Source organism: Mizuhopecten yessoensis, unplaced genomic scaffold (genome assembly GCF_002113885.1).
Source record: "Mizuhopecten yessoensis strain PY_sf001 unplaced genomic scaffold, ASM211388v2 scaffold11169, whole genome shotgun sequence".
In the NCBI taxonomy this organism is placed as follows: Eukaryota; Metazoa; Mollusca; class Bivalvia; order Pectinida; family Pectinidae; genus Mizuhopecten; species Mizuhopecten yessoensis.
In genome coordinates this window covers 1,688,388-1,795,683 of record NW_018408914.1, presented here as the reverse complement: position 1 = coordinate 1,795,683, position 107,296 = coordinate 1,688,388, and the positions used below count along the sequence as shown (strand labels likewise).

At 36.3% G+C, this 107,296-nt stretch overlaps 2 protein-coding genes across 3 annotated transcripts in view; one reads left to right on the top strand and one right to left on the bottom strand.

Annotated features, from left to right (window-relative positions):
• Nucleotides 1-9,752: 9,752 nt before the first annotated feature.
• LOC110467327 (dynein gamma chain, flagellar outer arm-like) lies at nucleotides 9,753-97,981 on the bottom strand. 2 transcript variants are annotated; one of them, XM_021524428.1, is made up of 101 exons: nucleotides 97,332-97,981; nucleotides 96,913-97,064; nucleotides 94,194-94,367; nucleotides 93,504-93,885; nucleotides 92,534-92,751; nucleotides 92,016-92,213; nucleotides 91,681-91,802; nucleotides 91,233-91,463; nucleotides 90,895-91,028; nucleotides 90,424-90,563; nucleotides 89,942-90,062; nucleotides 89,282-89,586; nucleotides 88,766-89,025; nucleotides 87,846-88,000; nucleotides 87,415-87,540; nucleotides 86,821-86,940; nucleotides 84,842-84,953; nucleotides 84,255-84,549; nucleotides 83,874-83,986; nucleotides 83,669-83,773; nucleotides 83,096-83,388; nucleotides 82,596-82,771; nucleotides 81,385-81,541; nucleotides 80,726-81,052; nucleotides 80,201-80,332; nucleotides 79,262-79,285; nucleotides 74,330-74,439; nucleotides 73,754-74,114; nucleotides 73,437-73,529; nucleotides 72,991-73,190; nucleotides 72,582-72,777; nucleotides 68,620-68,706; nucleotides 66,259-66,390; nucleotides 65,961-66,095; nucleotides 65,429-65,653; nucleotides 65,142-65,250; nucleotides 63,199-63,267; nucleotides 61,868-62,064; nucleotides 61,175-61,273; nucleotides 60,860-60,997; nucleotides 60,373-60,593; nucleotides 59,817-60,007; nucleotides 58,965-59,104; nucleotides 58,553-58,763; nucleotides 58,001-58,260; nucleotides 57,442-57,528; nucleotides 57,160-57,267; nucleotides 56,643-56,729; nucleotides 55,856-55,861; nucleotides 53,737-53,817; nucleotides 52,432-52,496; nucleotides 51,943-52,146; nucleotides 51,394-51,474; nucleotides 51,108-51,177; nucleotides 50,515-50,629; nucleotides 50,190-50,288; nucleotides 49,874-49,974; nucleotides 49,385-49,534; nucleotides 48,768-49,013; nucleotides 48,019-48,285; nucleotides 47,693-47,859; nucleotides 47,115-47,301; nucleotides 46,804-46,911; nucleotides 46,456-46,595; nucleotides 45,087-45,215; nucleotides 44,801-44,818; nucleotides 43,128-43,331; nucleotides 42,669-42,713; nucleotides 40,745-40,885; nucleotides 40,174-40,424; nucleotides 39,743-39,888; nucleotides 39,276-39,501; nucleotides 37,856-37,870; nucleotides 36,507-36,641; nucleotides 36,220-36,300; nucleotides 35,863-36,095; nucleotides 32,750-32,776; nucleotides 30,409-30,602; nucleotides 29,949-30,077; nucleotides 29,651-29,759; nucleotides 29,241-29,426; nucleotides 28,889-29,044; nucleotides 28,409-28,618; nucleotides 27,819-27,964; nucleotides 26,465-26,650; nucleotides 25,864-25,975; nucleotides 25,241-25,650; nucleotides 24,927-24,959; nucleotides 20,813-21,035; nucleotides 20,346-20,534; nucleotides 19,494-19,691; nucleotides 18,828-18,944; nucleotides 18,500-18,611; nucleotides 18,135-18,268; nucleotides 17,652-17,708; nucleotides 14,101-14,218; nucleotides 13,357-13,520; nucleotides 12,870-12,986; nucleotides 12,255-12,464; nucleotides 11,860-12,024; nucleotides 9,753-11,495 (listed from the first exon to the last, which is right to left on the bottom strand). In XM_021524428.1, exons 1-101 carry the CDS (start codon nucleotides 97,854-97,856, stop codon nucleotides 11,169-11,171), a joined length of 16,293 nt encoding a protein of 5,430 aa, XP_021380103.1. In that variant the 5' UTR covers nucleotides 97,857-97,981; the 3' UTR covers nucleotides 9,753-11,168. The 2 variants fall into 2 exon arrangements, with proteins under 2 accessions (XP_021380103.1, XP_021380104.1); XM_021524429.1 differs by lacking the exons at nucleotides 17,652-17,708; nucleotides 24,927-24,959; nucleotides 42,669-42,713; ... (2 more) ...; nucleotides 55,856-55,861; nucleotides 68,620-68,706.
• A 3,197-nt stretch (nucleotides 97,982-101,178) lies between these two features.
• The window catches only part of LOC110467315 (acetyl-CoA carboxylase-like), an 82,020-nt gene continuing 75,902 nt past the window's right edge, over nucleotides 101,179-107,296 (top strand). Inside the window, exon 1 of the mRNA XM_021524404.1 lies at nucleotides 101,179-101,283. The gene's annotated coding sequence lies outside the window, so the exon portion shown is untranslated. The remainder of the gene's footprint in view (nucleotides 101,284-107,296) is intronic.

Here is a 107,296-nt window from a genome sequence, read left to right as displayed (position 1 = left end):
TTATAATTAATATGAATAAAAAATAAATAAAAATAAAAGGAGTACAATGTCTCTTTTCTCCATGCATGTTTTCCCACTACTGTTAATTATCCTTCATTTCACAAGCACAAAATGCACCTATTCTTTATTATCCATTCACCGATTGCCATTCTGCACGTAAATGCTCATGTCACATCATTGGAGGATGCTAATTAATGAAAATTACAACAATGCATCACACTTAAAGAGGGTGAAAAAAGAGGAGAGGGAGAAATGTTTTTAAGGCATCATTTAAGAGGCGATTGATTTTGAAAATCCCAAAGGCAACATCATCACATGACCTGATTTTCAATTAGCAGAATACAGAACACATATATGAGGTATTATAGTAGATATTGATGCTCAATGTGTTACTGAAGCAATTAAATTCAAAGTGGTGAGCGGCTGTAATGTCATACTGACATAATTCTAGTTTTTTTGGTTTTTTTTGTCAAAATGATGTAGTGTAAAAGAAGTCCGATTGCAATCCCAATTTTCCAACAAATAGTTTTCTCTACATCTGATATTCATTATTATTGTTAATGCAGTGTACTAGAATCTTTTTCTGTAATTTACAGGAGTAAAAACCGGTACATGGAGAAAGAGGATTCGTTTGCGAGGAAGACCGGTGGATTGTGCCAGGACGTCCGACTACTAACCGATCCGAATCTGACTGTGGTTAGAGTGAACATGAAGTCTAATGGTCACGTAGAGACAATAAAGGGAGGGGATGAGGCAAATGGTGATCGGGAGAGTGCGGAAGTGGGCAGTAGTGGTGAAAAGTTAGCAAGGACAGAAGGGGGGGATCTAAAAACAACAAATGATCAGGATGGAAAGAAGGAAGATGGACTGGAAGTTGGGGTGGGGGAAGCAGAGGCTGAGAAAGAAGATGGTGAAGATCAGTTTGAAGACTGCTTAGAGGAATCGGTAAAAGATACTGATATTACAGAGGATGAAAAGAAAGAATCTGGGATTTTAGAAAAATCCTGTGACGACAATTCATGCAAGGCTTTAGAGGAGATGGAAGAACCTGTAGAGCAGGGGGAAGTGGCTGAAGTTACAGCACTAATGGAGGAGTGCATGATCTCACTAAAGGAACAGGATCTGAAGTTTGATGGAGATAAAGATGTACAAGACAAGAACAGTGAGTCGAAGGAGGATTTTGATGACAAAGAGTCTGAGAAACAATTAAAGGAATTGGTGGCTTCAAATGATTCCTTCACAGATCCAGCGATCATTATGATGGTCAAATCCTCCAGTAATTCAGAATACCTGCCAGAGCAACCTTCGTATGGTATAGAAATGCCTACATATGATCCAAAGTGTGATGTTTTGTCTGGGTTATTTAGAATTGAGGAGGATCCTAGAAGTTTGATCGAGACTATAATGCATTCAGATTCTCCTACAGAGCTGTCTGTAACACGAGATTACCCGCAGGCACTCATGATGTCTCAGGACGACCCAACAATGGTGATGGAAAACGACAGCCAACTCATCGATTATCTTCTTACTGTCACCGAGGAACCTAAGAATCCAACCGTATTTCCCGATATATCTTGTAATGTTGAAAATTCTTCAGACAGTCTCGCTGAACTGGAAGGCATTGCCGAATTCCTAACAGACATGGTAACCAGCAAGATTTGCAGTGAAGATATCATCACTGACATAGATACAGCAGGGATTGGTGATGGAGGATTTGGAGAGGAGGTAGTGAACCTTGATCTAGTGAAGGATGAGAGCGTGATGAAGCTGATTGAGCAATGTCGAACTGAAGATCTAGCTGAGGGGGAGTCGTGCGAAGGAGCAGGTGAAGCACCAGCCTTGGAAGGACTAGTTTTAGACGAAGGAGAAGCAAAGGAATGTATTCAGCATTTTGGTGACCCGGTAGATTCTGAGATGGTGTATAACTTGCTTCAAGACTTGCCCATCTTGCATGCAGAGACGAGTAATGCAAGTTTGAAGCAAGACTGCATTGGGGGGTTATCTACTGATCCTGATGATCAGTTAACAGGTGATCTAGCTGGTGATGAATTCATAGAAGCTGTAGTTGGTGAGGTCACAAAGGATCCAACAATTGCTATATCTTATCAAGATACTGATCATGCACAGCTAGAAATCGAAATAGTTGAATCCCAACCTGATAAAGAGCCCTACTCTCCAACTCAAAGATGTGAAGAATCTTACTCCCCAGTTAAAAATGTCGATGAACCTGAATCGTCAACCAAAAATCTTGCCGAACCCATCACAACAAGTCTTGATGAAAAGATGTAGGCCATCATCTTGATATGTTCAGGTACCAGAACAAACATAAAATTATCAGTAATATGTTTTTTGTTTGCAATTATAGATAAAACTAGGTCAAAACTAGCTTACAAGATTGAAATAATTCTGAAGATCGAAGAAAGGTTAGTTGTTAAATCACTGATATACAAGACATACAACAGATAATAGGATTTTTTTTTATTTATATTTGTGGTACTATGGCGACATCTATACAATGCCCTTTATTGTGCCTTTCAGGGGGGTGATATTCAACTAGACCCAAGAGGTTGGTAGATTTTATGTCAAGGCTAGTGACAAATTTCAGTATTTACTTTATAAAGATGGCTTTGATTTGTAGAATTTTGCAAAAATTTGCCTGCAGGCTATTACCTGAAAAAATTAAATGGTACACTCTCATGGTCTTTTTGCAGATTTCAAATCCTTTCATGTTGAAACAGGAGTGAAAATTTGATCCCTACAACTACTTGGTCTATATACCTATTTAGCAATTTATATCCGTCCCATAATAAGACATTATACAGTGTATCAGAATAGTTGGAAATATCACCAATGCACGATGCTATCATATTCCTGAAAACATTACACTGAATGATAATACATGTATCTTCACATAAAATTATCAAAAAAGTATGTGATGGTGTTACTTGTTACAATTCACAGCAGCCTCCAAGTATATGTATGATAATAATGCAAGTAAAAGGATTGCTAATTCTTTCCTGCTTCACACGAGAGTAACGATCTTAACAGTAAGTGAAGTTTAAATTAGCATGATAATAGACGAGTTCCATCAAAACGATGTGGTGTTTTTATAACATTTACCTGGTACACATATAATAGGGATTAAAATTAATTCTTTAGTGGTTTATTGAAATGTAAAGAACTGGTGAGAAGATAGTTATCAATTCTGATTTTTTTTTTTTTAATGAAGTTTTTTCTTGCGACATTGCAAACCCAAGCCCCAAGTGTTCTTATTTGTTACATAAAAATATGTTCCCAATGTTAATCTGATAGCAAGTATTGTTTCTATCGCAATATTACAAACTCAAGTGTTCTTATACATGTTACATATCAAAGTTGTTCATGTGATGATAATTGTATAGAAAACAATACCACTTTGTCTTTATCTATTGTCTTCGATGGCACAAGTATTGTGTGGAGGCGTCGGATAAACAATATTAACTATTGCATATAATACATACCCCCATGTTCAGATTACATATTACATTGTCACAGTGTGAAAGAAAGAACCTGAAAACTGGCAGTATAGTAAGATTCATCAGGTATTTAATATAATGTAGTTATGCTATTTTGTTTTATGTTGTTTAACTTTTGCTTTTGAATACATTGTTTCAGTCTTGACTAGTCAGTGATGTGTAAAAATGGTGCCATAAGTTAAGAATCTGTCTACCATTGCCAAAACTTACTATGCATTGGAAACTGTTTTTCCAAACATGACTATAGCTTTTATAAATCATTTCTGAAAACCATATGTTGCAGGACATTTTATGACGAAGATAGTAGAAAGATAAAATAGACAAAATGTTATCAAGAACAGTGTTCTTCATTTCGAACCCTGGACTTCAGATTGTTGTATGCTATATCACTGTAACTGACTAAGCTAGCTGGTCAACAGAAGTGTCCTGGGGCGCATTTCTTTAACGTGAATCCAAAACATGTTTCCGCATCATTTTTAGCTCACCTGGCCCGAAGGGCTACAAAGTTTGTTCAAATGAATGACCTTCACCCATATGCAAGGTCACAGGGGTCAAATTTGTTTAAAATCTTTAAACGACCTCTTCTGAATAACCATGGGTCCCAGGATGTTGATACTTTGCAAGTTGCATCCTGAGATGAAAGGCTATAAAATTGGTTCAACCTAATGACTTTGTTCGACTTTCCATCCCAAGGGGGAAATGTTTTTAAAAAAATTACCAGGGTCTTTTGAATGAATTTTAATCATAAATACTGATATTTTGCCTGGAGCGTTATTTTAGATCACTTTTAAGGTTATAAGTGAGATTTATACCAGGTGAGCGATGCAGGCCCATTGGGCCTCTTGTTATGTTTCACCGTTTCATTTAAGTGAAACAGAAACATGTTACCGAAATATGTGAAACATCAGTCATCGATGTTTCAAGACAGAAACATGAACAAAGAACGGTCCGGGTATTAGTNAATCAATTTTGTTTAAACTGAGGTGTGTGGATTCCCCTTCTTTGGGGCAGATTAGTGGGGCCCATTAGGGGAAATAGAGGAAAACATTAAAGATCCTTCTCCTTCTGTACCGTTGAAGGGATTTTAACCTAACCAAACTTGTTTTAGAGAATCTTTGGGCAAAGGGAATTGAATATTTATAAATGGAAGATGCAACTTTGTTACTTGTACTCCTTTGATAAACCTGAATGGTACTCAGCAGGTTTTAAATTGAAAAAATACCAGGTGAGCTATTAAGGCCCCTGGGCCTCTTGTTATTACCAAGATGGCGAAATCACAGAAATTCAACATAGCTACTACACCTATTTGCATCCTCTCGGCTGTTCATTGACTGTGGCAATATGAGCTTAAAGCTTCATTAATCAAATTTGTAGAGCATGACTTTTGCAGCTCTAGAAAGGAATGAGCTGCTACAACAGCTATATGATCGATGACAGCCAAAGCAACATGTATTAAGAAACAGAAACATGTTTTGGTTTTCTAAAAACAAATTGTTTTTATATTACATTAAATCATGTTTCTGATTTCAAAACATTGTACTGAAACATGTTACAGATTTAGGTTAAAGAAATGCACCCCAGGTACAACTGTATAACAGTTATATCCAAAACATGAAATTAAGGGGAGGTTGCTGTATATATGGGGAAACAACCAATGCAGTTGGACAGGGATCTTTTAAAGTAAAATATATTACAATTGTCACTATTATGATTTAAAAAAAACAATCTTTTTCTACAGAAGCATTCTCTAAAAAACCACCGGTTACAAAGCTTTTTAAAGAATGGTATTTGATTGAAATTGAATTTAACACAAATCCAGGAATGGTAAATGCAAAGCATCAAAATGAATGCTGAACTTATGGGTCCCAACTTATTGAGAGATAAATACCTTGACCAGGAATGTCACTCAAGACCAGAATAAATCCAATTGGGCGCTTCATGTAACTCAGCTGAGTGGAACTCTCCTTTGTAATTATAACTGATGTAACGATCCTCCACCTTAACTAGTCCATGAGAAATACCATGCATAATTGATATTATTTTGTAACATTTGTGCAATGTGCTAATTTTTTCCTTGTGTGTGACCTACATGAATTGTAGATGATTTTGTCAATATCATGGTGATATTAGTGTTTTTTTCTTCCGTGGGACATATTATATCAATACTTGTTTTTTGTTTGTCTAATATTCAGCATTCATTTCTATTCTCTAAACTTAATTGGATGATTTTTTTCCCTTTTCCTGTTTTTGACAGTATATAACATGTCTCCCTACAAATCTAATGCCAAACTTTTTATAATGCCAACACTTCACTGGAGTTGAGGTGTTATTACTGAGTACCAAGTTTTGTTAACTCTGTATATCAATTTTACTTTGTTATCCCTGTTTAATATTTGTTTTGTTATCACTATTTATTTTCATTTACAATTTGAATCAGTTTAGTTTTTGATATGATGTATATACAGGTATATAGAAATGGTTTTATATCAACTTTAAAAGGATAATTCATAGTTGTATGTTAATCTTTTTCATGAAAGTCATGTAGATTTGAACCTTGTTGTTTTCCCCCCCAAAATATGCTGACCATGATACGATGTTTAGTTAAATCAGCAACTGTTCCCGTGTATTTTGTTTTCACCTTTGAACAATTAACAGTCACTAGTGAAATTTTGGAAAGTCAAATCTGTCGAAGGTTTCCTGACTAGATTTATGGTTAACATAGGTGCCATTATTCAAAGAGTTTTATTCAGATTTCATAAAATTATTTCTTTTTAAGAAAAGATGTGGATTAAAGTATATTGAAAACTGTATAAAATGTTAAGAGTATAATGATACTTTGAAATGTAAAGGGCATGGCAAATTTGTGAAAAAAGTTTTCGTTGTATTTAAATAATTTAATCTTGCCGTTTGTAACGTCGCTTTTGATTGGCTGATACAGCAGCAATAATTTCTAAAAGAAAATAGTCCATCAATAAAAGTGGATTTCCACAGGGATTGTGTACAGTAGATTAAATTATAAGGATTAACTTGAATATATTTTTCATGTTATGGAGCTATAACACAAAAAAATGGAGTTTACTCTAATCATAAACCGCTTCGCAGTTTATTTAAGAGTACACTCCGTTTTTTTGTGTTATATCTCCATAACATAAAAAATACATACAAGTTAATCCTTAAAGTTCTGATGTAAATTTTAGTGTATATTTTATGTAAATACTAGACCAAGACAAAGCTGCCTAAGTTCATACCATTACAGTACAATGTTTGAATTATCTGACTGTGTCAGAAATTAGTTGAGTTTTATGACCGCCTGAACTAGAATATACTTAGTATATAGTATATACAACCTGAGAGAAGAACCAGTGTCGGAGGTTGACGGTTAAAATTCCATAACTAGAAGTCACTAACCATAAAAGACCGAGACCCCACCATTTAGAGTGCACCTTTCTTGAGACTCCAAGAGTTATGCTTACTTAACCTTGCTAGATCTGCACCCCTGGAATATGTCATAGCAAAATTGAAGGCTCAGTGTGCACCACCTTGTGGTTGAGACAAGAACACTTCAATATGAAGTTTTGAAGTCTGGTGTAGTTCCTCTGTAATCTTCAAAGGACATACGTCAGACTATATATTATTAACCTGAGACCAATCAAATAGCTAGCAGCATGCCTTCAATTTTGCTAGGAAATATTCAGGAGTGCAGAGAATGTAAGAGAGTGTAACCCCTGGAGTATTGTGGAGGAGATTGCAGAGATAGATGTTTACTTGGGTTACGTTGGGTTTGTCTTGGTCTTGATTCTACATTTAGAATGAAGATTGTACAACTTTCCTGAACACAGCTTGAGCTACACATCTGCTGCCAGAAGAGTTAAAATTACATGTGTACATGTACATAAATAGAGGAATAACAGTTGGATTTGGTTTTTTGCTCACCGGTTGGAAGGGCAAAGGTGAGCTTATGCCATACAGTGGCATTCGTCGTCTGTCTGGCAACAGTTTCTTCGACAACTTTTTCTGAACTGCTGAACAGAATTGCTCCTAATTTTACTGGAAACATCTTTAGGTTGTAGCTGGGATTCAAAATTTCACAAATGGAGGGGCTAGCCCCTTGGGGTGCTAAGAAGCAGGGCCAAAAAGGGAAATTTTCTGCAACCCTGGAAACTAATTTCCAACATTAATTTAAATGAGAACATTTTGCCATAATTGCTTAAATATCCAGGTGAGCGATACAGGTCCTATAAGTCTCTTATTATCACTGTCCGATACCTATGGCTGATGGCACTCTGCTACCATCTTAAGCATGTAAATGTTGTAAATGAAGAAATATTTTCTTTTGGTACCTGTAACTAGTTTTTGATGTCAACTCGACAACAATTAAAGAATGGTCAGTATGCAGCTTATTCATAGGTATATCAGTGGTATTGTCATATACACAGCACCATTTTAGTCAAGCCCTCCTATTGACCTTTCAGAAGTACAAGGTAATATTAACAGGAGGTCCAATATATTTCAGATTATTCTGCTAACCAGTAGTTGGGGCCTACTTGACATCCATCATCATCGTGATCGGTACATCTTACTGCTACTTTGCATTGTGTTTGGCAATTTGAATGCTTTCAAAATAGTTTGGAAGCTATTAATTTGTCTAAGAATAACACTTTACCTTAATTGTGCTGTTAAAATGAATATCGGCTTGCTTGAAATTATATTTCTGTGATATCTTAGTGTCCTTAAACGAGTGAGTTACGGACTTGAAATCAGTTTATACCACAGAAAAGCTTTGGACACTGGGCTGAAGAAAAGACTAGTAGCATGTGTGTTTTCTTAAAATAAGATTGTGTTTTTGGTATTGTGTTAGTTAGGTGTGACATTGATTCAGTCCAGTTTTGCCTCGCAGTGCAATATCGATCATGGATCCGAGTCCTGATATAGTCCATTTCAGCCTTGATCAGTTCTGTTGTCAGTCCGAGTCCTGTTATACTCCATTGTGACCTTGCAATTGATACAGTTCTGTTGAACTCTGATGTGATCTTGATTCTGTGTTGTTGCAGACCATAATGTTATATTGACTTGGGGATTTTTTTTACTGCAATCTGTGTCAATGATCAGTTGTTTTGGACAAAAATGAATTTAAGATATATATAGTGTGATTTTCGGAAGTTCAGGTATCCTAAAGTTTGTCAGGTACTTGCCAATGTTAGTTGCTTTGATTTAAGACATGTTCATTGACCCTTTCTTAGGAGTTTGGTGATGTCACTTTTGTCGTTTTGGTGTCTACTCGGTTTCTGTTCTTGTTGTTTCATGCTGACTCGGGTACTGATTTTATCCTGGTGATTTCTCTATACATTGTATACGTGTACTCCCCATATCATCGTTATACAGTTAGCTTTTAGGCAGGATGACATACTATGGATGGATGGTGTAGGTTAACTTCTTTTGGAGTTTGATTAAACATTACATATTCCAATTTTGGAACCATCATTATTTAAGTTCAAAAAAGATCTACGCTAAGTGAACATATTTGAGTGTTATATGGATGAAATCAAGATGAAATATGCTATTGCAATATTATAATATACACATTACTCTATATGCCTATTTTTAAGCTGTATACTTCATTCTTTGAATATTTTTTTGTTCATGGATTTTTGAGTTATCTGTATTTTGTTTTTGTTTTTAGATAATTGTTACTTTTTCTACCTCGTTTCTTTAATATGTATCAGAGTTTTTGATAATTTGTCCTGTTAAATAAATGGAACAATTCTACACATGTTTATTTGACTTTTTGATTTTCTAAGCAATTGGTATATTCGATTTTCAACTACAAACGGCCTTTATTTGAATCATTGGTCAAAGGGAAAACCAATTTTCTTTCAGTAAAATGAGGGGAAAAAAATTGAAAGGATTCTCAAAAGCAGATCCTCATACTCGAGTTAAATGCCAGATTTTCAGTAAGATTGTATAAAAATGAACGTGTGCCTATTAGCACAAACTTGTTTTTGAACTTGAGATAATGATACAAAACATGTACATTATGATGAAGATGTTTTTTACAGCAAACATACTGAATGGGGGTACCCTGGCTTTGTTTAATTGTATATATTGTCTGTGAGCCGTCAAATCCCCAACCACATAATGGTCTCTTGGCTTTGGTGGTCACTACGAATAAATAATTTGATAACTAAAAACTGAAAGAGTTGAACAAAAAAAGAGTATATTTTATCAACAATACAACAAGTTTATTGTTTGGTTGAAATATATAAAATACTTCAAAAGTCTCCAATAATAGAAAAACATTTTAAACAATTAGGACGGACAAACATTAAAACTGTACAAAAATACAGTCCTCAGCAGTAAATATATAGGACAAATTGTAATGTCTTCATACATCTTATTTCAACAGTGATAAAACGTAATCTAAAAATTATGTCAAGTGACAACGCATATACAGGACAGACCAAGATTCATGTCTAGGGCAATGTTTATCAGCAGTATGCCATCATAATTATTATATATATAACAATACCGTTTCTAATACAAAACAACATCAACCCTATATAAACAGTACATTCATTACGCTTCAGAAGTTGAAAGTTTGCATAATACATAATAGACATTGGAAACAATTTTCAAGGTACCGCAGCATTCCATCTTCTCTTTTGATAAAATTAATCCACTGGAATGTATTGAAACATAAATATATAAATACAACCTTTGACATTCAAATCAATATTTATACATAATTCTACACAAAGGGAATGAATAAATATGGAGTATGGAAGGGAATGATATTAATACCATAGTGAAGGATGGAATGTCATATAGGTCACTCTTATATACATGGGTATTGCTGTAACAGAATACTGATTGTTTTCAATAAACACACAACGAAAGTGCTAATAAATATTTGTGGAAACACGATAATTTGAACAAATGAATGTAATGAGAGCACTCTCACTTCTTAAGTTTCTATACAAAAATCTGGACCTTCTATATTTAATTATATGTACACATATCACAGACTTGCACATTGTATGCACAAGATGAAGATTTGACACTTTCTGCTGTAAGGCACCTCCATGTACCGTGGGTTATACAAGCTCTGATCCAATTTATTTGGCAACTCTGCAAAACTAATATATATATATATAAAAACTGGGGTGAAGACAAGGATCTAACTGTTTTGACAACATTTTCTACAACGGGTTCCTACCACAAATCTTCCTTACCAACAAACTGAACTTTGGCTAAAGAAATAAGGTGAACTTTGGATATACAAAAACTAACACAAACGACATAGTTTTGGTCATATGTATAAAGCAGATTAACTAGATTTATGTATTCTGCAACATAACACTACCTTAAGTGGTCAAGTAGTGAAAATATATTCTTAAACAAGGATTGTTCATCATTTCCAATTCAGTAAAATGGTCCTTGAGACGATGGATCACAATTTTAACACTTAAGATTTACAATGCCCTGAATATATTACAACGGCATTTAAGTTTCCTTATACATGTACCGATTGTTTTCATTTTGAAACCTTGAACTCCCAATGGAGGGGCCAGCATGCTCTGGTAGAAACTTAATATTGGGGAAACAACCAACGTTTGAATCCTAAATACTGTGACATGAAAACACATCTAGGCTCCTTCAGTAATTCCTGATGGTACAGGACAGTCCCCTTAGAGCCCAGCGTGTAGCAGGGTAACCCTCCCGTTTAAAGTCCATCTCCATGATGGGTTCACGCTTGCTGAGACGTGAGGCATAGACTGGACACTGGTACACCTCAGCAGCCTTGACAGGGTCCTGGAGGAGGGGCTTCTCATTGATGGGGTAACAGTTGACATGGACGACAGGCAAACTGGAGAAGCCACTCCTTGGAGGCGTGTCCTGGAGCTCCATTGTGGTCTTCTCCCAAGCACAGCCCCACATGTGGATGCCGTACACAAACATCCCTTCTGGAGGAGGGTCTCGCAACTGTTAAGAACAAAGGTAAAATATGTTATATGATTGGTAGTCGGTATAAAGTTTTCCAAATTGGAAGGGTGATCCTAATGAAAAAGTTCAATTATTTCTATAGTGGTCAATATTACTATTAAAAGGTTTATTATTCCAAAGACTCATATTGTAAACATTACGTTCCAAGTAAATTCGGGGGCTCATGATTTAAGATTATGAAGATAGTTCCTATAGACAGGTTTATCTCAAAGTTGGTTTCTATGGACAACCTAGATGATTTTGAAGGACCAATGACCCCTTATTAAGATTTGATAAGGTAGTCTTTTTCTATAAATAGATTTAATTGAAGGTATATAGTATCTTCAACAAGGGTTATACATACATGTTCCTTATCCCTAGTGGTGACCTCTGTCTGGAACACAAACTGTTCAAAGTTTCCGGACCGGTCCCCGCAGTAGTGCCGGATGTAGTCCTGTTTAAGTAGGGCAAGGAGTCCACGTGGGTTGAAAAAGGCTCCCAACCAGTAGCAGGGCATCTTGTCTCGTCCCTGGAACAGGAAATACAGGTCATAAAAGTCTTAAACCAACACCTACATATACCAGGTAATCAAGTCTAAAACTGACACCTACACATACTCCTCCGCAGGTGAGTTAATGTACAATGCTATTTAGTTTTGGTTATGGTCCAAGAAAGTTTCAAACTGCAACTTCATGAATTATTCATCTTACACTGTAAAGGGTTTAAATGGAGAAATTTATGTGTTATGTTGTAACTTACCTGACTGAGTATTCTTTCAAAATGTAGACATCTGTTGCCAAGATCATTAAACCAGTTGCCAACCGCGAAATTCATGGGAGGAGCTGAGCTGCCGGCCATACGGCACCAGGTCTGAGGCGTACGGCCATAGAACAGATCATCAGCCGCAGACAGGATGTGGTCAGACATCATGTCCCCCAGAACGTTTGTCTCGCATGCATTCTTAATGGTCTGGTAGAAAGTAAACGAACAGCAATTGCTACATGAATAGGTCAAGAGAACGTCATAAATCTTCAAAACATTCTTTTAACTTTGATTCAATAAGAGTACAGAAAATCATCTTGCATACCACTTGATTTTGATATATTTTCTGAGAATGACATGTTTTGTAATTAATTTTGACCAAGAACTATACCTGGTAAAACTGTATCTCTTTTCAATGGCTTCCATGTCCAAATTTTATAATCAACTTTGAATACAGATACATCAGTTTCAAGTGGGTGATTTCAGATACACCTATTTGAGATGGGTGATTTCAGATACACCTATTTGAGAGGGGTGATTTCAGATACACCTATTTGAGAGGAGTGATTTCAGATCCATTAAGTGGAGCAGGGTGGAGCTACATGTAAGTACCTGTAGTGTTGTCCTGATCTCAGTAATGAGGAGGATCATCTGATCAAATTCCTTCATGATGAAGGTGTTGAAGGATGGAAAGTCAGCCATCTTCCTCACACGGTCCAATAGGAAATCCTATAAAGATAAAACATTATAAATCAATTACTTCAAAGTAGCCAAGGATATTCAACAATAAAATCTACTTTGTGTAGTTACAAGTCAATTTCATATACGACATTAAAAAATAAGCATTATTATTTTCAATACATATTACAATATGTGAGCATTTTTCAGATAATCCAAGTTACTGTACAAGTAGTAGATACAAATTAAACCATTTTCGCATACCTATATCTGGTGAAAATTGCTTAAATCTGTAAAATTTATGTTTGTTCATCTTAAAAAATTGGATATCAACAAAATTCTTAACCTTCAAAACACATAGTAATCCAGAATTGAATTTTAATCAAAATTATGTAAATGCAACTTTAAATTTAAGACCTACCCTGTTGTAGGATTTGGGCATCTTGGTGAGGAGAGTGTGACAGACCTCCCACAGCTCAATCTCCTTGGTACGCTTGAGGACAGAGTACGTGGCAGTGGCGAAGGTGCCCTGGGTAAACACGGCCGGGTTGTTACTGTACTTACTGATCTCTGCCTTGGCTGGACCTAGAGAAACAGGACGGATGAGACAGTATCATTCAATGTAACGGGGAGAGTTGTTCTCATTTATATACAGATGAAGCACATTTAACTGCTTAACTTCTTTCTCAAATTCTCATTGTTTTTTTAAACAAATACTGATCAATATGAGGTTAATTGATGATTTGATGAAGAGTTCCAGTAAATGGAAGATGTCCCCCCCCCCCCGTGATTCAGAAATCTTTGTAGGGTTTCATGAGGGGTAGCTTCCAAAATCCGGGGTTAAACTGACCCCAATGTCGGGGGATGTACCAAATCAAGGTTTTGGCTAATTTTTTACTGATTTCTGGTCACTACCCCACACAATCAGGGGTTAATTTAATTCTTAATTTGTTTAACGATGATTACGAACAGCCCAAGGTCAACTAGTCGCAATCAGGGGTGATTGACACCTATGCATTCCAAACATGGGGATGAAGATTTAGAAAACTTCAATTGTATGGGGATGTCTAAACATATATATTAAGTCTCAAACATAGAAGGGTAGATTTAGAATTTAAAACCGGACAAAGTTATGGCGAAGGCATGATATTTGAAGTTTACTTACCATGGAATGGAGTTGGTGGTTTGGGGAAAAGTTTGTGTGACAGTGTTTCTGTGGAGGGCATGGCATCAAACACTTTGTTTAGACGGGTAAAAACATACTGCTCATCACCCAGTAGTGTCTGTAACGGGATGACATATCATTGTTACACATGTATACTGTAATAAAGTAATATCTGTTATAATCTCTTATCTATCAGATATGTACAAAATTATCTAAATGCAAATATATAGAAGTAATGGCAATAAAAATTATGAAGAAAAAAGCAAATGTTCGTTTGGTGGCTTGTATAATTCTAATTAAGTGTCATGAATACATAATTATACAATGAATTGTAAATCACCATTAATAGGACATCAAATCATATCATAAGTTGTGTTTGAGCCAAAAAATATTGTATTTGATAACATGTTCACCAACTTATCCAACTTGAGCAGACGTCGGGGATAAACAGTAACACAAATGTCAGCGTTGTGTCAGTAGATGGTTCCTTTAGAGCAGAACACAGCTGTTAAAACACCATTCTAGGTTTAATTCAGTTTATCTATATGCCTGTTACCTACATTAAATATTATAGTGTTAATGTCAAAATAGATAACAGGGTTAGAAAAGAACTACACAAACAGCATNTAAAATCTTTTGTACATGTATTGTACCAATTAAGGAGTGGCTTACCTTTTATTATGTGTTATGTAGTTATGTTAAAAAAATGCAGACATAACACAGAACCATGTTAATTAACATGCAGGTCTCGGGAGAAATTTACACAATTTGTTTTAGATAAGGTAAGGGTTTCAATGCCATGCCCAACATTTCATTGATTAACCCTTATTTTTGAGGGGAGTGATACAGGAATGAATTGCTATAATTACCAAGTAGAAATTATTTGTTTCTTTTAACAACTCTTATACATATTTTACACTCATCGAAATGAATGCATTTGAAATTACTTCTATGTTTAGAATATATATATTTTAAAAGAACAGTCATAACTCCCAACATTGACCAAAAAAAATCTTGATATCCAAGCATGCAAGGCTTTGAACACTACTGAGTGTCCTGTATATCTCACAGACTACTTAGGACAAGGGTTGTTTATCTACATTACATAAAAATCTACTGTTATAGACATTAACCGTCCAGAATGGAGAAGTTGGTTATAACTTCACACAGTACAGAACATTTATAATGCTATAATCAGCTCTAGTACAGCTCTACACAAGTTAACACACTGGTCAGCCATTAGTCAAACATTACACAGAGGTTCCTACCAGATTCTGATCATCCTGGTTAAGCATGCAGAAACAAAATAAACACAGGGTCAGTCACGGTGAATATACAACAAATCGTGCATAAAGTGGATACAAAAATGTGAAAACAATAATAAGCCTGTTGTCATATATAGTTGTAGCAATTTAGGGAAAGATTCTTGATAGGTCTAAAATGGTTTTGAATATAAGAACCGAAGTTACCCAGTAAACAAAGCTGTTATGTCTGAGTTGTTTCCCTTGAACCTTTTGAATGAAAGTAATTTTAACACTTTCCACAGGTGTACAACTATACAACAACCTTACTGTGCAACCTTGTTAATTTTACCAGTTTTTCAAGGAAATCATTTTCCAAACAGAATTAATCTGGAGAAAATGACAAACAAGGTGCCTTTGTAGATAATGGTAGAGTTGGTGAAGTATCATGCTGTGAGTGATCACTTGTAAAACAGCCGACAGGAAAATGAGATAAAACATGCACTAGTAGATTCATGCAAACGTTCATTCTACTGCTCTCCCCCATCCCCAACCTGTCTCTTTTTCTGAACCTCTCCCTTATCCCCAACCCGTCTCTTTTTCTGAAGCTCTCCCTTATCCCCAACCCGTCTCTTTTTCTGAAGCTCTCCCTATGTCCCAAAAAATATTAACTATGACAATTGACAATTCTCACTATGTAATTGTCCCAGTTGTATTAGCATACGACTGTCTAGGTGTGATGGTGTGGTGTATAGGACTGTCTTAGGTGTGATGGGGTACTGTATAGGGCTATCTAGGTATGATGGGGTGTTGTATAGGACTGTCTAGGTGTGATGGGGTGGTGTATAGGACTCCAGGGGTGATGGGGTGGGGTATAGGGCTGTGTCTAGGTGTGATGGGGTGGTGTATAGGACTGTCTAGGTGTGATGAGGTGGTGTATATGACTGTCTAGGTGTGATGGGGTGGTGTATAGGGCTGTGTCTAGGTGTAATGGGGTGGTGTATAGGACTGTCTAGGTGTGATGGGGTGGCGTATAGGACTGTCTAGGTGTGATGGGGTGGTGTATAGGACTCCAGGTGTGATGGGGTGGTGTATAGGGCTGTGTCTAGGTGTGATGGGGGGGTGTATAGGACTGTCTAGGTGTGATGGGGTGGCGTATAGGACTGTCTAGGTGTGATGGGGTGGTGTATAGTACTCCAGGTGTGATGGGGTGGTGTATAGGGCTGTGTCTAGGGGTGATGGGGTGGTGTATAGGACTGTCTAGGTGTGATGAGGGGGTGTATATGACTGTCTAGGTGTGATGGGGTGGTGTATAGGGCTGTGTCTAGGTGTAATGGGGTGGTGTATAGGACTGTCTAGGTGTAATGGGGGGGTGTATAGGGCTGTCTAGGTGTGATGGGGTGGTGTATAGGACTCTCTAGGTGTAATGGGGTGGTGTATAGGGCTGTCTAGGTGTGATGGGGTGGTGTATAGGACTCCAGGGGTGATGGGGTGGTGTATAGGGCTGTGTCTAGGTGGGATGGGGGGGTGTATAGGACTGTCTAGGTGTAATGGGGTGGTGTATAGAACTGTCTAGGTGTAATGGGGTGGTGTATAGGGCTGTTTAGGTGTGATGGGGTGGTGTATAGGACTGTGTCTAGGTGTAATGGGGGGGTGTATAGGACTGTCTAGGTGTGATGGGGTGGCGTATAGGACTGTCTAGGTGTGATGGGGTGGTGTATAGGACTCCAGGGGTGATGGGGTGGTGTATAGGGCTGTGTCTAGGTGTAATGGGGTGGTGTATAGGACTGTATAGGTGTGATTGGGTGTTGTATAGGGCTATCTAGGTGTAATGGGTTGTTGTATAGGACTGTGTCTAGGTGTAATGGGGTGGTGTATAGGGCTGTTTAGGTGTGATGGGGTGGTGTATAGGACTGTGTCTAGGTGTAATGGGGTGGTGTATAGGGCTAGCTAGGTGTAATGGGGTGGTGTATAGGGCTATCTAGATGTGATGGGCTGGTGTATAGGGCTATCTAGGTGTGATGGGCTGGTGTATAGGACTGTCTAGGGGTGATGGGGTGGTGTATAGGGCTGTGTCTAGGTGTGATGGGGTGGTGTATATGACTGTCTAGGTGTGATGAGGTGGTGTATATGACTGTCTAGGGGTGATGGGGTGGTGTATAGGGCTGTGTCTAGGTGTAATGGGGTGGTGTATAGGACTGTCTAGGTGTGATGGGCTGGTGTATATGATGTGTCTAGGTATGTTTGGTGGCGATAACAACAAAAAAAGTAACGGTGAACACTGGAACATAATTAACAAGAAACAATGACCATGTTGTTGTCAGGAGCCAATATATCTCGTTGCAACATTTGAATTTGGTGCTGATTCTGAAATCCACAAAGTGAAGAGATATTCTTTCGTGAATAACAACTAAGTTTCCTTTACTGATATATAAAATACAAAGCAAGCAAAATGAAACATGAGAGTAAATGTCTGTGTGGATCAGAGGTGATCATACACATTCAAAGTAATCCATACGGTGCCAAACACAACAACAGTGTCGATCTGATACATAGTATATATGACTGTGTTGATGTGATATTGTGAGTACAATTATACAATAACCACCGAGTATACAAGCTGGTGTTAAATCTTACAGTGACCACATCTCTAATACTGAACCATTATATTCCCTCTCATAAAGTATATAGGTCATAGCCCAAAATTTCACACAACCATGATTCATTAGTGGTCACTGTAGATAGGTTTGTGATGCATGTGACCTAGCCTTGTGACCATGACCAGAGACTGACCTCTATGTTGCTATGGTGTAGGTGGCAGCCCTCTGGTACATCGAGGAAGTGGTTGTTGATGCCATCCAGTGCCTGGATCAGGTTGTTGAGGCGTGGGTTTGTGTTGAAGAAGCCAGGAGGATGGCGGTACTTCACTGTGAAGACAACGGCATACCATACATACAGAATCTAACAGTATCATACTAAAGGTCAGTTTTCACACAAGCTCGAAATATATTTCATATGTTAACTTTAAGGTCCGAGGACTGTTTTATTTTAAACAAGTATACTGTAAATTCATAAACTGGGACAAAAAGTTGATTCTGATAAAACCAAAATTTCATCATTCAAACATTGTTTATAATCCTCAGTGATGAGAGACTTACACTTTGCCACATCAAAATCTTTCTTTATGGCATTGGGCGAGATCCAGTAGTCTACCACAGAACTCATACTGTTTCTGTCGTAGTCATCGGTGATGTAGCTCCCGTAGATAATCTGTAACAAACACAGCGGTAAATACAGACTCGGCTACCTCAGTCTAACCTTGTTATGTCAGTCTACTGTAAATCAATTTCACATGTACTCTATTTAGAAATCTATGTCTGTCGGTTCTACTTATGAATACTTGAGTTTGTGATTGAGAGGGTCTGGGATCCTTCATGAAAGTGTAAAGCTCTGTTTTACCCACTGGACATAAGCAAGATGACTTACCTCGGAGAACATGTATCGTATTCCTGTCCAGGAAGTAGACCGAGGTGTCTGAGATCCGTCAGGTGCCACACATGTCAGAGGTTCCTTGAACTCTGTGATCATGAAGCTGAGGGCTTCCTGGCAACATACAGTACAATGTTAGTACCTGGTTATACATACTATCACAAGGTGGTCCAATTCAAAACATTCAACTAACAAATCATTCTGACACCGACGAGAGAGATATTTTAGACAATGCTTTACTCACTGGACATACTAAAGTAATGTACAAGGCATTATCATGTCGATGACATCTGAACATTTTTTTTAAATATAGTCAATATCATTTGTTAGTAAATGTGTGTTATGTTATATAGGTAGTTGAGATTTCCTACCATTCTTTAACAATTCTTCCTCTGCACTATATGAAAACATGGAGCTCATTTTACTTATTCATAAACTTGTATTTTCATAAACTTGTATTTTAGTATGGCACTGGCTATTACTTCTTGAAATATATTCCTTTTGATAAAAGCATTTATTTACATTCTGTATTTGGTTGATTCATTGTTACTCATTTTCATTGACACCTTTTGTTTATTGTGTTGAGGTCTAAATTTTGAGCTTTACCTGTATTTTGTTGATGCCTATTGTTTATTGTGTTGAGGTCTATATTCTGAGCTTTACCTGTATTTCGTTGATGCCTATGTTGAGGAAGTCTTGGCCGTTGTTCCAGCCACCCTGTCCGTACCGTGCCCTTAGCTGTAGAGCTGCGTGGAGGTAAGACAGGTTGTGTAACATGAGTGGCCACTCTGGCCGCGACGACTGCTTCAGGATATCTGACTCAAACGATGAGAACGACCGAATCAGGCTGTCTTTCATCACCTACAAAATGGAATTATTCTACCATAATCTTAGATTTCTGTGTATCCACTGAAGAGCAAATATATTCAGGTTGCTGTAATCTTCACTGGCTAAACTCTCAATGAGCTGACCATGGGTAGTCTGACCAATGACCCTGTTTTCCCTATGAGTTTGCATTTTTCATGACCTTGCTATACAAGTGACCTTCAGGTGATATATTACCCTGATTATATTTATGACCTTGTAAAACTGACCTCGGGTGTGTGTACATATGACCTTGTAATACTGACCTTGGGTGTATTTTTAACCTTACTTCATTCAAGACAGGTATATGAACTTGGTGTGCTGACCTTGAGTATAGCTATGACTTTGCAATACCTGACCTTGAGTGTGTGTACCAACCTTTGGTGTATGTTTGACCTTGTAATACTGACCTTGAGTGTGTGTACCAACCTTAGGTGTATGAATGACCTTGTAATACTGACCTTGAGTGTGTGTACCAACCTTCCATGTATGTTTGACCTTGTTATACTGATGTTGAATGTGTGTACCAACCTTTGGTGTATGTTTGACCTTGTAATACTGACCTTGAGTGTGTGTACCAACCTTAGGTGTATGTATGACCTTGAGTGTGCGTACCAACCTTAGGTGTATGTTTGACCTTGTAATACTGACCTTGGGTGTGTCTATGACGGCCTTGATGGAGTTCTGCAGCAGTCGGAGAGGTAAGGCAGTAGTGTCCACCTTGGATGTGATCCAGAGACGGAAGGTTGAATCGGGGTTGGTCTCCTCCAACAAGATTGCCTCCAGGTTGTTCATCAGATGTGGGGAGTTATGAGCATTATGAAGAAGTACCCACATTCCCTGGTAGGTAAAAACAGGTAGAGTTTTCATATAGAGATGGTGACAAAGCAACAGAAAGATATTTCACAAGAAATTAGAATTATCTAAAACGGACATCAAGTTACATTATAGAAAAGTTTCAAATTCTAAAAGGTCATTTATTTTTCAAACAGTAGATTAAATTAAATATCATGATACTAAATAAAGAATAATAAAATCATCTTAAATCTACTTTAACCAGAACTGTCAGAAGGGACAGCTGGCATTGGATAGTGAACAATATCTCGCACACAACATACCTCCTGCATGCCCTTATGGATGAGACGCTTGGCAGTCCTCTCTATGGCAGACGTGTCATCGTTGATGGTGAGGGACAGGGTCTTGGCTTGCTTCCTGTTGGAGAAGTCATGGAACAGTTTGGTGACATGTTCCACCTCCACCGAGTACAGCAGGATCAGAGGGATGGTAGGCGTGCTCTGTCGCAGCATGCTGGTCAGGTCTATGCCAATGTCTCCATAGTACCTAGTAATGTAGGGACAAAGATCAATATCTAGTTCATCACAGAGGGTATGTAGGGACAAAGGTCAATATCTAGTTCCCCACAGAGGGTGTGTAGGGATATAGATGAAAATCTATTTCAGCACAGAGGGTATGTAGGGAAATAGATCAATATCTAGTCGATCACAGAGGGTATGCAGGGACAAAGATCAATAGCTAGTTCATCACAGAGGATATGTAGGGACAAGGATCAATATCTAGTTCACCACAGAGGGTATGTAGGTACATAGATCAATATCTAGTCGATCACAGAGGGTATGTAGGGAAATAGATCAATATCTAGTTAATCACAGAGGGGATGTAGGGACAAAGATTAATATCTAGTTCATCACATAGGGTATGTAGGGACAAATATCAATATCTAGTTCCCCACAGAGGGTGTGTAGGGATATAGATGAAAATCTAGTTCATCACATAGGGTATGTAGGGACAAAGATTAATATCTAGTTCATCAGAGAGGGTATGTAGGGAGAAAGATCAATATCTAGTTCCTCACAGAGGGCGTGTAGGGACAAAGATTAATATCTAGTCCATCACAGAAGGTATGTAGGGACATATATCAATATCTCGTCCATCACAGAGGGTACGTGCTCTGTCGCAGCATGCTGGTCAGGGCTATGCCAATGTCTCCATAGTAGCTAGTAATGTAGGGACAAAGATTAATATCTAGTTCATCACATAGGGTATGTAGGGACAAAAGTCAATATCTAGTCCATCTCAGAGGGTATGTAGGGAGAAAGATCAATATCTAATTCCTCACAGAGGGTGTGTAACGACAAAGATCAATATCCAGTCCATCACAGAGGGAATGTAGGGACATAGATGAAAATCTATTTCAGCACAGAGGGTATGTGGGGACTAAGATCAATATCTAGTTAATCACAGAGGGGATGTAGGGACAAAGATTAATATCTAGTCCATCCCGGAGGGTGTGTAGGCCAAAGATCAATATCTAATTCCTCACAGAGGGTATGTGGGGACAAAGATCAATACCTAGTTCATCACAGAGGATATGTAGGGACAAAGGTCAATATCTAGTTCCTCACAGAGGGTGTGTAGGGATATAGATCAAAATCTAGTTCAGCACAGATGGTATGTAGGGACATATATCAATGTCTAGTCCATCACAGATGGTGTGTAGGGACAAAGATCAATTTCTAGTTCATCACAGAGGATATGTAGGGACAAGGATCAATATCTAGTTGCTCACAGAGGGTGTGTAGGGATATAGATGAAAATCTATTTCAGCACAGAGGGTATGTGGGGACAAAGATCAATTTCTAGTTCATCACAGAGGATATGTATGGACAAAGATCAATACCTAGTTCATCACAGAGGATATGTAGGGACAAAGGTCAATATCTAGTTCCTCACAGAGGGGGTGTAGGGACAAAGATTAATATCTAGTTCATCACATAGGGTATGTAGGGACAAAAGTCAATATCTAGTCCATCAAAGAAGGTATGTAGGGACATATATCAATATCTAGTCCATCTCAGAGGGTATGTAGGTACATAGATCAATATCTAGCCCATCACAGAGGGTGCGTAGGGACAAAGATCCATATCTAGTTCATCAGAGAGGGTATGTAGGGAAATAGATCAATATCTAGCCCATCACAGAGGGTGGGTAGGGACAAAGATCCATATCTAGTTCATCAGAGAGGGTATGTAGGGAGAAAGATCAATATCTAGTCCATCACAGAGGGTGTGTAGGTCAAAGATCAATATCTAGTTCATCACAGAGGATATGTAGGGACAAAGATCAATATCTAGTTCAACACAGAGGGTATGTAGGGACAAAGATCAATATCTAGTCCATCACAGAAGGTATGTAGGGACATAGATCAATATCTAGTCCATCACAGATGGTGTGTAGGGACATAGATCAATATCTAGTCCATCACAGTGGGTGTGTAGGGACAAAGATCAATATCTAGTTCATCACAGAGGGTATGTAGGGACAAAGATCAATATCTAGTCCATCACAGACGGTATGTAGGGACAAAGATCAATATCTAGTCCCTCACCGGTGGTCTGTACGGACAAAGATCAATATCTAGTTCATCACAGAGGGCATGTACGGACAAAGATCAATATCTAGTCCATCACAGAGTGTATGTAGGGACATAGATCAATATCTAGTCCATCACAGTGGGTGTGTAGGGTCAAAGATCAATATCTAGTTCATCACAGAGGGCATGTACGGACAAAGATCAATATCTAGTCCATCACAGATGGTATGTAGGGACATAGATCAATATCTAGTTCATCACAGAGGGTGTGTAGGGACAAAGGTCAATATCTAGTCCATCACAGAGGGTATGTAGGGACTAAGATCAATATCTAGTTAATCACGGAGGGTATGTAGGGACATATATCAATATCTAGTCCATCACAGAGGGTATGTAGGGACAAAGGTCAATATCTAGTTCATCACAGAGGGTATGTAGGGAAATAGATCAATATCTAGTCCATCACAGATGGTGTGTAGGGACATAGATCAATATCTAGTCCATCACAGAGGGTGGGTAGGGAAATAGATCAACATCTAGTCCATCATAGTGGGAAAAATAGAGGGGTTTGGCAGTAAAGGAATAGGAAACATACATACTTCAAATTACAGTTATTTAAATCAGATTCAAAGTTAATCATTCTTGTGTAGATTTAACAGTTAAAAAGTCATAAAGTGTCATGTAGGTGGTGTGGATTTAACAGTTAAATAGTCATATACATGTAGGTGGTGAGGATTTAACAGTTAAATAGTCATATACATATAGATGGTGTAGATTTAACAGTTAAATAGTCATAAACATGTAGGTGGTGTAGATTTAACAGTTAAATAGCCATATACATGTAGGTGGTGTGGATTTAACAGTTAAATAGTCAAATACATGTAGGTGGTGTAGTTTTAACAGTTAAATAGTCATATAAATGTAGGTGGGGTAGATTTAACAGTTAAATAGTCATATACATATAGATGGTGTAGATTTAACAGTTAAATAGTCATAAACATGTAGGTGGTGTAGATTTAACAGTTAAATAGTCAAATACATGTAGGTGGTGTAGATTTAACAGTTAAATAGTCATATAAATGTAGGTGGTGTAGATTTAACAGTTAAATAGTCATATAAATGTAGGTGGTCATGTGTGGCTCTAACAGCTACTAAACACTACTAAAAATAACAGCTATACAATAGTCACTGAAAAATAAACAACAAATCTATTGAATGACACACAAGTAATCCACACAGCAGAACATCCTATAAACCAACACGAAACCAAACCCTGGCTCTCGCATAGTTAGCTTGTAATCCTCACTGTCACACAAAATGCTTGTTATGGTATCAATTTCTGATACATGTATCATATCTGTAGAAGCAATTTATACTAGCAGATTAAAACCTGGACAAAATAATGTAAATGTACATTTATCTGTTAAAATTAATCTCTTTGCTGCATTATTAGTAGATACTGTGTTATGGACTTCTATGATTAGAACCGTATCTCTACAATAGTAAGGTCACTAGTCCACTCACGATGAATACTGTTATATTTACTGACAATGTTAGTCTGCTGAAATCCAATAAAACAGTTTAACAATTTGCAGACAGAGTTACAATGTTACACAAACTATGAACAATGGAATCTAGCTTTTTGTACAAAAATCTTGAAACTTTGAAAGATTGCTGACATCAAAGTCAAAATACAATTTAGCAAGAAGTATGTTTATAGCCAGTATATTACAATGCAATTTGGCTATTGTTTAAATGTTTCAAGATGATTGTTGTTATAGCTTGTTTCTACCACATGAAACACTAGACAGTCTGCGAGACACATCTCCACACGGGCTTACCAGGACTCACAGTCTTTAGGGAGGTGTGTGTAACTGAAGGTAAGTGTCAAGCATATTACAATAAACTTTCCAAAAATATATATTTTGTGTAACAATCATACATGTAATTCCTTTTTAATAAGGGTATGTTAAAGTATGTAACAAATTACCTTCAGTATAACCTGTCTGCTTTTTGAAAATCATATAATCTTTTAAACTTTTCTTTGAAGTACATCCTTTATTGAAGCTGGCATTTCTAACAGCTTCAATGTCAAATAAATTCCTTTACAAAAAGATACCTGTTAGTAGGTTAACATTCGAGTACATTAACTGACCTCTTCCCAAGCACATTGGTGATAAAATTTGTAGAGGCCTGCATGAGACGGTCACTCCTCACTGCCCGAATCACACATAGACGCTGCATCTGTTCGTAATGGTCATCCATCTTGTCTGGCAGGGCTACATTTTCTGGGAGGTCACTCTCACACAGAGTACGCCACTGGGTCTCTCTGCCGTCCTTCGGCATGCGATCAAACATTTCCTGGAACCACTCAAAGTACATGGCTAGGATCTGCAGGTTGTGGAACTGTTCCTCTGTCATCCAATCAAAAGGCTTTTTGGCCTGTACAATCTTGCTATCTGGTGACTGACCCAACCCTAAGGTTGTCATCACCACCATACTGTAGTTAGGAGAGATGAGGAACTCACGCTCGCCACGGCCAATTTTCTTTAACGAATCTTCAACCTGGGTAATGAATTCAACAATTAATATTGCTATCCATCTTAGTCCCCTATGGAAATTATACTACGTTATGAATAATTATGAAAATCAGTTTCTGTTTCACTGATGAATAAGGTTCAAGGTTTTCTATACTAATGGGTGTTATAAGACTGACAAGTGTTAAATTAATTTTATGTTAAGTGTGATTAACCTTGAAACGCCACAATGTAGCCTTACCTCTATGGCAAGTAGTAGAGCAAAGATGCTCCTGTCCCGCTCCAGTAGTCCGCGGGCTGTGGTAGTATAGGCACTGCTGGTGACTTTCTCTATCACAACCTTGGGCACCGTTCTGTAGACATACCAAACAACTGCATTATAACACTGTTTGTTATCAATTCATTTTGTTGGAATTTTAAAGATGTTCATGATCTGAGTGGCTGATGGCAGTATCGTACAGTGACAGAAACTGTGTGCTTTGAATGACCTGTCTGAGTGACTGATGGCAGTATCGTACAGTGACAGAAACTGTGTGCTTTCACTGACCTGTCTGAGTGACTGATGGCAGTATCGTACAGTGACAGAAACTGTGTGCTTTGAATGACCTGTCTGAGTGACTGATGGCAGTATCGTACAATGACAGAAACTGTGTGCTTTGACTCACCTGTCTGAGTGGCTGATGGCAGGATCGTACAATGACAGAAACTGTGTGCTTTGACTCACCTATCTGAGTGGCTGATGGCAGTATCGTACAGTGACAGAAACTGTGTGCTTTGACTGCCCTGTCTGAGTGGCTGATGGCAGTATCGTACAATGACAGAAACTGTGTGCTTTGACTGACCTATCTGAGTGGCTGATGGCAGTATCGTACAATGACAGAAACTGTGTGTAAGACATCTGGTACAATCTGTTCACCTCCCGCATATACTGACACACATCAAAGCAAACAGCTGCTCGCTGGGCGATGGGGCGGTGTAACTCACGGTTCTTTAGAATAGAGTTTTCGGCAGACTCCACTCTGCTATGGCTGTAAACACATTGTAACAGATTTTTTGATAATGAATCATTGCATGAATCATTGGTCCTATATCTGTGATGTAATGAAATGATATGAGTACAAAATACGGGGAAACTTTCGGCTTATGCCAGTTAAATCCTTTTTGTCCGGTGCTCATTTCCTCCTTCATATTTTATTACTATGCTTATTATGTTTTTACCAATGTAATGATTAATTTTAAAATTAAAATGGTAGGAATATTTCCCAGTATACAGCATTAGTGTACTAAATGATAAAATTCTATAAACATTGAATTCCTACCTATCCACTGTCTCGTCATACTGTTTCTCTATAAACATTGAATTCCTACCTCTCCACTGTCTCGTCATAATGTTTCTCTATAAACATTGAATTCCTACCTCTCCACTGTCTCGTCATACGTACCGTTTCTCTATAAACATTGAATTCCTACCTCTCAACAGTCTCGTCATAAGTACTATTTCTCTATAAACATTGAATTCCTACCTCTCAACAGTCTCGTCATAAGTACTATTTCTCTATAAACATTGAATTCCTACCTCTCAACAGTCTCGTCATAAGTACTATTTCTCTATAAACATTGAATTCCTACCTCTCCACTGTCTCGTCATACGTACCGTTTCTCTATAAACATTGAATTCCTACCTCTCAACAGTCTCGTCATAAGTACTATTTCTCTATAAACATTGAATTCCTACCTCTCCGCTGTCTCGTCATCCTGTTTCTCTATAAACATTGAATTCCTACCTCTTCACTGTCTCCTCATACTGTTTCTTTATAAACATTGAATTCCTACCTCTCCACTGTCTCCTCATACTGTTTCTTTATAAACATTGAATTCCTACCTCTCCACTGTCTCATCATACGGTTTCTCTATAAACATTGAATTCCTACCTCTCAACAGTCTCGTCATAAGTACTATTTCTCTATAAACATTGAATTCCTACCTCTCAACAGTCTCGTCATAAGTACTATTTCTCTATAAACATTGAATTCCTACCTCTCAACAGTCTCGTCATAAGTACTATTTCTCTATAAACATTGAATTCCTACCTCTCAACAGTCTCGTCATAAGTACTATTTCTCTATAAACATTGAATTCCTACCTCTCAACAGTCTCGTCATAAGTACTATTTCTCTATAAACATTGAATTCCTACCTCTCCACTGTCTCGTCATACTGTTTCTTTAGTTCAGCGAGTTTCTTGGTGGCCTGGAGGTCATTCATCAAACGGACATCGCTGGAGAGATTGTCCTTCATCTGCTTCTCCAGTTTCTCTAACAATACGATGTTCTCCTTCTTCTCCTTCACAAACAAGAGATTGATGTCAGGTTACAGTTCTCCAGCAGCTACAGGTTCGTCTAAGTCTGCTTCATTGGCCATTAATTGTATGGTCTATTTCAATGGTTTCTTGAATATTTTCCAAACACTAATCTTTTAATATATCACTGAACATGCCAGATCCAAAGTGATCAATTACACTGTACTAAGGTTTGTAGCTTATTTAAATGGTTTGTAGTTTAGTTGGCTCAGTTTTGTTGGCTCTGAAGTACTCTTATCAGACGGAGACCTATACATGTTGAACCAAATCTTAGGCACAATTTTTGTAATGTCCTGAACACATCTATGGTCAACATAAAATGAGACCAATAGGCCTTCTGTACAAAAGGACAATGGTTTAACTGATTGGGCCAATCCACCCTTAATTCATCTATACTATGAATCTATTCTATATCTGAGTTTACATACTTGTCTGAGAGCAGTTCGTTCATCCTCCAGCCTACTCTTCTCTTTGGCAAGGAAGCGGTCGAGAAGCTCCTCCTCAATACAGAGTCGGGACTGCTGGAAGAACATGATGGAGCAGTAGGCGGCCAGGTGTGATGGCACGTTGTGGGGCTCCAATGTAGTGTGTAGGTACAGGCGGAACTTGGGGTCACACTCCACCTCATGGTCCTCAACCTAGGGGGAAAACAAGGTAGGTCACTCACAAGGGGGAAAACAAGGTAGGTCAATCACTAGGTTTGTTTATATTTGGATAGATATTGACATGGTAAAAATTATAGAAAAATTGTTTTGTATTTTTACCACTTTTTCAGATTTTGTCAATATCACCATGAAAGTAAAATTACACATACTGAAAAATTATTTATAGAGAAGGGGTTGTTTTGTCAAAATTTATTGAACGGATGATTTAATCAGCACTTTTTTTATATTATTGATGATACTCACAAATATTTTGAAGCGGCTCTTCTCGTTGATGAAGCGATTACACCTCTGTATGGCGTCTCTGAATCGCTTGTCTTTGGAGAGTTGTATAACATCACAGTCGGTGACCAGCAGAGGACTGCCATCAGCCAGGCAGTTCTCAAACTGGGAACGCATCTCCTGTGTAACAGAGATATGGTAAGCATGAAAATGCTGTACAGAAAAAATATTTTATCACAATCTTTAGTTTTGGGTTATTTTCAAAACAAAGAAACAAAAAGTCATGTCACATTTTCTGTCAAGGAACATCATTTAGTTATTCTAAAACTCTAAAACCTATCACTGAACCAACTGATATGTGATTATACAAACTCACACTGTATCTGACACACACGAGGCCCTTTGACCGTTTGTAGAACTGCAGCCAGTCAATGACCCTTGATGTCGGGTCACAGATGAGAGGCCAGGCAGTGGTACTCTCCTCCTGCATCAGGAAGCAGGCATTCTCCAGCATGAGACTTGTGATTGGTAATCTTTCTATCTCCAGGTTCATGATGTCCAGCTGCATGAGAGGTGAAAAAACATTAGGTATAGTTTGAGTGGAAGGGAACTCAAATTGAAAAAAACAACAATCACCAGGTAGCAATTAAGCCGACTAAATTACAGAATTTGGAATATATGTGAATACAGTTTTATTTGAATATTAATTTATTGACTTACATCAATTGAAATTATTGTCATCTATGAAACATTACATTCTATGGATCAGAAGAACGAAATGCTTACTCGTCTGTTAAGGAACTCGACCAATTCCAGATTTCTGAAAAGTCGTCTTCTAGGTAATGGTAGCTTGTGATGTTCACAGACTTGCATGAAAAATTCTCCCATTCTTTTCCTGTAAGCAAATGTAATGGTGGCATCAAAATCAAAACTTGATGAATTGACAAATGAAATCAACTTTTGCTCATTTATAAAAACTGTAAGGTGCTGTGATAATTTCCCCATCACAATTACAACAGGACACAACTTTGAATTGTGCATTCTTCAAGACTAGAATTATTTTTACACATTCAGATTTCTGTACCTGGTATCTAGGTTAGCTGGACCACAGTAAGTTAGGAAAGCTGCTGCTGCCATGCAATTGCCTAGCAACAATTCATTACAGTCATTCTCCTTCACATGTTTCCTCCAAGACTGCTCCTGGGACTTCAGGCTGTAAAGATAAACAAACAGCAATGCTAATACCTGAAAGAGTTAATCCTGGAGAAATATTTTCTATTTTGAGATATATTGAAAACTATATGTCAAGTGAATCCAGCTATCTTCCCTTGCTGTGAACAAAAGACTCATTTTGGGTAAAATGCTTCAAATAACCCTATTATCTGGCAATAACCTGATGCGTGGTGATAAGCCCACCCATATCTGTTTAAGTTCATTAGAGATATCAACAAATGCTATTTCATTGTCCATGTTATAAACCCACACTTCCGAGTCAAGAGATAATTTTTCATCCCCAGGATAAATATGGTAGTTATCTCTCTTACCTCTCAACCATTTCAGTGGCAGCCTTGAGCCGTTCATTCATGGAATTGAGTTCCATCTCCAAACTATGTTTCTGTACGACTGATTGGTCAAACACCTGCTGAAGGGCGGAGACTTCCCCCTGGAGGCGGGACAGGTCATCCTCTGTATACTCTTCTTCGGGCTCAGGAGTAGGGGCCTTCTCCTCCTCCTGGGGCTGTAAACCAAGTTCAAAGGTCAGTCTTCTACATTCAAATGCAGATTATGTACATACATATCTCATGAACAATACATTGACATATTTAGATTTCATTATCGTTATCTTTATATAACATTTATTTGGATAAGCATTTGTAAAACTTGTAATGTATGTACATTCCGTCGAAGTCGCAGACAATCAATAAATGCTTAATAACTTAGTAAAGAAGACTGTTAAGGAAGTATGAAGGTAAACAATAACTTAATAAACCCAAGTTACTACTTAAGTAGAAACTTGCTCTATGCAGTGGAAAAGAGTCGTTTTTTTAAACGGACAATACAATATTTACAGAAACAGAGAAAATATGTTTTATGAGAAATATTGGAAAATGAGTGCCCAAATTTTAGAGTGAAACTAATGATGAAGTAAAAGTTTTAAAAACAATGCATTAAATTATGAAAAAAGCACAACCAAATGGTTGAGCAAGCTTTTATGGTGAGCATCATATGAAGATTTTTCTACTGTGTTGACAAATACAAAAAGACAATTTTTTATGTTGTCAAACAGAATGAGAAACAAATGTCTTCACAATACAAAAATCCTATGATAACACCAAGAATGTCAATACCCATTCCCATTAAAACTTTATACTTCAATAAACCAACAGGAACTTAATCTTCACCAGGTCTGTATAATCTGTTACAGTTCAAAAGCATTAAATAAACACCCCATAATGATAACCAACATGAAATAAACACTTACATCACCAGTTAGTTGATAATCAATATCTAATTAACTTAAACCCATGTAGCCAGCTAAAGTACAAAACATCAATATCCAAACAACAGAAACATAATAATAGTGTAACATTGGTCTCCGACCGTCCGGTGTAACTGTTATAGACACAAACACAGTAATACAGTGTACCGATGTTCTCTGACCGTCCAGTGTAACTGTTATAGACAAATACACAGTAATACAGTGTACCGCTGTTCTCTGACCGTCCAGTGTAACTGTTATAGACAAATACACAGTAATACAGTGTAACACTGTTCTCTGACCATCCAGTGTAACTGGTGTAGACAAATACACAGCAATACAGTGTAATGCTGTTCTCTGACCGTCCAGTGTAACTGTTATAGACAAAGACACAGTAATACAGTGTAATGCTGTTCTCTGACCTTCCAGTGTAACTGTTATAGACAAATACATAGTAATACAGTGTAACGCTGTTCTCTGACCGTCCAGTGTAACTGCTATTGACAAATACATAGTAATACAGTGTAACGCTGTTCTCTGACCATCCAGTGTAACTGTTATAGACAAATACACAGTAAAACAGTGTAACGCTGTTCTCTGACCATCCAGTATAACTGTTATAGACAAATACACAGTAATACAGTGTAACGCTGTTCTCTGACCGTCCAGTGTAACTGTAATAGACAAATACATAGTAATACAGTGTAACACTGTTCTCTGACCATCCAGTGTAACTGTTACAGACAAATACACAGAAATACAGTGCAACGCTGTTCTCCGACTGTCCAGTGAACCTGTTACAGACAAATACACAGTAATACAGTGTAACACTGTTCTCTGACCGTCCAGTGTAACTGTTACAGACAAATACACAGTAATACAGTATAACACTATTCTCTGACCATCCAGTGTAACTGTTATAGACACATATTACATGAACAGAAGTGTAAAGCTTTACTGATAAACCAATACCTATCATGTCCATTTCTATTAACTCATTCATCCCTGAAGACACATTTGAACTCTTCCAATTCTAAGGTTGGAATAGTTCATTATGAAATTATAGGGGTGAATGAGTTAATGTTAATAAAAACCAAAGAGGTCTAACAACCTCAGTAGCTCTTCAAAATCTTTTTTGAAATTTAGGAATATATCTCATAATTACTTTTTCAAAAGTTTATTAAGTGTTATCATAAAAATTAAAGAACTACCACACAGTACACATTTATGAAAGAGATCAACATTTAAGGGTTAATTAAAACCAAGCAAGACAGTAAATACACAAAAATAAAATAAAAATACTGAAATAAAAAAACACCAGCTGAAACAAAACAAAAATAAAATGAAACTACAGTAATTATTCCAACATGGAGCGTGCCCATATACCATACTGTGGCTATACAAACCTTGGCAAGCTTCTTTTTCATTCGTTGCTGTCAAAGATGGCAGGAAAAAGATGACACCCCAATTAGATTATAATGATAGTTATTGATACAATATCATGGACTTAGTGAGCACTGGTTTACATAAAGGTTTGTAAAATCACCCCTATCAAATATCCAACAAGAAAACTGGCAATAAAGTTTATGGTAAGTACATGTATTATGGAAGGCTGTATTTCAATTTGGTAAAGTCAACCTATTATTTTGAAAAAAACAATTAAAAGACTACATTACAGAAGAACACTGAAAGGTCAAAAAGTGGTACAGTGGTGTAGTCATATAGATTATTAAGTAGAGTATTGATCTTAGTCTAAGGTATATAGCTGTAGAGTATCGATCTTAGTCTAAGGTATATAGCTGTAGAGTATTGATCTTAGTATAAGGTATTTAGCTGTAGAGTATTGATCTTAGTCTAAGGTGTATAGCTGTAGAGTATTGATCTTAGTCTAAGGTTTATAGCTGTAGAGTATTGATCTTAGTCTAAGGTGTATAGCTGTAGAGTATTGATCTTAGTCTAAGGAATATAGCTGTAGAGTATTGATCTTAGTATAATGTATATAGCTGTAGAGTATCGATCTTAGTCTAAGGTTTATAGCTGTAGAGTATTGATCTGAGTCTAAGGTATATAGCTGTAGAGTGTTGATCTTAGTCTAAGGTATATAGCTGTAGAGTGTCGATCTTAGTCGAAGGTTTATAGCTGTAGAGTATTGATCTTAGTATAAGGTATTTAGCTGTAGAGTATTGATCTTAGTCTAAGGTGTATAGCTGTAGAGTATTGATCTTAGTCTAAGGTATTTAGCTGTAGAGTATCGATCTTAGTCTAAGGTTTATAGCTGTAGAGTATTGATCTTAGTATAAGGTATTTAGCTGTAGAGTATTGATCTTAGTCTAAGGTTTATAGCTGTAGAGTATTGATCTTAGTATAAGGTATTTAGCTGTAGAGTATTGATCTTAGTCTAAGGTGTATAGCTGTAGAGTATTGATCTTAGTCTAAGGTGTATAGCTGTAGAGTATTGATCTTAGTCTAAGGTATATATCTGTAGAGTATTGATCTTAGTCTAAGGTATATATCTGTAGAGTATTGATCTTAGTCTAAGGTATAGAGTGTTGATCTTAGTCTAAGGTATATAGCTGTAGAGTGTCGATCTTAGTCGAAGGTTTATAGCTGTAGAGTACTGATCTTAGTCTAAGGTATATAGCTGTAGAGTGTCGATCTTAGTCGAAGGTTTATAGCTGTAGAGTATTGATCTTAGTATAAGGTATATAGCTGTAGAGTATCGATCTTAGTATAAGGTATATAGCTGTAGAGTATTGATGTTAGTATAAGGTATATAGCTGTAGAGTATTGATGTTAGTCTAAGGTATATAGCTGTAGAGTATTGATCTGAGTCTAAGGTTTATAGCTGTAGAGTATTGATCTTAGCCTAAGGAATATAGCTGTAGAGTATTGATCTTAGTATAATGTATATAGCTGTAGAGTATCGATCTTAGTCTAAAGTATATAGCTGAAGAGTATCGATCTTAGTCTAAGGTATATAGCTGAAGAGTATCGATCTTAGTCTAAGGTATATAGCTGTAGAGTGTCGATCTTAGTCGAAGGTTTATAGCTGTAGAGTACTGATCTTAGTCTAAGGTATATAGCTGTAGAGTGTTGATCTTAGTCTAAGGTATATAGCTGTAGAGGATTGATCTTAGTCTAAGGTATATAGCTGTAGAGTGTCGATCTTAGTCGAAGGTTTATAGCTGTAGAGTATTGATCTTAGTATAAGGTATTTAGCTGTAGAGTATTGATCTTAGTCTAAGGTATTTAGCTGTAGAGTATCGATCTTAGTCTAAGGTTTATAGCTGTAGAGTATTGATCTTAGTCTAAGGAATATAGCTGTAGAGTATTGATCTTAGTATAACGTATATAGCTGTAGAGTATCGATCTTAGTCTAAGGTATATAGCTGTAGAGTATCGATCTTAGTCTAAGGTATATAGGTGTAGAGTATTGATGTTAGTCTAAGGTATATAGCTGTAGAGTATTGATCTTAGTCTAAGTTATATAGCTGTAGAGTATTGATCTTAGTCTAAGGTATATAGCTGTAGAGTATTGATCTTAGTCTAAGGTATATAGCTGTAGAGTATCGATCTTAGTCTAAGGTATATAGCTGTAGAGTATCGATCTTAGTCTAAGGTATATAGCTGTAGAGTATTGATCTTAGTCTAAGGTATATAGCTGTAGAGTATCGATCTTAGTCTAAGGTATATAGCTGTAAATTATTGATCTTGGTTAGTAATGAGACACAAACAATGCCATTCTGTTAAAAAAAAAAAAATTGAAAACTTAAAGGTATTACAGGTCAATCAAAACATCAACCAGCTGTTATAGCAACATCAACCACTTTTCATTTTGGAGACAATCCTCAAATAGCACAATATCTAAACAATGTACAACCTGATGGTAATGGTGACTATGAACTATACCTGGTGATCTGTGACTTTATATATCTATGACACGTTCCTACCCAGTCAATAGTGATGACATGACATACTAAAACACTATCATCTCAACCAGAATCTTAACATACACCTTCATCACATTCACAATCAACAGCCATTAGCATTCACTGTCTCTTCTTTATAACGGATTGAAGGGACTGATATGATACATGAAATTACATTGGCTGTTGTCTCTCTGTCACACCATGCTATACCATGCAGTATCTGACTCAGCATGCAATGTCAAGATTACCTTGGGAGCTACCTGGCCCGATGCCTGGTGGAAAAATATTAAAATCTGTTACTTACATTCTGTATTATGTATAACTGGCACTATTAGTACACTCTGGATTCTGGTAGAGTGAATTCATGTTGGCTTAGACAGGCAAACTTCCCAGTAAAATGTTGGTTTACATGAGAAGAGTTTTAGATGAATCCCGCAACACAAGATTCACCAAGGTTGTTAAAATGTATTTGGTTGTATATTAAGTTTGACAGGTTATTGTACAAGTGGACAGGAGAAAGTTTGGCAATAATTTCAGTTCATTTTTCTTTTTTTAAAATTCAATATCAAAAAGTAAATAGCAATGTTTACCTCTTCTTCACGTTCCCGCTGTATGCGTTCATTTTCCTCAATCTCCCTTTGTAGTTCATTGAGGCGCTCCAAGGAGGTTTTAAGTGGACCACACAGACGAGTGTACTCTACAATGGCGATAGTGTACTGGACCAGAGTGGCACAATCTTCACTGGCATACTTGGCTGCAGAAATGGTGATACCCTTGGAACCGTCTGGGGAGGGAGTTCTTTTCTGGGCACGGAATGACAAATCTGGAGGGCAACAAATAATTGGAATCATCTAAGATGAATTTTGCAACTGATTTTCAAACAGTGTATGTATACAATTACACATTCCTGTAAATTAAACTTTGGTATATACATATCTGTAACCTACCTTGAGCATGGTCGAGGAGAGTTCCTTCCCCTGTCACACCTAACTGGCCATCTTTGCCTGTCGACAGGTAGCTTTCCACAGCTGTAAGAAATGAAAAATAAAGTATACAAGCATCCAAAAAAGTTTCATAAATCAATGCTTTTATCTCCTGCATGTACAATTTTCTCAATTTGTATATATATATCTGGATCAATGCAAATAAAGAGATCTCAATATTTCATTGTTTTTTGAAAGTTACAAAGTCAATGATGGCTGGTAAGGGGAGATAAACCTTGACAAAACCTCACCTCTGAGAACATCGCCCGAGAGACCATCCTCCCAGGGAACGTTGTGCATCATGTCCACAAACTTGGTGGTGTCCATCATGGTCAGTGTCATGGCCTTCCACTGGGCCCGGTCAAACCGGTCACCGTCTTTCTTAGCTGCAGGAACAGGTAACACAAGGGGTTAAGACACTGGTAAGATTATCACTGGAGGAAACTTTTGTAGTGTTAAAATATTCCTAATACAAATTGTGCACTGTTACGTAAGGTTAATACTGTAAATCACATACATTGGAGTTGTTGTTTTTTGGTGTGTTTTTTTATCAGACGTTGATCATTGAAATCAGCTAGAATCTTGAAAGTTAACATTTTAAAAATGACAAATTTCACTACAGAAATTGATGCCTCTTTCATAAATATGCGTGGATGCAGTGATGTACAGTAATCACACAGAGGACCAATAGAGAGGTTGTCAGGTTATACGAGTAGCAGATAATCACACTGTATATATACACTATGTACAATTATATTACATCTTATATTGATATCAAAGCAGGATGACAAAGCTCCTGAGATCATGAAATATCTGTCAGAACCTTGAAATATCTATTGGATAACAAGGAACATTTATAGTGAGGCTGCTATTCTTCACAGGAGATTAACTGATTTGCATATAACCACCAAACATCAGTACTAATTGTATTTTGTCTTTCAGAAATATAGATACATTGATAAGTATATAGCAATTAAAGCACGCTAGTTTACCAACCCACAACACAAACCCACACAAATCACAACCCACAACACAAACACACACAAATCACAACCCACAACACAAATCACAACCCACAACACAAATCACAACCAGTGTATAATAGCAGTTACAAATCAGTGGAAATCTGTCATACAAATAAAGAAATGTCTGGTAAATCATTGATCGGGAGAACAATGGTGTACCGGTGGGCACTGATTATAGAAACTACATCTTTACTTGTGTTTTAAATCTACAGTAATATTAATACACCGTTAGAAGTAGGTAGAAAACAAATTATTTGTGCGAAAGTTTTATACCAAGTGTTTAGTTTGGAAAACACAAAACATAATAAAATGTTAATATTATCAAGATATTATTTCACTGTTTGTACATTGACATTAAATCAACCCACAGCATACTCTGGCCTACTCACAGCGTTTAACCATACACAAAACACTGTTAAAGTGACACTTTTACCAGTAAATGTCTTTAACCACAGTGTTAAAATTGCAAAAACTTCTCAAAATAGGCTTAACACAAAAACACCAGACAAAAATCAGGGGAGGACATTAGGAATGACCTCGTGTGTGGAACTATTGTTACGTGCGGGACAAAGTACCTGATCTGGGACCATCTGTTATGAGGAAGACAAAAGCAACAAAATTAAAACTAGTAGTGTGTAACTTATACATGTATTAAAGACATATATATAGTTTAGATACGTGTAGTTGGAGTCCCTGGGATCTCTTCTGTCGAATCTGCCAAGGAAGCGACTGTGTGTTTACCCAAATATGTAATTCTAATGTTTTAAAAGTTATCTTATACATGGGTTTGGGGAATCTTGATTTCAAGATAAAGCGTAAACTTTTATTAATTGATATACAGTTAATGTACGTGTATCTAATTCCATTAATACAAAAACACTTTTTCCCAAATGTTTATAAGAATTCTCAATAGAAATATTGTTAAGAATCCTGATTTTTTTCTTTATTTTTTTTCTTTTCTATAGGAACCAAGGTGTCTGGCCTACAGCTGTACAGTGACCTCTTACTGGAAACCTAGAAAATCCCTGGCTCTGGAAAAATAATTTCGCTACTCCAAGTGGATACCCTGACCAAGTGGATTTGATTGAGAAAATGACACTGAGGTTTGGCATGGTCACTATGTGGATTAATGTTGACACTGAGGTTTGGAATATGGGCACGTTTAACATATATAACACTGGGGGTTGAGGTTTGCTGTGGACTCTGTGAAGGTTAGAGTGGGCTTTAAAAGGAATGTCATTGACAATCCTAAGTGGAAACCAAAATATCTGGACTAATAGCATTCCTCTGTTTGATATTAGTATGATAGTCGAGGAGAGCACCTCACAGAAATGTGATGGTAGGCAGATGGTATTACAAAGCTGATATTTCTAAGGAAGGAAAAGGTAAAAGCAAATATATTTGAGGGAAAAAAATCCATTACATATAGTTTGAAAGTTTTACATTTGCTGAAGCTAAATAATCTGAATGCAGGTATCAATTCAGTATGGGAAAGGGAACAGTTTATAAAGGAAAAGTTATGCTATTTCATGCACATATCATACGCAATTATGAGTAAAACAACTTGAATGTAACAACTATCATAAAATAGCATAAGAATAATAGAATGATTACAACATTACAAATAGTTATTCCAAGCTCGAGATCTAACACCACATTAAAATATCCATGGTTTGATTATGAAAAGTTCTTTTTACACAACCAATAAGATTTTCTATGTGATGTACACTGTCACCTAAATCAGACAAATGACCAGTGGAGAATGTGTACGAGTTGTCCACAAAATCGTTGTTGATTCGGCTACGCTGTAAGAGTATGTACAATACTTGTTATATATGTACCGAAATGACTTGATTCAGCTACGCTGTAGGAGTATGTACAATAGTTGTTATATATGTACCGAAATCACTTGATTCAGCTATGCTTTGGTTTGGTTTAAATTGTCTTCACTTTACAATCTGACAATGGCTATGGTAAATTCCCAGATGACCTTACCTTTCTTTGAGATGACCTTGGTACTACTGGAGCTGGATGACATACGACTAGACAGGTCATCCTTCCCGTGATAGTCCCGTGACTCTTGGAGACGCTGAGATGGCAGGCGTTTCCCAATTAGGGTCATGACCATCTCCATGACGGAGCCCACCAGCACTGGAGGGGTACTGAAACCCTTCAGTCGCTCTATACATTGTCGGTCAACCCTGGACTTCCAGTGTAACACCTGAGAAAAAGGTAAATCATCAAAATAGTAAAATGGTATTTCATTTGATTCACTTCCAAGTAAACAACATTATCTGGGAAGGGCAAAAGGGATTAAGCATCAGTCATTTCTTAAAATTTCTTATTTCATATATTTCACTGAAAATAAAAGCCTGAATAAGTCTGAATACAGAGTCATAAAGAAAAACATAACCCATTAATGCCTGGGTTGTCCAACAGAGTATTGTGTGTTAGCTGACTACCTGCTGGCGAGCGTACTCCAGGTTCTGGCGACACTCCTCCACATATTTTAGTGCTACTACATGCTCCTCTTTGGCAGCCACCTGTCTTGTCTTTAGGTTGGCCTCCCTCATCTTGTCAAACTCTTTGTCATAGTCATCATAATCCTCTGTGAAACAAATATAAAGCTGGTACCAGTATATCACTTGCTCAGAACTTTTTACTTGTACACAAATTCTTTTGTATAGAATTTTAATTATAGTTTGTTCTTAGATGACAATGCAGAATCTTCTGGACAAATTAAAATGAAATAACAATTATAGATATTGGTCTTTTAGTCTTTTAGATAATACTCTGTACCTTGATAAACAAAACAAAAAAGAAAAGTCCTGTGTACAAACTGCATCACTAATTTATTGTAGATGTATTGTGATGTTCTAAATCTCTTGCTAACCTGGCTGGAGGAGCTCATCTTCCTCCTCTTCCTCCGTCTCCATTTCGGTGAGGTGGAGGTAGGCGTCCAGGGACGTGCTCAGACCAACCTTGGCCTTCAACTTCTCCAGATTGGTCGCCTTGTGGGTCAGTTTATGCATTAAGTCTGCCGTGTTTTTCTTGGCGTCGTCAAACTTTCCCATGATAGACTTAATGGCCTTCTTCATCACCTTAGCATCAGTTCTGGTCTGATCCATGGTTGATATCACTTTCCTGTGAGATAAATAAACTCACTTATGCTTATTGAAACTAAGTTATACAAAAAGAAATATCATTATTATGTATTGAAGCTTTTAAAAAAAAAAATATTACAATGAAAAACACTCAATTTAAAAAATAATAACAGCTAATGGATGTTATCAATCTGATACAAAATTATATTACTTTTATGACAAAACATATGTTAGACAACTTATTCCTAATTTGAAATATTATCATCTCAATTTTGTTTTTCAAACCCAAAACTATCAATGTGGTTGAGCTGGATTGATACATTGTTACCCCCCAGGGTGACTATTAACTTATTATCTTACTTGAGCTGGTCAACAGTGCTTGTCCTTTCCTTGGCCTTCTCGTTGTAGAGGTACTTGAAGCACTCCATGAAGCGTCGGTAGGTAGTGGGGCCTATGTACACCTCGTTTTTAGCCTTCACCACCTCACACCGGTGGTTATTCCTGCGGACACAACAGGTTCTTAGTAACATTGGTTCAAGTGGAACTTTATTTCTATCTATACTAGTATTTCTTTTACTGACCTTACCATGATGATAAGTTGAAAATTGAATGCATATTAAATTCACCATAATATTTGATTCTTTAAAACAATTGAACCAACTCCCTAAGATAAATTTTCCTGTGACTCAGATCTTAAAGCAGGTAGCTAATTTACAGTAGATATAAAATGTAAATAACAGTTCTGGTCGAAACACACCTACAGAATAGTGTATTTTGAAGACCTGTGGAATTAGACCATTTAAAATTCTATGAAGTTTATTTCCTGATGAACATTTTTAGAGCGTGTTAAAATGAATTTGGTAGTATTATTTTGTATCATCATTAGAGCCTGAGGCATTGCATTGTCATGAAACAGTAAAACTGGCAGTATTGGTCTAGGATTGGGCAACCATTACATCTATGGGTTGTCAATGTAAACAAATCTCAAAGCTGTATATAAGGGAAGGGATTTAAGGGAAACTATTGGCAAGTACTCTTATCAACACTAAAAGTTAAAGCTACACACAAATTGACGTGCAGATTTGAGGAAGGATCACAATGGATTGATGGTCAAAGGTGACATGTGTACAGGGTTCACTATACACAAGCAGGTCACAAACGTATCAACAAACAGCTCACTAAAATACATAGGATTTGAAAATTCTTTGATAAAAATCAACAGTTCAGAAAAGATATATGTCAGAGTTGTCTGATCAAAAAGGCACAAACAGGTTTAGAATGTTCAGTTGTAATTTATAATTGCTGGAAAATCAGATATATATAATTCTGGAAGCTTGTCAGTGTTATGTGAACTTAATCTAATGACTTTATTAATGTAAGGATGGTTTATTCAGGCTTTTCTGTACACTCATGTTAAGCCCTATATAGCCAGTATGTCAGTCCCTTATGATTAAAGTCATGTTAAGGTTTTTTATCAATGACAGTCAATATTAATGTAATTTAAAACATTAATGTTGTGTTTAATATAGACAAATACCAATATTTATTTATGAAAACAAAGAGTTTTTATAATAATGTAACTTTAACTTTCATCAAGGAAATGTTTCTGTCTCCTGAAGCTGAGAGTAAGGGCATTAGCAGATCTGTACGTATAAGGCATCACACAGATAAGACAGAAAGCTAGCACATTTCCATTGCACAGAACTAATGTAAAATGTTATTTTCTAAATAGAGCCATCTATATCTTTCCTTTGCACTGTTGTACATTTACTAAATAACAAGAAAGCAAGTGTAAAGTTGGCAATAAATTAAGTCAGAGAATATTCAGATTTAAAAAAAAAGGTTTCTAAAAAAGTAGATCAAACGAAAAGAAATGACTTCAGAAGAAATAACAGAAAGCTCTTAAATATAATTGCATGGTTAAGTCAAATGTAAAATAAAGAAATATCCAAAAGTTTAATTTGAACAATACTTCTACAAAAAAACTTGAAGCAAAGAAAATGCCAGATGACCCCTCAACGCCCTAGAAAAATGAACTGTAAATTAAAAATTAAAAATTAGATCGAAAAAAAGCATAAACATGTATACCCAAATAAGAATATGATTAAGACATGAGTGAGATATGGTAATATATAGGTACAAGGCTGAGGCATCATGCATGCAAGGCTATAAATATCTGGTGATAAAAATCACAATAAAAATCCATTAAAAGTACACAATGATGTACATCATTGGCCTAGAGAGTTACATAGATCAAAAGATCTGGTTTAGTCAGTATTCTTACAGGCTTGTTAAACTTTGATCCTCAGTTCGCATCCTCCTCCTGTTTCTATAGCAACAAAACATGTACACATTTATGTTTATCTATGCTTCCCATATACTCTAAACATGTACAAAGTCAATAGCTCTCCATCTATGGATCCCATATACACTAAACATGTACAAAGTCATTAGCTCTCCATCTATGGTTCCCATATACACTAAACATGTACAAAGACAAATAGCTCTCCATCTATGGTTCCCATATACACTAAACATGTACAAAGTCAATAGCTCTTTATAAACAAAATTGGCAATGAACAATTTCATATTAAAATACAGCAACTAACTAAAGTTGGTTGCGTGTGGACAGACAGGTTCTAGTTCTAGTTTAGGTGTGTACACTACCGACGAGACAAAAACATACAAGGTAAATATAGAATTCGCACAGACCAAGGTTATGTGTAAGTGATATAATACTCACTTGATACGCTCCAGCATGATGAGTTTGGAGTATGGGTGGTTGGGCACTGTGATGGACTGGGTCTTAATCTGTTCCTTCTTCTTTTCATGTATCTTTAGCTGGTTCATGGTTACCTCCCCTGTCATGTCTCCGGCCCAGGGCAGCTGGCGACAGTCACGCAGCACGAAGCTGTGAATGTTGGCTAGGCACACCGTCACATTTTCACTGGAATCATCAACCAACCATTTACATTAGTATACGTCACCGGTACAAGGTCGTGAGACTTAGTCGCCAGTCTGACCTTATGGACAGGGTATTATGATTTTTATATGGAATTTATCAAACAATAACTCCATATTTATCAGCATTCTAGAACGTAGCAAATGTTATAATTCATGTCAGAAATGCATAGGATCATGTTATGTGACAGAGCAAAAAGATTTTTATATGATTTTAATGTAAGATATAATTAGTTCTTTTGCATGTATTTAAAAAGCAGTAACAATAAGTTAGTTATGTCAAGTATTTGCATTAATAAAACAATGTATTTTTCCCTTTTTAATTTGAACGTTAATAAAATCAAAAGTAAATTCCATTAGATTAGTTGCATGATTAATTACATAAATTCACTGAGCGATGCTAATGCTATGGTAATATTAGTACCTGATAGACTGTTCTGATATAGGAATTTGAAAATTGTCTTTTTAATAGCATGGAAATAAATAAGCATTTAATAAATTTAAATGTTCAAACACAATGACTGTAGAAAACTAACATCATATTAAACAGGATTGATTTTAAATTTCACCAAGGATAATGTTAACAATGTTAGTTAAGGGCTGGATGGATTTTATATTATTTAAATTAACCAAATTTTCCTTTGATTAGAGAGTTCTGTAGAATCCTATGTCACACACCATACCCTCAGTATTACCGAGTCTGATTTAGTAAGCTCTGGTTTATGTCAGCAGGTTAATAGTCCATCAAATAGCCCAATCAAAAATAAAGGTAAGAAGGGGGGATTAATCATTTAAGTTTCTCTTGAATATGTAACATTTATTCAGATCACAGCTTCTTGTATACAAAACAAAAAACAAAAAACAAAAACAACAAAAAATTATGACAAATTCCACCATGGCAATAAAAGTCTTAATGGCACAAATATGGAAGCATTATTTGTGAGCGATAAATCTGTGTAGTGATGACAAAGTGGGAATGATAGATAGACAAGAATATGCTTGAGAGACACAAAAAATATCCTCCAATACACATATGTCTATGTAGTGACCAGTACTGGGGTACGATACATACTGTCTTTGTAGTGAACAGTACTGGTGTACGATACATACTGTCTATGTAGTGAACAGTACTGGGGTATGATACATACTGTCTATGTAGTGAACAGTACTGGGGTACGATACATACTGTCTATGTAGTGAACAGTACTGGGGTATGATACATAAAACATTGAAGCGACAGATGTAAGTATCGCATCACTGTACAGACAAACAATTCCAACAATGATAGGAATAATTCAGATTTTCCCTCTTTTTATCTGAACATTTCATTAAATATTAAGTTTTTCTACAAAATATAGAACTAAAGATTGTAAAATACATGCATGTCAATAACAAAAACATCTAAATAACATTCACCAAAAGGAATAAATAATTCAATTGCAAACACAAACTTACAGCCAATCGGGTCTAGGTCTAAAAAGTGTCACAGGAATGATATGTATACTTGAGCAAGATGGTCTAATGATAATACAATTATCAATTGCTTCTACCAATCCATTCATGCACACTTCAAGAAGCAACAAGAAAACAGAACCATACTACTGTGTGCATGTGTTATGGTTAACCACTTATTTTTTTCACAAATAGATAATTTTTGTGATCATTCTTTAAATTGTCATATAACTTTGGTAGAAAGAAATCAGATTTAATTATCGATTATAAGCCATTATAAAATTCCTACCTGAGGTCCTCGAATTCCTCTGTAAGCTGGTGCCTAGTGATGAAATAGGAAGCCTCGCCTAGCAGCGCCACCTGGGGCCAGTCACACATCCAGTTGATGGCACAGCCGCTGAGCAGACCTGGGTACTGACTGTAACAACCATAAACAGGGCTTTGAAATATCAGAACTCATTTTAATGTAAATTATAATTAACTTAGTGCTGAATGCTGAATTGTTTGCATGAATCCCGAGAACATTTTTAATAAAACATTGATTATGGCAAAATTGCGGAGGTTGTACAGTTAAAAAGAGAAAAGTTTAGGTGTTGTATTAATGTAACATCATTTTAAGTGAATCGTATTTATTGACAATACTGACCAAGTAAATATCTGATCAGGGTGTTTATACTTACCTTGCAGTAATCCTAAAAATGGCACTTTAATGACCTAGCAGCAATGCTGAGTAGTTTGACTATACTGACCCAGCAGTAATGCTGTGTAGTTTGACCATACTGACCTAGCAGTAATGCTGTTTAGTTTGACTATACTGGCCTAGCAGTAATACTGTGTAGTCTGACTTTACTGGCCTAGCAGTAATGCTGAGTAGTTTGACTATACTGACCTAGCAGTAGTACTGTGTAGTCTGACTATACTGACCTAGCAGTAATGCTGAGTAGTTTGACTATACTGACCTAGCAGCAATGCTGAGTAGTTTGACTATACTGACCTAGCAGTAATACTGAGTAGTTTGACTATACTGACCTAGCAGCAATGCTGAGTAGTTTGACTATACTGACCTAGCAGCAATGCTGAGTAGTTTGACTATACTGACCTAGCAGCAATGCTGAGTAGTCTGACTATACTGACCTAGCAGCAATGCTGAGTAGTTTGACTATACTGACCTAGCAGCAATGCTGAGTAGTTTGACTATACTGACCTAGCAGCAATGCTGAGTAGTTTGACTATACTGACCTAGCAGCAATGCTGAGTAGTTTGACTATACTGACCTAGCAGCAATGCTGAGTAGTTTGACTATACTGACCTAGCAGCAATGCTGAGTAGTTTGACTATACTGACCTAGCAGCAATGCTGAGTAGTTTGACTATACTGACCTAGCAGCAATGCTGAGTAGTTTGACTATACTGACCTAGCAGCAATGCTGAGTAGTTTGACTATACTGACCTAGCAGCAATGCTGAGTAGTTTCACTATACTGACCTAGCAGTAATACTGTGTAGTCTGACTATACTGACCTAGAAGCAATGCTAGTAGTTTGACTATACTGACCTAGCAGTAATGCTGTGTAGTCTGACTATACTGACCTAGCAGCAATGCTGAGTAGTTTGACTTAACTGACCTAGCAGCAATGCTGAGTAGTTTGACTATACTGACCTAGCAGCAATGCTGAGCAGGGTGTGTCCAGGTTGTAAGCACATTAAGAAATGGAGGTTGCTTTTCACTCTCGCTACGAAAAACTTCATTGGATCAACAGACATGTTGGGGAACTCCCTCTTCATGGCAGGACCAATAGCCTGTGTCAGATAAAGTCAACACAATTATAATACTGTGTAGGTTTTTTTGGTTTTTTTTTGTGCAGTATGATAGCTTAAGAAGTAATGATGGTTGTGATATAAAAAAGTTTCTATTTGTCAATGGTAAGATGTTAAGTGTTACCTAAAGTCATAAAGTATTATTTCATCAAGGTTAGGTGTGTAGAGGTGGGTTGGAGACAGATGTTACCTGTAGGAGTCCCTCAAGCTCATCATTAGAGAAGAGGTGTGGGTACTCCCCACTAATAAGCAGACTGTTGATGGCGTCCAGATACACGGGGTCCTCCAAGTCACGTGCCTGGCAATACAAGAGATCACAGGAATGAAACACCAATTTACAACAGTTCAATAGAATATTTACTGCTGGCACAAGTTTGTACCTTAAATATCACTGAAGGTTTTGTCTTATAAATCTTGACTAATTATTTCAGAAATTGTAAAAGATAATCTCAATCATAAGATACTGAAAAACTTAAAAAACAGACATTTCCGTTGACCTACCGTGAACATGAGGGAAAGGATCTTGCCCTCTGACCCACAGAGTCGCACTGCTGAACGCAGTCCATCAAAGAAGTTACTTTGCTTACTGGTGTCCACCTTGTGTATGGGAACATCAGCCACGTGTAGGGCAAGCTTACACAAGGTAGCCAAGTGAGAACCCACTGCTCCAATCAACAGCATGTTACCACTACAAAGGGAGACAACCGTTTATATTCTCATGTTAATTACTAGAAGAGAAAGGCCAAGAATCAACTCATACACTATATCAGGTTGGGCTTGTATGTAGTTCAGTCAAAGTGAATCCTTATCTCCTATCATTTCATTGCATGGGCTTGATTTAACCTCTTAAAGGAGGAGACTTTCCAGATGATAAGGAAGGCAAATTGTAAGGACTTTTAACGTTTAATCAAAACAATAAACATGTACTGTATTACAGTTTAAAAAAAAAAAATGGAATACAAAATCAAAGACAAACTGAGAGGCCGTTACTCTGTACTGTGTCTCAATAGATTGCATGTTAATGAATTTCTAACCAACCGAGACTGAACAGTTCCAGTTTTCCAGAGTTACAGCCTTACCCATGGTGGAAGCTGAGAACCCTGTGCATCCTGATGATGTGGGCGATGATGAAGTCAGACAGCATGATGTTGAGGGGGATGTTACCAAACTCCTCATTGTAGCGTGTGAGGTGTGTGTTCAGACAACTGTGGACATCACGTAGCTGGTCTATAGGCTGTAGAACAATCTGTAGGGGACAGAGAGTGGGTACAATCAGAATACACCAAATACTGGTACCATTGTAGCTGTAACAAAGAGGCCCATCAGACCTGCACTTCAACCAATAATGTAAAATAAATACAAAATGTAAAGCATCAGTGGAGTAATTTTCAGGTTAGGCACTAACCTTGATGTTTTTAGCTCCAACTGAAGTGACCGGTCTTTGGTACATCCTGGCATCTGTGGGGAATGTCACAAAATTTTCAATCAGTGGTTCCTTAAAGTCAGGCCAGGTACTTTCTATGGTTTCCTGGAGAAGACTGTCAAACCAGTTGAGATCTGCTGTACGGCTAATTCTGTCCTTTATAATCCTCTGCATCTCGTGTCGCCATAGAGACACGACCGGTACCATAGTCTCATCAGCCAGACTCTCCTCTGGTAAACGCTTCAGGTTCTGGAGGGAACAACACATATGTCACCACAATAGTGTCTGTGTGTCTGTACATGTCAGTCATTGTAATGTTTACTGGTAACTATCCTGTGATACAGATGTCTTTTACTAGTAGAGAGGGTATATTTCCAGTCAAATTTGATATTTGATTCATAACTTTGTAAGAATTTGATTCATTATGACTTAAATGTAGGTGTTAAACATTTTACTTCATTATCTGCTGTAGTTGTACAATAGTTGATGAAAGATAAACCATGATATTTTGACCTTACACATCTTAGTTGATAGATAATTGTTGTCAGTAACTGCATGGATATGTATAAATAAAAAAATGTATTGCTAATATTCTGAAATATTGGGTAACACCGTGACATATTGACAATAATGTTGAGCATAGTTTGTGGGTCATCACTTATTTATGATGTTGACCACATCTGATCGTTATCAATCCTTCAGGTGACTATCGGATGGGAAGTTGGACTAACCTGGAAACAAACAGTGATGTCCTTCAGAGAGAAGAGATAGTGTCGTCTGCCATACATGGGGGCAGGCCTGAGCACACTCTGTACAGCCTTCAGAATCTCACACGATGCCTTGACGAGGTTGTTGTGGAGGTCGATCTCAAGTCCCTGGCAGTCCCCATCTGTCATGTTAACTTCCAAAATACCATGTACAATGTTCTTTAGGCCCTCATCTGATGGTGTGGCAAGGTTAAACACAGCAAAGTGTCTCTGTTGAGGAATAAATTAAATTTACAATTTTTTCTAAAACTGAAAATATGAAAAGAAGACAAGAGGTCTTTAATTAGACAGTTCAATCAGTCATTAAAACTTTGACAACTTCACTGATATTCAAAGTTTAAACAGGTGAAAATAATGATAAAATGTACAGTGTCATTTAACATAATTCCAGACATTTTGGTTTACAAACAAATTTAGGAATAGGATTTTTTTTCTAAGCAACTGGACTTGTTTAAGTTATAAAAGTAATTCAGACATTGAACCTCAAAGCTTCAGTTTTAGTTTCCACTTGTATCAATAAAGTTACACTCAGTATTGGGTGTGGCCTGGGTTAGACTTTATTAACAACAGGTTCCACTGACCAGCAGTCTATTGGACAGCTTGCGTGTGCTGACACTGGGGTGGTCACTCATAGACATGGCCGAAATAATGCTCAGATCCTCGACAGTCTTCCACTCAAAAGGCTTCTGTAGCGTGCACAGGACCTTGTCATCCAGTAACTGTCTCAGGAGCTACAGCACAAATAGCCAAGGTCATTACAAATGAAAGTCACAAGATATAGTACATATAGCCAACGTCATTAAACAGTGGAGGGCATGAAAAATAGTACACATTGCCAAGGTCATTACAACAATAATCAAGGTTAAATGTGATACAGCATAAATCATAATTATTTAAGTATATTATCAATTTGAAACATTAGTTTTTCCTCCTTGACATGCTGATTTTTTTGCAATTTGATAGTAATCAGTCACTATTTTCAGAAGTTAATATATAATATCTATCTGAAGAGAAAAATCTTATATCAAATCCCATAAGGTTATCATTGATAATCCAGAATGATGCCTTACCTCATTGCACCGTTGTACCTTATGGCTGTCTGGTACAGGTAAGTTTACGTCGTCAATGAACACCTTCAGCTTCTTGCTCTCCTTGGCTCCATAAACAAACCCTAGTCAACAAAGAACAACCAATCTCATTTCTCTATCACAGAACAACAAATCTTATTTCACCAACCAAACAAACACCGGTCAACAAAGAACAACACCTCTCATTTCTCTTTCACAGAACAACAAACCTTATTTCACCAACCAAACAAACACTGTTCAACAAAGAACAACACATCTCATTATATCAACCATACCCTGGTGAAGTGTTTGTCCTTACCTTGTCTGTGGTGGATGTTAGCCTCGATGAAGTGCTGGAACTGTTTGGCAGATGAAGCACCAGAGAACACCAGCCTCTTACATACTGACACCTGTGGGTCTGTAAAACAGATCGAACACACGCTTTTAATTTTAGAGGAATTGTTGGTTAGTTGTAGAGTTATATTTTTGATATCAAATGGAGTTAAAGAAAGCAGTGGTTCTGTATAACAACGGAAACACCGATTACAACTGAAAAATCAGCGAAAATTAAATGTCACATAATGATATGTAAAGAAAATGTCATAATATCTAATGTCCATTGGAGAGAGATTTTTGGTACATACCTTGAATATCCATAAACCTTTCAATAAGACTGGTCTTGCCTGACCCATTGGCTCCCACCAACAGGACATTTAGGCCAGAGGCTGAGGCAAACTCCATCAAAATCTTTGTGCGGAACTGTCAAAAGAAGAAAAAAGAATTCTTCAACTTGTTGAAGGAGGGCATTAACCATTTGAACTAGAACTAGAATAACATATCAGTAGTTTCTCCAAAATTATCTATTTTTATATCATTTACCTACATTCCTATGAATATTTTGTAGACTGCAGCATTGATGATCTGTATTGACCTAGCTATAATATTACAGTGTAGTTGTAAGCTTGTGTACCACAAACACCTATGAACTTTCTGCACCTGTATCAATGTTAATTTTCAAGCCAAAAAAATGCTTAGAATTTATTTATTACATAGAGTATCACCTCAAGAAATGAAGCCCAGTGTTCTGAAAACGATTCATAGAATATATAATGCTACTTTCAGTTAAATGTGAAGTAATTCATAAGTAATTCTAAATATTCCTGATTTACAGGTCTGACATGTACATCTGTTAACAATGTCTGGACCTCCAGCCAACAACGAGGAACCAGGTACTTACAGTGTCGACGGAATCCATGAACACTTCTCCTAACATATCCTGGTTATCTGTATAAATCACCTCCTGTACCCTGTGTTACAGAACAAACAGAAGTATTACCCTATAAGTCAATGGTTGTATCACAGTTGTTTCAGACGTGTATTTTAACTCAGATTTATTGAATATCCTAGTTATTTTTTTGTCCAATCACATCAACATAATAACATTAGACAGTAATTGAATTCATGATACAATAATATCAGGCTCTGATGCTTATACAGAGGTTCCAGTGTAGTGAGGTTATTACCTGGATGTCCATGGGTCCCATTCTCCAGACTCATCTACATAGTAGTCAAACACACAGATGTCCCGGTCATCATCAGGCAACCTAAAACATACACATATATATACAATATCATCAGCTCGTTCTCAATACTGTTACACAATGTTTGGTAAACAGATGTCACGGTCATCGTCAGGCAACCTTAAACAGTATACATACATATACAATATCATCAGCACGTTTTCAATACTGTTACACAATGTTTGGTAAACATTTTACTCTAAATTTTCTGCTAATAGAAATTTTATTCAAGCATTGAAGGCAATTTTCAAATATCTAATTAAATGTAACTAGATGCTGTGAAAATGAGCTAAGACCGAAAGATTGTTTCAACAATTCCATGCGGATAAAATTTGACTTTGTTACAAGTAGAAATTTCCAATAAGCATGTTTGTGGTAATATATATATTACAGCTAAGGGCAAACAAGAATAAAAAGTTATCACACTTATCTTTCATTGAATCAATTAGAATTTGTTTTTCTACTGACAGTAATAAAGCCAGGAAGACTTACGCAGTGGACAGGGTTTTAAGGAGGTCACTGAAACCCTTCCTGTCAGCGGGGTTGAGGAGCCCACCAAATGTCCAGATGAGACAGAACAGGTAGAGTCGCTCAATATGGAGCTCCCCTCCGATTTCTATGTTGTCTGCCAACATGGCTGATAGCAGACCTAGACATGTCTTGAACATTCCCACTAAGGACAGCTTCAGGCTTGGTCTGTAAACAAAAGTACTAAGTGTAATCTCTCTTCTTTTACAGCAATCATAATAAAAATATATAGTGCATGTATATATATACAAATCATTTCACATTAGATTTGTCTTCTCATGTCTCATACCAATCTTCATTATATATAAATAAGGATACAATTTATAGAACATTTTAAAATTATAAAAAAAAATAATAAAGGAAAGTATTGTTTCTTTTAAATATTTTCAGATTGTTTATCAGTTTTCAATGGTAGAATAATGGTCCCTGGATTTTTTTAAAAAAGTAACTTACTTGGCTTCTTGTAAAACAAACTGGGCAATAGGGTCAAGTGTTTTCTGGAAGGCCCTTTGTAGAACCTGAAACACAGTCAGTAGACCTTGTTTTACTATACGTTTAATTATTTGAGGACAAGAACTTATGCTACTGAAGAGTTTCTAGATAACAAACATACATATCCTGATTGAGTACAACGACAGGTAACCATGTTAGTATGACAACGGAATTACAGGTAAAACATAGAAGAAATGATGATTTCTATAATTTAATTTTCACAGCAGTTATATCTATTACTTTTCTTCTGGAAAAATATTGAAATGTGAGAAAAGGTATATTGGTAATTATTCTTGAAATCAAATTTATTTCAGCTGTGTATATTATGTAACCCAAAAAGAAAATATCAAAACACATGATAGATATATACATTGTACATACAACGAAAATGTCGGCACATAAGAAATGAGCTGATACGAATGGAAACATGTAAAGATGACAGATTGCAATCAGTTCCGACATTCCCCAGAGATGGGTACGACACAACACAACAGTTGTAAGTAAGGGAGATAATTGGTGTTAGTATGATAGACCCACAGGTTCTACTGGACAACATACTGACCCAGGGTCATCATCTACAGTGGTCACTAGGTCTGGTGAACATTGAACATAACAGTAAGTCATGCAGATGTATATACTTACATACACTAGTTAACATTTATGGAGTTGGGGAGTTTTTAGAAATATTTAAGGCTGTTTTTGGTTGGTTTATATTTTTTGGCAAATTTGTATTAATTTGATCTAAGGTTAAAAATTATAAGATTATTTTCGCAGTCATGTTAGAAAAGGGCAAAAAAAATTAGAAGAAAATTGAAATTAATCAATATGTAATTTTCATTCAAGTACAGGAGCAATTTTATTTAGACTTTTGGTGGGTAATTTTCCCACAGAAGTATCAGTTTTAGAACTTATTATTTCCGATTAGTCAACAAAAGTGCCTCCCCCCTCCTCCCTCCCAAATATTAACATTTGATTTTTATCCAAGTAAGTCTGATATCAACTACTTGATTAGCTTTTTAGTTTTCAAATACTGTTAACTGTTGGTTTAACTAAGCTTTAATTAAAAAGGGCATTTTGATTAAAGAACTGTCAATGTTGACGAGATACAATTATGACACACAATAATGACACATTTTACATGGACATGAGCAAAGCATCTCATGCAAGTGAACTGCTGTTTAGACTACAATGCACTGAAATAGAAAATTGTAAGAAAATTTAGTGGCTTTATTTTGACGAGGTTTTGCCCATGCTCGTGCAGTTTACCCCTTCGACTGTTGTGATGGGTGGGTCTAGATCTTCAAGTGGTTCTATATCTGAATCAACAGGTACTGGGGTGGTGGGTACCTAGGAAAAATGGTGGCCACATTTCATAAATTTCAACTGAGAACAAATAAAAATATTTGGTATTAGGTTTTCTGTAAGAATTTTAGTTATTCCAGGATTTCCAGTCCAAATGAATCTGAGTAGGTCACCCTAGGTCACACAGATATGTAATGTAGGTCACACAGATATGAAACGTAGGTCACACAGATATGTAATGTAGGTCACACAGATATGTAACGTAGATCACACAGATATGTAACGTAGGTCACACAGATACGTAATGTAGGTCACACAGATATGAAATGTAGGTCACACAGATATGTAATGTAGGTCACACAGATATGTAACGTAGGTCACACAGATATGTAACGTAGGCCACACAGATACGTAATGTAGGTACACAGATATGTAACGTAGGTCACACAGATATGTAACGTAGGTCACACAGATATGTAATAGATTGTGCAGTCCTTTCACCAACTAATCATGCTGACCTGTTTGTAGAGAAACAACACACTATTTGTCCACCGTACAGTTTACACACACACACAGCTGTTAATGTTGGGTACAGACAGTAAGAAATATATCTGATTAAAGAAGGAAATGAAATTTCTCATCAATTCTAAGATGTTTGATTATGTCACTATTTTATTTGCATTTTTTCACAGCTTGGCTCTACAAAACACAAATCTAAAAGTAAACAATAAAATCTGCACGAGTACTGAACATAAAAACAAAGGATAGCACATCATTACGTGGGTGATAAAAACCAAAATACATGTACAACTTCAAGGTGGGGGAACACAAGGGAAAGGTGTGGGGTTTTCTCCTGTTGAGGAGACAGTACAGGGGTAGGACCACCGACCAGTCACTACAGTGTATTACCCCTCCCACTGTAGGCGGGGGCTCCCCCTCCTGTCTACGGTGTACAGACGTGCGACTCTGTGTAGAAAAAAAACCAGGCACCACAACAATCAGTACAATTAGTTAGAAAAAAACATATCTGTCTGTCAACAAATATTTTGCAATTTTGCTTTTAATAAATGCAATCCTATTCAGAATTTGAATTCTAGGGGCATATATTGAACATACTTTTGAAGCGGCAACAATTTTAAGACATCAGATAAAGATATTTAACATAAGATTTACATCTGGTATCTTTGCATGATTTGAAGACCATTCACTTTCAGGCAATTTCAAGTATACATTGGTTAGACTGGCACAGCTAAATTGGTTAACTTACAGTAATCTTCATAAAATCATTTTGATATTCTAGCCAGATCTGATTTCAGGACTTTATTATTTACACATACCCAGGTATATAAAGCGTCCGGTATCAAAGGAAGTATGTTAGTCATGTTTTCTACTCTTGGCAGGCAAGTTGTGATAAGAGAATAAATGTAGCCAACATCTAGATTTATAATCGAACATTCAACAACAAATCATCTAGCTCCACTCCAAAAACGAGTTGTTTCAATCAAAATGAAGGAGCTTAAGTGAACATGATAGAAATGGAGGATGATTGTTGGTACTCAGACCAGGCCACTTCCTACGCCTAGCACCCTGTCAATAGCAGAATATAGATCACTCCAATCAAACATAGCTCAATTTTACACTCACTTCCATTATGTTTGTGTACTGAAATAGTACAGAGAACATATTTGATTAAAAAAACTGTCTTAAGAAAAAAGTGCATTTAACTGGTTTTACATACAGAAAAATTGGTACATCTTGTACCACTAACAATGAAATAATATTTATAAATCTCTGTCAAAGATCTGTGTTTGTAAAAAGTTTCAACATTTCCATCTTGTACCACTAACAATGAAATAATATTTATAAATCTCTGTCAAAGATCTGTGTTTGTAAAAAGTTTCAACATTTCCATTAAAACCTCACTTGCCAGTGTATTTATTGGTGATTTTGTGATCAGTTAGAGCAGTATACACATATTTAAGAGATAGTTAACAAATTATCTATGGCTTTATTTATCTACAGACTACATTCCATTTTGTCTATAGATGCAAAGTCACTCAGAGATGTACTATATCTGACCTACCTTTTCCTGGGAGAACCAAGGAAGAGAATAAAACAGTGATTTATACATCAGTTACAAGTCACTTTCACAATACATTATTATAGTACATTTAATGCCTTTACGAAGCCACCCTCAAGTTAAACCTCTCGTATAACATTTTAAAATGTCTTCTCCATGATAGAAACAGTTTACCCGCCTTGAGAGACAACTTTTAATCAGCTTAAGTGTTGTTTCTTAAAGTATACAGTATACAAAAACATTAATTAGTAGAATATCTGAGATGTCAAGATATATTCCTAGCAGATCTGTTATTTTGAGGGTGCCAGTGATCGGGCGTGCTTGTTTTCTGACCCTATCACTATACTGGTATTGTGGTATGTGTCTGTTAATTAGTATTACGTTGTGTGCCATTCTCTCAATGTGGTTGGAACCATGGATTGTAACTTCAATGTCTGTCCATCCTGTGTTAGTGAGGATACAGAGAAGCCTGTTTCAATCAAACTTGTGCAGCAGCAAAATTTACAAAATATGACAGATATCAAAATTTTGTTAGGAAAAGAATTGTTTTTGGTCAGGACCAAATGAATTGTTTGTGATAGGAGCATCCAAATGCAAGTGTTGGGAAAAGTTCATATTTAGTAGTTTGTAAACATTATAGGATGGAGACATATTCTAAAACCTTGTGTTAGACAACTGAACAAACGTGTACAGTTAGTCATGATTTTCTTGATTCGCTGAGACTTGGGTGGGGTAACACGACCAGGTAGTACTGAGTACATGGAGATCTTAGCTGTAACACTATACATACATGTATCTCTTGTGGAGTTCTACTCTCTATCCAGGCATCAGCCAAAGGTTTCCATCCCAGGACGTCTTTGTCCAGGTACACTATACCCTGTAATCAATAGACATCAAAACACTTAACAGGCGAGTCAACACTACAGGTAAACAATACATATATCAGTAGGTTTTTGTTTGTTTTGATTTTTCAATAGAATATTATACAATACTTTCATCATAATTTCTACAAGTCTTATCACATCCTTAAATGACCGAAGTTGCTAAAAGGATGTAAAACTCAATACACCAAACAAAATCTATTGTAATTACATTAATGGCAAAAACCTTGTTACAAATAAAAATTGTAGTTGGAAAGCAATGAAGTCAAGCCTGAGCGAGTAATGTTGATTTGTAACTAACACATCCTTTAAATTTACCACAGGTATACATGTATTTAGACACTGATTTCTCACTAAAAGATCCTATATTTTTATCATGGGTATACAGGTATTTAGATGAATTTATTACTACAAATGTTAACTCACAGATCTAGCAATGGTGGCGGGGGAGGCATCATCCAGACTGTCTGTCTCAAATATCAGGATGATATTGTCCGACAAAAATAGCTTGTCTCCATTCTTTAGGTGTAATACCTGTATATAAATTAATTTGTTACAAAACTATTAATGCTGTCAGTCACACTTTATAGTGCGTAGAGAGCTCTGAAATAAAACTACATAAATCATTTCATTTACTGAGATATGACATCTTCCAAAATAAATTGATACAAAACGGTTGTGTTCTTTGACTCAGTATGTGACGCCTACCTTGTCTCCGCTGAGGATACTGTTGAAATTGTCTGCCCAGCCCTGGTTGAGAGGCCCATCTAGACACAGCCATGTGGTACTCAGGTTCTGTACAAACAAGTGTTACAATTATAAGTCTTATGGACAGACATATTCCACATACATTCATCTTACTGGCAGGATTTAAATAAATATTTCTTTCTTGACATATTAGTTGTCAATTGATGGTTGGGACTGATTTTATAAGGAACAATTTTTTTTTAAACATATACAATTTTGCTTTACCAGGACTGGTATTTTAGAAAGGGTACAGCTGAGAATTTTACAAAATCCAGAAATATTTGGACAAAATTTTCTTGGGTTTTCATAAAAACATTGATGTATATGAGCAGGTTTTAGCCAAGACAATGACAAGTCTTCTGGTCAAACTGACTGAAAACATAGAAGGCTCATACATGTTCTGGTACATTATAAAATATAGTAACAAGACAAAAAGGGGTATTCAGACATACCTTTCCGAGGGGGTAATGGTGTTTAGAACCAACCTGTAAGCCGTGAGATTTTGGGTGATCAAACGTACCCTATTAGCCTTCCGGACAGCATTTGTAAAGATGCCGTCTATCCAGTCGTGATTCTGGTTAAGGGAGCCGAACATGAGTGCTTCGTCATCAACCACCATCGGGTTGATCTTGATGAGTTTGTGCATGGACTCTGCTGGATTGGTGGCCCTACTGCCCTGGGACTGACGAGATGTGCCACGCCCAGAGATGGATAGAGAGTCCACCAGGGTCTGGATACAGGTACTCTTACCACTGCCCGGGGGTCCCGCTACGATTACACCTGTTGAAAGGTAATCAATTTGTTGAGAACAATAACTGTTATTATACAATGGCAGGGAGTCAATCTCTTTGCCATATTTTTACAAAATTATTTTGATAATCAAATTCAGAGTAATCATGATAAATAATAAACATTGGACTACCGCAGCATTTATTCATGATGTCACTTCCATTATTTTTTAAAGATATTTTTGAAAATAAATGGCTAACATATGGATGCAAGCTGTAATCCTAGATAATTAACAACTTATAACTTAAACAAGAAAATTTGATAGTGAATGAAATGTACTGACCATTGTGGACCTGAGAGATGTTGAACAGTTGTTTACACTTGGTCATCCATGGGTCGTGAGCCACCAGGCCCTTGTCAGCTACCTTGTGTTTCAGGGACACGTCAATGTCCGCCCCCCGTGACTTGGCTGACTGTATCTGGGACAGATTAGAGGGAGGCTCCGGCAGGCCAGCAAACACATCATCCAATACCGCCTTAAACAGCTTCACATCCTGTAGGAAACATATAGGTCTTGTGTAAAAACAACATTGTGATGTTTTTGTTGCACAATCTTCTCTTTCTAACTAATATTTAACATGTATAGATACCAGTCTTTATTACTCTTTTTCTTATGTAAAAAATATTTATACAGATAAAAAAAATATTTATGACTGCCTCTTCCTTTAAAATAAGATTAACATTGGCGAGCTTACCCTGCCTGTCAGTCTGGGGGAGATGACCTCTAGGATCGTCTGGGCCACCAGAGCATGTTCTAGTTTACCAGCAGCAGTCATAGGGTTGGGTGTGCCAGTTTTCCTGCTCACTGACGATATCTTTACATTGCTTGAAGCAACTGTAATTATAAAGAGACCATACAAACATAAAGAGATCATCTGAATTGGAAACGTGTTAAGATAAAAGACATTTTTCAAATTACTGGGGTATGTATATGAAAAACAAACAAGCAAATTCGTGGAATTTATATTACTGGGGTATGTATACGAAAAACAAACAAGCAAATTCGTTGAATTTATATCCCCTCTTGCATTGTAGGTTAACATTATTGAGGTTAGGTTTAAACATGTGAGTATCGTGCTGTTGAGACATAATGTACAGCTTGAAACTTGAAGAAAAAAAAGCCTTATACCTCATTAATTATCCGTAAATATGCACAAATCACATCTGTTGACAAAGTTAGCATGAGTCAGATGTGCATACGGAATTTGGTTGAAATATCTGCACAATATCTACAGCAATTATCACACGAAAACCAAAGAGTGCCCAAGAAGGGTGGGAAGACAGAAGAACACAAACACTGTTATCAAGTTTGAAGGGATTTGGCTAAAATTTGCAAGAGTTATTAATTGGAAACTGCAGATAATGAATTTTTCGTTAATCAAGGGGCCATAACTCCACCAAAAAAAGTCCGCTGAAAGTGGTCATCGAACTTGACCGAGCCCTTAAGGCATTTAACCCTGGTACCAGGTTTGAAAGGAACATTATAAACCATTCTATAGAAAAGGTTCTATTTCACAAAATAAAACCAAAGTTTTGACAGAGCATACCGTTCTGTAGACCAGCTAACTTGGTAGGCGCCTCTGAAGCTTGACTTTCTGACCGTGATGTCTCGTCCTTGGTCTTTGATTCTATACGATCCTGGGTTTTCTCATCCCTGACATATTTTCGTTTTTGTAGTGCTCTCTTCAGAACACCCGTCCATGTGGCGATACCAAACAAGTGGTGGAAGTGCTCAGATCTACACAAATACAAAGGGAGATAACTTCACTTCTGTAAATACTATACAGTAATACCTGTCTAGAATAAGCACCACTAGAATCAAAAGATTACTTTTCTTCAAACTAGAAAGATTTTTGTATCAATACGATTAAAGATACTTATAAAATATCAATGTCAAAGAACAGCTAGTTCTTCATTTGATTTGTTATTTTTTAGAGATTACAGAGGAAGTAAAATATGTAAGTGACCAGAGAAGACTGTCAAATATACTATTCAATGTTGATGTTTATGTAAACCAATACTTTTTATGCTTTTGACCAACAGTGGGAACAGTGACTGATGTAGCATACTTAACTAAGGTGTGATAAATCTGTGAAGACTTACAGTTGGTCCTTGGCAAGCTCTGATACAGATTTCAGTCTAGCACCCAGCACTGTTGGAGCACGGAAACCCATGGAGGCACACTTGGCCTTGAGAATGAGACTGAAGTCGGGCTTGATCAGAGATACGGTGCGGAAGAGTGCCCGGACCTCCACAGGTAGATTACATCTAGGGTCGTCCCTATTGATTGTCATATGCATTGCACAACTCTTCTTAACTGAAATCTGAAAAAGGATGATAATATTATCATATATATATACATCCCATCACATCTCAGTTTGCAAAAAACATTAAAGAAAACATACAATTCTTTGAAGTTTATTTTGATGGTAATAAGGTGAAGTCTCTTTTAAGAGATATGTTCTGTGTGAAACAAACTTTTAACTGTCACTTTCTTACATCTTAAGTCAGGGAGCATATAACTGGGCATTTCTGATCACACAAGTATAATACAACTCTAATCAAAAGTGAAATCTTATTGAATGCTTACTTCTTGACCATCGGCCAGAGTGGCATAGGAGTGTCTGGCCTTCATAGCGACCAATACAGCCTCAACATGGTCAAACAGGACTGACAGCGCCTTACGGTGGAGACTCTGAGCTTCATCAAAACAGCACCAACAACCATCCTGTAACATATCAGGTTAACCTACATTTTCAAAAAACTTTGAAACAACAATTGGTAAAAAAAAAGAGCTTATATTGCAAATGTTCAAGGGTGTAAGCAAAATTTGACTTTACACTACTGCAAGTATATAATAAATATGGATATTGTGTAATATTGTTTTCTAATCAAACCTACTTACCATAGCAGTTCCTTGTATTGACCTTGCCAAGGCAGTTGGGTCAAACTCAGGACAGCACTGGACCATACTCAGGAACTGACCAAGAGTGTTAGCCAAACCCTAAGAATACAGCAATGACATAAAAGTGTATTGTACAAAACCATAGAATATCAACAATAGCTTGTAATAGGATTCTGAAAACAAAATATTATAGATAAGTTCTTATTTCATGGAAATCATCATAAAGGTAATTACACGTATTAAGATTGTAATTATAGACAGGTGGTGGTTACAGAGAGGTTCTCTTTATAGACAGGTGGTGGTTACAGAGAGGTTCTCTTTATAGACAGGTGGTGGTTACAGAGAGGTTCTCTTTATAGACAGGTGGTGGTTACAGAGAGGCTCTCTTTATAGACAGGTGGTGGTTACAGAGAAGTTCTCTTTATAGACAGGTGGTGGTTACAGAGAGGTTCTCTTTATAGACATGTGGTGGTTACAGAGAGGTTCTCTTTATAGACAGTTGGTGGTTACAGAGAAGTTTTCTTTATAGACAGATTGTCTTTAAGGCAAGGTCCACTCCACTACATGAAATTATTGTTAGAAATCTGTTGTTCTTGAAACTTTATTTTTATAACAAGGTTTTGAAAATATTTTATTCTTTTTTAAGATCTGAGTTTTTAGAATACTATGCTGTATATTAGTGAGGTTGTGTACCTTGACTGTCTCTGTCTTGCCGACACCGACAGGACCAGACACACAGCTGCCCTGGTAGTTATTGAGGGCCTGCGACATTGTCAGGAAGCAGCGCTCTGTGACGGGGGTCAGGGCCGCCCCAGCATTGGTCCCATAGAACTCATTACCATATATGTATGGGTTGTCCAGGATCCAGATCATGGGCTCCTGGCGGTCCTCTGTGGAAATGTTATAGATCATTATAGGATGCTTTACATATTTATCAAGAAGGATTAGTAAACATTGTGCCATGATCACACGGACATATTAAATAACTGATAATCAATTAAGAATATGTTGTATAATTGAACACTACAACACATACATACCCTTGTACAATAATTTCAAAAATATTTTTAATACTCTAATGAAATGAAAAAATAGAAAATCTAGGTAGTCTATAAATGTACTTTATTTTACTTTCCAATCCTAATTTTGTATCATGCCATGTGGAAAATTGTCATTTGAATATTTTTGCAACAATAAACCTGACACCTCATACCACAGTAAGTACCCTACACCTCAGAAGGTTGTAGACTTGAAGTTAAAAAATGGTAGGAGTTTTATTATAGTATTTATATAAAGGTAAACACAGTAGCAAAACCAGGCAAAACATAGCAAGGGGAAGAAACAACTCACCTGGGTAATGTTACCTTGTGGTGTTAACAGTGCAAAACATATCACCTCATGTGGTATCGTTACACAACTAATTAGATTGCATAGAGGTGATTAGTATCATAGGTTTGGCATGCTAATGCTTTAGATATTATAATGAAATCATAGAGAAATGTGACAGGTTCATTAATATTTGGAGTTAATGTATAAAATATTTCTATGGAGTGAGGAAGGTAGTTTTTGCATATTAGTTGTTAGTTCTATGAAGATATATATATATGTGTGTGGTACTTTAGGGTCTAAAACTAAACCTGTGTCTTGTACCGATATTACCAGAAGTCCTAGTTTAAAATTGTCCAAGGAACATGATTCATATTTCTGGTGGAAACTCATAATTTCTATCCATCAGAATATGTTATCTAGTGATCAGAATGATAATTTCTGGTTATCTGATTGGTATATATTTTTTGGTAACCAAATTAGAAACCCCATAAGCTTTCTGTTGAAAAAGGTAGATTTGACATGTTGTTTGAAGCCGAAAAATATTTGAAGCTCTTAGGAAACTCAGCGATAAATTCTACAACAGTGATGGTATCGTTAAGCCGGCCACCGGAATAAAGCTATACGTCAGACACAAGCTAGGGTATCTACTATACCACTGCCCATCACCCGGCAGTATCTTATACACTCATCCTTACGTATGGCCAAATCATCCAGGCCACTGTCATCCCCAGTGACAGATTCTCGTGGTGTGGGCGTGTCGGAGGCTGTAACAGGGCGTCATGGTAACCACACATGTTAGTTTGGAGGCACACATGGTTATAGAAGTCAAGTCTAGACAAGTGTCATGTAGGAACAGTTGTAACACATGGTTACAGAAGTCAAGTCTAGACAGGTGTCATGTAGGAACAGTTGTACCACATGGTTATAGAAGTCAAGTCTAGACAGGTGCCAAGTAGGTACAGTTGTAACACATGGTTATAGAAGCCAAGTCTAGACAAGTGTCATGTAGGAACAGTTGTAACCCATGGTTATAGAAGTCAAGTCTAGACAAGTGTCGTGTAGGTACAGTTGTAACACATGGTTATAGAAGCCAAGTCTAGACAAGTGTCATGTAGGAACAGTTGTAACACATGGTTACAGAAGTCAAGTCTAGACAGGTGTCATGTAGGAACAGTTGTACCACATGGTTATAGAAGTCAAGTCTAGACAAGTGTCGTGTAGGTACAGTTGTAACACATGGTTATAGAAGCCAAGTCTAGACAAGTGTCATGTAGGAACAGTTGTTACACATGGTTCTAGAAGTCAAGTCTAGACAAGTGTCATGTAGGAACAGTTGTAACACATGGTTATAGAAGACAAGTCTAGACAAGTGTCATGTAGGTACAGTGGTAACACATGGTTATAGAAGTCAAGTCTAGACAGGTGCCAAGTAGGGACAGTTGTAACACATGGTTATAGAGGTCAAGTCTAGACAGGTGTCATGTACGTACAGTTGCAACACATGGTTATAGAAGTCAAGTCTAGACAGGTGCCAAGTAGGTACAGTTGTAACACATGGTTATAGAAGCCAAGTCTAGACAAGTGTCATGTAGGTACAGTTGCAACACATGGTTATAGAAGTCAAGTCTAGACAGGTATCATGTAGGTACAGTTGTAACACATGGTTATAGAAGCCAAGTCTAGACAAGTGTCATGTAGGCACAGTTGTTACACATGTCTATAGAAGTCAAGTCTAGACAAGTGTCATGTAGGAACAGTTGTTACACATGGTCATAGAAGTCAAGTCTAGACAAGTGTCATGTAGGAACAGTTGTTGCACATGGTTATAGAAGTCAAGTCTAGACAAGTGTCGTGTAGGTACAGTTGTAACACATGGTTATAGAAGCCAAGTCTAGACAAGTGTCATGTAGGAACAGTTGTTACACATGGGTATAGAAGTCAAGTCTAGACAAGTGTCATGTAGGAACAGTTGTAACACATGGTTATAGAAGACAAGTCTAGACAAGTGTCATGTAGGTACAGTGGTAACACATGGTTATAGAAGTCAAGTCTAGACAGGTGTCATGTAGGAACAGTTGTACCACATGGTTATAGAAGTCAAGTCTAGACAGGTGCCAAGTAGGTACAGTTGTAACACATGTTTATAGAGGTCAAGTCTAGACAGGTGTCATGTACGTACAGTTGCAACACATGGTTATAGAAGTCAAGTCTAGACAGGTGCCAAGTAGGGACAGTTGTAACACATGGTTATAGAGGTCAAGTCTAGACAAGTGTCATGTAGGTACAGTTGTAACACAAGGCGAGAGGAAAATCATTGCAATTTCACTGCTCATAGATTTATAAATTAATACAGCCATTTAAACAAAGATTATTTTTAAAGGTTGGGAGTTTAAATACAGACAAAACAGTTAGAGCACACATGTACAATTATATAACACACTGATGGAGTCATACATCAATCACAACAATATAGCACAAACAGATTTAATAATGTTCAATCATAACAGATACGGAAATATTTACTCTGAAATATGAATTTTGCAAAAACATTAAGCAATCTTAGAAACAGACTAGGTACGTTGGAATAGTCCTTAAAATAGAGGAGTAATCCTAGGAGTGGACTTGTTAAAGTACTTACCAACAGGGTGGAAATAACACCTGATGCTGCGACGCCATTCAAAGTCTGTCGGCTCACGTAGTTTTCTTGTACACATGTTATCCAAAATATCTCTAAGGTAAAGGAATTGCTGCAAGCAAAAGAAAAAACATGATTTTTTACAAAAACTGACTAACATAAAAAATAAAATAAAAAATCATTGTGTAACTTACTGAGGTGCATCCAAAACGAACATTTACTGAAGCATTTAACAAGATTGATTCCTGTAAAATATATTAAAAACGATAAGGTCACATGTGATGTCTTACCGATATCATACACTCTAGGCGGGCCTTGTGGAGGGGCAACATGGGCTCCTCAATGGTGCGCCAGGCCCCTCGGGACAACACAGTCTGCAGTTTGGACCCTGAAGCAATGTATTTCTTTAGAGTACCCTGGAGAGCCTTGCGATCGTACTTGATTTCCGCGATACCCTGGTCACACTCGCGCGTCCAGTAGTACAGCATGCCCATACGACACACCTGTGCTGGGTACTGTAATACAGACAAACAGTCAAAGTCACTGCAACCACAAGCAATTTGTTTAGAGAAACAGAGTGTTATGATTTCTGATGAACACATATTGATAGGAATAAATATCAAAATTGAAGAGGGATGCAAGAAATCAAAGTTTATAATCGTTTTTGTCAATTATCTTACAAACATTTTCTGTTATCAAATGTTCCTTTACATGTAATCTATTTCATAGAAATATGATCTTGGGAGTAAAAAAAATCTACGTTCTTTTTTAATTGTATGTTGATTTATAACAATAGAAATTGTAGACATAAAGTACATTTACCTTAGACGGCCACTCGTCCATGGCCACTCCATTGTTACAGTCGTGTATGATGTTGATGTTAAGATCTTTGATTGTCTTGGCGACAGACTCCCTCAGTTTTTGTAACCACACCTCCACTCCGTCGGTGAGGAACACCTGTCGTGAGCAATAAAATTAAACTTAGCACCATTGTCCATTTTCTATATTTTTACAATTAATACAAACAAAATGTCTCTCTCGTGTCATAGACCAAATATACTTACAGACTCGGTCTCTGGGACTACTGGCTATTTCTCACGATTTTGACAATGAAGCCTACCTTGTCCTGCAATAAAACAAGCTCGCCCTCGGCACTGCTAACAGCTACCGCATCCCTGAACACGCTGTCCTCTACAATTCCCTCTGACGGCATGAATGCTGGGGCATGGGCTATGGTACTGGGGTTCATACTCTGTAAACAGTGTAATGGTCACATTCAAAATTATTTCAATATCAATAAAACAAAAAAAAGAATTCATCTGTTTTGATAATATTCTATAAGATAATCAAAATCAGTTTTGATTTCAGATATACATATAAAATAATGAACTATAATGCAAGAATCAAAGGTGTTCTTATTCTAAGCTATTTACTTTAATATTTCAGATAAAGTCATGGTTCAAATTTTCGTACAATTGATCTCACAGTATTCACTTAGTTAGATACTGAAATGTTACAGAGAAAAAACAATCAAAGAACAACTTCAGAAACCTTTAAGTTCTAAATGGAACCTTTTTTTGGTCTTAAAATTAAGCTGAAAAATAATGTGAGCTTCTAGAATTGAACATAGTTATTAAAAAAAAAAAAACCCGGTAAAATCATGCTTTTAAATGTATCACATCAAATATTTACTAATCAATTGAATAATCTCTAATATGGAGATTTCATGGCATGCAAAAGTAAACTGTCATGTGAATTAGAATGAATTCTGAAAAAGTATTTAATGTTCAAAATCGTGCAATTGTCATTCAACAGTAGTTAAAAATACGAATAAATGAAAGACAGACAAACGACAGAATAAACAGTATACTGTAAATAAAAATAATAAGTCACAAGGTTAATATAATGATATATATCAATCCTCTCAACCCTATTTTTCCATTGTGGATTGTTCCAAATAATGAACTAGAACACTGACAGGTCAGTAAGGGCCCCGTCTTGTGGCAATATATCCCCCATAATCATCAAGAAGCAATCTGCCCATATAGCTGAGCTTGACGTTTGACATTTGGACTTCAAAAAGAATCGCAAGGTAGAAAAAAATACATTTTACATGTACTATGATGTGAGTCTTGTTTCCTCCCACCTCAATATTTGCTTGGCTAACAGAAATGTAAATACTGGTGCAATATTCATTTGTTAGCTTTGATTTGTTTTATTTCACTTTCAATACCTCCTCCATCAAGAGCAAGGGTCAAAGTCAGAGATCCACTTTGTCTTTGACCTTTAAACCCAAATGACCTTGACCTTTAAGACAGTGACCCTGATCTTTGGTCAGTTGACTTTTTCTTTAATTCTGACCAACTTTGCTTCTTAATGTCATAACATAATGTTCATCAGTGAAAAGATACAAAATTTGACCTTAACTTTTGACGCAGTGACCTTGAACTTTGGTCAAATGACTCCTTGTTTAATTCGGACCAAGATTGCTTCAAAGTGTCCAAACGAAATGTTCACCAGTGAAAAGACATTTAATTTGACCTTGACCTTTAACCAAGTGACCTTGACCTTAAGTCAGTTGACTCTTTGTTAAATTCAGACCAACTTTGCTTCATAATGTCATAACAAAATGTTTATCAGGGAAAAGAAACAAAATTTGACCTTTGACCTTGACCCTTGGTCATTTCAGACTCCTTGTTTAATTCCATCAACATTGGTTCATAATGTCCTCACGAAATGTTCATCAGTGAAAAGTTACAAAATTTAACCTTTACCTTTGACCCAATGACCTTGACCTTTGGTCAGTTGACTCCCTGTTTAATTCTGACCAACTTTGGTCATGTCATAACAAAATGTTCATCAGTGAAAAGATGCAAAATTAGACCTTGGCCTTTGAACCTATGACCTTGACCTTGACTTTTACCTCAGTGTGTCTTTTTGTTTAATTCCAACCAACTTTGCTTCATAATGTCATAAAATGCTCATTAGTAAAAAGCTACAAAATTTGATCTTGACCTTTGACACTGACCTCTGACCGGATGACCTTGACCTTTGGTCAGTTGACTCCTTGTTTAATTTTTACCAACTTTGCTTCATAATGTCATAACAAAATGTTTACCAGTTAAGAGCAAACAAATTTGAATTTTTTAATGTTAAAATCCAAGATGGTTGATAGCAGCTATTTTGAATCAGATCTGTCCGAAAATTACCAAGCAGAACTAAGATACATGGGAAATCATCTTGTAAAATTTTAAAAACATACTCCATTTACTTCCATCAATTTTGTGCAAAAGAAAAAAAACCAGACGGACGGACGGACAACCTGATTACTATAGGGCAGCCGCATCTTTGTTGCGGGGCCCTAATTAGACCATTCTACAGTGGTGTATAGGGTGAAAAGGTAGATATAAAATACTACAATAATTAAATGCAAGTAAATTGAATAAAAACAAAAAGGTTAAAAGACTGTTTAGTATCTTACACTCTTAGAAGTTACGTTTTTTTTGCCTCTCGTTTTGAGAATGGATTGACTAGTTTCTTTTTTGGCCATTTTTTGTTGTACTCGTTGCTACAAACAAAACAGTCAACATCAGCACCGTCACATCCTATGATCCTTGTTGTCTGAATGTACATTTCCCTTCTTAATACCAGGTATCTCAAAGTCATGTTTTGGTTTTGCACATATTATTTGTATACATTTAAAAAAATACATTTGGTATAATCAGCTTATCTCTAACCTAACCAAGGTCTGACTTCATGTTCCAAACCTTAAATTAAAAAACACCAATAATTAAAGGGAGACATCAAGCTCACTCATACAGATTGCCTACAATAGCTATTTGTCAGTCATCTTTTTGCCTACTGTAAGCCCTGTCATACAGATTGTATACAATAGCTATATATTTGTCAGCCATTTCTCTGCCTACTGTATAAAGCCCTGTCATACAGATAGTCTACAATATCTATATATTTGTCAGCCATTTCTCTGCCTATTTATAAAGCCCTGTCATACAGATTGTCTACAATAGCTATATATTTGTCGGCTATTTCTCTGCCTTCTTATAAAGCCCTGTCATACAGATTGTATACAATAGCTATAAATTTGTCAGCCATTTCTCTGCCTACTTATAAAGCCCTGTCATACAGATTGTCTACAATAGCTATATCTTTGTCCGCCATTTCTCTGCCTACTGTACGCCCGGTCATACAGATTATCAACAATAACTATAATGTTTGTCAGCCACCATTTTGCATATTGTTAGCTGTCTCATACGGATTGTATACAATTGCTATTTATCAGCTATCTCTTTGCATACTGTTAGCTGTCTCATACAGATTGTATACAATTGCTATTTATCAGCTATCTCTGTGCATACTGTTAGCTTACTAATACAGATTGTATTCAATTGCTATTTATCACCTATTTACAGATTGTATACAATTGCTATTTATCAGCTTTCTACAGATTGTATACAATTGCTATTTATCAGCTATCTACAGATTATATACAATTGCTATTTATCAGCTATCTCTTTGCATACTGTTAGCTGTCTCATACAGATTGAATACAATTGCTATTTATCACCTATTTACAGATTGTATACAATTGCTATTTATCAGCTATCTCTTTGCATACTGTTTGCTTTCTAATACAGATTGTATATAATTGCTATTTATCAGCTTTCTACAGATTGGATACAATTGATATTTATCAGCTATCTACAGATTGGATACAATTGATATTTATCATCTATCTCTTTGCATACTATTAGCTGTCTCATACAGATTGAATACAATTGCTATTTATCAGCTTTCTACACATTGTATACAATTGCTATTTATCAGCTATCTCTTTGCATACTGTTTGCTTACTAATACAGATTGTATACAATTGCTATTTATCACCTATATACAGATTGTATTCAATTGCTATTTATCAGCTATCTCTTTGCATACTGTCAGCTGTCTCATACAGATTGTATACAATTGCTATTTATCAGCTATCTCTTTGCATACTGTTAGCTGTCTCATACAGATTGTATACAATTGCCATTTATCAGCTATCTCTTCCCATGCAGTGAGCTTACTCGTACATGGCTATATGTCAGCTATATCTTCCCATGTAGTGAGCTTACTCATACATAGCTATATGTCAGCTATGTATGAGTGAGCATACTGCATGGGAAGAGATAGCTGACATATAGCTATGTGTGAGTAAGCTCACTACATGGGAGGATATAGCTGACATATAGCTATCTCTTCCCATGCAGTATGCTCACTCATACATAGCTATATGTCAGCTATCTCTTCCCATGCAGTATNATCTACAGATTGTATACAATTGCTATTTATCACCTATATACAGATTGTATAGTTATCACCTATATACAGATTGTATTCAATTGCTATTTATCAGCTATCTCTTTGCATACTGTTAGCTGTCTCATACAGATTATATACAATTGCCATTTATCAGCTATCTCTGTGCATACTGCTCACTCATACATAGCTATATGTCAGCTATATCTTCCCATGTAGTGAGCTTACTCATACATAGCTATATGTCAGCTATCTCTTCCCATGCAGTGAGCTCACTCATACATAGCTATATGTCAGCTATCTCTTCCCATGCAGTGCGAAGATCTTAGTTCGTTACTATACTACTATAGTATGTCAGATACATTACATACAACTGTCACAAGTTTACCCCTGGGAGTTTGTATTATACTAAACCAACACATTTGTTCCTCTGATGATTGCTGTCAAGTTCTGAATGTTTCCTTACATCTGTCAATGCTTTTTGTTTTTAGTTATTATTGTACATGCTGGTTTTTTCTTCTGTAATCGAATTTGCAGATTGATGGAAGTAAGTGGAAATGTAACTATTTCTCTATCTCCCTTACCAATGGTGTTCATGTCAATATGGATAATAGTGTACACCATTACCAGTACTTACAGAAAATTGATGACACAAAGCATGGATTTAGTTTATTATGAAGCAGATAAAAAGGTTTGATAAAAAGAAGTAAAATATGAAGGGTTAAATTACTTTTAGGATACAAAGGATATATCTTAAACATCATAAATATTAAAGAAATTTATAAAAAGCACTTGAAACCCATATTTTTATAAATATAAAGTGAAAAAGAACTTCAAAATCCCAATTAGAATGGAGTTTCCCATGAAACTAGATATGTAACTACAGTTGTATTTATTTTGATTACCTTAAAATTAAATGTTAAACAAAACAAGTCCTTATGCCCTCTAAACCTCTTAACCACATATATACGTTAACACCAGTGAAATATTATTTCTATACCAGTTGAACTTGACCAGTAATGTTATAATCTACCTCTATTGTCCCATATATGAGCCCCGCCCTTCACCACACCTTACTTACGGACTTAGACCTTGTGGTGGGTGTGGGGGTGAGCTCCCACGTAATGTGATAGGGTGGGGACTTGTGCCCCGGGGACTTGGAGAGACAGAAAGGAGACAGACAGTGATTAATTTTGTATATGAAAAGTACCTTCTTTACATGACGTAATGGTGTCATTAATTCATTTGCAAGCTGTGGGGAAAAAATGTCTTGTCAAATTGTTGTCTTTAAAGTGAACTATCAAAACTCTTCCAGGGATCCTGGTGCAAACTATTCAAACTTCAAATTGTTCTTCCTTACATTTTTGGTTTTCAATATATCGTTATTTCTAAACATAAATGACAATGGACAACCAAGACAATGGTATAATAATGAAAGTGTACAACTCATATCGTACATTTTAAATGAATTATTTTTCTAACAAATTTTGATGCTCGGTTCTATTTCGATAAATGCCTTTAACCAACCGGAGACTTCCAGATGTGTACAATTGAAATATCTACAAGACAGAATACTACATAATACAGTATGCTTCAACTGTGACAGGACAATACACTCAACACAATACAGTATATTTCTCCTGTAAATACATGACAAGGTAAAACACGAAAATTAACACTTCATGTATCCTGTAAATAAGTGACAAGACAAAACATAAATTGTTCAAAGAAATGTTACCTGTAAATATGTGACGGGACAATACAGGTGTGCAAACGAGTATACTAAGCTAATAAGCTATCGTATATAGGTATTTACATGTACCATGTATCACTAAGGAAGAGCTTCATAAAAAGCAATGCTAATGGCTAAACAAAATATGTGCTATGGAAGAAACAGGATACCGGGTAAATAATGTTGAAATGAAAAGTATCATGTTCTTTCCATTAAGCTTACATATTTCAGTATCAATTTGTATCTGCCTGATACACTTAATCACCTGATTTTCTAACTTTCATCTTCCATACATAATCAAAGTGAGATATAATATTATAATAGCCTCCACCTCACATCTGTAATCTAACACCTATTACAAAAATGTACAATGATTTCTAATTCAGACTTACATAAATCTCTGTCAGTCGTTTGTCTATCTTGTGTGGTGCATTGTTGTTTGGTGAGAGTGCAGAAGATGTCCGCACCCTTGACCCTGTGGGGGTACGCACCCCTGTACGTGATTGGCCAAAACCAACCTCATCTGTTGGTTCATCTAGTGTGTTTGCCTCTTCCAGTCGTACATCATGGATGCTGCTGAATAAAGACCTACAAACAAATAAATAAATACAAAAAGTAATTTTAATGAACAATTTTGTGCTACAGTATATTACCTTTTGACACAGACAACTTCTTTTTAAATTTGATTCTCGTCTTAAGAACTGTATGCTAATACCTAAGATCAAATCTTTGAATTCATTAGGTTTTTTTTTATTTTGTCACATGCTGTCACATAGCCATTTCTAGAAGATCACAACATACTTGAGGTGAGGCCGAACAGACTCAAGGTCATTTGGACGGCTCATGATGGCCAGGAGGATGGGGTCTGACACATAGTAAAATCTAGGGAAGGCCCGCCTCTTGTTGTCAAGGTAGCCCATCAATGATTTAAAACAGATCTCCAACTCCTCATGGATGTTCTTGAGGAGGACAGCTTTAGGCACCTCGCCACCATAGCAACACTGGAAACAGACAGGATATGGCATTGATATATGGATATTTAGTTTGATAGTTTTTAATTCTCAACATGATATTCTGGTAATGAATTATGATATCATTTGTGATATGAATTTTTTCTGTATTTTTGTGAAGTAGAACAATTGTATGCATTGCACATTTCGCAGTCCTAGATAATTTGATGGTATATGTTATAGGTCAATAATGAACATTTTACTAAGATGGTCTCCAGCCCATATAAACAGTGGTACCTGTAAAACATTCCTAGTTTCAAAGTCTCTCTTCATCAGTTTTGTCCAGCTCTTGTCTGTTCTGGCAAACCTTTTGGCCTCTTGGGGTAATTCCTATAAAACAAAATTACCTGCATGAACCGTTTGATTTCCTGCTATTTTGTGTACAGCTGTGAGCAGTATTATCTTCTATACAAGTTTTTTCATTGAAGATATACATGTATAAATGTTAAGCTCTAAATTTACAATTTCAACTATCTTTAACAGAATCAAGCGTATCACTGCACTAAGCTTACCAGGTAGTTTGAAATCTGTAATAACATATCTAAAAGCATTACCTTAGCTGCAATGGAGTTACTGAACACTGCCTCCAGGTACTGCCACACGTCCTGAACTTCAAGCCACTGTTCCAATACCTCCGCCACAGTTTTCAGTTTTTCTGCCCAGCCTGCAGCTTCATCCCTTAGTGGACCAATGTAACGTGACGTTAACATGTTGGCGAGTAAAGCCTGGGCATCCTCCAGCTGTTCCAATAAACGTTCTGTAGACACCTTGTCCAGGTACATAGGCCCTCGCTTCTTGTAATGTTCAAATGTGAGTACCTGTTCATTCCACTCCTCCTCTGTCACTCGCATCTTTATCTCCAGTTCTAACTCTCGACTGGCTCCTCTACAGATCTCTTCAATCTCCAACTTGTGTCTGGATCAGAGAGTTAGTACAATGTGAAACAACTGTAATGTTATTTGATAGCAACACAACATGGAAATATAAGCTAGATACCAAGAGAAATTGTTTTTGACAAATCACTTCAAGTTACGAAACCATTGAAGTCAGTGACAAGAAGATAGGCCTTCATTGTAACAAGGTTTGACTTGAGAGCAGGAATTAGACCACTACTGGTTATGATAACTTACTTGATGAGGCCGATGTCCAGCAGATGGAGCAGTTTGAAAACATTGGCCTCTAACTGGAAGGAGCTGCCGGTCACCCTCATCACTTCAAGCCAGTGGCGGTTCCGAATTTCCTACAAAGACAGGAAAACTATCAGGGCATGCACAGGTCAATTCCTACAGGAAGGCATCAGTTGCTTCCAAAATTCATACTTCGCAGAGAGAGGTATATCAAAGGGATACATCCCTGTTTCATGACCACAAAACAAGTGTAGACAAGTTTGAAATGTAGATTTAATGTGATACTGGTTTGTAAGTTTCATGATTTAAAGAAATGTATTAATACTACTGATAGAGATTACTGTTATGTGTATGAAATTGAATGGTTAGTGGTAATTAAAATGAAAAAATGGAATAGGTTAATTATGTCCATAATGGAATTTCTGGAAAAATAAACAAATATGAGATACGTAATATTAAAATCTTGTTTACATTCTTAGAAACATATTCTAGAAAACAAGATTAATGTTTCGAAATATTTATGCGCTGAAAATCAAACTGAAAAATAAACAGCTACCACAGCATTCAATAGAAAATATAATTAGATTCTCCATTTGTAAATCCGTCCTAAAGAATATAACAGTTTTAACATCAAGACATATGTTTTCAATTATTAATTTTACAGTTGAATTTGACAATAAATTATGTTAGTAAAGCCCTTGATTAAATAAGTCTGTGTATGGTGGTGATTAACGAAGCAATGTTAATCATGGTACATGTTATTAGCTTGTCTATTAACATGCAACTTTCATCGGTGAATTGAGATATTGGTTCTACTTAAGATGGAAATGTATTATAAGCATGAGTAGATGATAACTGATTACAGCATTATATATAACAATATTGGGATTGGGGTTAAGGTTATACACAAAACCATAACATAAAGGTGTATACATTTTCTTACTGGCTCATAACAGATACTGACTACATCAATAGGTTTCCAGTACAGGTAAGACATCTTCTTTATAGCAGATACTGACTACATCAATAGGTTTCCAGTACAGGTAAGACATCTTCCATATAACAGATACTGACTACATCAATAGGTTTCCAGTACAGGTAAGACATCTTCCTTATAACAGATACTGACTACATCAATAGGTTTCCAGTACAGGTAAGACATCTTCCTTATAACAGATACTGACTACATCAATAGGTTTCCAGTACAGGTAAGACATCTTCCTTATAACAGATACTGACTACATCAATAGGTTTCCAGTACAGGTAAGACATCTTCCTTATAACAGATACTGACTACATCAATAGGTTTCCAGTACAGGTAAGACATCTTCCTTATAACAGATACTGACTACATCAATAGGTTTCCAGTACAGGTAAGACATCTTCCTTATAACAGATACTGACTACATCAATAGGTTTCCAGTACAGGTAAGACATCTTCCTTATAACAGATACTGACTACATCAATAGGTTTCCAGTACAGGTAAGACATCTTCCTTATAACAGATACTGACTACATCAATAGGTTTCCAGTACAGGTAAGACATCTTCCTTATAACAGATACTGACTACATCAATAGGTTTCCAGTACAGGTAAGACATCTTCCTTATAACAGATACTGACTACATCAATAGGTTTCCAGTACAGGTAAGACATCTTCCTTATAACAGATACTGACTACATCAATAGGTTTCCAGTACAGGTAAGACATCTTCCTTATAACAGATACTGACTACATCAATAGGTTTCCAGTACAGGTAAGACATCTTCCTTATAACAGATACTGACTACATCAATAGGTTTCCAGTACAGGTAAGACATCTTCCTTATAACAGATACTGACTACATCAATAGGTTTCCAGTACAGGTAAGACATCTTCCTTATAACAGATACTGACTACATCAATAGGTTTCCAGTACAGGTAAGACATCTTCCTTATAACAGATACTGACTACATCAATAGGTTTCCAGTACAGGTAAGACATCTTCCTTATAACAGATACTGACTACATCAATAGGTTTCCAGTACAGGTAAGACATCTTCCTTATAACAGATACTGACTACATCAATAGGTTTCCAGTACAGGTAAGACATCTTCCTTATAACAGATACTGACTACATCAATAGGTTTCCAGTACAGGTAAGACATCTTCCTTATAACAGATACTGACTACATCAATAGGTTTCCAGTACAGGTAAGACATCTTCCTTATAACAGATACTGACTACATCAATAGGTTTCCAGTACAGGTAAGACATCTTCCTTATAACAGATACTGACTACATCAATAGGTTTCCAGTACAGGTAAGACATCTTCCTTATAACAGATACTGACTACATCAATAGGTTTCCAGTACAGGTAAGACATCTTCCTTATAACAGATACTGACTACATCAATAGGTTTCCAGTACAGGTAAGACATCTTCCTTATAACAGATACTGACTACATCAATAGGTTTCCAGTACAGGTAAGACATCTTCCTTATAACAGATACTGACTACATCAATAGGTTTCCAGTACAGGTAAGACATCTTCCTTATAACAGATACTGACTACATCAATAGGTTTCCAGTACAGGTAAGACATCTTCCTTATAACAGATACTGACTACATCAATAGGTTTCCAGTACAGGTAAGACATCTTCCTTATAACAGATACTGACTACATCAATAGGTTTCCAGTACAGGTAAGACATCTTCCTTATAACAGATACTGACTACATCAATAGGTTTCCAGTACAGGTAAGACATCTTCCTTATAACAGATACTGACTACATCAATAGGTTTCCAGTACAGGTAAGACATCTTCCTTATAACAGATACTGACTACATCAATAGGTTTCCAGTACAGGTAAGACATCTTCCTTATAACAGATACTGACTACATCAATAGGTTTCCAGTACAGGTAAGACATCTTCCTTATAACAGATACTGACTACATCAATAGGTTTCCAGTACAGGTAAGACATCTTCCTTATAACAGATACTGACTACATCAATAGGTTTCCAGTACAGGTAAGACATCTTCCTTATAACAGATACTGACTACATCAATAGGTTTCCAGTACAGGTAAGACATCTTCCTTATAACAGATACTGACTACATCAATAGGTTTCCAGTACAGGTAAGACATCTTCCTTATAACAGATACTGACTACATCAATAGGTTTCCAGTACAGGTAAGACATCTTCCTTATAACAGATACTGACTACATCAATAGGTTTCCAGTACAGGTAAGACATCTTCCTTATAACAGATACTGACTACATCAATAGGTTTCCAGTACAGGTAAGACATCTTCCTTATAACAGATACTGACTACATCAATAGGTTTCCAGTACAGGTAAGACATCTTCCTTATAACAGATACTGACTACATCAATAGGTTTCCAGTACAGGTAAGACATCTTCCTTATAACAGATACTGACTACATCAATAGGTTTCCAGTACAGGTAAGACATCTTCCTTATAACAGATACTGACTACATCAATAGGTTTCCAGTACAGGTAAGACATCTTCCATATAACAGATACTGACTACATCAATAGGTTTCCAGTACAGGTAAGACATCTTCCTTATAACAGATACTGACTACATCAATAGGTTTCCAGTTCAGGTAAGACATCTTCCTTATACACAGTATTATATCATTCTTATTTCTTAAGATTTTTTTACTGTGTTGTCAAAGACACTTAAATATTCTCTAATAATGATATTTTTAAATAATAGGAATTTTCAGAGCTATGGACTAATTATCCCTTTTATCACAGATTTTTTCAGAATTCAATCATCAAGAAAATCTTTTTATTTAAAAAGAGTTATTATTTAAGAATTAAAATATTGTGAAAGTGTCTACCTTATTTACCGGTGATAAGCCCAGGGGGCCTGTGCATGAAAACATATCAAAAGTAGGGGGTGGGCCTATTACCAGGCACAGGCTTATCACCAGTAAAATCTTGTATCTGTATTGTACCTGATGATTGTGTAAGTCCTGGACCAATGCTGTTTGGCACATGGAAGATGACTGACCAATGTTTAACAGGGGTGCACAGTACTCATTGTTATTTTCTAAACTTTGAACAGCATGTGCTTTACAGCTGGTGGTCATTAAATTGGTCAGACTTAGAGTGTCCAGTTATCTTACACTGGTGGTCACTTATTTCTTATATAATATGTCCTTCAGAATATTAGAAATATGTTACAAATTAGGACTGCTGTGCAGTCATTGAACCCTATCCTCGCACTCAAACAGGACGCCCCAACAAACCAACCACACTCCCTATAACCGATACAAACTCATAAGAAAGTCAAAATTCGAATATGTGATACGGCACACCAATAGTTAAACAGGAACCATTTATTTCTCTCTCTTCTTAAAACTCCCACAACCAGAAACATAAAATTTAACATTAAACACTTCACATGATTTGCTATTTATTAGTGTTTATTTAGACATAGGGCCTTACATCTGAAGATTTTTGTCAATTTAGCAAGCCTCTGACGAGCTTAAATCAAGAAACAAGTTTCATAAATCTCATATAAAATGGGACCAAATTGAAAATCCTTCCTTATCATTTAAATGATCAAGATATTTTGCCTGCCAATTTTGCCACAGTGCAAAATCAGAAATAATTCTTTTCCACAAAAATAGCACTGAATTAATAATGAATGTGAAACAGGTTTTTTTCAGGAAACTCTTTCAAAATGCAAAATGATTTTTTTAAAGTGATGTGCTTAATTTTGTTTTTCTTCCACTTCTATAGTTTATAGCATTATGGACAACATACAAATATATACAGGTATGATTATGATACAGGGAGAACACAGGGACGAACCTCCAAGCTACCAGACAACACAGAACATCTATAGCACGGCAATGGTCAAGTCTACAGACTGACCAATCCTACACAACACAGTACTTACTGGGATCTCAAACCAGTCACTTCCCTGTGAGTGACCATAGGTCAAGGTAAGGCAATACAAGATAAGGTGCAGTGACAATTACCATGGAAATCAGGTATGATACATAGATGCTGTCTGTCTCAACATTTCATCACAGTAAACATCCTTGAACTTGAAACATGACTACAGTATGTAAATTCTTTTTTTTTCATGGTTCCTTCTTCAGCAAATTTTGAAGCATTTACAAATCAATTTTGTTTTTAAATACCTGTTTGATATAGTTCAAGGATATTTGTACTGACTCAGTGTAGAATAGCAACACTCTCACTACATCTTAACTTACATAATTAACTTTCAAATGTGGGGAAAGGTGTAATGATTATATGGCATTGTTTGAATATAAAGTGACATGTTTTTTTCATAAGAATGTTAGAATTCTCTAAACAGGTTATAATATGTACCATTATCGCTGTACAGTAACATAAAATAATCCATTTTACTCAAACAGATATAATTATTGTGACAACACTTTTATTTCATGATATTCAGTGTGAACCTGAGAAATTCAGTTGTCATTTAATGATATTAATGAATGTCAACTGCAGTGCACTGTTAATTAAAAACAAAGGATGTTAATTCATTGAAATATAAAACTGTTAAAACATCACTATTAATGATATGATGGTGACATGGATAAAATGATAATCATTTTTGATACTTATAATCTAGTACAGTATACACATAGTTCTACAGTGATAACTAACACTTTTCACCATCACAGAACATGTTACAATATCAAAGTAACACCGAACAGTTCATCTAACGCTTAATCACAACAGGCCACTCAGGGCACAACAGGCCACTCAGGGCACAACAGGCCACTCAGGGTACAACAGGTCATTCTGTAGGGCACAACAGACTTGGGGTGAGGGGCTGAAGGAGAGGGAATATTGTACCTACCTTAGCGTTGAGGCTGTGGAGGAGGGGAAACACCTCCAAATATGTCTGTAGGGATGTCTTGAGATCATGGTAGGCATCCCAGTCCTTAAGCTTACTTGGTAGGGCTAGACACTCATCCCAGTACCCTTCAACCTGTAGGGCAGATACAAAATCAACGTTATCATAACAGACAATTATCTGAACACAAAGTTTTGTTCTAGTGCCACCAACCTGCTACTTTCACAAAAACATTAGCTTGAAAACCCAAAGTAATGATTGCACATTCATTTCCATTTAAAATTATTCATTTCTCATCTTCTCAATCTATTATAAATCATTATGTTCTACATAAAACTAGGTAAATGTTAAAATATCATTACCAATCAGACAAATCACCTGCTAAACAAATCATTGTCATAGCTTTTGCAAAAATGAAAAAATGTCATCTTATATGTAAGGTTCTCTATCAACAAGATGTTACAGAGACAGTAATCTAGAAAACATGGGATGCATTGATTGAGCAATCTATAAAACAGTCAAGCATACTTCTCTGAAGAAGGCTTCAAGATCAACCTCTGCCCAAAGAGTATCCTTGAACCTTGCATCAAATCGTAAGAATTTCTGGAACAGTCCATATAACTGACTAAGTAAGTCCAACTCTTCGCCTGTCTTATCTAGCTCAGAGAACGGTTTACAAGCTATCCCAAACAGCTTAGACACAGATTCCAGGGTGTTACGCTTAGAGTCATACAACAGATACTTCTGTTGAAAGTCCTGTAGCCGGGAAACAGCCTCGGCTGGGGGTATCCCTGGAACAGCTGGACCCTGGGCGTCAAATGCATTCCTGAACTGGATCACCTCTACCACAAAAGTCTGGAAAGTTTGGTACAACACATATTTAATATCAATTGTTAGGAGTATGGTGGATTGAGAATTATTTCAATAATGATCTGTCACTTTCAACACATACAACCAGACAACTAATCAGAATCAACTATATTTATGACTTGAATGAGGTTTCGGTTTATATTTCAGCTTGCTAAACGAGTGAAACCCGATCAAAAATCCATGTTAAAGTTAAGATGTCTACATTTGAACCTTGTTATGACCTAATATACAACATTCAACTAAATGGTCAGTAATGGAATTAACAATGTTTTTTGACAATGTTCCTGCAGTACTTTTTCCTATACAGAATAGCTTACCTTGACTTGTTTGTCTAGTTCCTGTTCGAAAGCTCCTCTGCGCTCCTTGAGGAGGATCTCACGGACCTGCTCGGCCAGTTCTATCAGCTCCTGCCATTTGTCTCGTAGCTGGTCTACCTCCTCTACCTCGTTCCTTGGAAGGCGAAGCTCAAACTCCCTATACACAAACAGGGTAAAATATCAAGGCAAAGGTCAAATGTAAATGGCAACGGGGAAATATACAGGATAAACAACCTTTTTATGTTGAATACTGATTATAAATTGTTACTGTATATCGGGAAACAATATTCCATTTAAATATTCACCCTGCACTGGTACAATCCATATTCGGCCAGTGTGTTTCTGTCTACTGATATTTGCTGTCATAATAAATTTGTCCTCGTTGCGGAGAGCAAGAAGGGAAAAAGTTAACTTGCAGTGAAAATTGCTCAGCATACAGTATCAGAACCTCGTTATGAAGGAAAGGTTAAATATTCCACTTCCTTTTATAGATTAAAGGTCAAGGTAGAGGTTATATCAAGGCTGTAATAGCATCTCACAAGATCACATCAATAAGCCTAGAGGACCTGGAGCATAATGGGTCATTTTTGGTCTCATACAAAGTTAAAAACTTAACTTGAATTTATTTACTAATTTCTGTTATAAATATGATATTGATTAATTGGGGCTGTATTTCTTGGTGCAGATTTTTTCCAACTGCGCATGCGTTGATGCCCTCCCATAGCAACAAAATTGCGTTGCTTTGCAGAAATAGCCAAAGTATGGTATTTTTGTACAGTTAACTTGAAGAAATGAAAGCCTCTGCATGTGACAAACAAAAATTCCTTTCTACAAGCGAACACTAGTAGGGCAATGTGTATTATAAATTAAGCATGTTAAATAGTTATTTGTTTGTTGCATGCGGAGGCTTTCACAAATTGAAGAGAGTTTAGCTGATTTGGCAAATTTTCAACCAAATAGCACACAACAGATGATATTCAGTCATTCTTTTATGAAAATGCGGGTTTATGTCTCTCTTTGTAATGCCATATCACCTACACTAGTTGTCGAATGAATTTGAAAGTTCATATCTGCATACTTCATTTATTCCAAATTACAAATACAACAACTAATTAAAAATCCCTGATGAGGGCGGATATGACTCTCAATGCCCCTAGTCCTTTTAACATCAGGTTAACATCACTGAAACAAGGTATATAAGTGATACATACCTGAGCTTAGCATACAGGGTCTCTATAGGCAGGTAAATACTATCAATCTTATTTTCCATGTCCCAAAGCTCCTCTAGTAGATGCAGGGCACTATTTAACTGGTCAAGGGACTGGACATGCAGCTCCAGCCGATTACGGACATTAGACCTGTACAACACTGCAGCATCCAGTTTTTTCTGCCGATGAAATTGAAAGCATATTTACTATTTTGCCTTTCATTAGACCTCCACATATCAATACACATATTTAAATACAAAATTAACAATCACATCATTTACATTGCGTGAAGAAGTTGACATTTTTTATGAAATAAAAACAATTCTGCATAGGCAATATTTTAATTAAATGATTTTTGACAAATGGAAAAGGTTTATATAAAAAACATCATGTGACCTGATGCATGATAACAGTCACATGATCAAATCGTCCAACAGTACACCATTATATTTATTCAACAGTACACTGAAATATTACGTTTCATTGTGTAGTAACATAATCACCTTAGCTTCCTCATGTAACACAGAAGCAAACTTGATCTTCCACGCCATAGCAAATCCATGCAGGGCATCCTTGATGGGGTCGGTGTGGAGAGAGATCGGCCCCACGGGTAACATCTTAGGGATCCCTAAAACCTTCTTCTCTATGTAGAGGAATCTCTCCACCTCCCGTTTGATGGCAAACATTCCAGGATCAGCTGAGATGAACTCCTTGAAATTTCCATGGAGGTCATCCTTCCACAGGAAGTTGTAGTAACTAAAGTGGAACAGGTGTTTGTTCACCACTGTATCAATCTCTGGAATGGAAAAATAGTAAATATATATATACATATAGTAATGGGATTAACTTATACACAAGTATACAAGGTGCAACTGACATGTTGTAATTGTTAATGAATCATAATGACCTTCAATACTGTTTTTATTCATACTTAGCTGCACAACTTTTCAATTTTTAAATAAGAATGTTATGAATGAAAAAACAAACCAATGGAAATGTAACATAGACCCTATATCCAGTAGATACAAGGGGAGATTTCTCTGGCTCTTGCCAGTGGTCTAGATGTATTCACTTACCATTGATAATATTAGACAACTGTGATGTCATCTCAACAACGTTTTCATCATCTGCTATGAGAGAGTAGAAGTTCTCTAGTCCCTGTGGTCCAATCCATGATACATCTATCAGACAGAAAAACAGTTTAATAAAATATCAAAGATGAAAATTAAGGATAACTTATCTGCAGGAATATCAAAATCTCCAAAAAATTCTTTGACCTACTTCTGTTGGCCTCGAGGACTGCGTTAGCAACATCCTGTATAGCAGTCTGGGCAATGTCCAAAGTTGGTTCCACAATAATATTTGGGATCATGAAGTGGACCTCCACTTCAAACCTGAAACACAATGGCAAATGTTTCAATCCCTTAGAAAAAAATCAAGTTATGGTTCCAAATTGAAACATTTAAATTGTATCGTTAGTAATTTTTGCTATGTTCCAGTGTCAGTTACATTTAAAGAGACAGGGGTAAATGGACAAAACATAAATATATAAATACAAGGGTATAACGTGTGTGTAGTACAGAGGGTGTGTACTATACTGATGTATTATCACTGGAGGGTGTGTACTATACGTATGTGTAGTACAGAGGGTGTGCTCCTTACTGTAGTAGTGTGGTTGCATCAGTCCTCTCTGTGGTCCATGTCATATTGGACAACATGGACATACTGGTCAACGGCCGATCTGTGGCCGCAGATGACAAACAGCTGTGTGCGGACTGTTCGCGACTGATCCGAGTCGGTGATCGGGGACTGGGGCTATCCCGAGGTGATGACCCCATTGACATTGCACTGACTGCCCGAATGACCTCACTGTCACACCCCGTACTCTCTCCGAGCGTGGCCAGGGACTTACAGGTGGCCTGCAGAACTGCCTTGTACACATAATCTCGGTAGTGGGCTGCAACACAATCAACAATGTTTAGTACAAAAAGAGTCACTTTTGAAAGGAACAGAAATTTATCAATTATATTTATGATTTGTTATACAATAAAAAAAAAAATCTGCTACTGACTTACTGCAAACTAAGAAACTGTGGAATATAGAAGCTGGTAAATGTGTCTCCTGGCTGGAATTTGTCTATTGATTATCAGATCAGATCAAACATTTTGGTTACACTACAATCAAATTCCTCCATGTAGATATTTATTGACAGAAATCAAAGATTACCAAAGATATCCTCACATACATACCAATGAGTTCAGCTATGTTGTTTTCTTCCTCTTCGATCTTTTGTCGTTCCCTCATGGCTTCCATTTCATCCATCATGATAGCCATTTTTTTAGACTTGCTGGGATTGTCAGACTATAACACAGTTACGGGTATATTCCAGTGTGGCAACATTACATTGATTATCAATACATATCAATGGACACAGAAAACATCCAGCTCCATAAATATAAATTCATCTTCCAATTTTTTTTATTCTGCTTTTAGTTTTGTAGTTAATCATATGATTTTCTACCATATAAACTAATATAAACACCTTTATAGCATAAATACCCTACAACATCTAGGTGTTCCTGCTCCATCCTTCTTAGAAGATGAAATTAATTATAACAACTGAATGGCACACCCCTTAGTATTTCATTCCCCTAAGGAATTTCATACCCCTTAGTAATGTATGATGGCTGTTTTATAATATTCATGTCTGCAGGTAAAGTTTTAATGGTTAATTACTATAATACTGTACATTTTATGTCAGTATAATCCAGTGCATTTCATAAACATCTATGATATTTGTTTGTAAACGTAAGCCCAGGTTTCATGAACATCTTCAATACTGATAAAGTTCTCTACGTCAAATTCACTTTTAAGGAAAAAAGTCATTTAAAAATTGTTTATTAATTACCATTTATGATATCTAGAAATTACTTTCATTACAATGAATTATTACTAGATTTCAGGTGTTGAATAAAATGTCCGAAATATTTAAATGGCACTAAGGTGTCTGAGCATTTATAATCAGTTAAAAACTCCTTCAAATGACATTTTACACATCAGTAATGCACTTTATAGCTAAAATGTACCCGACATTTCGCATTTTTGTTTCATGCCATTTTTATATCACTTTACAGCAAACATTACATAATCAGCTGTAACTCAGTCCTGGAATTTTAGGATGTTTGAAACTAAATGTAGGACTGATGGGAAATGAAAAGTGTACAGTTATATTTTAGGGAAGTCATCCAACTTCATGGCCACTATACTGTACTGTTGTTGTTACTACCTACATACCACAACATACCCTCACCTCAGTAAAACTTATCAGAATTTCAGATACATTAATTCCTTTCCTAGTAAAGTTGGTGCTGTAAGAAGAGGGCATGCTATATACGTAAGACCTTGTGATGTACAGAAATGTATATATCGTGCTAATGTGTTTTCTTATACATGAACTAAAAACGTTTTCATAGTTAGTAAAACTATTGGCAAAAAAGATGAACTAATGGGTTAAGTTTGTTATGTAGAAAGATTAAAGAACTACATGAATTTTCAGAACATCCCATACAAAAGGTTTTTAGTTCACCTTGGTAATTTTATTGACACAAGTGTGACCTTGATGATGTATACTTCTTACTTATCTTAGCCCATCATAAGTAGAATGTTACAGATTGATTCATATTTTATAATTCATCTTCAACCAACCCACAGGAAATAGATGATGTTCAAGTAAGAAAAATCTATAAATAAAGTTGTGCGATCACCTGAAAAAACTACATAACGTCAATTAACAAACAAACAAAATTAAAAAAATTGTTTAGTCATTTGAAGGAGTCCAATAAAAAATCTTTATTGAATTGTGTTAATTATCAAAACAACAACTTTAAAGCAAAAAAACCCAACAACAACCAGGTAACCCGAAAATTCAATAAAAAACAATTCCTTCAGTCACAACTAAAACAGGTAAAATAGAAGGCAATGAACCCTATACAATAGAACTTTGTTATAAGTCTCTAGGTCTACAGATCTAACCAAATCTGTGATCTTCGTTGTAGAAAGGGTTCCTCATTGACTTAATTTAGTGAAAAATCACAATTTTGATAACTGGTTAGTGTACAAGACTGTTCATCCTCGACTGTACATAACAAAGTTCTATTGTACTTGAGAGGTAAACGCAGCTAGAAAATGTAAGAGTAGAAACTAGGTATATATAATAACGGGTTCCAACCCCTTGGAAACTTGTGGTGCTCAGTGGACGTTTCTCTGATTGAGCCATGCTTTTATGCTTGATCTTGGTAGCGACACCTTTTGCAACAGCCATGGTATGGATAGAAGTAAATGTGTACGTCTGGAAACCAAAGAAATTACCAAAGTCCTATATTACTATTACTATACTGATTATTCTTCACATCTCAAAATAAATGAAATGTGGTTTTTTTCCTATTGTTCATAACTTACCTGGGTTAAGTACGACAAAATGAGTGAAGCATTATTTTTGAGTTTTGTTGTTGTTACATCGTAAGTATGTTAGTAATATCAATATCAAGAAACATCATTACGCTTCAAAAACATCATATTTAAATGTGATTTTTCAAGCATGAAGACTAGCAGCAATCCATTAGTACAGGATGAGTGAATTAATTCAGGTAATGAAATATTTTCCTGTTTATCATGTACTTATGTAAGGTAATATGGCATGCAAGTCTTAAACATCTGATAACTGAAATATAGCTTTTACATGACTATTAAGCAAGTCTAACATGTTAAACTAATCAAGAAAACAAAATTATACCAAAACAGCCGGTAGTGATGTGATACTTACCTTCTTGGTAGCCAGTGTATTAGCTATTCTCTGCAGACTAGACAACACCGACTCAACATACTGCCCTAGGATCTCTGACCGCGACTGGATGCTCTGTAACATCTTGTCTCGAAACTCAAGGGGAGGCTACAACATCATGTGACACTTTCATACAGTTGATGACAATTAAGCTGCTTTCAACCTTTTACATATCAAATGCCTTTTTTTAGGACTCCATTACTTTGTTTGCTGTCCGTTAATTTGGTTGCATTGCTGTTATAGGTTTCTGCAGAGTCAATCAATTGTTTCATGAAAGATATTTACCACCATAGAGTATTAATGGAGTGAAACCAAATCTTAGATGTTTTTTTTGGTTTTTTTACCTTTTTAAAAAGGAAAATGTAATTTGCAAATCATTGAATGAGTTTCATTAGGATAAACCAGTTTCTTACCCATGACCTTGAGATGGCCTCCTCATAATCAAAGAGGTAGAAGTTCCTGATACTGTCCAGTTTATCGTAGATATCTTGTTCCATTATCTGGTGAACCTTTTGTTGCATTCCCTTCAGCTTCTGGGTGGCCGAGTGAATCTGGTGCAGGAATGCATCTACAAAAATCAGACATGGTGTTATATTGGGTACTACACGGGTTAGCACGAGACAGATTTGTACTTCAAATCCGTAGGTAGGGGTCAACTGTTATGCATGGAATTGAACTTGATCCAAGCATTTGACCTCTATTCATGCTTCTCCAAGCATTGATAACTACACTGACTAGCCATACTGTCCATGACTTGACTCATATACTGGCCTTTATCCATGTATTCAGGGCCTTGCCTATATACTGACCTACATTCATCATGTTCCATGCCCTGGCCTTTATGCTGACCTATATTCATGCTGATCCATGCCCTGGCCTATATACTGACCTATGTCCATGCTCTTCCATGTCCTGGCCTTTATATATGCTGACCTATATTCATGCTGTTCCATGCCCTGGCCTATATGCTGACCTATATTCGTGTTGTTCCATGCCCTGGCCTATATGCTGACCTATATTCATGCTGTTCCGTGCCCTGACCTATATGAAGACCTATATTCATGCTGTTCCATGCCCTGGCCTATATACTGACCTATATTCATGCTGTTCCATGCCCTGGCCTACATGCTGACCTATGTCCATGCTGTTCCATGTCCTGGCCTACATGCTTACCTATATTCATGCTGTTCCATGCCCTGGCCTACATGCTGACCTATATTCATGCTGTTCCATGCCCTGGCCTATATACTGACCTATATTCATGCTGTTTCATGCTCTGGCCTTTATACTGACCTATATTCATGCTGTTCCATGCCTTGGTCTATATACTGACCTATGTTCATGCTGTTCCATGCCAAGGTTGTGAGGCCAGCCTGAAGCTGCTGCTCCACGAATTCCATGTGTGGAGTGAACAGCTTGATGAGGGGTTCAGGGATTGACTCGCAGACTTCACGGTACTCATTCAGCACAAGCTCCAGGTGAGATTTGTAGTTCTTGAAACGTGACTCCTGCTGCATAATGGACACAGCTGATTCTGGGATCTGGATACCCAGACGGGTCAGCCACTTAGCTTCATGTATCAGCTCTAAAACTCTGGCAACACAAAAAGCACAATGTTAACAACATTGAGAAACATATTGCTTCCTAAGTTTGATGGATATATAGAGTTGTATAGACAACTAAAGGTGTGATATGATCATCACCTCATTGTAGAAGTTATATGGTGTATTATACTTTATACTGATGACTTACAATAGCAGATAATTTCAAATCTTGGTATTAAATGCTACTTGTTTCAAATTTTGTTTTAGATAATTCAGCAGCATTTGCAATATGAGAATACACTCACCTTTCATCAGCATTGACGACAATCTGGTCGGTAGAGGGGTGGTGTACAAACAGAGTAGCCCTCAGACCACTGCGCGCCTGTTCTATCCTGTTCTTCCACTGAGTGAACCATAGACTCTCAAAGGTCACCAGGGCTGTGGCCAGTCGGTTGTAAATCCTGACAATACGACCAAAGTCTCCCAGCTGGTTGATGGCTCTGTTATCACGGAATATCTTCATGGGGTCCTCAATTCTCTTGAGAAGCTGTCTGGACCAGTGAATTGCCCCTGCTACAGGAGGAGCGTTCCTCACCATCTGAGGGTTCTCCTGTGAAAAGGTTACCAGGTCAGTTAGTTAACAAACAGGAAGTACAGTTAAATCACATTAGTCTGGATTCTATGGTTTCCAACAAAACATGACTTTGTATCAACACTACACACCTAACAAGTAACACTATAGATTACACACCCTACAATGTCTAAACTGTAATTCAATGCACTGTTAATTAGCATTTTCCAATCTAAAGACGGCAATAATATTTCACAAAAATTAAAGTTATAAGCAGCATTTGTGGTTTTAGTTCTATTTTATAATTTTCTGTAAGATTTTCACCTCTGATCATCAATGACACCGTAAGTAATGATACAGATGAACAGGAATGACCTCATTAACCTATATGTACCTTGTGTGTTTCGTAGATGTTATGAACCTCCTCAAGGTCAGTTTCGTACCAGTTAAAGATCTCTACAAACTTTTCTGCTATGTGAGCTCGAATTCCCGGCCGACTTTGGATTGGACCGAATCTGAAATACAACACAGTTTGTGTATAAATGGTGATGCTGATTTAAGTCAATAGAAAAAATTCCATCAATCAATATGATTTTTAAAAGTTCCAAATTCCTAAAATTCCGTTAATTAGCAAGGCATGTTTCAATTCTTTTTCTATTTGTTTTTAGTGATAAAAATAAATATCTTATTGAATTACAGATGTATTTTAATTGATGTCTTTTTCATTGAAACTTTCAATCAAAACATTTTGTTGGACTATTTCCACAATGCATTAAACTATTTTCTCTTTTAGCATTCGGTATCCATATCCTAGGTATGTGACAGATAACTACGGGGTATGTGTATAATGCATCAATGAGTTGAAGAAAACCAAACCTGGTTATTATGTCCAATCCTTGAGTTGTCTTCATCTTCTTTCTAAGGAACATAGCGTGGAGATAGGCAGCCATGAACGTTTCTAGTTCTTGTACGGTCGTGGCAAAGTTGGCATAGTAGTCATCAAACTTGTCTCTGTCCTAATCAAAGGAAAATATCAAAATAAATACAAACTGTCATTAAAAGCACTCTGACTCACCAGTTAAACTATATGCTTCAATGATTAAAATGTCGAAATTTAGCTTCAGAAATACCGTAGCAGATAACTGTACCACTTTTTAAAATATTTTGATGAATTTGGGTGAAGATATATTAAAAGGTACATCCTAAAATATGGAGACCTTAATAGAAAGTAGGATTCTTCGACAAGCATCATAATATACATCAAATTGTAGTCCCAAAGGCAATGAGTTGGACATATTAAAATTATCCAAGTCCAAACAACTGCCTACTTTATAGTTGGTTGTATACCTTTGATTCTACATCAAGCATGGTCTTGGTAGTGACATTTTCACTCATAGCCTTCATCATGCTGTCATGGTGCTGAGCTACAGTGTACGAGATACTAGGCCCCTCCTCCTCTTCCTCTTCAGGAAAGTACTTCCCTGAACACGGATAAAAACTCTTATACAAACTTGAATTATTTAGCATGTGAATAACTTGTACCATTGACATCGTAAAATGAAATGACACCAATTATATATTGATGGAGAGCTGTTATACGACAGGTTAATAACTATTAATGTGGACTGGAAACCTTTCTACTGAGTTAAGAATTACTACAGTTGTGATGCACAAATTGTACTTACTTATGATGGCTATCTCCTCATCGCTGAGACCCTGTTTGCCGTTGACTGTTTCAAAAACATCATCTGTCGGATCTGGGGGGACCTCTTTCTTCTCTATGGCCATGTCCTCAGGATCTGACCCTTGGTCATCTTGGTTCTCTTCATCCTCCGCAATCGCACGAAGACTCCGCTCAGGGGAGGTAACCTGCACCGAAGTCAGACCTCCTTCTACCTCTTCATCTTCATATACCACTGCAGAAGAGGTGTCGATATGTAGTAAGATTTTATAATTGCATACTGTTACAAGCCTTATATCCGGATAGGAACTACACAAATACCGAATCTTTTCAGTCAATCAAACAGAGGCTTTGACTTGAAAGAATAATACATATATGTATTAAAGCTTATAATTGGTGTTTAAACTACTACACTACTTCAAACTAATAATCCTGACAAAATGTTCACTTACTGACGGCCTTGAGTGCCTCCTGCTGGCGTTTACGATACTTGTAAATGTCCTTCTCATTCTCATCCTCATTGACCAGATCCTCCTTCCTCAGGCGAGGAATTCCTGTCGTTGAGTGCACCATTCTGGAAAAGTAAAATAATGAAGTATGTTATTTGATAAATATTTACATATCTTATGCAGGATATTTAAGATATTTTAAATGTCCAGCAGTCAGACCATTTGCAAACACATAGATTTTTTTATTTTGTTTTAACAGCCTAACTTGACAGATCCAAGGCAGTGTTCTAGAGACAGTCCAGCTTGTTACAAAGTTTAGTGTGGTTGTCAGTACATACTTGTTGTACTGGGCCAGAGTGTTGATAACGTCCATGAGCTGACGGATTCGGTTACAGAAGGAATCCATGTGGGACATGATGGCTTCTTCATCAGCAATGGACACCCCGTGTCCTTGGGTGTCTGCTATCATGATTGACTGGCCCTTCTTAGGGGACACACTGGTCCCTCGTGATGCCCCACTGGTACCCTGCTTTGACCTAGCATTGCACAATAGGTTACATTTAAAATTCTGAATGCATCAAATATAATGTTCAAGTTTCAACATAAGATATAAAGAGAAGCGAACAAGAGAACAACTTACCAAATCACAGTAAAGTACCTTTTTAGAGATCTGCATATACATGTTTATACATGTATACACCCCTTTTAAATATTAAATTCTTATTTTTTTTATTTTCTAATTCTTTGTTGTATTTAACAACATTCTTCTCATTCGTTTCAACACTACATGAAATACTGACATCATTGGAGCGTTATTTCCTAATTCACATAGTATATTGTCCCCTTTCATACTTACTTGGCACCTGTGCCAGTAAAACTACCTGGTCCTCCCACACTACTGAGGGACGGGAAGTGGGACAGGTTCTGGCTCTGTCCCAGGGCGTCCTTAAGGGACCTAAGCATCTCACGATAGTATCCCTGCAAGGTAAGGCATGCCCTCAGGCGCCCAAACAGGCTGTCATCCTGCAGGCCTAGGTCCTTGCCCTCTTTACTCTTTCCTCGAGAGGGTGCGTTCTAGAAAATCAAAATACAAAATTGCTTTTCTCGCAGATGGCAAATTTGATACATGTTATTATGTTACAAGTATTTAAGCACTTTGTTTTATTACTCAACACCAATGAAGCGATTCTATAAACTCAAGTAGGACTTGCATAAGTGTTAGACACAATCTGGTCTGCTTGGTAGTCAATAGCTCGTTAACTAGAACATTAATTAGTCCTACAGCAGTGTTAAAGTTTGGAGCTTGCGCAGCTAACACCCAGGAAGCGAATAGAATGGCTGTATAGGGAAATACTGTCAAAGAATTATGGTTAAGTCCTAGAAAATTTTAACAATACACAAAATGACAGTATTTTAAGCAGCTCTTGCAAAGGAAACTCTTATTAGTCAACATAATTTGATATTTGATATTTGATAAAATGATATTCTGATTAAATATTCTTTGCAAGTCTACTGGACTTGCTGGTTTAGGTAATTCACTGGTTCTAAATGAAACATACCAGTCTCTGACTAAAGGACTAGTGTTTACAACAAACCTTACACGTCAAAGTACATAGGATTAACATTTCATTGTCACAAATCTTCAATTTTTTATACTGTACATGTTATCTTCAATGCATCAATCAAATAAGCTTTTCATTAAGTAGTTTTGAATAAATTTCAGCTAAGAACAGAATGCAGTTTGAATAATTTCATGGACAAACACAGGAGAATATTTGAAATGATGGTAGAAATATTGTACAACCATTACAGAGAGTTGTAGTTACCTTGAGGTTGGCCTCTACTTGATTCTTGAGATATTTGTGCTGTGTGTCCATGCTAGGTAGAGAGTCCCGACTGCGAATCTCCTCACCAATACGCTCCCACAGTTCATCACCATCATACACAGTCATAGTACAGTTCTTTATGTACTCTTTACACGCCAGCACCAGCTGATTGGTGATCTTGGTGAACATGAGGCCTAAGAAGCCAACACGAGCGTAATAGCGTGAGATGGAATCCATCTGCCTCACACTGTTGGTGATACCAGGGATGGCATTGTTGATGATGGATGCAGGTGTAGCGTCATGATACAACTGGTCAAAATGGCGCCGCAAAGACTCCAGATATTTCACTTTATCCTTGGTGTCATTCATAGCATCAGTGATTCTATAACACAAAGATCACTCTCATAGGATGTGTAAACAACACTTCTGTATTAGTGATGTCTTCGGTAAACCTAAGTAGTGGGATTTACTGTTACACTGAAGGTGCATATAAACATACAACTGAAATAAAATACTGAACATGTACAATTTATATATCTGTTATCTGTTACATGATTTAACTTAAATAACATAAAACCATAATGATAGGGTAAATCAGAAGAATTATCATACTTGTGACAGACATATTAAATGAAATACAATCAGATTATAATATCATTGAATATCATTAGATCATAAAGAAGTACATACGATGCGTCAATGTTCTTCCACTTCTTGAGAAGCCTGGATTTGACTGTGATGAGAACCCCAATCACAGCCTTGCATTCTTTACTCTTCAGCTGCTCTGTGATGTTGGTAAGGAGCCGCTGACGGCGCCGCCACCGTTCCAACTCTGACAGAGGTCCTGCATTAGGGTCCAAAAATCTGGGAAAGTATGCACGAAACATTGAATTTCTCATGAATAAATCTTTCTTCAGACATGTTTGAAATTTGAATTTTCCTTTAAATGTTTTGATATTGCTATCACCTGGTATTGCTTTAAGGAAACGTGTGTGTTCATTTTGTGTCAGAAAAGTATGTAAAGGCATCCAAATTTGCTAAGATACGGAAAACTCACAATATAAACAATTCATATCAGCCTAATGTGGATATTTCTGCTTTGCTTGGATTAAACATTATTTGATTATCTCCTTTCTTAGGATTTGTCACATATTGTATATGATTCTAGTTCCATTTTTTTTTTTAGACAAATTAGTACTCTATTCAAATTTGGTTGTACATCTTTAAGGTATAACTGCTATAGGCTTTGTCACTCCCAGCCAGCGGTATACTTTTTTAATTTCATATTGTGGACTGTGAAGTAACATAACTGTTTGTGATGTCAGAATATTTTTTTCTGTCACACTATGTGAAGTCATGATAACATTATGTCATGAAGTTGAAATATCTACTGATCAGAGAAGACATATATCCTGTATTAGATTCACAGAAAAACTTGTTTTTTACTTTTTAGATTATAACTCGGGAGTATTATGCTTTATATTTAATCTCATCAACTTATTCACAAATGTATATAATATACGAACTAAAGCATGTACAATGATATGATATTTGAGAATAAGGTTGGATATAATATTGGAGAATGAAGTCCCTCTTTTGGATATAAATTGTAATCGATCATCACTTGTTACATATATATATTTATAATATATTATGCATATTATACAATAATAATAAAAATAATCCTATGTAGGAAAAACTAATAAAAAAATGTAATGAAACAGTGGCATCGTTTCTAGGCCTGTCACCTTTTTAGAGGTATATGTAGTTTAGTCCTAGGAACCTCTGAAGAAGTGAAAGGCCCTAAGACCATGCAACTGTTTTTGTTATATTTTCAACTCTATACGATATAAAACTTTCCAAATACAAGAGAATACAATAATCACCAAACATTCCGTTATGTTAGAAAGCAGGTATTGACCAATTTCTGCAGCATGCATGTTAGCCTAGATATTCAAACCTTTGTTTACACTCACAAATCAGTCAGATTATTTATTTTAATTAAAAGTTTCCAAATATTTCAGATATACACTGACTTATGAATAATATGTTTAGATCAGACAGATTTTAAATATCAAGTCCTTGATAATATGAGAATCAACACAGCATCTTGACTGGACCAGTAAGTAGTATTACCCTACACATGTAAGGTCTGTTAGTCAACACAGCACTAGTAATCTTCTCTCTACAGTTATACCCATCACTATATCAACAACAATCATTGACTTCTTTCTACGGGTTGGCTCCCAAAATATATCAATCTTGTAAATGAAATAAACTCTAACAAAAGGATAATTTAGATTATTCCATGAATAAAAAAAATGCCACTGTTATCACAAAAGTGTTGACCAAGGAATCTTTGGTGATTTATTTCTATCTACTGTAATGACACAGATGTTATTGAATTGAACTTAAAAAGTATTTTAAACAACAGAACAAAAACAGCAACAAAGAATTCATCAGAACATTCAAACAAATGTTCATGAATTCACTTGCATGATGCTGCACCAAGCAGTTTAATATGAAACTTTGCTTAAGTAATGGAATTGTTTCAAGAAATAAACAAAAAATGACATCAAGGACATCTACAACATTTTAACAAAGTATCACTGAACTAAGTAGTAGGAATTAAGACTATCTGTATTGACTAGCTTATGAGTTTACAATTAATAGCATTTCTATGCAATCACACACTAATAGCAGCAAACAAAGCTCCTAAAATACAACATTATACATATACACCATCTTGATTATGATATTAATATCATAGCATGAATCTTAATTCTAAACAAACATGTTAGCTTTCTGACCTCATATCAACTGCTTAAAAAGCATTTTTGTGTAGCATTATTTATTATGATATTACACAATAACATCCAACAGGTACATTTATAACTATTTCATCAACAGCAAACTCTAATCAACTAGGGCTACACATAAATAGAATCACCTAGAGGCTGGTTCATCTGGAAATGCCACTTTCCTAGAAAAGCATTAAGTAACATTGATTTCAATTATTTATAAAGAATCAGTACATATAATAAAGACATCATGTTAATAACAACTACATATATACATCAATTGAAAAAGTATGAGACAAAAATTATTGTGAATATGATCTTAGAAATTTTCATTTGATCAATGTGCAATAAAAAAAAACTTTTTAAGCAAAGCCACACATTCAATATTGAATATATAAAAATCTCCATTATAGCCATTTGATTTTCAAAGCTGTGAGACTTTATGAAACTAGCATGCAGATATTCAAAACGATTCCATTTGATTTCAAAGAACTGTTGTATTGTATTTGGATAATGAAACTGGTTTCATATGAAAGAAAAGATAGGGAAACATTTCAATTATATGAAAAAGCATCTATAATAAAAAAAAATACTAAGGAACTTGTTACCTTTCATCAGAAGTATCATTTAGTGTTGTCTCGATAGTATTCATCCAATCATTCACAAGTTCCTCATATTGACTAATTAATTGAGGATCTAGGGCAGCTGCTCTTTGTTGTTTGAAGTCATTCAAAATAATATTTTCCGGTTGCTTCAGCATCTGTTGAGCGACATATGTTCAATATGAATACAAATTATTTTGCAATACTGTACTAAGAAACTTGAAAATGTAATTAATAAAAACAATTGAAAAATTACACTTAATTAAAATTACATGCATTTAAACATAGAAATCTACAGGTAATAATTCATTAGAGTAAACCCATCAGGTTTTTTTCAGTAATTAATTACTTCAAAAAAAAAGAAATTTATTAGATATTTTGAACTGTTGGTAATAGATAAATGCAGTGATGTATTTTCAACATACCAACTGTTTTGAAGTTTGCATAGAAGCAGTTGATTCATTTAAAGCTGTCAAAAATTTGTCCATGCTATGTGTAAGATTAGTTTGGCATTCATTGTTGCATTCTCCCCATTCTTTCTGTGCCTTAATGAGTGGTAGGTAAACATCTGAAAGCAACGCTGTGAGCGTTTCAATCGTGTTGTGTTTGAGTTCCCCACAGAACACATCTCTTTCCATCCGATGACCATCAACATCTTTGTCTACACGGTTTCGGAGAAAGTAAAGAATGTTTACATTATCTAAATTCACATCTTTTAACGCAGCTAGTGTTCCAGTGACATACAGTTCTCTTGATGACAAGGTTGCATTCTCCGGTTTTTCTGAATAAAAGAATAGGCGACATGGACCGCTTGATTTAAGGAAACGGTTTATTTTAGTGAGCGTTCCCTCCTCCGTCATAAAATCCTCCAACAGCGTCGGATTGTCATAGCCGCCGATCTTAAAAGTTTCCTGGATTTTACCAGCTATCCACCAATGACGTTCATCCATGATGACCTGGTTATATTATTTACAATAATAGTTATTTGACCAGCAGCATCGTGTCAAAAGGAAATTCCCAACTCCCCCTGCTTTCCGACAGAAGGAAACTTGTCTATAACATGCACGCCGCCATATTGTTGTTGGTAACAACCGTAACCCGGATGGAGCACCTTGCACATTCAAAGCATATAGCACACGCTATGTAATGGATAACGTAATCGGTTCGTCTGTCAACGGGAAATGTACGCAAATATCAGTAAAAAATGAAACTCGGCAAAAAGTCTTTGATTCACGCAGAACATTATTTGGTCCACGCACAGACTAAGATAATCGTGTGGCAGATTTTAATTGTATATAGGATTACACTCGCCTTCTAGCTTCGAGCTAGAGGGAAGTTCCGTCAAGTTAGCTCAGTTATAGTGGTAGAGCCAGAGATCAACATATATATACCACAAGGACATGATAATTTTTTACAGCTATATTTGGACCTAAACTAAGGTGTTCAGAGAAATTTTACATGTTTTAGGGGTTAAGATCGACTTTCGGTATATACTGAGAAGCAGATACGTATATATATGGCTTTATATGTCTCTGTGAGAAGGGAGGAAAGCTCTCGATGTCGAAATGTCGACCCCACCAAATATAACTTTCTTGCATCAAAAACAACATTTCCAGTTGATCTACGGAAAAATGCTTAGTACTGTTGGAAAGATGGATAATTTTTCGTTTAAAAAACCTCCTATATGCACGTAAAATGTATTCTCCTTCCGCGGATATGAACTCCATCGTAACACCTCAAGCGTTGATAACATGTTAGATCACATTGATAATGAAGTCTTGCCAATCATAGAAAAGATGCTCGGCTGACCATGCTCTACAATGTATGCCATAGCAAAGTTGCCATCAACCCCAAGCACCTGGGGCCATATTCATGAAACCGTTCTCATGCTCAAGCATGGATTTGTGCTCAAACCAACTTTCTTGTAACTCTTTTAAATCATGTGACACGGCCAGATAGTCATTTGAGAATATCTAAGACAGAATGAGGCTTGCAGTCTCTTCAATATTCTTTCAAAAATCTTGACACAATGTGTTTTTTTACTTAATCAATCACAGGAACAAGAACTTGGGCTTGAGCACAGAATTTGAGGTTGAGTACGAGAACGGTTTCATGAAAACGGGCCCTGGTTCCCACTACAAGACTTGGGAACTGTCATCAAAATTCTTTCCGTACTATCTCCTGTAGAACGTCAGTGAGAAAAGAATCCTTCTTTCCTCGGACAATCGTTGATTGGAACACACTCCCATGATCACTCCCACCTGAAATTTCATCAGCAGACACTCTATCATCCTTCAATAATGAATTATGTTCCTCTTTTTCATGCCAAAACCACAATGACATAATCTTCAACTAGTTGAAGTAGGTTATTATCTGGTAGAAGTAGAAGTAGACACTGCTGATTCTCTTTCCTGTTACAAATGATTTCCGTGACCCTCCCTGTGGTGACAGGGAGTTAAACCCAGGGTTGAGCATGGTGTTCGAGGGCGAATACATTTAAAAAGGGGTGAGGAGAAGTGGCGGATCCCTAGACCTATCTCGGGGGTGGGGTGGGGTGGGGGTGTCTCAATTTACAGGGGGGTCCATTTGGAGGGAAATTGAGGGAATGGTGAAAATACATGATTTTTAAAGAAAAAATCTCGGGGGGGGGGGGGGGGGGGGTACCTGAAGCCAAAAACAACTCTGGATCCGCCACTGAGGAGTGTGGCAGATTTTAATTGTACATACATATGTAGGATTACGGTCGCCTTCTAGATTCGAGGTAGAGGGAATTTCCCTTTACCTCAGTGGTAGAGCGTCCGACTATAGGAACCTGAGTATCGTGGGTTCGATCCCCGGTGGAGCACACTATTCTCTTTCCTGTTACAACACTCGTAAGATGGAAAAGATACAGGAAAGAGCTCTGCGTTTTATTGTAAACGATTTTACCTCACCTGTGATAGATATTTTACGCAGAAACAACCTCACATTTTTACGCGTTGTTCGAATGAAGACTATGGCTACAGAAGTCTTTAACATTTTAAATGGGTTAGCTCCAGAATTTTTAAATGATTTGATAGTTAGAAATAATGTTGAATATAATTTCAGGCAAGAGAACACCATTTAGGTACATATAGCTAACACAACAAGGTATGGAACAAAATCTTTTCGTTTTTAGGCTGCCCAAGTGTGGAACAGTTTGCCGAATGAATCGAGGAAAGTAGCAAATTTACAGAGCTTTCGCAGACTGCTGCACACTTGGGACGGCCAGTTGTGTTCCTGCGCCATATGTAACTAGTCTTGTTTGTTTGTTCCAACCTTTTTTACCATTTCTATAATTAGTTTTTACCATGTCTTGTGATACCATGCTTCTTTGGTTTTACTTCCTTTCATTTTTAGCTTAGTGCTCTTATTTACGCATTGTATGACTACTCAATTCTTGTCAAATCATCTTTTTAATTTATGCTATATTAGCATATATTCGGTCAGTTTTTAACTCATACCATACTGGCATTTATGTATTACTGAACTATGGTTTCTTCGTTTGCGAGCATGTGGCACGAATCTTTTGTGCAGCATCAATTTTAATATAGATTTTTATATATATACTTTGTTCTGTACGTGCCAAGTTGTTTTTAATTACTGCATGCTGTGATTTTATTCTTTTTCTTGTCTGTGTGAGTATAAACCTTGCTATATGCCTGTTGTTTGTTGTAATAATAGCTCTACAGAGCTATTGTTCCCATTACAACATATACGACTCTAAATAAAAATTCTTGTATCTTGTAGTATATACTCGGAATCGATGCAATATATATATATACTATATTATTTTCTTACATACGTTGTACCAATGTACATGTACATTTGTATGCTGTATACGTCTCTGACCAGTGATCTGCTGACGGTGTTATAACGAATAATGACATACTTACAGGACTTATTTGCACATTTATAATAGACCAGTTTCAGACTATGTCCGCAGGCTTGCATTTAAAAAAACATGAAAAAACATATGCTGATGTAAGGTGTAGTGATCCTCCTCCTCCTCCTCCTCCTCCTCTTTGTTTACCAGAGACGCATAAAACCAGTAGTAAACGATGTGTCTCTGGTATTGTCTGCTGAATAACCGAACTACTCGGTAGTGAAGCGGTCGTAAATATAATAGCCCAACCAATACATCTGTAAAGCCGTGATGGTATAGAATTGTACATGTTACCATTTGGCCCCCGTGATTTGTAAGAAAAACAAGCGCTCAGGTGACGCGACACCAAAGCAGCATATTGATCCGGACTAAGATCTGCCTCACGCCACAAAATAGAAAACCGGACTATGTAAACCCAAATGCCGAGTGTTATTGATAACATGACACAGGAGAGGTGATATTTATAAATCAAGGTATGTAAGCTGTTTTAATTTTTGAGTAACAATGTATCCTTACATATTTTTACCAGCAAACCAGAAGCTCACTTTTCTACAAGAAAACTGTTTTAGTGTGTACAAAAACGAAATGCATAAAACACGAGTCAAACAGCTGAGAGGGAGTACACGGTCCATTATTGAGCATAGAACGATATGTGTATGGCAATTACACTTTCATATATATATATATGTAGGCTTTCATCAGGTTGGGCACAGCGACGCATATGGGTAATAATCCTGCATTCGGGTAACAGTTACCAATTTCAGTAATAATTTTATTACTGAAATGGGTGATAAAATGAAACAAAAACACACAAAGTTCTTTTACACATAAAGAACAAAAATGGGCGTCATTCTTTCAACAAGTGTTTAAAAGAACTTTGTGTGTTTTTATTTCACTTTATTCCCCATTTCAGTAATAAAATTGTTACTCAAATGGGTAACTGTAACCCAAATGCAGGATTATAACCCATATGTGCCATTGTGCCCAACCTGTTCATCGGATCTATATTTAAATGACAATATCGGTATTCCATATTATTTTNAATCCTGCATTCGGGTAACAGTTACCAATTTCAGTAATAATTTTATCACTGAAATGGGTGATAAAGTGAAATAAAAACACACAAAGTGCCCAACCTGTTCATCGGATCTATATATAAATGACAATATCGGTATTCCATATTATTTGGGAACTCCCTTGGCTTTCGAAGATTGCTTCGCATTTGCGAGACTTCTTTGTATGTTTTGGTTGAATGAACTGAGTCATCCTCACTATATATATACCAGCTTTAATATTGAAACTGCTTTATCTATTTTTTATTATAAACATTTTTTTTAACAGTTTTCGTTTATCCAATTGAATTCTTTGAACATTCGACGGATCAAAAGCTGCTTAAAACACGAATAAATATCAACCAGCAGACGTTTATGATAAAGCTGTAAATACTATAGTCCAAATTATTCTGACGATTTATCGACTTTTTTTATATCGGTCTGTCGTCGATTAACGCAGAACTCCGGCCCTCTATAATATACGGGGAAAAAAGCAACCCACGCCTGGGTCGCTCTTCAAACTGACATTTTAGAAACAAATTGACACTTTCACACACATGTTGCACATGTATCGAAAGATCTATTCTTTATGCGCTAGGTGGTATCAATAACATGTTTCAAAGATCATTACGAGCAGTATTTTCCAACGTTTTCTATACCAACCCATGTTTTTAATGGAAATTTGGGCATGAGCAATGTCACATGACTTGACAAGATCTCACGTTACCGAAGGTATTTGCCAACGTTATGATGTAGGCCGGCAAGATTTTAGTCACGTGGCATTAGAAGGCGGGGCTATCAAAAAACTAGAGTAAAACAGAGTAAGTTTGAAAAAATATGTTTTTAGTGATTGTATTGGTTGTTTGAGGCATGTAATTTATGTTCATCTTGTGCATAAAGAATAGATCTTTCGAATAAAAAAAAATATTCAAACATTTTCCACCTTTTATGTAGTTTCATGCATAACAATATACAATTATATTGTAATAATAATGTTACAATTTAATAACAACAACATTGCAAGTCTTCATTACTTTATCAGTTTAATTATAATTTTCTCATAATAAGTTAATAGAATTCCAAAATCTTTGACTGATAATGTTGCCGCTTAATTATTTCACATGTAGGGTTTAAATTGTTCAATAAATCTACAATCTTGTTATGGTCTTGTATACAGAAGAGAATTCCACACCTTCATGCTTTACTTATGCAAATATGAACTTTAACTCATTTAGTTTTATCCTGATGTTATTCATTACTTTTTGTTTCAATAGTGAACTCATGTAATTTCTTTCCAAAGATGTTGTAGTAGAAGTTTTCAGGACAAGTTATGTAGTTGTGATTTTTTTTTTTATAAAATGATTTAGCATATGAAAAAAATTGAAATAGTATCTAAATTAACTTAACTATTTATCATGTTAGTTAATGTTTGTGTAATGGTCAATTCAGTTGATGAAGCTTCATCATATTGTGTGTCCAAAAATGTGTTAGCCACTGTGTGCTACAGACCTGATTATAATTCATCTTAACAAAGATTTACAAACTTATTCCACATTTCACATTATTTTAGGTATTTAGCAAATAATTTGATGTTTGTATAATTTTAGAACTATTTCTTTTATTTTGTGCTGAGGAAAGTAATAGTGAACAGTAATTTTATTTCTGCTGTAAAGCTGGAGGGCAATTTCAATCTTTCAAAATTTAATTAACCTGTTGTTATTATCATACTCCATAAAAATTCAATTTGAGTTTAAACAGGTACGATTTTAATTATGTATGCCATATTTAGCACATGTATAATACACTAAGAAGAGCCCCATTAGAATGTGGAAATAGCTAATCAGTTGAACAAAATGTTTGATATCTGAATAATTTGCTGTTCAAAGTTGATCACACATTTCATTACATGCAGCATTGCTGATCATGATGGCAAATTAAAAACATGTATCGTTTAGAATAATCTTTGGGTAACCTTTTCAAATATCAATATGAAAACATCATTCACATTTTTGTTAATTTAGACATTTTAAATCCTAAAACCTTCTTAAAGTGATGATAATTGGTGAGAACACATACTTTTTTTTGGTATTATAATTAGGAAGAGCATGATCAAAATTTTATAAAAAAAACATGATTGAATTTCAGTAGTGTTCTAAGAAGGGTGTTCTGAGTGTTATCCAAATGACCAGGAAAGTCGAATGAGAAAACAAACCATCAGATTATTATCAATCCCTTTGCTTTGATATTTAATCATTTAAGAGTAAGTCTGTCATGCAAAATCCTGGTCAGTTTTAATGTTGACCAAAGAAGTAGTTAGATTAGTCCAAAAGGTCGTTTAAACTTTTGAAGTATTTGTACAGTTAGATTAGGACCCATCAGTGCCAATGTCTTTCAGTTTTAACTCATTTTGTTTCTAGATGTCATAAAATGATGATACAGATTTTGTGATGAAAGGTTTATTTCTGCCTTTTTTATCAATATTATCATATTGAATGATGTGATTCAAATTTCAGGTAACACTTAAGCTTTTTTCAATGTTATGTGTTTGATTACATGATGATGAATTTCCACAACTTCAAGTTGTCCTGTACCTGTCCTGATGTTAAAGTATACATAACATCATGGTAGATATTGAGATAAAACAAAATAGATGTGTTCAAACACCTCATCATCATGATTATCTCTTAATTTTTTGCCTTACTTTTTATGACCAGGTGTGGAAAAAAGCTAATTGAAACACCCTCCCTAACTGTCAATGTGTATTAATAGATTTTTATCATTCAACAGGTAATATACAGAAGTATGATTTCAAGACCATAAAAGGTCACATTATCAAGTCAGCAAGCTAGGTGTATGTAATATACTGTACAAGTAATTGTTTTGTATTGTATTCAGAAATATAGAGAATGTGTGTTGGTATCCAAATGGTGACTATAAACATATTGCAAAAACCAGTATCACTCATATGGTCAATGCACATATGTATGTATACCAATATATGTGCTATATGATATACAGGTGAACTGGTAGTACACAGGTAAGATCAGTCTTGTTAAATGGCTCCATTACAAGGGTCATTAAGTTGTCACCTGTCTATTAGATGTGTCTACTATATACATATACCATGTACATGTGCTGGTCAGCAGACACATTCAATTCATTTATTCTGGAAGCCTTATATATTACGACTTATAAGCTACAAAACACAATTCACTGACCTGACCTGAACATAGGTGTATGGTCATCCTTTATTACTATGACCGACAGATGACAAGCTATAACAGTACATGACAGGTGTATGGTCATCCTTTATTACTGTCATGTACTGTTATAGCTTGTCATCTGTCGGTCACAGTTACAAGTAAGAAATAATCAACAAATGTGCATGAATTATACTAATATAGTGGAATACAAACCAGTGGTGACAAATTGTTGAAAAAAATAACAAAAGAAAACCTTTCTACTTTGACCTGTATTAATTATTTTTCTGACATTTCTAATCAAACATGAATATTTCATACTAGTTGGTTAGGTGGTTTATATGCCACAATTAAATAAAATGTATGTTCCTGTTTATAGCTCAATGTTCACTCCATATAATGTGGCCTGACTTAAATAATCTACTTATTAAATAGATTTTTTTTTTATTGGAAAAACTGTCACCTAATGCCGGTGTCTTCCTTGCTGCTGCCTTGTTTTTCTGGCTTGTCCAGTAGTCCCTAGTCTTCCGATACCTTTACATGTATAGAAAGGCCTGCACACTTCATATACTGTAGAAGATGTTCCTAGATAATTCAGCAGACAATCAACACTGGACACTGATGTCATATTTAGTGTGATCCAGATGGAAAGCTGAATTCTTTTTTTGTGAACATGATCTTCAAATATATACAAACATGCATGATAAGCATGCATGCACATTGCCTCGCTCAACAAAGCTAATTTATCAATTTTCAAAAAGCATTGGATGTACATGAATTGTTGGAAAGTAATATACACATACTGATAGTTTATTGTCCAGTAATGCATGTCTATTAACCAGTGAGAAAGGGGCAGAACAATGCTGATGTAGATATACATAGAATTAACAATACTAATGTGGATATATGTAGAATTACCAATACTGATGTGGATATACGTAGAATTAACAATACTGATGTGGATATAAGTAGAATTAACAATACTGATGTGGATATACGTAGAATTAACAATGATGATGTGGATATACGTACAATTAACAATACTAATGTGGATATACGTACAATTAACAATACTGATGTGGATATACGTACAATTAACAATACTGATGTGGATATACGTAGAGTTAACAATACTGATGTGGATACATAGAATTAACAATACTGATGTGGATATACGTAGAATTAACGATACTGATGTGGATATACATAGAATTAACAATACTGATGTGGATATACGTAGAATTAACAATACTGATGTGGATATACGTAGAATTAACAATACTGATGTGGATATACGTAGAATTAACAATACTGATGTGGATATACGTAGAATTAACAATACTGATGTGGGTATACGTAGAATTTACAATACTGATGTGGATATACGTAGAATTAACAATACTGATGTGGATATACGTAGAATTAACAATACTGATGTGTATATACGTAGAATTAACAATACTGATGTGGATATACATAGAATTAACAATGCTGATGTGGATATATGTAGAGTTAACAATACTAATGTGGACATATGTAGAATTAACAATGCTGATGTGGACGTATGTAGAGTTAACAATACTGATGTGTATATACGTAGAATTAACAATACTGATGTGGATATACGTAGAATTAACAATACTGATGTGGATATACATAGAATTAACAATGCTGATGTGGATATGTAGAATTAACAATACTAATGTGGGTATACATAGAATTAACAATGCTGATGTGGATATACATAGAATTAACAGTACTGATGTGGATATACGTAGAATTAACAATACTGATGTGGATATACGTAGAATTAACAATGCTGATGTGGATATATGTAGAATTAACAATACTAATGTGGATTTACGTAGAATTAACAATACTGATGTGGATATACGTAGAATTAACAATACTGATGTGGATATACGTAGAATTAACAATGCTGATGTGGATACGTAGAATTAACAATACTAACCATTTAGCTTTAGAAATTAATTTAAAAAGCACTTGTCAGGTGGGCTTGTATAAGCAGTTTCCAACTTTACCGGTCAATGTGCTTATTCCACCAGTTTTATTAGGTCACCTGAGACAAAATCTCAAGTGACCTATTGCGATTGCCTTTTGTCCGTCATGCGTCCGTAAACAATTTACATTTTCGACTTCTTCTCCAAAACCCCTGAACCAATTTCAATGAAATTTTGCAGGGACCTTCCATGGACAAAGGTCAACAAAAATAG

Bases quoted from the DNA above. Each gene is read 5' to 3' on its own strand.
- LOC110467327 (XM_021524428.1), bottom strand. From the start codon at position 97,856: ATGGATGAACGTCATTGGTGGATAGCTGGTAAAATCCAGGAAACTTTT. The intron at 52,497-53,736 runs GTAAACTGCACG...ACTGTGTTTCAG, and splicing joins CCATCACAACAGTCGAAGGG to GTTCTACAAAGGGCCTTCCA. The intron at 18,945-19,493 runs GTAAAGCTCAGA...GTATGTTGCCAG, and splicing joins TAGGCATCAACGAAATACAG to GAAGCCCTCAGCTTCATGAT.